Source organism: Schistocerca piceifrons, chromosome 1, assembly GCF_021461385.2.
Source record: "Schistocerca piceifrons isolate TAMUIC-IGC-003096 chromosome 1, iqSchPice1.1, whole genome shotgun sequence".
NCBI lineage: Eukaryota > Metazoa > Arthropoda > Insecta > Orthoptera > Acrididae > Schistocerca > Schistocerca piceifrons.
The window spans coordinates 1,076,620,524-1,076,764,702 of NC_060138.1; the positions used below are offsets into that span (position 1 = coordinate 1,076,620,524).

The window sequence follows — 144,179 nt, forward strand, 5'->3', positions numbered from 1 at the left end:
GTTCCCCTCTACTGTCCCTCATCTACATAAAAGACACATGAGGCAATCTGAGCAGGCCTTCCAGATTGTCTGCAGATGTTGCTGTCGTTTACTATCTTGTAAAGTCATCAGATGGTCAAAGCCAATTGCAAAATGATTTACACAAGATATCTGTATGGTGCGAAAACTGGCAGTTGCCTCTAAATAATGAAAAGTGTGAACTTAGGCACTTGAGTACTAAAAGAAATCCTCTAAATTTCTATTAGATGATAAATCACACAATTCTATGTCTGTCAGTTCAACTAAACATTAGGGTATTACAATTACGAATAACTTAAACTGGGATGATCACATAAATAATGTTGTGAGAAGCAAACCAAAGACTGTGATTCATTGGTAGAGCACTTAGAAACTGAAACAGGTTTACTGAAGAGACTGCATACGCTACACTTGTCCGCCCTCTTCTAGAGTATTGCTGCACGGTGTTGTTTCCGCGTCGTATGGGACTGACGGAGGACATCGAAAAAGTTGAAAGAAGAGCATATCGTTTTAACTATGGTGAAACAGGAGACAGAATGGCCCGGACATGATACGTTAATTGGGTGGCTATCATTGAAACGAAGGCGTTTTTTGCGGTGGCAGCATTTTCTTGTGAAATTTTAATCACCAACTTTCTCTTCATATTTTCAAAATATTTTGTTAGCGCCCACCTACACCATTATAATGACCATTTCTGGTCAATATAATAAAATAAGAGAAATCGTAGCTCGCACAGAAAGATTTAAGTCTCAAAGGAATTACAGAGATTGTCTGCGAGCGGGCATTGATTTAAATCAGTGGGGGAAGTTGCATATTTGTGCCAGACTGGGATTCGAACCCTCGTCTCCTGCTTAGAGGCAGATGCAGTGACCACTGCACTCGTTTTTCCCGCGCACGTGGCCAAGAGTTGTTGGGTTTGCTTCGAAATGTGTATTTGACGGATTTAAATCAGTTGTTTGCTCTAGTTCATGTGGTTGCGTAAAAGACAGAAAAATTGCCGAAAAATAAAGCGATTTGATTTCCAAAGAGGAACAGTTTTTTGTGATACGTTTCACTTACGTCACACATAGGGACAGACATTTACACAGGCGTGGGAAAAAGATTCAGGAAAACCTCATTAAAGCTATGTAGTACTCTACATTCATTCTGTGACAGCTGTTCGCTGAAGCATACACGGAGGTGACCTCCTAAAATCGAGTCGATCTTCCTTTAGCCCGGCGAAGTGCAGCAAATGTTGAGCCATGTTGCCTCTAGCCGCCCACAATTGCGAAAGTGTTGCCGGTTCAGATTTTGTGCACAAATAACCTCTCGATTTTGTCGCATAAATGTTCGATGGGATTCATGTCGGGAGAAATGAGTGGCAAATCATATGCTCGAAATGTCCGGAATGTGCGTCAAACCTATATTAGCAATTCTTAGCAATTGTGGCTTAGTGACATGGCGCATTGTCATCCATAAAAATCTCATCATTTTTTCGTCTTCAAGTTTTTCCCGTCATAGATCAGTTCAGGTCGACCAGAGGACCCAGTCCATTCCATATAAACACAGCCCACACCATTACGGAGCCACCACTAGTTTACACAGTTCCTTGTTGACAACTTGGATCTGTGGCTTCATTGGGTCTGCGCGACACTCGGGCCCTACCATCAGCTCTTACCGAGTGAAATCGGGACTCGTATGACCACGCCTGGGTTTTCCAGTCGTTTAGTGTCCAACCGATACGATCACGATGCCTGGAGAGGCTCTGCAGGCGGTGTTGTGCTGTTACAAAAGCTACTTGCGTCGGTCGTCTGCTGACATACCCCATTAACGCCAAATCTCGCCGCACTGTGTTAACGGATGTGTTTGTCGTACGTCCCACATTGATTTATGCGGATATTTCGCAAAGTGTTGCTCTCTGTTAGCACTGACAACTCTATGCAAACGCCGCTCCTATCGGTCGTTGCTGCACTGTCCGTGAAGAGAGGTAATGCCTAAAATTTAATAATCTCTGCACTCTCTTGACAATGTGGATCTCGGAATAGTGAATTCCCTAACGATTTCCGAAACGGAATGTTTCATGCGTCTTGCTCCATCCACCATTCCGCGTCCAGAGTCTGTTGATTCCCGTTGCATGGCCATAATCATGTAGGACATCTTTTCACATGAATCACTTGAGTACAAATGAAAGCTCCACCAATGCACTGCTTTTTGATACCTTGTGTACGGACTACCGCCTTCCGTACATGTGCATATCGCTATTCCATGATTTTTGTCACGTAAGTGTACATACACCAGAGATTGGAAGTCGTGGTGAGACCTGCTGAAATATCGTAGGTCGACTTGTACTTTGAAAAGCTTCTTCTCACTCTTGCCATTATCGTACACGGACTGGAATCGCTGGATCTGAGATAACTTCAAGCTGAGTCAAGCTGACGCATAAGGACTTCAGTAGACTGCAATAAGGCAAGGAATTTGCAAGAAAATTTGAGGGAAGTGTGAAGTCCTTCACTAAAATATGATTTCACAATTCATACAGCACCTTGGAATCACAGGCGTAATATGTGGAAATATTTAATCAGTTACCGAAGACTACGCTTATTTCACTTTTGTGCATAAATGTGTTAGGGTATCAGCCAAGCGATAACGGTAATCGGTATCTTCTGATACACGTTATATCCCATATTTAAGCACTTTTGACATAGTATTCTATTACTGAACTGATAACAAAGGCTAACAGAATTTCTATTATCGTGAAAGAAAGGTGTTTCAGCTTTCTGTTGCAGATAGTGTTGGATGTGAAATTACAGTTTTTGAACGTTCCTAACAGTTGCAAGGTATTTTTTAACAATTTCTGACGTTAATTACAGGTCCGTGCTAATAGTCCTAATAATATAATTAGGCTGCACAGAGGTTTTCGCAACACTCTCTGTTAGTCATTCTGTAAGTAGGCTGTTTAGGTTTTTATGTTGGTAACGCCATGTACCGCTCTATATGAAGGTCACTGGCTGTGCTGTGTGCAGTCTGTGGCTGGTTTGCATTGTTGGAATTTGCTATTGTAGTGTTGGGCAGTTGCCTGTTAACAGCGCGTAGCGTTGCGCAGTTGGAGGTGAGCCGCCAGCAGTGGTGGATGTGGGGAGTGAGATGGCGGAGTTTTGAGAGCGGATGATCTGGACGTGTGTCCATCAGAGAGAGTAAATTTGTAAGACTGGATGTCATGAACTGATATGTATAATGACTTTTGAACACTATTAAGGTAAATACATTGTTTGTTCTCTATCAAAATGTTTCTTTTGCTAACTATGCCTATAAGTAGTTAGTGCCTTCAGTAGTTAGAATCTTTTATTCAGCTGGCAGTATCGGCGCACGCTGTATTGCAGTAGTTTGAGTAACGAAGATTTTTGTGAGGTAAGTGATTCATGAAAGGTATAGGTTATTTTTAGTCAGGGCCATTCTTTTGTAGGAATTTTTGAAAAGTCAGACTGCGATGCGCTAAAAATATTGTGTGTCAGTTTAAGCACAGTCATTTATAATTTTTCTAAGGGGACGTTTCAATTCGTCTATAGGCTGGTTTGATGTCACTATTTTTCTGTAACCACCTTGTGGTTTTAATCCTTAAGCAGCTGGTGTACCGATTTGCTACCCAAATTCGGCTACAATCTGTTTAACATACTTATTCTTTGTCTGCCCTTGTATTTTCTCTCTCTAAGGAAAAGTGGTAGCTGAATATGGATTGGGAGTAAGGAATGAAAGAGGAAGCCACCTGGTACAATTTTGCACAGAGCATAACTTAATCATAGCTTACACTTGGTTTAAGAATCATGAAAGAAGGGTGTATGCGTGAAGGAGGTCTAGAGACACTGGAAGGTTTCAGATAGATTATATAATGGTAAGACAGAGATTTAGGACCCAGGTTATAAATTTTAAGACATTTCCAGGGGCAGATGTGGATACTGACCACAATCCATTGGTTATGAACTGTAGATTAAAACTAAAGAAACTGCAAAAAAGTGGGAAATTTAAGGAGCTGAGACGTGGATAAACTGAAACAACCAGAGGTTTTAGAGAGTTTCAGAGAGAGCATTAGGGAACGATTGACAAGAACAGGAAAAAGAAATACAGTAGAAGAAGAATGGGTAGCCTTGGGAAATGAAATAGTGAAGGCAGCAGAGGATCAAGTAGGTAAAAAGATGAGGGCTAGTAAAAATTCTTGGGTAACAGATGAAATATTGAATTTAACTGATCAAAGCAGAAAATATAAAAATTCCGTAAATGAAGCAGACAAAAAGGAATACAAACGACTCAAAAATGAGACCGACAGTAAGTGTGAATTGGCTAAGCAGGGGTGGCCAAAGGACAAATGTAAGGGTGTAGAGTTATATATCACTAGGGTTAAGATAGATACTGCGTACAGTAAAATTAAAGAGACCTTTGGTGAAAAGAGAACCACTTGTATGAATATCAAGAGCTCCGATGGAAACCAAGTTCTGAGCAAAGAAGGGAAAGCAGAAAGGTGGAAGCAGTATATAGAGGGTCTGTACAAGGTAGATGTACTTGAGGACAATATTATGGAAATGGAAGAGGATGTAAATGAAGATGAAATGGGAGATATGATACTGCGTGAAGAGTTTGACAGAGCACTGAAACATCTAAGTCCAAACAAGACCCCGGGAGTAGACAACATTCCATTAGAACTACTGACAGCCTTGGGACAGCCAGTCCTGACAAAACTCTACCATCTGGTGAGCAAAATGTATGAGACAGGCGAAATACCCTCAGACTTCAAGAAGAATATAATAATTGCAATCCCAAAGAAAGCAGGAGTTGACAGATGTGAAAATTACCGAACTATCAGTTTAATAAGTCACGGCTGCAAAATACTAACGCGAATTCTTTACAGACGAACGGAAAAACTGGTAGAAGCCAACCTCGGGGAAGATCAGACCCCTCGCGAATGGAACAGGACAGAAAATCACTGATATTAGTGCGAAGTAGCAATTACCTCGCTCTGCTTGCAGAATATGCTGCAGACTGGTTTGATGCAGCTCGTCATATCATCTATCCTGGCCAGGTTTCTTCATCTCTTCTTAATTACCGCAACCTTTGTTTGTTTGAACCTGCTTGCTGTATTCAAGCGTTGGTCTCCCTACATTTTTCATCCCCTCCTCCCCCCCCCCCCCCCATTTCCTTCCTTAACCATGTCTGATATCTTTTAGTCGTCTTTCAGTCAAGTTCTGCCTTAAATATCTTTTCTCCCCAATGCGATTCAGTATCTCTCTTTTGTTATTCGAACAATACACCTGATCCTCTGCATTCTTCTATAACACTACATATCAAAAGCTTCTATTTTCCTCTTTTCTGAACTGCTTACCGTCCAGACAAATAGCTTCATAAGGGACTGCCTAACACTTAAAGTGCTGCTTTTATAGAAACGCTTTTGGTATTAATGCTAGTGTGTATTTTATGTTGTCACTACTTCAGTCATTTTTCTGCACAAATACCAAAACTCATCTGCTACTTTCAGGACGTCACTACCTAAGCTAATTCCTCAGCATCAGCTGAATTAATTCGGCTATATATCACCACCTTTGATTTGAGTTTGTTGATGTTTACCTTACAATCTCTTTTCAAGACATTATCTATTCCATTCAGCTGCTCTTCTAAGTTCTCTGCCGTCTGTGACAAAATTAAAATGTCATCGGTAAATTTGAAACTTTTTATTTCGTCTCCATGAATTTTAATACCCTTTCCAAATTTCTCCTTGGCGTCCTGAACTGCTTGCTCAATGTACAGATTGAATAACATCGGGGATATGTTACAACCATATCTCACACCTTTCTCAACTGTGGCTTCCTTTCAAAGTCGTTCGACTCATAACTGCAGTTGGTTTCGGTATAGATTATAAATAACCTTTCGCTTTCTGTAGTCTATCCCTGCCTCCCTTCAAGATTTCAAATAGCGTGGTCTAATCACCGTTGTCAAAAGCTTTCTCGTAATCTGCAAACGCTATTAACGTAGGTTGGCCTTTCTTCAACCTAACTCCTAGGATAGGTCTGTTTTGGTCGCATGTTTCTACATTTGTCTTGAACGCAAACGGAGCTCCCCCAAGGTCGGCTTCTATCAGTTTTTTCGGTCTTCTGCACAGAATATGCGTCAATATTTTGCAACCATGACTTAGTAAAATGAAGGGTCGGTAGTATTAATATCTATCAGCATTTGTCTTCATTCGAATTGGAATTATTAAAGTCTTCCCGACGTATGAGGGTATTTTGCCTATCTCATTTACCTTGTTGGCCGAGTGAAATAACTTTTTCATGGCTTGCTCTCACACGGATGTGAATAATTCTGAGAAAATGTCGTCCACTCTAGGTTTTTTCCCACTTAGATCCTTCAATGCTTTGTCAAATTATTCCCAATCAAGTGACTAACACCTCCTCTTCTCTTTCTATAATATTTTCTTCAAATTCTTTTACCTGAAAGAGCCACTCTATACATTTCCTCCCTGACTTCAATTTTTTGCTTTTAGCAGGCTTACCATCTGAGCTCTTGATATTCATGCAGCTGATTCTGTTTTGTTCAAAGACCTCTGTCATTTTCCCATAGATGGCATTTATCTTTACGCCAGCCGTCCATGACTGTAGATATAGATATGCAGCTTCATGCTGAGAGATATCAGTAGATGGAACGGTTGGGTTCGATTCAAGGGATAATTCGTGATGTGAGGATTGTAATGCTTAATGATCATAGTAAGGACGGCTGAGGAGCTCTTTGACGGAGAAGCCGAAGCTCCAGTTTCAAAAACTGACCTTGGCAACGGGATTATGGCGTGCTGACCACGTGTTACTTTGTAGTTCAGTAATGTGTGAGACAGAGGACAAAGCAACGGTCTGTCGTCAGTTCGGTATAGAACAGGATGATAGAGGAATGGAGCTAAGTTTCTTTTTTGGTAAAGCTGGCACTTCGTCAATATTGTAGGACTCAACTCGTAAGCCATTAGTAATTTCTTTCTATCCCTTCCTCATAAGCAACTAAGAAATGTGCGAACACTTTGTACAAGAGTTTATAAAGAGATCGTGAGCAATATCGGTTTTATTACCTTATTATGAGATATGTGCGGAATTGCATGCCTGTATGCCAAGGCAGTTAATTTCATATTCCATTAATAAGGTATGACCGAACCAATTCACAGGCTAAGTCTACACGACTGATTTGTTTGTATGGTTACAAGCAATTCATTTATAAGTTACTGACTTCCACAATGGTTTAAATTTGATAACAAAGATGAACGTGATAAGATTTTTCACTACTCATGTAGTTAGTGGAACAGACTTCAAATAAAGCAGCAGAAGTAGTGATTCGGTATTTTACACTATGTATATTACTTGGGAAACATAAGTTTGACAACCTTGCTCACGTTGAGATTCACAGCTGATACTAATATTACTGATTATTGACAACCAGTACAGCTGTATTGATACTCATTTATTGATTTATTTTACCAAGGCGGTTTTCGTTCCTTACAACATCACCAATATCATGATATAAGAGGTCTAGCTATCCTTTGTAACCCTGGAGGCAAAATTTTGAAATCATGATCATACAAACATTCTGACGACCACCTTGCGGAAGCAGGGCAAGCAGTAAGTACACGCGTCACCCTAGTAGTTTCCCTCTTTAATTGCCCCTCTCTTCTCCTTTCCTTTCTTCTATTCTGAAGTGCCCTCAGGATGTGCTCTATCAATCGAGTCCTTCTTTTAGTCGGGTTGTGTCAGAAACCGCTTTTCTCCTCTCTCTATCTCTCTCTCTCTCTCTCTCTCTCTCTCTCTCTCACACACACACACACACACACACACACACACACACACACACACACACACATACAGGGTGTAACGAGTAAAAATGAAAATATTTTTACATGTGGTATCTTAGTATGTACACACATCAGTACGTTGGTTGTTTTTTCTCTGCGTCGAACAGTCTTCCCAAAGACAGGTCACAAACTTTAGTACCCGTTGTTTTCTGGATGGGCGTAACTGCACCACTAAGTGAACTACGTCTGCCAGTATAGACTAGCCGTTTTGCATCCAGGTGTCCACGATTCAACACTTTACCTACAGCCCAGCGGAAAAATCTGCGTCAATGTTCTTGGAGGTACAATCCAACCTAGAAACACACGATTTGTAATAACTGTGTAGCCTCTTATAATGTTGTTCAGTACACAGTCCTCAATCACGAACAGAAAGATCTTGCACTTACACCTGTTACACCAGGGTGTCCCAATAAAAAGACATATGTTAGGGATTGGTTGCTTACTCCAAAACAAAGGAAAAAGTATAGTAAAAATGGGCTCCAATACGCATATCTTGTTCATCTTCGATACTATGAAACAGATCTCTTCTACTGCAAGGCCTTTGATTTACATATTTTGGAAGAGGTAGTATAACTTCCAGTAAAGATCGTCTAAAAATGCATACTTTATGAGTTACCAGCAGTTGTTCACCTTCGCTTGTGTGAAATACATATCTTCTACAGAACAAGTGCACGTAGCTGTTAAGGTATGCATTTTAGAACCCATGTTTACTAGACTCTTTTTCTTATTTTGGTCCATACTACCTCCTCCCAAAATATGGAAAGCAAACACCTTGAAATAGAAGAGTTGATTGGCATTGAAGGTAGCGAATTCAAACACTTGCAAGAGCTAAATGCGATAATACACAGACATCCGTGGGTCTGTCAGTTCCAACTTGTTGAAATGTTTATTACCAGTTAAAATGACGCTTTTTCGGAAGTGATAAATTTAAGCTAGGTGAGCAAAAGGCATGTTTGTTAGGTTTGAGGAAACCAAACGAAGGACACTTTGGGCGATACCACCCCTGGCAGGTCACATACAACTTAGCGATCGCTGCTTCGCTTGCATTTACGTAGTTTTATAAACTTATATTAGGCCTGGTGAAAAATTAATGTATTAAAGATCCCTTTCATTTTTATGTAATTCTGACCATGTCTTTTTGTCATGGTGACTGTTAAATAGATTTGTTTGATTTACGAGTAGTTTACAAATTGCAACACTTTCTGAACCTTTCAAACTAATTAAGTCCATAGAACCACAGTCTTTTCCGAACGTACTTCTGACCAAAAAGCGATTCTGGTAGCTGGAGTCGGAGGGTTTTGTCAATTCGGCCTTTTGATTTCTTGTGATGTTACATCCATAAAACTTTCATCCCCTAACACTTATTTCTTTGTTTCTAAACGAGAAGTCAAATACCAATTTCCGTAGACTTAGGTTTAACAATATTTTAATGTAATGAAATATTTTCATAAAAATTTCCATCCCCTATTTCACCGCCGGCCTTTGTGGCCGAGCGGTTCTAGGCGCCTCAGTCCGGAACCGCGCTGCTGCTACGGTCGCAGGTTCGAATCCTTCCTAGGGCATGGGTGTGTGTGATGTCCTCAGTTAGGTTTAAGTAGTTCTAAGTCTAGGGGACTGATGACCTCAGATGTTAAGCCCCATAGTGCTCAGCGCCATTTGAGTTTTTCTATTTCACCCCTTTGGGGACTGTATTCCCGGAAACACAGAAACATATATTTTTATGTATCTAACCGAGAAGCAAAATACAAATTTTCATAAATTTAGTTTCCAAACTGCTTTCATAATGAAATATTTCCATAAAAAGTTCATCTCCTACTCTTACTTCACCCCCTTAAGGCTTCAACATGTAAAAACACCGAAACATGTATTCTTTTATTTCCAACCGAGTGGCCAAATACAGCCAAATACAAGTTTTCATAGATTTAGCTTTAAAAATGCTTTCATAATTAAATATCTTTATAAAACATCTTCTCTCCTGTTTTACGTTCTTAGCGGCTGAATTTCGAAAAATCCACTCTTAAACGGTGTGTACAGTATAAGATAAACAAACTCTCCAAATATTAAATTTATGTTCTTACGGGTTTGGGCTGGGCGATGATGAGTCAGTGAATCCACCAGGACATTTTCTTTTATATATCTAAAAGATATTCATGCCTCAGATAGCACTGATCAAACAGTATGTTTGCGAAGTGTGCTCAAAGAAAGCCTTTATTTTCTTCGACAATTGTTGCGTCCTCCCGTCGTATTCATGAAGGAACTACGAGTAGATTACTGCGACCAGTATTGTCACTACTGAACGGTAAAGTGCGGTCTGTCTTCCGCCCACAATCTAGGGTTAGTGTGCGCACTGAAGTGAAAGGAATATTGAGCGACGTAGAAATACCGTCGAGTGGACTGTTTACGTATTCGTCGCGTGCCTACGAGGCTTATCGGGGATTCCACTGAAGATTAAACTACATGCTTTCTTTTCTTCGCGTCGCTCCTTGCATTCATCGCCCTGAATACTGCACGGCCAAGGTAGCAGTCAACTGGTATAAAGTCTCTCTGCCGCCTTTGTTCCGGCCTCGTGCAGCGCAGAACTGGCAAACCCCTTCAGCGAAGTTACAGGTGAGTGACAGAAAGTGGGTCCGGAGGCCCCTGGCCGGCACCGGAAGTTTGGAAAGGCTCATTATCATTTGCCGTAGGCAAACGAGATATGCCAACAGGCGACAAAATATGTGCACTACATCTGTCAGTGTGCGCACCTGTCGTCTGCGCTTCCTCGGGCTGCCCATTATCACATGTAAATATGCCAGAGGGAACCGGTCCTTCCCCAACTGTCAGTGTCACGTTAGCCACTGTATATAACAAATGTCAACAGTGTTTCGCAGTATTTGCGCTATCGGTACCTAGCTGTGACGCTACAGCTCGGGGCCCGGAAGTAATGCTTTCTTTTGCTTACAGAGGAACGTATTTCGTATATTATTTTGAAAGCTATACAGTAAAAATCTGTATTTTCGCTACGACACTAATGTCAACCTACGTGCCAGTTTCCTCTGATCTGTGTTAGTCTAAAATGTGTGTGTTACATGAGAGTCCTTTTACCTTTTCAACCTGTAACTGTAAGGTACGTACCTGTGCAAATTCACGTAGTATTCCCTATTAACAGAAGAACTAGTTTCATTCATAAATGTCAGTGCCTTTTACTCAAGGTGCCGTCAGAGCTGACACCATACTTCCGCCCAGAGGCGTTTCAGTATAACAACTTGAGTACTTTGGATAGCTCCATTTATCCTTCTTCGAAGTGTGGCAACGTTCTGGTATGAAGTTTGTTCACAAAATCCTTGATGTATCATCAAGTTCACAAAAGAATGAAGCTATATCGGGGGAAGGTGTGCGTGTATGAAATATATTGTTTCCCGAGGAGATCACGAATGTAAAATCAGAGAGATTCGAGCGCGCACGGAGGCTTTCCGGCAGTCGTTCTTCCCGCAAACCATACGCGACTGGAACAGGAAGTGGAGGTAATGACAGTGGCACACAAAGTGCCCTTCGCCACACACCGCTGGATTGGCTTGCGGAGTATAAATGTAGATGTAGAAGTAGAAGGTGTTTGTCAACGAATTGATATGACCTGACGAGCCGGCCAGGATGGCCGAGCGGTTCTAGGGGCTACTGTCTGGAACTGCGCGACCGCTACAGTCGCAGGTTCGAATCCTGCGTCGAGCATGGATGTGTGTGATGTCCTTAGGTTGGTTAGGTTTAAGTAGTTCTAAGTTCTAGGGGACTGATGACCTCAGAAGTTGAGTCCCATAGTGCTCAGAGCCATTCGAACCATGCCATTGACTTGACGAAATTACAATGTCCAGCCGTAAGTGCTGTTCTTTGATTGCTCTGGGAGATGACTCATATGAACAACATATGAAATATTAGTTCCCTTTATTACATGAATGACAAAAAGATTTCATTAACTTGATACAGCCCTTTACCACAGGGTTACTCGATAACTTACAACCTTCATTATCTGTTAAGGGGGGTAGGACATCAAACGGGCCGACTTGGAGCAGGAGAGGCACCACAGGACATTTTAATTTCCACTGTCTATACTTTTACAAATAGATTCATAAAACTTTAACAGCATGACCAGGAAGGATTCAGGATTCATACTCATAGCAGTGGAAGTTCAAAAACGTAACAAAACACATTTTTTTACATGTGAAATTTCATCATTTTTTCACTTACTACCGGCTGCATTTGTTGCTATAGGTACATATTTCTTCCTAAGTAAGAGAGATTCTTCAATGACTTTTGCACAGCATACAACCCATAGTTACAGGTGTATGAAACTCTAGAAGTTATTTAATTTATGAAAAAATGAATGAACTGTTACATTTTAAACTTCATGTTTATAAAAAACTCAAGTTTTATAGTTAATTATCTCATTTTTCCACAGTTTTTTGATACATTTGGAAAATTCTAGAGTTTTCATACACCTGTAACTACTGTTTGTAGGCTATGAAAAATTCATCGAAGAATCTCTCTTACTTAGGAAGAAAAGTGTACCTATAGCAACAAATGCAGCCAGTAATAAGTGAAAAATGATGAAATTTCACATGTAAAAAGAAGGTATTTTGCTACGTTTTTGAACTTACACTGCATTGAGTGTGAGTCCTCAATCCTTTCTGGTCATGGTGACAAAGTTTTATGAATTTATTTGTAAACGTATGGACAGTAGAAATTAAAATGTCCTGTGCTGACTCTCCTCCTCCCCCCCCCCCCCCCCCCCTTAAAGCATCACTTGGTGCACTTATTAGAAAACTCTTCTCTTTAAGTACAGTGTTAAATATTTACACATTATTTACAAAAGTACATGTTCGAAGTATTTCACTGGGGGGAATGCAGTGGGGAAGCCAGTGGGCATTCTGGTGAGATCCTCTCCTGGAACTGCAGGTTAAGTAGCAAGAGTAAGTTGATAGAGGAGCAGGAGCGTAAGATCTGTGCCCTTCAGGTGCAGTTGAAAAACGCACAGGAGGAGCTAGATAGGATGAGGAGGGAGAAGGGGGTTGGGGAATGGGAGCTGGCTGTTGGCAAGAGATCTGCTAGGAGAAGAAGATTTTCAGATAGTTTTACTATTGGTGTTTACAATGGATATGATCAACTGTCAGAGTCTAGTGGAGAGGAATCTCTAGTAGCTGTAGATGTAGGAAGAATGCAGCAGACCTCAGTAGTTACTGTGCCTAGAACAGTTGCAAAGTCGAAGAGGAAGAAGAAGGTTCTGCTGTTAGGTAGTTCTCATGGCAGAGGTGTAGGCCAGCAGTTGCAGGAAGTGCTGGGGAGTGAGTACCAGGTCACCAGCATTGTGAAGCCTAATGCAGGATTGGCTCAGGTGACTGTTAACATAGGGGGGTTATGTAGGGATTTTACTAAAGAGGATCAGGTAGTGATTGTGGGTGGGGCTGGTAATAGTATTGATAGGGATGGGGAGTATGACATAGATGGTGACCTGGAAAAGATAGCCACTCAGACTGGCAACACGAATGTGCATTTCGTGGAACTGTTTCAGCGTCACGATCGACCTCATCTTGATACAGCCGTCAGGCGTAATAACATGAGACTTGGGGGTGCGCTGATGACAGAAAGCATGGGTCACATTTCGGTGATGTCGGTGGAGTCTATCAGCAGGACGGGTTTCACTAGACATGACCTGCACCTCAACAGGTATGGGAAGGGGAGGTTGGCAAAGCTTATAGGTGACAGCATAGGTGGGGTTGGTGGGACCACTCATGGAAAAATTCCTGTAGTAGTGGGTGTTAGAGCTTCACCTTTTTTAGATTGAAGTCAGCTGAAAGGTATTCCTGCTTAAGGGAAGTCTCTCTAACAAAGGAACCACTTTTGACAAAGCTTAGGTATCCGAGCAATGAGGGAATTAGTACATTTCATCAAAATATACAAGGTATTAGAGATAAAGTTAGTGAACTGCTTATAGATGTTGACTCTGAAATTATTCGTATATCTGAACACTTCTTAAATAAGGAAATAATTCAGAGGCTTCCTTTACCAGGATACAGGTTGGCTGGCAGCTTTTCTAGGAGCTCTTTGCGGTGTGGGGGAGTAGCTATGTATGTGAAAAACGGCATCCCATTTGAGTCAATTGATGTTTCAAAGTACTGCACTGAAAAGGTGTTTGAAGGTTGTGCAGGTGTGGTTAAATTTAACGGAGCTAAACTTCTAACTGTTGTTATTTATAGATCCCCAGACTCCGATTTCACAACATTTTTGCTAAAGCTAGAGGAGGTTCTTGGTTCACTTTATAGGAAATACAAAAAGTTAGTTATATGTGGTGACTTCAATATTAATTGTATAAGTGATTGTGCAAGGAAGAGGATGCTGATGGACCTCCTTAATTCATATAATCTTATGCAAACCGTATTCTTTCCAACGAGAGTGCAAGGGAAGAGTGGAACAACGATAGACAACATTTTTGTTCGTTCCTCATTACTAGAAGGGCATTCTGTTAGCAAAAAGGTGAATGGCCTTTCAGATCATGATGCACAAATTTTAACTCTAAAAGATTTTTGTGCTGCAACACGTGTTAAATATAGTCATCAGCTGTTTAGGAAAGCTGATCCGGTTGCTGTAGAGACCTTTGTAAACCTTATCAAGGAACAAGAGAGGCAAGATGTTTATAGCGCTGATACAGTAGACAATAAATATAATGCTTTTCTCAAGACTTTTCTCGTGCTCTTTGAAAGTTGCTTTCCGTTAGAACGTTCAAAACAGGGTACTAGCAAAAACAGGCAGCCTGGGTGGCTGACTAGAGGGATAAGAATATCTTGTAGAACAAAGTGGCAATTATATCAGAACGTTAGAAACAGTCAAAATCTAAATGCAGCAGCCCTTTACAAACAGTATTGTAAGATGTTTAAAAATGTTATTAGGAAGGCAAAAAGTATGTGGTAGCCAGATAGAACAGCTAAGTCTCAGGATAAAATTAAAACCATATGGTCAGTCGTAAAGGAAGTGGCTGGTCTGCAGAGACAGGTCGAGGATATAGAATCAGTGCGTAGTGGGAGTGTCCGTGTTACTGATAAGTCGCATATATGTACAGTATTTAATAATCACTTTCTGAATATAGCAGGTGAACTAAATAGAAACCTAGTCCCAACAGGGAATCATATAGCGCTCTTAGAAAAAAGTGTTTCGAGACTGTTACCTGAAATGCTCCTCCACGATACTGACAAGAAGGAGATTGAGTTAATAATTAAATCACTAAAGACCAAGAACTCTCATGGATATGACGGGGTATCTAGCAGAATACTGAAGTATTGTTCTATGTATGTTAGCCCAGTACTTAGCCATATCTGTAACTTTTCCTTTAGGAGTGGTCGGTTTCCTGACCGATTAAAGTACTCGGTAGTGAAGCCACTTTATAAAAAGGGAGACATTGGTAATGTTGACAATTTTAGACCTATTTCTATGCCATCGGTGTTTGCTAAAGTTATCGAGAAGGTTGTATATACAAGGTTACTGGAGCATTTAAATTCACATAATTTGCTGTCAAATGTTCAGTTTGGTTTTAGAAATGAATTAACAACTGAAAATGCTATATTCTCTTTTCTCTGTGAGGTTTTGGACGGATTAAATGAAAGGTTGCGAACGCTAGGTGTTTTCTTTGATTTAACGAAGGCTTTTGACTGTGTTGACCACAAAATATTACTGCAGAAGTTGGACCATTATGGAGTAAGCGGAGTAGCTTACAATTGGTTCGCCTCTTACTTTAAGAACAGAAAGCAGAAGGTAATTCTCCGCAATATTGAGAGTGGTAGTGATGTTCAGTCCCAATAGGGCACTGTTAAGTGGGGCATTCCCCAAGGGTCGGCGCTGGGGCCACTGCTGTTTCTTATTTATATAAATGATATGCCTTTTAGTATTACAGGTGTTTCAAAAATATTTCTGTTTCCTGATGACACCAGCTTGATAGTGAAGGATCTTGTGTGTAATATTGAAACAGTATCAAATAATGTAGATCATGAAATAAGTTCGTGGATTGTGGAAAATAATTTGATGCTAAATCACAGTAAGACTCAGTTTTTACAGTTTCTAACTCACAATTCAACAAGAACCGATATTTTGATCAGACAGAATGGGCATATTATAAGCGAGAGGGAACAGTTCAAGTTCCTAGGTGTTCGGATAGATAGTAAGCCGTTGTGGAAAGCCCATGTCCAGGATCTTGTTCAGAAACTAAATGCTGCTTTATTTACCATTAGAACAGTATCTGAAATAAGTGACACTTCAACACGAAAAGTAGTCTACTTCGCATATTTTCAAACGCTTATGTCGTATGGTATTATTTTTTGGGGTAATTCTTCTGATTCAAAAAGGGTATTTTTGGTTCAAAAACGGGCTGTTCGAGCTGTATGTGGTGTAAGCTCGAGAACCTCTTGTCGACCCCTATTCAATAGTCCGGGAATTCTGACATTGCCCTCACAGTATATATTTTCTTTAATGTCGTTTGTTGTTAGCAATATTAGCCTATTCCCAAGAGTTAGCAGCTTTCACTCAGTTAATACTAGGCAGAAATCCAGGCTGCATGTGGAATGCACTTCCTTCACTCTTGTGCAGGAAGGAGTGCAGTATTCTGCTGCATCCATTTTCAATAAGCTACCACAAGAACTCAAAAATCTTAGCAGTAGCCCAAACTCTTTTAAGTCTAAACTGAAGAGTTTGCTCATGGGTCACTCCTTCTATTCTGTCGAGGAGCTCCTGGAAGAGCTAAAAAATTAAGCAAATTCCAGTGTTACATTGTTGATTTTCTTTATTTAAACTTACGACTTGTCACCTGAATTGTTTCTTTTTATATTTCATTTTATCTGTTTCTAATATCGTGTTATAATTTCATGTATTGACTCGTTCCATGACCATGGAGACTTCTCCTTAATTTGGTCCCACGGAACAATAATTAAATAAATAAATAAAATAAATAAATCTGACATTTTTAACAACATGTTAGTCCTACTCGATTATGTTGGCTGCTTCAGCTGAGGTCATGAACTGTATAGAGCCGTTCCATGCTATATTGGCCTCCGTGAGAGAGTGCTACTGTGCTGTGAGAGAGGCACAGTCTTCAGGTGTGTCTCCTATCCCTCGTTGCGGGTTACAGTGAGACCTCGCTTACGTCTTTGGTATCGATGTGCGCTGCAGACCTTGGTGTTGCACCACGATCTCTGGACGATATCACAGGTCTGTTTCCAACTATCAACTACCGAGAATGGTTAGAACAACAATGGACCACTAAAAAAGTGGTCTGTTTGCTGAAAAACTAACCTCTCAATTTGTTAATATCGGGATTATGTCAAAGTAGACGTCATCATCACAATGCCAGTACCGCAGTGAAAAGAGCTTATCACCTTCGTAAAGGTAAGTGCACGCATCTACGATTTGCCACGAATATATTCCTCAGTGGGAAAAGAGCTTCCAAACAGTAGTGCCTGATTTTGGAGATTAACGGGTTGTGACAAATGGCAGGTAACAAGGTTGAAACCATCACAAATTGTTAGTAGTCATAGTTTTCAATGATTGTGATTTAACCATTATAATCATCAAGCTACAGCAGTTTGCACAGAGACCCGTTGATGGTTTACTTGATTTATGAAAACTGTGCGAACAATTTCTGCCATACTGGCATTCGGTGGATTAAGGGAAGTGAAAAATTAGTCTGGGTGTAAAATGTCGATTTTTATTTTTTTATTGAAAACTTTTATTTGGAGTTTTCTCTTTAATCTAATGCATGTGTCGCTGAGTTTGGACGACCCAGAAAAAGGTATTTTGAAATAATTTACAGCTAAAGTAATTTATACAGGTCCCATGAGCACTTGTTCAGTTAGAACAAGATATCTCGGAAACTGTTTGCTCTAGAAGGCGGCAATATATGTCGATTTGTAGTGAACATCCTGCTGCTACAATCGTTGGTAGATGTCTCTTCTTTCTTGTTGTATAATGCATGGTATCATCCGCGTTCTGTTAGGCACATTACACCATTTGTAGTGTGTATTTTGACGCGTTGCCCACTGAATGGTGTTTCTCACTTTGATCTGACTCCACCAAAGGAAATATTTAAAAACAGAAGAAGTAAGAGAAATAGATTTTACAGAACATGTCCTGCTGGAAGTTTACATTCAGAGAATGAAGTTAGGGCAAGCAACACTGAACAGGGTTCTTCATCACCAAGTGCTTCGAAGAAGAAGCTTGTGAACAGTAATGAAGTCTATAGTTCGAGATGTGACAGTGAGAAAGAACTTTGGGCAACTGAAAAATATAAAAACAATAATCTTTTTGAGACGATCGTCAATATTTCTGTGGGCTGAGATGCATTGGTAAAGGACCTAGAGCAGGAAAAGCTTTATGTGCTGTTAAGAATCTGTCATGCCTCCTACGAATGTTTGAAGATATACAAAGGCTTTAGGGGAAACAGTAAAAGTAACTGTAAAAGAATTAATGAAATTTACAACAGTGGAAGCAGCTGAAGAAAATGGTGGAAATAACTGCATACAATTTGACGGATCATGGCAGGAAAGGGTCCATTAATTTAAGCATTCTTGTTGAAGGTGCTGGATGTCTAAGTATTGTCAAAACATTACCATGGATCACAAAAGTAGGTACCAATAATGAAAACAAACAACTGCATGAACACAACAATCAGAAAACATATGATGGATCCAGTGGAGGACTGGAGAATACCTCAGCTGTGAAGAGGTTTTAGCGCTCTCAAGAACAAATTGGTGTCGCTATGATAAATTCAGTGGTGATTGTGACTATAATTCATTCGAATCCATAATTGGCTAAGACCGCAAAAGTAGGAATGCGTCTGTCACGTGCAGAGATGAATGTGTGCCCGACTAGCAAAAAGCTTGAAAATGGCGAGACAGTTAGAGGACTTTTGACTGACGAAACAATCAATCAGCTAAGTGAATACTATCGCCAAGCCATTAGAAAGAATATAAACAACCCGGAAAGAACGAGGAAGGCAGTGTGGGCAATGTTTTCCCACAAGACTCCAAGTGATGAGAAGCTGCCACTATATAACTTGGGTCAGTTGACTGGTGTGAATACCGCAAAGCTATGGCTGCAGAAACCGAATATACCAATGGAAACATCATCCCAGAAACTGTTGGCGCAGCAGTAAAGCCAATATACAGAGATCTAGCACATCCAGGTCATCTGAATAAATTCCTCAAAATGTAAATGAGTCTTTCGTTAACGTTGTATGGACCAGGGTGCACAAAAACGTATTTATGGAGTTGAAAACACAAAATATTGGGGTCAATGATGCTGGGATCACCTTCAGTGATAGAAATTCAGACATAATCAAGGTTCTGAAGCAATTCTAAATTAAGTTTGGCCATAATACAGAAGCAATTATACAAGAACTGTCTAGACATCGAGTCTCCAAAGCAGAAATTATGATCAAAAATACAACAGAAGCTGCAAAATGCCTCTGGCTGAGAAGGAGACTGCGTCTGGTTGATACTCAAGATGATAAAAATTACAGAACTGGAGGGTTTTAGGCTCTCTCTTCATACAATAGTGAGTTTTCCTTTCCTTCGACTTCCAAGTGCGAATTCTGAAAAAAATATTTTTTTGCAGATGTTCCCCGTTATCTCAGAAGCTACTTAAGCTAAAGCTATGAAATTTTTACCTCTTATTGACAGCGGTATTGTCTTTGCGTGGAAATACAATGGTACAGATAGAAACATTAGTTTGATCATAAAAACTATTTTTTTTAAATTACTTATTTTTAAGACCTCCATTAAAAATTCATTTCTTGATTCCTAACAAAGATAGATACTTGATAGTATATCAGTGAATGTATTACCTTGGATCGTTACTGAGAAAATCAGATAGAAATGTGTTAAATTTAACGTAATCAGGGTTTGGCACTGAACTTCCCTAAAAACATTTCTTTATTTTGAATTCGTTGCTGCTCAGTTTCGCAGTCATTTTCACATGATTTTAAATTAGAACTCATCAGAACTGAACTAATCTCTCACTAACTGTCGGTGAGGTGTTGCTGCACCTCTTTACACTCTTGTAAGTGGTATGCTACACAACTGGTGTTCAAAAAACACTTGGTGTCATGTCTTTAATTGTAAAGTTCGGGCGTCCCCTTACATTGATACATTGTGTTATTGGGTAAATGCTTGGATAGCAACACAAGTTTGTACATGTTGATGGGAAATAGTATACTATCAGTTCAAAATGTCTACTGTGCAGTAAAAAAAGCAAAATAAAGGGATGTTTTAATTCACCAAATATCGCTCAACACGGCTGTTATTATTCAGACTGTTTCAAGCGATTGCGGGTCCTATTCCCCCTAAGGAAGTTACTTCGAAATTAACCTGCATATTGTCAGTACTTGTTTAGGTAATCTCAACTCGCAACCACGCTCAGATCCAAATCCGAAATCAGGATCGTCATTGAAGTACAACGCTTAAAACCGAAAGCACCGTTTATCACAAACACCAGCATACAGCCAGAAAAGAACTCCAGGATGGAATGTGAGGCCATCTATAGAAGATTTATGAAAAGCTTAACATCCACTTAACGGTACTTTGGTATATCTTGCGGGAAGATGTCAACATGATGAAGTCATGTGCAGTCTTCCCACGTCTTCAAAACACATGTTCACATGTCGGCCAGTCTGTGGATGGTTTTTAAGGCGGTTTTCCATCTGCCTCGGCGAATGCGGGCTGGTTCCTCTTATTCCACCTCACTTACACTATGTCGGCGATTCTTGCGCAAACACTGCTGCCACGTACAACATAGTTACTCTACCACGCAAACATTTGGGGCTACACTCGTCTGGTGTGAGTGAGACGTTCCCAGGGGGGGGGGGGGGGGGAGGTCGAGGGAGCGGAATGGGGGGTCCACTGGGGGTCTGAGGGTTGAACCGCACAATAACCCTGGGGTCGGTGTGGGGCGGCGGTGGGGTGAGTAGACCTCTGTAGACTGTGTGGGGTTGTGAACCATTTTCATCTGCCTCGGCGATTGCGGGCTGGTTCCCCTTATTCCACCTCACTTACACTATGTCGGCGATTGTTGCGCAAACACTGTTTCCACGTACACGTACACCGTAGTTACTCTACCACGCAAACATCTGGGGCTACACTCGTCTGGTGTGAGACGTTCCCAAGGGGGGGGGGGGGGGAGGGGGGCGAGGGAGCGGAATGGGGGGTCCACTGGCGATCGAACCGCACAGTAACCCTGGGGTCGGTGTGGGGCGGCGGTTGGGTGAGAAGACTGCTGTAGACTGTTGTGGGGTTGTGAACCATTGAGGACTACGGCGGAAACGAAGCCTCTCCGTCGTTTCTAGGTCCCCAGTTTAATACAATACAACATGCCAGACAGCGTAAAAACTTATTCACCATCTACAAAACTGTCTTATTGAAGCGTCTTCATGTATTAAACGTTGTTGCTATACTGAAGGAATAGTGTATAGCTCTATGTTCATATCTGTGCCACAATTATGATCTAGTACAATTTCAGAGAGGACTATGATGTGGCTTTAAACTATTGTTTTATTCATGACTGTCGCTTTTCGATTGTTTTCTAATAACGGAATTTCTTAGATGAAGAAAGTTTTGCAATATTAATGTTAATAAGAATGACCGACCACAACTGTACTGAAATTATGTTTTTCTAAGGGACACGATTTCGTCAGTGAACATCATCAGGTAACACAGAAAATTCGCCAAAAGCGTTTGCAACTAATTACTAATGAACCAGTAAACCCCCGATTCTTTCAAGTGCCGCACTCTCATGTATAAAACAGCTTCAAACGTCTGATTAATTTACAAATGAGTAAATCAGTTAAATATTTGACAGTAAGCATGTAATCGAGAAAAAATTTAGAAAAGATCTGAAACTATGCTTAAAGTTTGCTGTAAGTTGCGAAGTGCTCTCATTATCAAACACTGAATGCATATAGTCTGTATAATTTGAGCTCCAATTTAAGTGAAAGCTAATTTCTCACGCATCTCAATGTTTATTACGTCTTATCTACTGACCTATGTGTCGTAAAATGCTATGTTTCTGGACTGTCTCCATACAGAGTTAGCAGCAAAGAAGTAATATAACATCATGCTGCACCCTGAAGTTTTACTGCTTGAACAGTGAAAATGTAGTAAGCGAAGACCTTTTTTTCCTTTAATAATTTTGTGGGGTTTTCCAGCGAGTAAAAGTTTTGAAATTATGTTTAAAGTTTGTTGGAAGTCTATAAGTGTTGTCATTCTGAAACACTGGATGAATATTATCTGGGTAATTTGCGCGCCATGGGTTATGATGCTTCAAGACAGTTTTAAAGGTAATACTTGTTTTACTGCGTTAAACCGTTAGCATAACCTTTACATGAGCAGATCATAACACCATTTTAAATTTTTAAATTTGGTACAAAATACTGAAGTTCAAATTTATGTTGCCCCTGAAAGCCGGTGGATTGCTCCCTGCAACTGGAATCGTGCAATTGGACCGAACCATGAACCGAATTAGCTTTTTAGTAATTCAGATTAGTTACGAAGACTATTGCTGACTTTCAGTACCACTTGATGATGTTCATTAAACGAAAATGGCTGTGATATAATTAACGTACCTTAAATATTGCTGTGATGTTTCGTATTAACACTGAGAATGATCAAGATCATACCATGCAATGTGCTACGCAGTATTTTTCTGCGTTCCCTCACTGCCGGAAAACACTTGCTGTTGTAATATACATCTACGTTGTTGAGGAAACTAAGTAAACGTAACTACATCCTATTTGCATTATAATCAAAACAGTGAAATGGAAGCGTGCAGCACAGAATAACATACACGTAAAGTATTTTATCTTTTTGTTTTCTTTCGGTTTAATCACAAAATTGTTTCATAATGAATAGATAACATGTAATTATACTCAACTGTGGCGAACGATAACCATTAATCTGTGTCCGTGAGTTATTTAAATAATTCTAGTTTTTCAGACGTTCATGCGACATAATATTTACAACCATTAGATTCAATTAATGCGCTCATTTTCTTTAGTTGATTTTCTTTGCTTATTTTTTGCATTCCGTTTGCTTTTCACGCTTTTTTTACAGTACGCTGTACGATATTTCTTTTGGAAATGCACCACAAAAATAGCGTCAAAGAGTTTCGCATTATCACATGATCGGAATTAACAGAGCTGTTACAATTCATAGTATTCCGGATTTATACATTTATTGAATGACAAACTTTACAGTACTGACAGCAAAAACTGATACGATGTTAACAAATGAACTACTGCGTATAAGCATTTCTCGTAATGTATTATGGATATTGTTTTATGACATATTCTACATATTTAAGGATCGTCTCGCTATGGATCTATGCAACAAAAAGTTCGTCTAACCAATGTAATGCTTCGAAAGTTCATTTCATTGGGAGAATCGCCACTTTACGGAGAGGAACCTTGTCAGCACAGCGAATCACCCACCGAATTGGCGTACGCCGTAGTTCGACGTTCTCCAAAGATTCAGTCCTTTTATGAGGCACGAAACATCGGAGATCTGCCTCTTATTGATTTCCCGCTGCCAACTACATCAGCTGATGACCTCTATCTAAAAGATATAGGCTCGTACATAGCCTGAAGAAAATGCAACTGTGTCTTTCACTGCTTCTTCGGGGGAGAGTAGTTGGCTGTGTCGACTCCAGATAGTGCGAAAACCTCTCCACACGTTCTGTTTGGCGAATAGGTGTCCACTATGAGCAACAGTACGAACACCCCTCAGCACCGTGGTGCTGGAAGAAGAGGGTTGGCAAGTGAACGCTTGGAATGGAAACTGGGTCAGTGGACTTGGTTGCAGGATTTGTCTTACATCAGATGGTCGTCGTTGAAGAGTATGGAGGCGGATCTATGCGCGTTTCGGACATGCAGTCCCGCTGGCTTATCAAGGAGAGACCAGTCGTGTTTTGCACTGTTATGATGAACGAACATGAAACACATATCACTGCCATAGAAGGTAATTCAAGAGCTACGCAGTATCTCTAGCAACAATAGAAGAAATTTTCAGATACCAATCTGCGAAAATTGAAGGAATGTATGTTAATGGAAAACGCCTGAATTATATTCGTTTTATGATGACATTGTATTTTCTGGTTATATATAAATATATATATGAAACTGATGAATTTAGAGGAGCAATTTCTGAATGGGGCCTACAATAAGACTAAAGTATAGTGTAATCAATACATATCAAAGAAAACTGTAAGCCATATTACTAATTAAGTCATAGAACGAGTGAGTAAGTTGTATTTAAAACCAGAATTGCGGGAATCTTATATCAGTTGTAGGCGACCCTATGGGATTGGTCTACTATATGGAAACATTTGTTAAAATTTCACACATCTCCAATTTTTTCTGTGATACTTTGTGGCAATATTTTGATTTCTGACTTTAAAATAAGATAATTATCCTACAAATCCCTTTTGTTTCATTTGACCTTAAGTGACATATATTCCGCACATGACTTTAAAATAAGATAATTATCCTACAAATCCCTTTTGTTTCATTTGACCTTAAGTGACATATATTCCGCACATTGCAATATTTTGGTTACGAAATTTCTCATAACATTTCATTATCTATTAAATCAAGAACTGTTATAATTTTTTAAAGCACACTCAATTTTTCATGAAAAACAGTCACATGGAGAAAATATAAACTCTTTTTATTTTGGCAATGTGGAATATGCCATAGTTTCTACAAAGCTCTATTTAACAATTTTCTACTATAATACACAATTATTTTAATTTCATAAATTTCACTAATCTCAAGAGGCATGTTTTCGTTATAACTGTTCACTCATGGACGCAGAAAACTATGTACAAATGCCAATCCGACCAATTGTCTGTTCTGGAAGAAACTAGAACTTGTTGCTGTAATATATCATTTGTCATACATGCCAAAAGATATTTAGTCTTTGTTATGGTCTCGACTCGTACAGTCTTAGTCTGGATGTTGAGCTGTAAGTTAGTTTTTATGCTGCGGACAGAATGTGCGTCAAGTATCACTTATTTATGTTGGAAACAGTAATTGGTATTTAAAATGCACTCGGAATATTTTACCAACTTATTGACTGATGGCAGTGATCAGTATGAATGCGTGTATGTTCGAAAGAAACTCTCTTTAGCGACTGCAGAAAACTGATGCCTAAATTTGTTTTGTCTACCTGGGTGGCAAGTAAAAGAAAGTGCGATAAAATGTGAATAAGTTTCTCGACTAATGTTCAACAAACATGGACTTTAACATCAGCCCCTACACAAGAGGGAGTTGAAGCCAGAAATGCATCCACGAAATAAAATGAGTGTTAAATTTTTTGCTCAGTATCTCATCCAATTCAGAAAAGTATTTTAACGTTGCTGTCTCTCATACTACGTAACTATGCATTTACACAGCTACATGACTAGCTGAAAAAATGCAATTATTTCGCATCAAGTTTCGTAACAATGGCTTTTAAATGGGCTTACGGAACAGTAATGTTAGTACCTGAAGACTACAGTGCTCAGAAAAGTCTACTTGGTACATGAAAAGAGACCAGTTACCATTCTGATGGTAAGGTGCCTGTTCAAACTTAATTTATAATTTCTGTTAGGCAATAATATTGCCACTGAGTGTTTCCATATTTAGCAACTGTATTTATTTCTCCTAATGCTTTGTTATTATAAGTTGTTTTATGATTTTTCTAATTTACACGATTGTTGATGGCTTTGAGCATAACTTCTTCTGCAGTCTGAATAATGTCTTTTTCAAGCTGTTCCCAACATATAGGTATTCTTACTTCTGTACGGTAAACTATTTGGTTTGGTATTGGTTCTTTTTTCTAAATATTCACCTAATCTTGAGTTTGGTTGGTTGGTCGATTTGGGGGAATCGAAGTCATCGGTCCCATCGCATTAGGGAAGGATGGGGAGGAAGTCGGCCGTGCTCTTTCACAGGAACAATTCCGTCATTTGCCTGAAGCGATTTAGGGAAATCACGGAAAACCTAAATCAGGATGGCCGGACGCAGGTTTTGAACTGTCGTCCTCCCGAATACGAGGCCAATGTGCTAACCACTGCGCCACCTCGATCGGTGTCTTGAATTTGACGATAGGTAAGTAATGGTCTGAATCAAAACTGCAATAAATCATTGTGATATAAAATGTCAACACCTGAGCATCATAAACTGAGAGAGTTATAGAAAGATTTACACTTTGCCTCTTGAGACCTTTTTATTTAAGTTGTATCAATGGTGGTTACGTTGGTTCCCAAACCCTGATTACAAACATGTACAAGGTGAATTTGTTTATATGAAATAACAAATAACTCACCTATAAGTGACGCTTTCAGTAACAACAAATATAAGTCATTGACTGCATTTTGCTATCAAACTGATATGTCGATACGAATGTACTAGAAAAATTGTCCCTGTAAAAGCTAAATTCCTTCGGAGAGTCCTAAGCCTTCCAGCGATTTATCAAACTCACTCAACAGCGGAATTTATCGGTCCAAAAGTTGGAGCATGTGTGAAGATAGTGCAATGAGATTTCGATGTATGAAGCCATTCGTAGGAGATTCGAACCGCTCGAAGGCTAAAATACTTTCCAGGTGTTTTGGGACGTTAATTGGTCTAAGGACTTGTTATACAGAATAGTTTACGAATGAAAAAAATATAGTATATGCTGATGGATACTGAATCTAAATCTAAAATACATATGCCGTGAATCTGAAAACGTGACAAAAATCAAGAAACCTGGTGAACATCCAAACCAAATGAATAAATTTATTGTTTCATTGCAACTATAGTCGATACTGATTTATCAAGCAGTATAGCTCATTAATGTCAAATAAATGGGAAACATTGAAAAATATTTATAAACATACTGTATTAAAGAAAAAGGTCTGACAGAAAGCAGTTACTTAGAAGTAGAAATGTTAAAAATACAAGACTTCCAAAAGTATAGAGAGCAAGGTAACAGGAGTGAAATGGTTTGAAGAAATAAAAATGTACACTTTGAAATCATGAAAGAATATTGGTTAAAAGTAAACAAATAGTGGGGTGGTACTGAAATTAATATGCTGTCCTTCGAGGTCTCTAAAGGACGAAAATAACGATATGTACGTTAGTATCCATCCGCCCACTTCACGGGTGCTAAATGATTGTCACTGCGTTCCCATCATCCACTTCCATAGAAAGTCAAAAGTATTTTTTCGATTCGTTCTTATCAGTGCTTTCTGAAAATAAAAAGGAAATATTAATCTAAGATCTACAACTTTTCGTGGACAACCTATTATCCTTCTTGTACGTATATTCTTTTTAATTATTTATTCTTTTCTTGGTCTCAAGTGAGGAATCAATCTACTAGTGACTCTTGGTTGCCTTTTTCTCTGCAAGTGAATTTCGTTATCTACTGTGGCCTTTAGGGGAGATTATAGGGTGGCACTGGGACCGAGTCGAAAAATTTTAAAGCAACCGTTCCAGTTTTGAAGACTAAATCGCTGATAGTCCTATACTTTTCGTTTTTGATGATAACTTACTGTCCAGCACAATCACAACTACTTCAGTACGCAATTACTGGCCATCTTCCGGCCATGAGAGGATAGGATGGCCCACCGAGGTTACGGCGGAAGTGTCAATGTTTCTGATTGATGTCATTGACAATGTTGTTTCCACAGCAATGGGAAAGGACTACAGTACCCTGCTTATGACCTGAAGTCGGCCAATACTTTCGTATTGAAATTGTTACGATTGTGTCGGACAACAAATTATTTTCGAAACATGCCATCACTGGTGTCTCTTAGTACGACTGCAACGACTGTTTTTCAGTTTTTATCTTATTACTTAAGTAAGTTTCCAGAATTTTATAACTATGGTATAAGCTAAATTAATGAGTACTAGTAAAGGTACAACATATAAAGAGTGATCAGAAAGTTTTCGTTCGGAGGCACACTAACCCGTTCTCTGTACGTCGGTGATTATAAACCCACGTCAGAGTCACACTGGGTTTCATATACGCTGCAGCTATGCCGTCAAATGGGTACTTTTTAATCGCCCCTTAATCAAGAAACAAGCGTGAAACATATACAAACAGAAATAAAAATTTAAAATGTACTACACGCACGTTTAAGTGATCCACAGCGTCAACAACTGTAACTGCATTTCAGTTGTAGCACATATTCACATCCAGCGATACGTCATTATGAGCTAGTAATTCTCCCGACTTCCATTAGACTGTTTATTTGGCATAATTTCTGTAATTGTCAAATAATACGTCTTTCTTTCGCAGGTTCCTGCTTGCTGATCATGGGCTCCGAGAGGTCTTTGCTGACGATGTTGATAAGTGGTATAGTCCTGCTCCAAGGTAATTAATTCATACCACTGATTACATTATATAGACTAGGTTTTTTTTTAAGTTGGATGTTTCGTCAGTTCTTTCTGTTTCGTGAAACATTAAATCAAACACATAGACAAGTGATACGGTAGTTACGTGCCTTCTGCAGAGGGTACCACAGGGCAAGATAGTGTAATGGTTGAACAATGGACTCGTTTTCGCGAGTATGGCACTTCAAATCCCCTTGAGGGCATCCACATTCAGGTTTTCAGTCATTTCCCTAATGCAAACGGTTTCTTTGCAAGAGCACGGTCGATTATCTGAGCTTCTGAACCGTCTCGAATGACGTCGTAATCGACGGGATGTTAGACACTATTCTTCTTCTCTTCCTTCGTCCATAAAGCACGGCCAATGGACCATCTAATTTACCCTGAATTGCGATTTATATTATGTAAACTTATTAAAAATTAAGAACTTTGACGTTTATAGGGATCTCCTGGGAATGTAGTTACAATAGGGAAACTACACTTTCTGGACAGTCTTAAGAAGGTAAACTTTCCGCGCCAAGACTCGGTTAATTAGTGCACATTCGGCAGTATACGCCGTATGAAATAATTATGAAGTTGTATATTTTTTACAATGTTCGGTAAACCTGTCTAACAGGAGTGCGCTAGTCGACTTTGACCCTCAGAAATCTGAAGAGTGCTAGAAAACTATATCTGCAACTGTCAAGTAGCAGTGTTCCTAGACTTATAAAAGGGTACCGTTCGGTCGACTGAGAAGTCATAGAAATCTGAGTGGACGTGGAAACAACGGAAATAATCAAATAGACGTTAACGAGAACTCTTTTTAAGGTAAAATATATGGAGTAGGTCTCCAAGGAGTTTAACATTAAATTAGGTGTCAGGCGGCGTGATGCACTGTCTCTGCTTCCCTTCAGTTGTGTTTTGGATATCATCCATGGACAGGAAAAAGCACTAGACAGCAAATTGCTTCTAAACGAGGTGCGCTTTGGAGGATCCAAAAGTGATATGAACATTAGCTGACTTGCATTCGATGATCATTCCGCGGTCCTCCCTGCCGAGCAGATATATATTCTAAAACAATAATAAGAAAAAGATAGGCTTCAGTTTTTCTTTCAGAAAAAATTACAAGCATCAAAGCACCATACGAAGGCACAGTGAGACAGAAATAATTGACTGCTTTAAATATTTTGGTGAAGTAGTACAACTGAAAACTGCGATAGAAATTCCAACAATACTTTGCGATAAAAGATGTCCAGCACTTTTTGTAGAACACACTCTCTGTACAAGAGAGAAAGGCGAGCTAAACTAAGGCAGCGAGACACTGCAGTTAAAGTAGTGTTTTTACATGCTAGTGAATGGCTCCGAATGACAGGAATGTGAAGACTAAGGCAAGTCAAGTAATTCAACACAAACATCTACCGCGAGGTAATGGATCCAGAGACCGTGAATGGACAGCAGAGGTTACAAGAAAGGAAAGATATACGGATAATGAAAGATTAATCGAGCCTATGAGGAAAAGAAGACTAACATTTACGGACATCTGTTTAGGTGGATGAAGAAAGGCTAATATAAGAAATTTTCAATGTACTTGACCCAAGATTTCGGACAAATGGTTCGAAGATTTGAGAAGTGATCTTGAACGGTATGAATTGAATCGAGGTGACAGCTCATGTTGGCGAAAGTAAAGTCAGTGACTGACAACTTTAGAAATTTGTATGGGCAACAGAAACTAAATAGCGTATGGAAAGAACAAAAAAGACTGCCAGAGAAAGAATTGTATGGTTTTGGGCTGCAAAGAAGGCTTTCAGTATTGCGTAGTCGGTACCTATCTTAGTCTTGCCGGTTATCGAATTGCTAGGGTTCTGGAGGTATGTGGCAGCAAATATCTAAGCACGGATCACGTAATTCCCGTAGATTACAGTAGGTGGTTCATTGGCGCGGAGTAGCCAACATGACATTGTCCCAGATGTGCTCCCTTACCTTCAGATCAGGTGAATTCGTTGACCAGGACATCAACACGATTTCACTACCATGCGCCACAAACCACTGTAGTATGAATCTGCCCATATGAAACGGATTGTTATCCTGTTGGAAAATGCCGTCGATATCGCAGAAGATACCAAGCACGAAGGCATGCAGGTAGTTCGTAATGACGTCCACAGTTGTCATGGTGATTTCGGTTACTATATCAGGTCCAATTGAGGGAAAGGTAAACATGCCCCACAGCAAATGCCCTCACCGGTCTGAGTTAGTGTCGTGGTCATCTGTCGAGCCGCCGCTCGCCAGGATAACGTGGTGTAATAAGAAACGTAATCGTGCCTGCACCAGCCTGTACTCTGCCGTCAGATCAGTCACGGGTCGCCGGGTATCCCAGTTTACAGAGCAGGCAAGCTCCGACCTCCACATTCTATAATGAGGCATGGTCGTCAAACAGCTAGTTTCCTACTCGTGATTTTACCGTACTTCAACACCTTTCCACAGATGCTCACGCCAGTAGAACTCTAATATCGACCAGATCCGCCGTTTCGGAGACTAATTTCCTTGGCGCTGAGGCATAAGAATCAGCCGTCAAAGTCGATCAGCAAATTTCCCCATTTGCGGCCCTTAACACATTGACTGCCGTGATGAAATTTGGGCCATGCGTTGCTATACCACATTGAAATAACGAATATTACTTCTGAAGCCAAATTGATTTTTTTGAACCAGATGTCTTCTTTTGAACGTGTAGAATTAAGTTACGTGATAAAATGTCAATTTATGACTGATCTGGACTAATTACAGGTGTGAACCATATATGGCTCACGTGGCCCAATAACAACATTTTAACACAATTATAATCTGTGGTCACATGAACCACATGTGGCCCACAAGATTTAAAACCACATAGGTATAACAAATCGTTTTTCAAGAAATGATTCAGACACTTAGTTTAATTTATTATATTAGCAACATATAATATTGTTTACAATCTTTTACTTGGTCTGACAAAGTTCAAGAATAAAGATTTTAGAATATTCTACTTCTTCAACACAGCATTGTCAATGTCAATAAAACACTCGTTGCACATAAAATTGTCACATTTATTGCATTTAGTACACACCCTCTTCACTTTCTTAGTAGCATCGTTTCTTTCTTCTGTTCTTCGTAGGCTTTTATAACAGCCCGAACATCATCTTTGACAGCTCTGCTTTGGTCCCTCTAGTGTCACAAGGCGATGGCTGTTATCTTCGTGGAACGGTTGTAGTGCTGCTCGTGGTTGTGGATCTCTGGCATTCAATAGCAGTAGAGTCAAGCGCCCCCTGAAAGAAATTTTTTGTATGTGAGACTCTGGTCCTTTGTTTGCCAAGTTGTACAGCACTTGAACATTTACAAACATGATCCAAAAAGGATTTAAAAAACGATCTTTCTGTGCAATTTAACGGTACGCCGAAGTTAGGAATCACTATGGCTACCAATTGTAAAAATATTGAGTGCTACGAACATGAGAGCGTTCAGTGGAGCCACCAATTTTAAGCCCATAGTTGAAACGCATTATCTATGAGCCCTATGGGGCTCACGAGGCCTCTAAACACAACTCTGCATGTGAGCCAGTTATGGCTCACTCGGCCCACAGTACAATGTAGGCCTATACGTGAACGAAATATGGCTCACGTGGCGTCACAACACGTGTAACTGTGAGCCACCATTGGCTCAGGTGGCAGTCAATGTGTTGAGCCGTCGGCACACGGACCGTGCATCCGTACGTTGAGCGTGCCGAGTTTCTGACTTCACAGCGTGGAATAGCACGTTGGGAATTCTTTCCGAACGTGCAGAGCAATATCTAGCACGTCAGATATTCTGAACGTTGACCAGTGAGATGCCAGAACGCCACCTACGTCACGTGCACGCCATTTCCCTTCGGTGCAGAGTTTGCAAATTGGGGAGCTCGAAAACTCCCGTTAATTGTGATGTGATTGCCGTAAGTTTTGTGACAACAGTGCATCCCAATTTAAGTTATACAATATAGCACTGAAGATGGTCACTCAGTGACAGAAAATCGATTTTGCAATAGTAAAAAATATACGACCAATGCTGTCTCTTTTTTCAAGTATACCTGTTACCTGGTCGTAGTGCACAAGACAACATGGAGTCGCCAATTAATAATTGTATGATTAGTTGTAACAAAAAAAAATAAAAAAAGAGAGACAAGAAACGTCATATTCGTGGTAAAAGAATTATTGTAACTTGCATATTATGAGAATCGGCCATTTGAAATCAACAGCATGATTAGCGTCGATCAAAAATGCGTTGTTCTTGATACAATTTGTTATAATTAAGTTTCAATTATTAATATAGCTACAGTCAGATCTTTCAGGGAATGGTAACAAGCTAGATACACTCTAGCAGAATACTATATGTCGGTAGTGTACTGCGTAACTTTACTGTTTCGTAGCGAGCATTTGAAGAGTACGTGGTTCGTGCTCGACTTATCTCAATTTTTTTCTTCTAACCTTCGCTTCTTAATATGTTCTGATTAGTTTGATATTGGGTTCTGATTAGTTTGATATAAGTATATTCTATAATATTCCATGTAATGAAAATGCAAGGGCTCTCTTTTTGAGGAGTGAGTTTGTTCGATTGGCTTAATCTACAGGGCACCTTGCACAACTTGCAGTAAGATATTTTGCCATGTTTTTCTTTTAAGTCTTGTAATCCACATGTAGAGATTCTGCTGCTGAGTAGGAACAGTGATCAAATAAGAATGGCCTTAGGGTTTTACTGAAAAGTGAGAATGGCTCTGATCACTATGGGACTTAACTTCTGAGGTCATCAGTCCACTTGAACTTAGAACTACTTAAACCTAACTAACCTAAGGGCATCACACACAGCCATGCCCGAGGCAGGATTCGAACCTGCGACTGTTTCAGACTGTAGTGCCTAGAACCGCTCGGCCACCACGGCCGGCAGTGAGAATGATGAAATAATTTTTATCTGATGTGGAGAACTATGGTAAATTTGTATCGCACTGTTTGTAATGGAAATTTTATAAGCCGATGTCCTAACTGACTGGACGTGGTATTTCCCTTCTTGTCTTATAATATTTTCGCCGATATTTAAGCTTTTGTTTACGTCTACAGTAGACAGAACAACCTAACTAGCATATGGACAAGGGAGAAAACAGGTTTTAATAGAGCTAATATGGGAATTTTACGCCAGTCCATTTCGTACACAGTGTTATTTACGACCAGATGCAGACGACAACTGCCGCTGGAGCGCGTTGTGATCACGCATACCACGATGGGGCCCACGTAGCGTGTGCACAAGTGGCGCCGTTTCTGAGCGCTCAGCAGCACTTTGAACTCGACACGCTGAACGTTGACATTCGACAGTACGTTCTGTGTCCTTCATCCTCATTTTCATCATCATTGACTCGCAAGTCGCCGATGTGGCGTCAACTAAAGAGGGCTTGCAATACGGCGGCCGAACTCCCCCGCATGGGGCCTTCCGGCCAACAATGCCACTAGATTGATTCTGCCTATTTGCTTTGCTTACGTCTTTGGTAGCCCACAACAACACCAGGCGATATTCAGTCTCTTAGTGTACAGCGAACACACCCTCTACCTTACCTTCATTGACCTTGAAAAGGCTTTCGACTCTGTCAATCGAAAGTCATGTGGGATACTCTTGCAAAATATGGCATTCCATCAAAGGTTATTAACATCATCAAGGAAATGTATGAAGACTATGAATGCTAAGTATTACATAATGGAGAACTAACAGAGCCTTTCCAAGTTAATTCGGGAGTACGATAAGGGTGTATTCTTTCGCCAACACTATTTCATTTGGTGTTGGACCATGTGATGAAGAGAGTGATGGGGGGACGGCAGAGAGGTGTGCAATGGGGGATGCGCGATAGGCTTGAAGATCTAGATTTCGCAGACGACATTTGCTTAATGGCACCACAACGATATCGAGACATCGAAGAGAAACTGACCAGGTTACAGAAAGAGGCGGAAGTTGCAGGCCACAAGATAAATGTTCGCAAAACTAAAGAAATGCGGATAAATTCGACCACCTCGAATAGGCCGGCCATTAATGGAGAGGACGTAGAACAGGTCCAGTCTTTCCTCTATCTCGGAAGTATAGTCACGACTACAGGAGGCGCTGAGGAGGACGTTCGTAGTCGCATCCGCAAAGCAAATGGTGCATTTGTACAACTGTACTCTGTCTGGAAAAATAGGAACATCTCAAAGAAGACCAAACTCCGGCTTTTCAATAGCAATGTAAGGCTGTTCTGTTGTATGGTTGCGAAACATGGAAGGTGACTAACCACATCAAAAACCAGCTCCAAGTTTTTATCAATCGCTGTCTCCGGCGTATTTTAAATGTGAGGTGGCCAGATATAATGACAAATGAAGATCTTTGGATGGAGACAAATCAGCAACCAGTCAATACAGAAAACAAAGAAAAGAAATGGAACTGGATTGGGCATACTTTGAGGAAACCAGATGATGCTATTGAAAGGATGGCTTTGGATTGGTACCCTCAAGAAGGTAGAAAACGTGATCGTCCCAAACAGACGTGGAAAAGGACAATCGAGAGAGAAGCTGCATAAGATGGGAACATATGGAGTGAAGAGACTTCCTAGAAATCGTACCAGGTGGAGGAATTTCGTCACTGCCCTATGTTCCAGAGGGAACGACAGGAACTAAGTAAGTAAGTAAGTAAGGCATTACAGCGGTCATACCGTTTTGGCTCATCAGTGTATGCTATTTGACCAAAAGTATCTGGACACCTATTAGTTGACTTTAAAATGGGACGTGTCCACTCTTCGTCTTTATGACGGCCTGAATTCTGCTGGGAACAATTTCAACGAGGTTCCTGAACGTCTGTGGAGGAATGAGAGCCCATTCTTCCTCAGTAGCAGAGACCGGTGTAGGTAATGATGTCCGACGCTGGGGTCAGCAGTGTAGTCGACTTTCTAACTCATCCTAAAGGTATTGCGCGCAGGTGGGGAACCGGGCAAGCCAGTCCATTTCAGGAATTCCGAAAGAAAATGAGCCTTGGTGGCGGGGAAATAATGCTATTATTGACGTGTTTCGCTCTTCGGGGGCATCATCAGCAAATTTACTACAAAATTTGCATTCGGCGCATCTTTGGGGACGATTGCGTGTGCCTTAAACAAAACTTAGTTGGAAACGCAATTTCAACTGCCTCCATAGGTTTTTTTTTTATGAAAGAATAAATCGCTATTTGACTTATAGTACTGTATTTTCCTTCTGTACTGTCTAGATTTAGGCGTTTATCCCTTTATCGTGTACAATACTTAAGTTCTTAGACCATTAATACGTCGTATCCGGTAAAGTAAGTCCAAAGCAAGTGAACAAGACTAAGATATGCCTTTCAGATGTTAACTGTTTCGTACCTGCTTCGGACTGACTTTACAGATATGGCGTGTTAATGATCTAAGAACTTTTAGTATTGTAGTCGACAATGGCATAAAAGCCGAAAGCCGTACAGTACATAACAAAAATACAGTACTATACAGTGAAATGGCGGTTTATTCTTTCCAAAAATACTGCATGACAGTGAAATAGCGGTTTATTCTTTCCAAAAATACTGCATGACAGTGGCTCTGCACCGTCGAAAACTTTTTTGACTCTGCAGAGTTTAAGGTACACAAACGGTCCCCACAAATGTGACGAATGTAAATTTTTCAGCATGTTCAAATGCACCAGAAGGGCGAAGCGTGTCGATGAAAAATTTCGCCTTCAACTAAGATTGCTTTTCTTTGGAAGTACTCCCCACAGTTGCTGCACCAGATACGGCACGGAGTGGAAGGAATTGTACATTTCAGCAATGTTATTTCCCACAAACCATGGCCTCACGGATGCCGCTTTATGACAAGGAGTATTGTCACGCTAATGCATTCACAGTCTCCGAACTGATCCTCTACTGTACGAAGTACATAATTCAGTAGAATATGCTCGTATTCTTCCGCATTTAGCATAATGGGACGACATCTTAACAGCTCCAAGCCGTAACACCACCTATTGCATACTTCACTGTTAGTGCTACACATGATGGCCGGTAACGTGCTCCAGGCATTAGCGAAACACAAACATCTTCATCGGATTTCCACAGAGTATAGCGCGATTTATGACTCCAAACCACTCGTGTTCAGTCATGTACTGTCCAGTGACTTCTTCCTTGACACCACATCAAGCGTCACTTGGTACTGATTACAGAAATGTATGCCTTATGATGATACGTTCGGCGATTTTACACCATTCTTTGTAACTCCTTACTCACGTGTTTAATGGACTGCTAGCACTTTGGAACTCATGAGTGATTCCTATCACGGATTTCATGCGATTTTTTACTGCCACCATCCGCAATGCTCTATATACATGAAATCCATTTTCAGTTGCGAATAAGGACAACCATCACCTGTAGAATGGAATAACGACAATGAAAATTTGTTCCGGACCCGGACTCGAACCCGGATTTCTCGCTTATTGAGAGCGGTCGCCTTACCACTTGGCTATCCGTGCACGACTCACGGTCCGACCCAAGCTCCCATACGTCATCAACCCCACGACTACGACCTGTACTCGTACATCCATTACGTATGTTCCCACCCCGGTCCGACCTTGTACATGAAAGTCGCTTGCCCGGTATCGGCAGATAAATACGATATTCATTGTTTGTGAGTCAATTCTGATCCCAATTTTTAAGAAGGGTGGCAAAATGGATTGTAGTAATTATTGAGAGATATCGCTGTTACCAGTATGTTCCAAAATTTTCTCCAATATTCTGCTAAGCAGGTTTACATCATATGCAGATGAAATTGTGGGGGATTACCAAGCTGGCTTTCGGAGGAACAGATCAACTATAGACCAAATATTCACCCTGCGTCAAATTTTGGAAAAGAAATATGAATACAATAAACTAGTTCATAATCTTTTCATAGATTTTACAAAAGCATATGATTCAGTATTGCAATCGAAATTGTACGGAATTCTTTTGGAACTTGGAATACCAAAGAAGTATATTACATTTAGAAGTGAGTTCGAAAAACACGCGTGGGGAAATTGGAGTCAGAAGAATTTGTAACAAAGAACGGACTTAAGCAGGGAGATGCCCTGTCTCCGCTACTTTTTAATTTAGTCCTAGAATATATTGTACGAATAGGAGCAGATAATTCAGAGGGTGTGGAGTTAAATGGAAATATTAAGATATTAGGGTATGCAGGATCTAAACATCATTAGCGATAGGAAAGGATCTGTAACAGCAAATGCGAATGCGTTAATCAAGGTGAGTGAAGATGTAGGTCTAAGGATAAGTGAAGACAAAACTAAATACCTGGTTACTACTATAATGACAACAGCAGTAGATCAGGAAATGTTAACAGTTGGAGACATGCAATTTGAAAAAGTGAACACATTTAAGGCGCGGACATCACTTCGAGAAATGAGATTGAATCCGAACTGAAGAAGAGATTACGGGCGGGAAATGCGTGCTACTTCTCACTGAATAGATTACTTTCATCACGGATATTGTCTAGGAATTTAAAGATTGGAATATACAAAACTATTATTCTACCAGTTATGCTGTATAGGTGTGAGACTTGGTCTCTCACTTTGCAAAATTAAAAGCCGTTTCGAGTATTTGAAAACAAAATTTTGAGGAAAATTTTCGGAGCAAAAAGGGATGACATTAGCGGAGAGTGGCGAAAACTGCATAACGAAGAGGTTCACGAACTCTATTAAAGCCCTGACATAATCAGTATTATTAAATCACGTAGGCTGCGATGGGCGGGTTACGTAGCTCGAATGGATAAGGGCAGGGCAGCGCGCAGAGTACTGCTAGGGCACTTACAAGGGGAGGCCGCCAATTGTGAAATTCAGATTCGATTCATACTGCGCATAATAAAAGCTCATGGCCAGAGGTGTAATGTGGCAAAGCACCAAGATGCACTTCTCAGCCGTTGTCGAGAAAATCGACAGTTAAAAGAAACCGTTGGGGTGAAATACTCTCTACGATTAATAGGTTTCTACAGCATCGTGGCGCAGCGGTAAGCGCTCGGGTTCGTAATCCGAAGGTCGCCGGATCGAATCCCGCGCCATGCAACTTTGTTTCATTATTAGTTTTTTGTAATTCAAATATATATATATATATATATATATATATATATATATATATATATATATATATATAAACTATTAATGAATTGCTTATGCATGTTGGTGAAGGCGGATCGCTCTCCAATTGTACCGCCTCCATTTTTCCGTTTGTTTAAAAGGGTGTACCAAAGCTCTCACGTCCGCACTGATTTTCGACGATGTTATAAGTTGCGCTAGGGACCGCATCTACCTTCTTTCGAAGTTAGCAGGCAACTACGCTGTTATGCGGCGGCTCGTTTCGGCCCACTCAACGTCTGTTCTTCAAGTGTAACGAGCGAGTAACGGAGTTTATATTTCATACCTGCCACAGCTAATTTGTGTTCGTGGGGTTTCTATTCTAATTCGAACGTTTGACTTACGCTATACGTATTCGCTTGGGAATATCGTTTCTACGTCTTCCGTTAACTATACGTGGTAAACATTATGAAGACAATTAGTAACATTTGTGAAATACAACTTTGTTTGCGGAAAACATAATGATGTTCGAAGATTTTCCACGACAAACGACTTTCAACAACTTATTATATGCATAATTGTTGCAACTGATTGCCGGGAATTATATATATATATATATATATATATATATATATATATATATATATATATATATATATATATATATATATATACACCCATTTGAATTACAAAAAACAAATACTTAAAAAAAAGTTGCATGGCGCGAGATTCGATCCGGCGACCTTCGGATCACAAACCCAAGCGCTTACCGCTACGCCACGACGCTGTAGCAACTTACTAATCGTTGAGAGTATTTCACCGCAACGGTTTTTTTTAACTGTAGGTTTTCTCGCCGACGGCTGAGAAGTGCATCTTGGTGCTTTGCCACATGACACCTCTGGCCATGAGCTTTTATTATGCGCAGTATGAATCGAATCTGAATTTCACAATTGGCGGTCTCCCCTTGTTAGAGGGAAAACATCCTGTGGGGAGACCGAGGCGTAGATGGGAGGACAATGTGAAGGCTGATTTGAGGAGCCTAGGTATTGAAGGTGAATGGAAGGAAATAGCCCAAGAGAGGGACAGATGGCGAAAATACATTGCTGCGGTAATGGACTCCCGAGTTCAGTATGACCAGTGAGTGATTGTCTGTGTTTCTTCTGATGTGCATCGTAATCAGAATAACACAGGCACTGCAAACCATATATATCCGTAATGCTCGTCGTGTCGCCCCCCCCCCCCCCCCCCCTCTATCAGTACGTATGGTCTTCCTGGTTTTGTTTTAACTGTGGTTATTCCTTTGGGCTTTCACTTCACAGTCACGTCGTCAACAGTAGACCTGATCAGTTTTAGAAGAGTTTAAATGTCTCTGATGAAATTATTACTCAGGGATCAACAGCAAATTTGCGAAATTTTATAAGACTTGAAACGCCCGTGATGGAATTGTTAGTTAAGTGACATTCAGCAATTAGTCCGTGTTCGTTGTTAGTGAGCTCTGTTGGCTGGGTCCATCCTGCCGTTAATGCTTCCATACTGACAACGCCATTATCCCCTCCCATCCCCTCCTCCTATAATACTTGGCGGGTCTGCCTCTCGTAGTATCCCAGTCATTTCCGTATTACATAGAGTTGTATGCATACTTTTGATAAGATAGTGTATATTGCAGCATGCTCTGAGGTGACAAAAGTCATGTCACACTTCCGAATATCGTGTTGGAACTCCTTTTTCCCGGCGCAGTGCAGGAACTCGACGTGACATGGACTCAACAAGTCATTGGAAGTCCCCTGCAGAAATATTGAGCCATGCTGCCTCTACAGCAGTCCATACTTGCGAAAGTGTTGCCGGTGCAGAATTTTCTGCACGAACTGACCTCTCGATTATGTTCTGTAAATGTTCCATGGGGTTCATGTCGGGCTATCTGGGTGGCAAAATCATTCACTCGAACTGTCCAGAATGTTCTTCAAACCAATTGCGAGCAATTATAGATCAGTGACATTACGCATTGTCATCGATAAAAATTCCATCGTTGTTTGGGAACATGAAGTCTATGAAGGGCTACAAATGGTTATTTCCAGTAAATGACCAATTCAGTTGGATCAGAGGACCCAGTCCATTACATAAAAACAAAGTCCACACTATTAAAGAGCCACCATCAACTTGTACAGTGCCTTTTCGACAATTTGATTCCATGGCTTCGTGGGGTCTGCGCCACAATCGAACTCTACCATCAGCTCTTACCGCTTGAAATCGAGACTCGTCTGACCAGATCATGGTTTTCCAGTAGTCTAGGGTCCAACGGATACGGTCACGAGCCGAAGAGATGCGCTGCAGGCGAAGTCGTGCTGTTAGCAAAGACACTCGCGTCGGTCGTCTGCTGCCATAGCCCATTAACGTCAAATTTCGCCTCATTCTCATAACGTGTACTTCGTCGAATGGCCCACATTGATTTCTACGTTTATTTGACGATGTGTTGCTTGTCTGTTAACACTAACAACTCTACGCAAACAGTGCTTTGTCTGTGGTGAGAGGTAACGGTTGAAATCTGGTTTTGTAGACACGCTCTTGACTCTGTGGATCTTGGACTACTCAATTCCCTGATTTCTGAAATGAAATATCTCATGCGTCTAGCGCCAACTACCATTCCACGTTCAATCTGTTAATTACCGTCATGTGGCCATAATCATGTCAGAAATCTTTTCACATGAATCACCTGGGTACAGACAGCTGCCGGCCTGGGAGGCCGAGCGATTCTAGGTGCTACAGTCTGGAACCGCGTGACCGCTACGGTCGCAGGTTCGAATCCTGCCTCGGGCATGGATGTGTGTGATGTCCTTAGGTTGGTTAGGTTTAAGTAGTCCTAAGTTCTAGGGGACTGATGACCTTAGAAGTTAGGTCCCTTAGTACTCAGAGCCATTTGAACCATTTTGAACAGACAGCTGCGCCAATGCACTGTCCTTTTATACCTTGTGTGCGAGACACTGCTGCCATCTGTATATCTCTATCCCATGGCTTTTGTCATATCAGTATATACTCAGCTTACAGCTGTCAGAGATTTACTTTTTAATTTGGGAATCTGCTGAAAAAAAAATTCTGCACGTATTTAATTCTGATATGACATACAGAGTGTCATATCTGTTGAGCACGGACTCTCTGCTTATGCATACAATCTTGATTAACTAGTTTCCTGTGACCTTTTGACTGTTGTAGTTTCTCTCTGTGGCTTGGCGAGCCATTGATGCCCTGGGAGTGCCGAAAGCTTTAGGGTACCGCTCATGAAGTCCCAACAACACCGCCAAACCGTGCGTGCGCACAAATCCTCCCAAAACGCACCGGCTGCCGGCCGAGCGGTTGCCAAGAGATAAGGCCGGCGCACAGTAGCTGCCTATCTGTGTAGAAAGTCGCGCTACCGCTAGAAAGTGCGATGGCCGCATTAGCGAACGGTACGTGCTAATTGTGTGTGTGTGGGGGGGGGGGGGAGGGAGGGGGGAGTGAGGGGGGTGATAATGGGCTGGGAGGGGAGGGGCTGCCCTGCTCTTTTATCGGCACCCGTTTTGGCGATACCGCTGCCACTGCGCTTGTTTATGTCTTTTTCGCGGACTGAAGGTATGGGCGAAAAAAAGGTCACGGTTTTCGCGGAATTCGAACTTATCGCCGAAACACGTACTGATGTATTTGCTAACCCAAATCAGCGTTCTGTTCACAAACAATTTATTGCCATTGCAGGCAAATGTCCAGCAGTTCAAAGAATCAAGAAGCGAGCTAAGGCTGAAATGATAGTTTTTTGTACCTTATTTATTGATGAACAAGAATCAGTATACATGGGTTCTTTCAATATAACCCCCTACCGGCATCAGCACAATGGTGCTACCTTCCTGGAGACTTCATTATTGCGTCACGGAATCATCATTAGGTGGTAATATGCAGGAATGGCAAAACCAACTTGTTCAAACCGATTCCGGTATTTTAGTTCTGAATGACCGATATTTTTCGGCATTAGTTTAGTTCTGGTTATAACAGGTGCTTTGTATTCTTTACCAATAACTGAAGAAGAAAACCCAAATATCAATGAGCCATAGCAACCGCGCTGACATTTTCATTTTTAAGTAAACGTTTCTTAGAAAAGAAGTAATTTTTGTACCTACAGTTTGCGTTATTTAGAAATATTCTGTTAATACAACAAATGAGAAAAGCGATCAGTGCTATATTAATAATAATGCTGACAGAAACGAGCAACAAACATATGGCCTAAGATTTGAGACAGCATTGCTGAGACAATAATGTCTCCATTGCCCTGTGTCGTGGCTTAAGATACGTGTGTATGGGCAATGTGAAAGACCTGCCGCCGACTGGTCTATACGGTAATTTCTGTTTGTTGTCGCTGGACCACTCGCTGTACTGCATAAGGGCACCAACACTAGTCTGGAAATATTTATACAAAGTGACCTAAGAATAAAGGATAATGCTTTATATGCTTCAAAAGATTAAAAAGTTGGTCTCTATTTCTATGAAATAATGAAAGGAAGAACTTATGCTAACAGTAATAAACTGAAATTCAACAACTATTCATTCTCAATGCACAATAAATGTAGAAAGCAGCTGATCTGCTGCTGTGTCTACATAATATGTCTTCGTGCCCTTGGGGCCCTTGAAAACCGACAAATTAGCATGAAAAACAGAGTTTTTCAAACTATGTTTTCATCCTTTAGCACTGACTATTCGTAATGCCCAAATGCTGACACGATTCCTGATTATAACATGATTTTTAAGCAGAGTTTCAAAAAATTTCAACCAATTGGAGAATACTTATGATTTTATCTAGTATTCAACCACTTACCGCTTTGTGATAATAGCGGCGAACGGTGGACGGACGAAGTTTTCTTTTATTTGCCTGTTTCATTTAATATTTTGATTTTGTTTCTCTTGAAACTGAGAAAGTCAGAGTTTTTCATTCTTTATTTGCTTATACGTTTATTACATGAAATGATAAGCGCAAAAATCCGAAAATCGTTTATTTCAGAAACTGGTTGTTTGAATGCTTTTAACAGTCAGGTTAAAAAGGCGTGAAAAAAACCGATACAGCCGAAAACGGGTTGTTTCAGCGATAACCGCCATCCCTAGTACTACGCATCCACTCGTGTACAGCTGTCTGCAATCTTTGTTGTTGCCCGACACTCTTTACCTCTTATGGCGTCCTTCATATTATCCAATAAAGCATAATCAGATGGAGCGAGATCCGGTGAATATGGTGGGTGCGGCACAACAGTGAACCCCAGTGATTCATGAAATTCATAACACAAAGCTGTATTGGATTCTTTTATTGTACAATTGGTGAAAAATGATTTTTTTTCACCGAACTGTTCAGTATTTCACCACTGTGTTCGGAAATATCTGTTGTTCAGTACGTAGAAATCGGGAATGATATACATAAGGTACTACATGTTACGGTACACTTACACTTTATTGGATGAATATGTAAACAGGAAAAAGATACACGACTGTTCACTGCGGATGTGAAGGACTAACTGAAGTCTTCGGTCAAGTCAAAGATTTGCACACATAGTACATCAGTGATGCATATCTTAGAGGATGTCCCCACAAGTAGTTTTAGAATTCCTTTCATATTACTAAATTTTTATTGATTTGCAAAATCAAGTCAATAATTCATTTCCGGCATGACAAAATCAGAATTATTCGTTGTAAGTTGAAGTTTCCAACAAGCAACTACTTTTACAAAAATATTAAATGTAACAAAAGTTTGATGAAAGACATAACTAGCAAGAGTAAATATAATTGTTTTATTGTGTTCACCCTCAGCCCTCAGCTCAGCAAATCCATTCGACAGGTAGTGTTTGATAATTTTGTGAATTTGATCTGCCAATGCTAATTACAAACCATCATCTGGTACCTGTATCATCATAATTAAAACTTCCATAACAAAAAGAACATGTGAATGACAAGAAAAATACACTCTAATACTTACAGAAATCAAATACTTCTTACATATTATGGTAATGGAATCATAGGAATGCAGCAACTGACAATAGCTGGCAATAGCAGCGTTCCCATGTTTCCATTTCCATAATATGTGAGACATATTTGTTCGATTTCTGTTCTTATCACTTACTTCTTATTTTTGTGATTGTAGTTACATTTATGATTTGTGTCCTAATTACAATGATACTGGCACCAGATGCTGGTTTGCAATTGAAAATGGTGGTACAATAAAATACGGCAGTACAGCTTTGTTGTGTTGTTGACAACTACCCAAATAAAATGTTTGATACTCATTGAGGTCAGCTTTGTGGTCGTGACATTGATTGTGTGAGGCCACACATTGCCATGATGGAGGAACACTCCTTTCGACAACTTCCTTGTCGTTTTTGCTGACCCCTGCGACTAAGTTGTGGTAGAGTGTCACAGTAAAATCTGCTGGTGACACAACCTCGATGTTTCCCGGAGGCCATGAAGTTGACGGACCACCAGTACTCAGATTCTTGCATGAAGACACTCTTCCACTAGCGAACCCAATGGTGCATTTGTTAACAGTCTTTATGCAAGAGCTTCTTGACCACAATCCGCAGTTAAGCGTTTATGAAGTTTGGTTTGTGGGGCGCTCAACTGCGCGGTCATCAGCGCCCATATGAAGGCCCAATTTTTACAGTCCATTTTCTTTTCACAAACCAATCTAGTCACTCTCACAAATGATGACGATGATGATGATGAATTGATGAGGACAATACAAACACCCAATCCCCAGACAGAGAAAATTCCACACCCAGCTGGGAATCGAACCTGGTTTAAACATTTATGAATATCTATTGTTTTGACTCCCTCTTTCCATTAAAACGACGTGGTCCGTCTTTGTCCTTGACTGTCGCCTTCCATCTTGTCCACAGCTTTCTCTAATTACCAACAAACAAGTGCCACCCTTGCACTATACACAATGTTCACAGCTGCCACGCAGATCATCTTGGATGATGGATTGCGATGTAACGGTGGCATTTTTTTGAAGTGATGTGCTGGGTGACAAACGAATCTGCAATCTCAAGTTGACTAAATTCAGATTTAAACCCTGTCATTACGTCGGTTTTATCTAGCCTTGTAAACACTGCACTTATGTGATACGCAGTGTCTAGTATTATGTGTACTGTCAAATAATTTCCATGGATTTTATGGACGAAACCATTTGGAATTTCTTCCAAAACTGTTGTGAGGAAAGTGCAAGATCGAATTAGAGAAATCTGGGAAAGGATATCAGCTGTGTCTTTTGAAAGGAACCATCCTAGCATCTGTCTTAAACGAAAGGGAAATCATGGAAAACCTAAATCTGTATCGCCAAACAGAGATCTGAACTGTGGTCCTCCTGAATGCAAGTCCAGGTTGCAGAAATCTGTAGTCCATTACAGGCTTTAACTAAAGCAAGCATATTATTGGTTCTGAACTAATGATGATGCTTTTGGTGATCACATTGTTGTTGTTGTGGTCTTCAGTCCTGAGACTGGTTTGATGCAGCTCTCCATGCTACTCTATCCTGTGCAAGCTTCTTCATCTCCCAGTACCTACTGCAACCTACATCCTTCTGAATCTGCTTAGTTCAGGAGCCACGAAAAGTATAAATTTAACTGAATATGAAGTATTTTGGAAATCAGTTAAGTATAAATTTTTCAACTGAATAAAAAATAATTGAAAATAAGTTACATATAAATCCTTAACTGAATTAAAAATCTTCGTGCACAAAAAATTTAAAATTTTGAGAGTGAAGGGATAAAAATATTTAAAAATAAGAGAATTATATATAAAAATGGATTCATTTCTTAAGAAACTTAACAATTCTATTTCATTAAATTAATTTATGAACATGATTATAATTTATTTGAACTAGGTAATAATAAATTGAAATGTAAAGTAAAAAAACTTTAAAAATAATAAGGTTCACAACACAGAATTTTTAAACTAAAAATGTAAAGATGTTTTCATTTTTAAAATCTAATAAATGTTTATTTTTAATTTTATAAAAATCTAATAAATAAAAAAATACAATTTGTAAATTAGCTCTACCCAAATCTTCTATTCAATTATTCACAACTTTTATTCACTTGTTTTTTCATTTTTATTTCAATCTATTGAATATTTTATTTTTAATTTCTTAAAAAAGTGGTAGTATTTTTCCTCTTTAAATGAGAAAAGAATTTAAGAACTTCATAGTATCTCAACTTTGTCACTCTTGGAAAATAAAAGTTTTAAGGGTATATTAGAAATTAAGAGAAGCTTATTTAAATAATTTTATAATTAAACACGTCATCATTGATCAGAGAGAAATCGAAAGTACAAGATGGAAATATTTACCTTATTATAATATTGAGAATAGTGATGAAGTTATTGTAAATGATGAAGGTAAGCAATTAAAAGAAATATTTACATTTACTACCAATATATCTTTGGAAAAAAATAGAAAATAGTTCATCAATAAAAGCTTTTAAAAACGACTGAAATTATAAATTTCAAAATTAGTACAATTGCTTGGTCCAAACTTCTTCTTGAAAGCATCAAAGATAGAAATTCTGAATTTGGGAAATATTATCTGAAAACACATTATGAACTGGAAATAAATTTTATATTTTTTTGTGAGTGCACAAAGAGGACAAAAGATAAACTTATGGAATTTAATAATCAAAATTATAGGATTACCAGAGGAAATGATATATCCAATAGTTTTAAGAAATGCAAACAAAATATTTTAACACAAACATCAAACTTTCAAGCTCATTGAACTGGTTGGACATTAAGTAGAACTAATTGAGTACAGTGGGAAATTAATATATATGTTACATTAAGAGGTTCATCTAATATTGAACTGCCAGAAAAATAAAAATATTGATAAAAAATGTTTTCTATGGTCTGCAGTTTCAGCATTAAGTCTGGTACACAGAAATCTAAAAATTCAGACAGAACAAGTTATTATAAAAAATTTCCTGTAGACATTGAAGAAAAAATACCTATTATTTCGTTTACTGCCGAAATTGATGATTATTTAAAAAAATTAAGACTACCTTAATGTATCTATTAATGTTTATTAATTTAATGTAAAATATCAGGTGTACCAATTAAAAATAACAAAATCTAAAAAAGAACAAGAACATGAATTTATTATGTTTTAAAAAAGAAAATAAAATGCACTATTGCTAGGTGAAAGATTTATCTAAACTTATTTCAGGTCAAATAAATAAAAATGAGCATCAAAATATGTTTCTGAATTATGGTTATTAGATTTTTATAATAAAGAAAAATTAGTGAATTATTCACAGCACTGTTTAAATAATAATACATCAAAAGCAGTACAATTGTCCCCTTGTATCTGTTTAGTCACCAGAAAATAAATTTTTGTATTTATACAGTGATCACCAGCAATTTAAACATGTACATGAATAGAATATGTATATGACAATAAACATTTTCATACATTTATTGAGTAATATTTTTGATACTTCTTTTAAAATAAATTTTATGTGACGATTTTTGAACTGTTCCAAAACTTTAAAGAGATCCATTTATATAGAAAAATAACATTCTTTATATTTACATGTTTATTTGTCCTTGGATGTTGAACTACTATAAAAACAGTTTAAATGTTTCATTGCTTGATATTCACACATTCTTTAAATTTATATTATCGTCTTTTTTAACTGGTAGTAATATCCTTGAATGTTCTTTAATCAGAATATGTTCTTTAATCAGAATTAGCGTTAAATGTTCTTTGTGACAATATTTAGGAGCATGTTTCACATACACACTGAAAATTTTGTTTTTATCATACATTTATTGTGAGGTTCACTTAATCAATATCTGCATATTGTTCTATAACCATTTCTTGTATATTTATGTGAAGTAAAATTATCAGTTGATTTCTCAACCCTACAATTTTTACAAATCTTCACTTTGACAGCTTCCATTTACTTAGAAAAATTTATTGGGAACAATAAATAAGAAAATTACATTTTAATAATATTAAAAAAATTAAAATTCTTTAATAATATATGGACTTATGAACAACAGACTTGTGAACAACAGGTAGAAACATAATGAAAAACCTGTTTTAATGATTATTGTTGGAACAGTAATACTTCATTGCAAGCTAAAGATTTTGTTGAAATTTGAGAATGTGGAGGTACTGGCTATGTGATTAGATAATGTGTCAATAAGGAAATCAACATTATACTTCAGAATTTAAATCTCAAGGTGCCATCTGGGTAAAAAAGGAATTAGAAATCGTCAGTATTTATCAACCTACCTAGCAGATAGCATTCAATTTTTAAATCACAAAAGGAAGAAGCCAAAAATTCAGAAAACAAGCTACACAGGAAGTTTTTACCATCAATACCAAATAATGGAGAACACAAAATAAAAAAGAATTAATACAAGAATGTAAAGGTCATATAGAAGGTATGGAAAGAAAGGATGAAGTTCAAGTAAATCATTTAAAAGAACTGAATTAAAATTAAGGCTAGATGTGTACAAAAATCAGTTCAACATTTTGGTTTAGCTATTAAAATTTTAAATGAAATAACTGAACCAATAAATAGTATACTACCACATACTGTATGACAAACTGAAAATCATTACTTAAGACCAACTTTTGTTATTTAAAGATCATATGATCTTAACTGTAGATATAATTTTTATGTTGGCTAAAGGAAATAGAAAGATAAATAAAGACTGAAACGAACAATTTTTAAATAATGGAACAAACAACCAAGAACAGATTGAAAGAACATGACAATCTGTTATTGATAAAATAGAAAAATTTGAATAAAGAATCGAAATTTAGTGTGACAACACCCTGAAAAATGAAAACAGAGATGCAGAAAAAAACCAATTTTTCCTGCAATTTCTTTTTACAACTATTTACAAGAATTTAACAACATACCAACAATTAAGCAGTTTGGTAGTGATAAAAGAGGTTATACACCAAGCAAATCAGAAAAACAGGATTTGTTGCAGAAATATTAAGGAGTTTAAAAACAGAAAAAAGTTAAACAAAGGAGAACAAAACAGAAAAAGTTAAAAGACGAACAAAACATATTTAAAAAAGTGTAAGTGGAGGATTATTGGAATATATAGTGCAGATCAAGTTTTTGGAATACGACCTACTGGGCCACTGAAATTAGTTGGGAAATTACCAGTGAAACATAATGGAGATAAATTAACAGTCACTGATAGGACTTACAAAGATAAACATGGATTAATGAATCTTTTCAGTAAAACCAGATTACTATGGACGATATGGGTAAAAAAACTTAATTCTGTTGATGTATCAAATTAGGTAGATATATTATTTCATTCTGATGAATACACTAAGCAGATTAAGAAGGATGTGGGTTTTGTAAGTACTGGGAGATGAAGAAGCTTGCACAGGGTAGGGTAGCATGGAGAGCTGCATCAAACCAGTCTCTGAACTGAAGACCACAACAACAACAACATTATTTCATTTTATAGGAATACATTCTGACAAAAATCCAAACAAAATGAAAAGGCATAAATACAATAATTTGATTAAAAAATTTTCAACACTTATGTTGCAAAATTATCAGTAGAGTAGTACTCAAGTGTAAATCAGAAAACTGCTGAAGGTTAAATGAAAAATATACAGAGGAGCAAGCTAAATATATCTGGATGAATGATGTTAGAGATTTATCAATACATTAGCAATAATTGAGTAGAATTAGCTGGAAATAAAGTTTATTGTAATGAAAAAGTTGGACTGACAAAAATTATTGGAATTATAAAAATGAATTCCAATAATGTCAAAATTTTGTTATTAGTAATTCAAAAGGTATACCTTATTTAATCAGATTTTTGAATAATTTCTCTACAATTTTGGAAATCAGAAATAATTGCAAGGTTTATATGAATACTTTAGTTAATAAATTACCTTTGAAATGGATCTACCAGGATATAATTATTATTGTCCAGGTACAAAACAAGGAGAAATATTACTTAGCAGTCATCAAGAAATAAATAAATCAATGAACCTTGTAAAAACATGATTTTTTACAGAGATAATAAAGAATAAAGCATACAAACAAGTTCAGTTACCTGCAAAAGAAAGAATATATGCTGAAGATGTTTCATTAGGGCAATAATTAGCAGCTACATCAGTTAGAGGAATAATTTCTGCTAAAAGAAAATTGGGTATGGACCTCATTGAAAATGAGGTTTTTTAATATGTTTATTTTATTATGTTTTTAATATTAATTATATCAGAGATATAAAATATACCAATCTATATAAGTAAAAACTTTGCAGCTGATTACACTTTATGTCCAAGTGATAAAATTTAAACTAAAGTAATTAAAATTAAAATTAACAGTGGTAAATTATAAAATGTTGGTAATTTTTTAATTGGTGCAATTTGTAAACTCTTCCTTTATTATTGGTTGCACTACCATATTTAGCTGCTGCCAATAAAGCAGTTTGTAAAAACATAATCCATGAGCTAAAAGGTGACAAAGAATTACAAGAACAAAAAGACACAATTTAGCAATTGAGAAGAAAGGCACTGGATTAATAATCGAGAAATGAAAATTTCCAATAAATAATTAAAAAATATAATAAACACTGATCTAACCTTGATATAGAAAGTGCAGCTAAGTTATTAGCAACTAAACATTTTAAAGGCGGTTTTAATTGATGAATTACTTAATAATTCAAAAATTTTTGAATGTGTCATGCTGAATTTAGATATTTCTGGTAATATTGGTACATCTTGGTATAGTTAATATAAAGCAAAAAATATATAATGACTTAATTCAGTTTTGGGAAGAAATGATTTGTACTGAAATACTGAAAGAATACAAGATTTTGATGAATTTGTTTGTTGTCACCTCTTATGTTTAGTTGTGCTAAGACTATTATCAGATAATTATAAAGTTAATTATATCTTAAATCTAATTAATGGACGTTTTTTGAAATGAAACAGAATATGATAATTAAGAAAAAATCTTAGAATCAATAATTAATAAGCACGGATTCGAAGACTTATATTGAAAAGGAATGGAATCGAAGTTTCAGGACGAATTAAATGAAAAAATTAATACAACAATTAATTAACATAAATCAGCACCTGAATCAGATATTAATGAACAATTAGAATCAAAAACTAATAAAAATTAAAATTAAGAATAAGTGACCAAAAACAAATATTAAAAATTAATAAACATGAGTTATATTAAAATAGAGAGTGTACTCAAATAATTACAAATAAACTAAAGTTTGTATTGATTATAATAACAAAACATCAATAGCTGTAAATCAGCCAACTGATAAAACAGATGAAGTGAACAAATTGTGTTTAGAAACATTAGTAAAATCTGATTGCTAAAGCTGAATATACTAATATTTTGACAATATTTAATAACTATGTTGCGAAAAATAATATAGAAAAAGTCTTAAAAGTAAATAAGTAAACAACTTCAATTCAACATTTAATTTTGCATTACATGAATATAATATAATCATGAATTTAATGGATTGAAAAATAAGGTTTGTGATTAACAAGTAATTGAAATTACTTTTATGGCTGGCAATGAGAAAAAGAGATAGTTTTGAGTATGTATTTATCCTTAAAATAGTTTCTGTTATCAACAGAAATATGTATAAAGACTTAGCGTTTATGTATTTTGTAATTTCATCAGGAGTGTTTGGTATCTCCTAAAAATATTTACTGTTGACCAGTCAATAAAATTATTGCATTAATGACCATTTGCAACTATAAAATTACAAGATAATGTTAAAACTGTTCCACTAGATTTAAAAATAAATTAATTTGGAGAAATTTTTGTTATGTAAATGGATAATCCTAATCATGCAATGTTTGTCCTTTTGGACAATCGTATCTGTTGCTTGAAATGTAAAAAATTTACTAACACGCATCATCCAGTTAGAAAAATAGAAGACAGAGAATTAAAGGTCTTAGTTCAATTCGTAAGGCTAAGAAAGTAATGCTAGAAGCTGAATAAATGAATTAAAATTTATGACATCGCGATACTGACGATTTAAGTTAGACCTCATAGCAACAAATAGACCGGAACTTTTCGACTCCGTGAATGTAGAAGAGGGTATCAGTGATCATAAGTCAGTGGTTGCATCAATGACTACAAGTGTAATAAGAAATGCCAAGAAAGGAAGGAAAATATATTTGCTTAACAAGAGTGATAGGGCACAAATCGCAGAATATCTGAGTGACCACCATCAAACGTTCATTTCTGAGGAAGAGGATGTGGAACAAAAATGGAAAAAATTCAGAAACATCATCCAGTACGCCTTAGATAAGTTCGTACCGACTAAGGTCCAAAGCGAGGGGAAAGATCCACCGTGGTATAACAATCATGTACGAAAGGTACTACGGAAACAAAGAAAGCTTCATCATAGGTTCAAGAGTAGTCGAATCATAGCTCATAAGGAAAAGCTGAACGAAGCGAAAAAGAGCGTAAAGAGAGCAATGAGAGAAGCATTCAACGAATTCGAACATAAAACATTGGCAAACAATCTAAACAAGAACCCTAAAAAGTTTTGGTCATATGTAAAATCGGTAAGCGGATCTAAATCCCCTATTCAGTCACTCGTTGACCACGATGGCACCGAAACAGAGGACGACCGAAGAAAGGCAGAAATACTGAATTCAGTGTTCCGAAACTGTTTCACTGCGGAAAATCGTAACACGGTCCCTGACTTCAGCCGTCGCACGGACGCCAAAATGGAAAATATTGAAATAAACGATATCGGAATTGAAAAACAACTGCTATCACTTAGTAGCGGAAAAGCATCCGGACCAGACGAGATACCCTTAAGATTCTACAGTGATTATGCTAAAGAACTTGCCCCCTTTCTATCAGCAATTTATCGTAGATCGCTGGAAGAACGTAAAGTACCTAGCGACTGGAAGAAAGCGCAGGTCGTTCCCATTTTCAAGAAGGGTCATAAATCAGATGCGAATAATTATGGGCCTATTTCGCTTATGTCAATCTGTTGTAGAATAATGGAACATGTTTTGTGTTCTCGTATTATGACGTTCTTAGATAATACAAATCTCCTTCATCATAACCAACATGGATTCCGCAAACAGAGATCATGTGAAACTCAGCTCGCCCTATTTGCCCAAGAAATTCACAGTGCCGTAGACACTGGCGAGCAGATTGATGCCGTATTCCTGGACTTCAGGAAGGCATTTGATACGGTTCCGCACTTACGTTTAGTGAAAAAAAATACGAGCTTACGGAATATCGGACCAGGTTTGTGACTGGATTCAGGATTTCCTTGAAGAAAGAACACAACATGTCATTCTTAACGGTTCAAAATCTGCAGATGTAGAGGTAATTTCGGGAGTACCGCAGGGAAGCGTGATAGGACCTTTATTGTTTACAATATACATAAATGACTTAGTTGACAACATCAGTAGCTCCGTGAGGCTATTTGCAGATGACACGGTTGTCTACAAGAAAGTAGCAACATCAGAAGACTCGTACGTACTCCAGGAGGACCTGCAGTGGATTAATGCATGGTGCGACAGCTGGCAGCTTTCCCTAAACGTAGATAAATGTAATATAATGCGCATACATAGGGGCAGAAATCCATTCCAGTACGATTATGCCATAGGTGGTAAATCATTGGAAGCGGTAACGACCGTAAAATACTTAGGAGTTACTATCCGGAGCGATCTGAAGTGGAATGATCACATAAAACAAATAGTGGGAAAAGCAGGCGCCAGGTTGAGATTCATAGGAAGAATTCTAAGAAAATGTGACTCATCGACGAAAGAAGTAGCTTACAAAACGCTTGTTCGTCCGATTCTTGAGTATTGCTCATCAGTATGGGACCCTTACCAGGTTGGATTAATAGAAGAGATAGACATGATCCAGCGAAAAGCAGCGCGATTCGTCATGGGGACATTTAGTCAGCGCGAGAGCGTTACGGAGATGCTGAACAAGCTCCAGTGGCGGACACTTCAAGAAAGGCGTTACAAAATACGGAGAGGTTTATTATCGAAATTACAAGAGAGCACATTCCGGGAAGAGATGGGCAACATATTACTACCGCCCACATATATCTCGCGTAATGATCACAACGAAAAGATCCGAGAAATTAGAGCAAATACGGAGACTTACAAGCAGTCGTTCTTCCCACGCACTATTCGTGAATGGAACAGGGAAGGGGGGATCAGATAGTGGTACAATAAGTACCCTCCGCCACACACCGTAAGGTGGCTCGCGGAGTATAGATGTAGATGTAGATGTAGATGTAAGTTGGGGAAAATGGGCTGAAGGTGTGAACTGAAGTTTGTGTTATGGAAGACATTAGACTAGTGTAGTCCATGACGCTATTTGCCATATATTGCTAAGGTGGTGTAATGGCTGTTATATCTGCCTAGTATGTAGGAGACATGCATTCAAGTTCTGACCATAGCACACATTTTAATTCATTTCTTAATTTTCTCTCTTTATTGTAGATAAAATTAAGACTCACATATTTCAAGAAAAATATAATTTCATCTGGAGTAATTTGTATGTGTCTGTGCCCAGGGTAATAATATTCATGAAGAAATAATTAATAAATTACACAAAACAGTGAGAAAAATTTTAAAAAGTATAAATATTATTTCTTTTGCTATAGCTGAATTACGCCAGGCAGATTTAGTAGAAATGGGTTCAGGAGAAATTCATGAAGAATTTTGAAAATAAAGTATTCAAGAAATGGTAAAAAATTTAATAATATTGCTTTTTCAAAAACTTATTAAAACAGAAAAATTTACCACTATTCAACTTGTAGAGACCTAAAGTCTTCAGATTTTGAATGATGTAGTAGAACACTAAAAAACCAATAAAACTGAAGCTAATAGAAGTTAATGAAAAAATTTCAGTGTGTATGATAATAAATCAAAATGTGAAGCAGGAGATGAAGTTTGAATCAGTAAATGAAAAGGAATTTTTGAAAAATGCTTCACATCTAGCTGGTGAACAAAAATTTTTCGAATTGAAGATATTATTTATTCTGATCCAATTATATATAAATTAAAAGATATAAAAAGACATTTTATGAGGGAAAACTAGAAAAAAACTTTTCAGATATGTATCTTGTAGAAAAAATTATAAAAAGAAAGATGATAAAGCTTTAGTTAAATTGCTTGATTTTAATGATTCTTATAACAACTGGGTATCAAAAAATAATTTTATAATATAGTTTTTTAGAAATAGTTTCTGCCAAAGCAGGCTTTAGTTAGTAGCTAATTTTACAAAATTAGTCTTCATGAATTATAATCTTATAAATCTTTTCTTTATAAACCAACAAGATAAAAGCTACCATTTATATACTTTTCCAAAGAATGAGAAAAGTAGAAGTAATTAAAATATTTCTAACAAAGATGTTGAAATTAATATAAATATACATGATGGCTGGGTTTGTCCAAATCATTGTGTGTACTGTGTTTGGAACTTGCACTTGAAACTGATGGAGAGCCTTTGTCCCGCCATAGCCCTCAGTGGTTGATAACCCTGCAACAGGCCACAGGAGTCCACCCACCCCACTGCCACCCCACACCAAACCCAGGGTTATTGTGCCATTTGGCCCCTAGTGGTTCCCCAGGAATGTCTCATACCATATGAGTACCCCTTAAATGTTTGCATGGTAGAGTAATTATGGTGTACGTGCACATGGAGACTGTTTGCACAGCAATTGCTAACATTTTGTAACTAAGTTGGAATAAGGTGAACCAGTTTGCATTGGCCAAGGTAGATGGAAAACCGCCTTAACAACTATCCAAAGGGTGGCTGGCACACCAAACCTCGACACCAATCTACCAGGTGGATTCGTGCTGGGAACTGACACACCTTTCCGCTCAGGAAGCAGCGTGTTAGACTGCGTGGCTAGCGGGATGGGCTATCCAAGTCATACTCAGTTATCTAGATGTCTCAAAAGTATTCAAGCTGATGGTTCAGACTGTCCTACGTATGATGGAAAATCTAATAAAAGTTAATTGAGGTCAATGTTGTAAAGTTATTTCATTTTGTAACTATGAAATAATGAACTAGTACTTTCTCAAGCATAGACTTCTTTTATTTTGTCATCAGTTTTATTAAACTGAACTTCATTTCTTCCTGATATAACTTATATAGAAGGGCATATACTCAATAACAGTAAAATATAAAATAAAAGCTTTGAAGCATATCTTTAGAAATATTAGGAGTTTTTTAAAGATTATAAAGAAGTAATCTCGGAAGGAGATTTAACTTTCAGTTTTACTTTTAGGTGAAGTTCAGATGCTGCGATTTTTCGTTGGGCTGATAAAAATAGTAATGGGGTTGGAATAAAAGATTAATATCAAAAGAAGGAGAAATTGGTTTTGTAAATACGACAATTTGAATACCTATAGTTAAATATCAACCTCATTATGAACATGAATTATAGCAAGAAAGATCAAAACATCCTAAAATGCCAATATTTTTCTATGAATTACAAACTATAGAGAACGCTGCGTTCAGTAGTAAAAATAATTTCGAGTTACACAAAACAAATCATTACAATTTAACAGAATTTGAAATGTCATACTGTTTTTTCCAAACGAATCTTAAAGGTAATCAATTGACTGATTCTTAATTATTTCATAATGTTATATTACAGAATATTTATTTAAAAAATGGAAGCAAAGAAGTTTCTCCTCAAGAAATAAGGAATTTACCCTCCAAATAGTGCTTCAAAAGTTTATGATTCATTTCATGATTTTGAATGAGTAACGCAATTCAGTGGACCCATTGATATAAATCCTTGTAATTTCATTATAAATTATCAAATCTGTGTGACGCAAAGAAAAAATAATGTAGGAACACAAAAAACTATTATATAATTCTCTGCTACTTTTGATCATTAAATACCTAATGACACTTTTGCTCATATAATTTTTTTATAGAAAAAAGAATTTGACTTACTGTGGTCTACATAAAGTATTATTGTGATACTATTTAAAATCTTTATATTTTTTGGATGCTGAGTGAAAAATAATGTATAATCTTTTAATATTTCTTTGTAAATTCTCCACTATATCTCTTTCCATAATACATAAAGTAATATTCAGAGTCTCCAGTTATTGGGCGAAACTCTTTTAAAAATATGCCATCAAAGATAAAATATTCATCTTCTTCAACTGATGAATGAGAAAACTGTAAAAATAATGTTTAAACTTAAGTATAATCTTGTAATATTTCTGGTAAATTATAAAATTTATAATTTATCATGACATATGTTTTCCCATAATAGTAGTAATCTGTTATATTTCTTGCTCTCTTAAATAAGAGAGAGTTTGATATTTTAATTTCTTCCAAATATCTATATTTCTTTTGGCGTGTTTTAGAGTCATAAAAAAGAGATAATATGTTTTCATAATTTCTTCCCAAATATCTCTATCTGTTTCATCATAATTATAAGATTTCTGTACATATAATTCTTCTTCATATTAATCCATAAAAAACTCAATAACCTCATTATGTATTTCTTCTCTCAAATGTTCTACAGTTGAAGATGGTGCAAAGTAGTGTTTAAAAAGCTTGTATTCATCTCATTCCTGTTTTGGTTTATTATTTATTTCAATAAAAATATTTGTTTCAAATATTGATGCATCCCATACATTAATAATACTGTTTTAGACTAATTTATCAGCCAAAAAATTTATTAGATTTTTTAAATTAATTAGTTTTATTCATTATAGTCGGGTAAATTTATTTTTAAAGGTGCTTGGAAGAATTCAGTCATTTCAAAAGAGTTTCGGTAGTAGTAGATGAAAATTGCAGATCAACCCACCTAGTGGGGCTTGACCAATGATATTCCTATTAGCTTACATTTGTTTTCTTGAAAATTTTGAATATCTTACATCATTACACTTTGTTGAACTCTTTTTCTGGGTGGTATCTTTTTCATATCTGAAGTCAAACCGATCGTCATTTACAGGTCCGTCACATTCTCTTCCACCTTTCTGTATATTATTTTTGTCAGCCAGTTGAATGCCTGAGATGTTGAGCTGACTATGCATTAGTTCTCACACTTATCAGCTTTGCAGTCTTGGGATTGTGCGGAAGATTTTTTTCCCGAAATTCTAACGATATATCTTCTGATATGAGTACATGGAGTCAATGAACCAATCTGAAGTGTCATTTGATTGCCACTTGCCCTGAACGATTTTACAAGCTTCACAGGCATGTCATTTATGCCTTCCAACTTATTTAATCACACATCTTCGACACATTAGTTAAAATCTAATATTGGGTCCCATATGTCTTCCATATTGGCTACCACTTCTTTTCTATCGTCCTTATCAGAAAGTTCCTCCCCCCCTTAGAGGTCTTTAGTGTAATCGTACTGCCTATCTTTTCTCTGTGTTTAACAGTGAAATTTCTTTTGTAGTCTTAATGTAGAAGCCTGTGCTTTTAATTTCATGGAAGATTGTTTCAACTTTTACAAATGCTGACTTAGTCCTTCTGACGATTATTTCCTTTTCGATCTCTTCACATTTTTCCTGGAGCCATTTCGCCTTGGCTTTTCTGCACTTCCTCCTCTTTTCGGTGTGCTGTATTCCTATCTTTTCCTGAACAGTGTTGTACTGTACCTCATTCTTCCGCTGATCAGTTGATGTACTTCTTCTGTTACTCAAGACTTCTTCAAAGTTATCTTGTTATCTTCTTTGTATTTAGATTTGTCCTCTTTATCGTGGAGGCAAGTGTACCACGCGCAGCAGGACTAATGCAGTTGTTATAGTTGGCGGTGAACGACGTCTGTGAGTTTGACGTTAAAAATTGTGTCCTTATTCCGGTATTCTTGTTGCTAGCAACTGTCAGACGTGGCGGTGTCACAGAAAAAATTAAACTGCAGCAAACTGTCTACATGGAAAGTTTCTCTGATATGCCCTTATACTTTTGCATCTTGCAGCGAACCTTAAATGTCTTTTGTGAAAAGACAAATTTATTGCCAGTTCCGTTTTTTAAGTTGTCGTTAAGGGGAGCCGGAGGTAGTCAAATCCAAAAAATTACGATTTTTTTTGCTACCGAAAATTAATTGGAACATTTCTCTTTAATGTAAACTGAATTATTGTTCTACTCGCTATAGAAGTGGAGTTATTACCATTTTCCCCCACGCCTGCAGAGGAAATGGGCGGCCGCTGAATGCATCTAACACCATATCGTGACTTCCTGGCGAACTGCTTGGGATTTTCTCGGCCTGTTACGCATACAGCGCCTTATGTTACACTTACAGCGAGTGTGCAAGGGTTGGCTACATTGTTTTCTGTGGCAAATATTACCCGTATTTCCTTACAGCTTACTCCTATTTTCCTCAGAATTTCGAACATCTTGCTCCATTTAATATTGTCGTACACTTTTGTTCTGGTTATGATGCCACGTTTTAATAACCGTGTATGTAAGATGAGGAAGAACGTAGGGAAAAGAAAATTAACACTAATACCAAGTTGCGATACTACAATGAATAAGAGCGCGGAGCATCGTGTCTTTGCTGTTTACCGTTTCGAATTAGTTCAGTGTTGCGCCTGTTGTTAGTAGTATTAGCCCTATACTTCTTGTGTAACGCGGGTAATATGGAGTATGTACAAGAATCAGGAGGGAACAATAAAACCAATTTTTCATGACTTAACACAGCCAGAATTGTTACACAAATGTCTACATGGAAAGACGCAGAATCCTAATGAGACCGTAAACAATTTGATTTGGAAAGTGATTCTTAAAGGGTGTTTGTAAGCATAAAAACACTGCCCTTTGGCATTTATGATGAAATAGCAACCTACAACCAAGGGAAGAGTGCGAAGTGTGAAGTTCTAAAGGCACTAGGATCTACAGCTGGGGTGAACACTGTACGAGCAGTAAGAAATATTGAGAGAGAAAGCATAAGAGGAGCAGAAAGAAGAGAAAGGCATATGAAGTATGATGGAACAACAGGCCAGAAAAGAAGACAGAAGAGGAAGCTTTTGGAGGATGAAGAAGAAGAGCCTGATAATCCATCCTATAGTGCAGGAATGTATTGAGAAACTTTGATAGCCATTTCCCATAAATTAGAATTTTTCGAATATAAGGAACATTTTCTCAATATTCACTCAAGCTAGAGAGATGAAATTTTTATACAGCACTCCTAGTGGTCAAACTTACATTGTAACACAGCCATTTGGCAATATGTTCAGTAGTTTCATTTCAGTTTCATTATAAAGCAATTATTTGTAAAAAAAATTTGGGCCATTAATAAAAAAAATAATTGGAAGGAAACTAGAAAAGATACTCCAAAATCCCTCTGTCATAACTGCAATACTAAACCATTCTATATGTAAAAAAAAATTCAAGTTTTTCTATTTGGTAGTCTATTCATAAATGTTCCTCAAACTTAGTGATTTTAACATGGGCAGCATAGGCACGTCTGGCTCCCCTTAAGGAGCTGTGTGACGTAGCACTTTGTACTTGAGAAGCTGATTTGGTTTTTGGGGAGGGCAAACATCAAATAACTATCCGCTACTGGTGAATTTGTTTCTGTAAATGTGAAAGTCAGAATGTTTTCCGAGATCATGGGCCCTCCTCCCCTTCCTCATCCATTCCGCCCTCAGTTCTTGTGCACAGCTCCTCTCGTGGCACTGACGTGGGCAGAGCTTAGACTTGGTAATTAAAAGTCACTTAAGTAAACTTTAATTTCACACTTCAGTAAAGCGTTTCCCCGTTGTGACTGCGTCGTCATGCTGCGTATAAGACCAACATTCCTTCCGTTGTTGAATGCGGCCTTCTCCATGGTGCTTTACATACAGTGAATACGTGTGTACATCATCATGATGAAGACTATTTACAATAGTGACTAAAACGTTGGTACTATAAAGAACCTGACGCGATCACGTACTCGGAAACATTTTACTGAATATGACAACCGCAGCAGAAGCCAACACTCGTTTAATTTCAGAGTTAGTACTGTCTTTAGAAAAGGAAATGCTTGTACATTTAGCTTTGTGATACTTCGTTTCTGTGAAAACAATTATTTATTTAAATATATATCCCGCTAATCATCACTTACTTGTTTACGATGTGGTCGTTTTGTGTTTCAGTATACAACGTATGGTGCACTGTCATCCCTTTCAGAGAAGTGAGTATGAAACATTACAACATCTCATATACTGAAACATTGAAAGAATTACCACTTTTATCAGTTTCTACTCTTTGTGCAGTTTTCTTTTTTGTACACTGCTGGCGATTAAAAGTGTGGTACTGGGAAGGATGGCGAATGATGAAATTTAATTATTATGGATATACATTAGGAAGAATACATGATTAAATTTATATCTGATATGGGTTTATAAAGCATACAGTACTGTCACCTCCAGAAACAGTTCTATACAGACTGGGCATTGAGTAGAATTGAGTCTGGGAGACACATACGAGTACTACATTCTATGCCAGATGAGCAATCGTAGTGGCTGGGGAAAGGTGACATGCCATTCTCTCGGTAGTGCATGTCCAGGTGTTTTTAATGGGTGAAAGATGTGGTGTGCGTGGCGCCCAGGGCAACAGTCGACCAATCTCCGTACAGTATCATGGTAGGTCAGAACAACACAAACAATACACACTGAGGTAACAAAAGTCGTGGGACGGTCCTACACACATATAGAGATCGAGGTAGTATCACGTACACAGGGTGTGAAATGGCAAGATATTGCTGGAACTGTCATCTGTACCCAAGTGATGCATGTGAAAATATGTCCAACGTGATTATGGCGGCATAGACTTTGAATACGAAATGGTAGTTGGGGCTAAAAGCATGAGACATTCCATTTTGGAAATCATTAGAGAATTCAATATTCCAGGGTTCACAGCATCAAGAGTGTGCCGAGAATATCAAATTTCAATCCTTGTCCCTCACCATGGACAAAGCAGTGGCCGACCTGCTTCGCCTAACGACCGAAAGCGACGACGTTTGCCATTGAAAAAGACAAGTAACACTGTGTGGAATAGCCACAGAAATCAATGTGGGACATACGAAGAACGTATCCTTTAGAACAGTGGAGTGAAATCTGGCGTTACTGGGCTATGGTAGCAGACGGCCAATGTATGTGCGTTTTCGAACAGCATGACATCACCTGTAGTGCCTCTCCTGTGCTTGTGAACATACCGTTTGGACGCTAGACGACGGGAAAATCGTGGCTTGGTCAGATGAGTGTCGATTTTAGTTAGTAAGAGATGATGGTAGGACTGGAATTTGGCGCAAACCCCACAAAGCTATGGGCCCAAGTTGCCTATAAGTCACAGGTGCAAATTTGTGGTGCCTCCATAACAGTGCAGGCTCTGTTTACATGGAATGGACTGCATCCTCGGGTCCAATTGAACTGCACATTGACTGGAAATATTTATATTCGGCTAACTGGAGACCATTTGCGGAAGTTCATGGACTTCATGTTCCCAAACAACAGTCGAATTATTATGTATGGCAATGCACCATATCAGAACATTTTGGACAATTCGAGTGAATGATTTGGCCACCCAGATCACCCAGCATGAATCCCATTGAACATTTATGGGATATAACCGAAGAGTCAGTTCCTGTTCCTGCGCCAAATTTGGGTGAAATCGATCCAGGGATTTGGGACGAGATCACAGACATACACACACACACACACACACACACACACACACACACACACACACACACACACACACACATGAACTCTGATTTATACCTATAATAGATATAGAAACCGTTGCTTTTAAAGTCATTATTTATACATTTTTATGGTAAAAAGAAATAATATTACTATTACTAAAGTTGTGTAGCTTTGTTTTTCAATGCGAAAATAAATTGTCTGTAACTTGCTGTGATAGGATATTTGTGGCTACTGTAATCTTTGAAACTCTGATGCGGCAGTTGCATTTGGTAATTGTCTATGTAAATATCTAGCCAAAATTCTACATTAATTCAAACCTGAAATGTACTTTATTTCAACTATCTAGTCCCAGGGACCACGTGATGATGATTATTGGAGTCATTTGGTTGTGGTATGGAGAGGAACAATAGAAAGATATAGAAAGAAGTGCTGGGTTAAGAATCAGTAAAGGGGAATGGATAAATACAGATACTGTACAGTTTTAAGTGAATCTTATGTCGTCCTCCTGTAAAATATTGGCGACTTCAGGTAACAATAATGGAGATGGACAGCGATCAAGCAGCCTTCTGTCCAAAGTGGACCAGAAGGTCTCAGTAATATTGAGATGTTACTGTGGTGGCCAGGGAAGATTCGACAATTCATCATTGTGCTCGCAAAACCCGTCCTGGACGAGTTGAGCTGTGTGAACAGAAACCCAGACGTCATGGAACACAGCATCACCATTGTGGAACATCACTGTACCATGATGGACCTGATCAAACAAAATAATCACATAATCCTTGGCAGTAATGTGACCTTGCAGAGTCGCCACGATACAACGATATGGCTGCCCAAATCATCATCGAACCAGCGCTATGGAGGGAGTAAACATGGCCAAAAGTTGGAGGCAGTGTGGAGCAAGACTCAGGCGATCAAATGACTTTCTTCCGTTACTCCGTAGCACAGGTTTTGTGGCTTAGGCATCGTGTATTCGTGTTACAGGCATTCGCCTCACTGATGATTGGATTTGGATTTCCAGCTCTACCTGCAGTTCCCAGCTTACGCAGCTCCCTTGGAGTTCTTTTGATGCTGACAGGTTACATTAGTGGAACATTCACTTCTGCTGTCGTCAACTTATTTATCCACATCCTCTTCAGTGAGCGTCTGTCACAATCACTCAACAAACACTTTCACCCACCTTGTGACTTAGCAGATGATGTTTTTCCACTTTCCTTGTATTCGTTGCCAGTTTCCGATATGGTGCCTCTTGAAACACTAAAGACTTCGCTAGTTTGGTTACAGAAGCACCCATTGTAGGAGCTAGTAATTTGCTCACATTTGAATTATGTTAACTCCGATGTAATTCACTCACAGCTATACAATACACTGGTCTGACTACAGCTGACACTTAAAACGTCTTGAGGACGTTACAAAGATTTCTTTCTTGCTCAGAAACAACAGCGCACCTGACAGACTTGGCTAGTGTTTACGTTTATGTTAACCCTCGCATGGTATCAGCTCTGGAAAAAGATATTGTATGCCTGGGGTCTTTTTCGAACCCAAACTGATTCAAGCAACTTTATAGTGATAAAGTTTGAAATATGTTCACAAAAGTAATTATAATTTATTCAGAAACATATGCACTATGTTGATATATTTCTTAATATAATTAAATTACATATAAGTTGTAATTATTTACTACATTTGTTTGAAATATGGAAACATATTTGGTTAGTGCCAAAAATTATTTTAACACAAAATATTCATCACCCATACACTATGTAACAATACTGTAATTTATTAATATTATGTGTAATATAACTTACATGGAATTTTATTATAAATACATTCCTACTCGCTCTCTGTGTCATATGACGAGCAATCATTACACAACACACTTATTCTAGCATGTTCTTTTTAGACAAACTTGTGACACCCATTACATTGTCGATTCACTTACTTGTCCTTTGACCTTGGGCAGGAATCACACAGTTTTCTTTTCAGATTTGAAACAGCTTCCTGGTTATTGTGTTGTTTTTCCTTTCGAAGATCCTTGAAGAACGAAGATATTATTTCTGAACGAAAGCATTGTGTTCTGCACTGGGGCGACAGGATTCGTTGTTCAGTGTGAGGTTTGAAAAAAAATGAAGCAACTGGCCACCTTTTTGTTCCATGTTTCACTGAATAATGTCTAGCCATCTTATCAACTGTATCAACTCCTGACTCTGTTGAGTTGTAGAACATTATTGTGTAAGGTGTTTTGTGCTCATGGTCACTTACATCAAATGTTTTGTGCAGAGTAGACAGCAAAATGACTGATTTATTTTGTGTAGGAACATACAAAGCTAAAACAGTATTCTGTGCATACCCTCTGTTTTGATGGAAACATTTCTTTTGGTATCTCTTTTCGGTTGACCCACAGAGTTACCACAAGTGTCAATTTACTAGCAAGAAGTTCTTGTCCCAAATCAAAAATTGTAAAAAAGTTATCAGTAGTAATGTTCCTACTCTTTCCCTTCAGGTGATCAGCTATATCATGTACCACTCGTTTCCCTTTATTTATTTATTTCCCTCCCATATACACTCGTGCATTTATGACACAATTGCTCTCACAATCTACAGCAGCCCACACTTTTATCACATACTTTCCAGGTTTCGGAGGAATGTACCCTTTGAATTGACACTGTCCCCTGAACGTGCGCTGATGCTCATAAACTGTAATATGAGGTCCAGGGAAATGAGACGAAATGCATGCATCTGCGAGTATTTCAAACACAACCCTTATAGGTTCAGCTTTTGATCCTTGCAAGGCACATCAAAATATCACGACATCTTGAAAAGCTCATTGTGGCTCGAAAAATAGGTAAGCCATACTCTTCTGACCAAAATAAACTCAAAGGCATCCCACGTGCCTTATCCAAGCCAGGTATTATTAGTAGACCAAAGAATGATTGCAGCTCTGAAGAATCAAGTTCAATCCATCGTTCAAGAGTTGGTTACAGAATTTTATTATCTTTTGCATGATTAATGATATCCATTACTATTACACTCCACATGTGATTGGTGATAAAAAGTCTGAAACAATCTGCCCTTGCTTATAATTGTGGTCTAAGATGACCTGAAATATGCGCAGTTTCATGTATTACATTTCTTGAAACGTGCTTGCACACATCGGATGGTACTGTGTTGTATGTTATCTGTTCACTTCTAGACACAAAGTAGGTGCTCTCCTTTCCTGAATACCATTATCATCCTCTTCACAGTCAGTCATACCCATTTCATCTATGGCCGGTATACCTACCTCTATCATATCTCCATCAGCATCACTGCCATCTTAGTTTCCAAAAATTGATTCATTATCACTGTCATTATCACTCTTCTGTAAATCTGCCAAAGCCTGCTCATCAATGTATTTTCTATTCATTGTTTACATTAATGTCCAAATGAATGTCGGTTTATAAGGTGCATTGTTGCCAAGATTTATTTTCGTAACAAAACTTATATATAACACTGAAAATCTCATATTGTATATCTGGGGTATTTTCTGACCCCACTGCAAAAATTTCAAATTGTTGTACTACAAACTGTGACATTATCATCATAAATATTTTACCCAGTTATAATAAAAAGTCCGTGAATAGCGTATCTGGAGGATGAGTAGTCTACACTCACATTAAAACTGTTTATTTGTGGTTAAACTAGCCTGGGGTCTAAAAAGATTCCAGATATCATGCAAGGATTAAGCCCGCGTTTCTCGCGGTGTTTCCATATTTCTGTGCGACCCCTGTAGAAAGAACCGTGACAGCTGTCGGCTACGTCAAAGTGATTGTAGACTACATGCATTCAAATTCGCGTTACCTGATTCCGAAAAATGAAATCTTACACACTATCGGGAGCTACCTAGTCTAGCTTCATGCCCACAAACAACCGGCCTACAACTTACAGGAACTGCATGACCTGTGCATAGACATCTGGTGCCGCTTAGCTGCATACCCCAAGGATTTGTCGCTTCCATGCTACACAGTTTCGTTGCTGTATTGCGTTCTAAAGGGTGACCAACATGATAATTAAGCACGTAGTCTTGTTTTGTCTAATCAGAGTACGAGGTGTGACAATAAAGTAATGAGACAGATTTTCCTTGCAAGATGTGGCAACCCTGCAGGCTTGCATAGGCACAATATCTTTAACCTTGGTCTATACGCTGCTTCTAGTCCAAGCAGTACATCAATCCAACTGCTCAGTCGTGTGTTGTGCTGTAACAAGTTAATACGTCTTGGTGTCTTTCGTCACGGAAATGGAGCCGCATAATATTGCGCAACGGTATGCCATTTCTTTTTGCGTTAAATTGGGTGAAAACGCGACGACAACTTACGGTAAGCTTCAGAAGGCTTTTGGAGGGAGGCTGTGTAAAGAGCTCAAGTTTTTCGTTGGCATAAAATGTTTAGTGAAGGCAGAACGAATGTTGAAGATGAAGACTGCAGTGGAAGACCATCAACCTCATGGACGGATGTCAACTTGGCCAGGGTGGGTGAACTGGTACGATCTGATCTACGATTATCCGTGAAAATGATGGCAAAAGATTGAACATCAATCGAGAAACGGTTCGTCTAAGAATAACTGACGATCTTGGTATGAGAAAGATTTGTGCAAAAATGGTCTCCAAAAATGTCGCACCACAACTGCGAGAAACACGGAAAAATGTGGCGGGCGATCTGTTAGAGCAAACGGAAATCAATCCAGAATTGTTGATCGGTGTTATCATTGGTGATGAAAGTTGGTTTTTTTCAACACGATCCAGGGATAAAACGCAAAGTTCGCAATGGCGCTCAAAGGGATCACCCACACCAAGAAAAGCTCGCATGTCAAAGTCAAAAGTGAAATGCATGCTTGTGTGCTTCTTTGATTCCAAGGGAATTGTTCATAAAGAGTGGGTGACTCCTGGACAAACAGTTAACCAATATTACTACAAATAAATTTGAGAAATAGTTCGTAAGAGAGTTTTTCGTGTCCGTGCTGACATTGGTGATAATTGGATTCTGCTCTGTCAGTACAGCAACTTTTAACATCAAAATAAATTTCAGTACTACCATAGCCACCTTACTCACCAGATATTGTTCCGTGTGACTTTTTTCTATTTCCAAGAGTCAAAACGGCGGTCAAGGGACACTATTTCCAGACAACATAAGATGTCCAAAAAACTATGACGAGAGTCTTGGAGGATATTACAGAAGATGAGTTCCAGAAATGTTACCATCAATGGCAGAAGCACTGGAAAACGTGTGTGCAACCAGATGGGAACTACTTTGAAGGAGACAACACTAAATTTAACTAAAACGGCAAGCACCATTTTTTTCACATCAGTCTCGTTACTTTTTTATCGCACCTCGTATTTCACTAGAGTCTCATCATTTTGTTTCCGTATGTACCCACAGTAATATTTGGCAACGGATGTGAGAAAAGAATCCATGAATAGTTAGTTCTCTTTTTTAACTTGTATCTGTCTTTTCTTACAAAAGCAGCAGTGCTTTTGAGTTGAGCCCAGTTTTGTAGGCACGCTTGGTCAGAAAATTTCATTCAGGTGTGATGCTAGGATATTAACACAAAATGTCTTAATTTCTTTGTAGGGAGATCATTCGTTCCAAACGTGGCTATTGTTTAATTCGGAAATCGTTATTGTTTCACGACATTAGTGTAATAGTGTTTCTGTCTGCGAGGATTGTAGACAGGGGTAACAACCGGAAATGATCAATTAATGATTAAATGAGCAATCAGCAAATTGGTAGCTACAGTTTTCTGTTCGTTTGGCCGCAGGACACAGAGATGACAAAATTTGCAGCAGTGTCCATATTGCCAGAAATCGAGGAAGAGGAATTCTTGGAAAATTCCAGGACGTTAGACCAAGATGGTGCTCACGTGCTGCCCACAAGCCGCGCTGCAGATCGTTTCAAGTGTAAGTGCTTTCAATTATCTATAATATACAAATTATACTAGAAATTATCTGATCTGATGCGTGATTTTATTCTTGTTCATCAAAGATTTAGATTTGTTGCCGTGACTAAGTGCGCAACACAGTTCATTCTTATCAGTTGTTTGTAGCACTTATACAAAAACTACAATTTATCCATTTAGTGAAAATTATTTTCATTACAAATGAAATATGCATCTTTCTTTCTATCTAGTGTTTCCCTGTCAATAGATCAATGAGTTCATCAATAACATCTGAAGTGCAACAAATTAGCAATCCATTGTAGCTAAAAGACAGTTTCTTAAACTATGTGCGATATTCTTAAAGGAAAATAATTACCTACTCCACGTCTTGTTGGAACAGAATTATTTCTTTTTGTATCTCAGCGCTAGAGAGATCTGTGTAAGTCAACACTGAAGTGAAAAAGCACATTATTTACAATAATTCAGTCTCCTCTTGCAGCCACTGGCGTACGACAGTGGTGTACGACACGTGTGTTTCGGAGTCCCCTGTAACCTCTGTTCTTTTTAAATTTATTCTGTTCGTCCGAATTCGATTGCAGTTGTCTTGCAAATGGATTGGTGGGCACGGTGTGTGGAGGAAGGACACGCAGCAAATAGTGTTGACTGCAGCGTATGTATAAATAACGTAACGCCACCGCACAGACCGCGGAAGCCGCAGTGTCGCAATGGTTAACACAACGGACTTGTATTTGCTGGAAGCGGACTTCACACCGCCGTGTACGATCAGAATTAAGGTTTTCGTGGTCTTCCGAAATCACTCATTGTGAATGGCGAGGTGATCTACTCAATGGGTTACAAGCGATCTCTTTCATTATTGTCGGGTAGAGATGTGTTCCATCCAGACATGGCGGTTATCGCTGAAACAACCGGTTTTCGGTTATATCATTATCTTTCACGCCAGTTTAACTTGACTGCTAAATCCTATCAAAATAACCGGTTTCTGTAATAACCAATTTTCGGTTCTTTATTACAAATGTTTACTGTAAAAACCGTAGAAATCGAACAAAGAGTGAAAATTTTGACTCTCTGATTTTTAAGCATTCAGAATCAAAATAATAAACTAAACAGGCAAATAAAAGAAAGCTTAGTCCATCCACTGTCCGCTACTTCTCTCGAAATGTGATGCAATAGCGCTCAAAAGTGTTTCGACAACATAAAATTCGTTATTATTTCTCTTAGAATAAAACACTATCGGACAGTGTCTTGAGTATAGTGGAGAGCAGTGTAACTGCGATTATTTGAATGTGTCAGGTTGCGACTTGTTAGTTTACACTTTGCGCTGCCGCACGGATGCGACTTTCAGCGAACTCAAAAGCATTGTGACACGCTGTTAGCTCCGTCAATTCGTGGACGTTACTTTCTTCTTAGTTCTGATGTCTAGTCATATTTACTTACAGTGATTATTCCAATATGCCAAAACGTAATGAATATTCAAGTGACTTCAGATATGCCGTGATAAATGCACTAAAGCAGGGACTGAAACAAGCCGAAGTTGCTTGTACGAGTATTTTTAAAGTGTGTCGTCAGGTCCTTAGTACATAGAAAAAATTCTATAATATATGAAAGACTGTCGAAAATAAGCCTGGCAGTGGACATAAAGTCTCCTAAAGTCGATCATATCATAAAAAAGTTATCAGCAAGTGATGTTTGCAAGTCGGCTGTAATGATACAAAGAGAACTGAAAGAAAAATATGAAGTCGACATCACGTTTCCATTGTCAAAGGACGCTTGAAACGCTTTGGAGTACATGGATGAAGACCGATGAAAAATCTTTTAGTATCTACGAAAACCATGAAGGCCCAACTTGCGTTGGCAAAACAGCACGGATCATGGTCAGGCTCAGACTGGTCTAAAATTCTGTGGAGTGACGAGAACAAATTTAATTTAATGTCATCTCATTGTATCAAGTATATTCGATTTCCCGTAAGTAAAAAGATATGGCATTCAGTACCAAATTCCCAAGGTCGAATAGGAAGGTGGCAGTGTGATGGTTTGGGGATGTTTTTCACGCTCTGTAGTTGGACCGTTAGTTGGAATTGAAGGTAACATGGATCGATTCGTTTACGAAAAAGTATTGAAGACTTAAATGTTACCATACGCTAAACATCACATGGCTGCTGGATGATACTTTCAACAAGATAACGACCCCAAGCACAAGTACCGGGCGAGGTGGCGCAGTGGTTAGCACACTGGACTCGCATTCGGGAGGACGACGGTTCAATCCCGTCTCCAGCCATCCTGATTTAGGTTTTCCGTGATTTCCCTAAATCGTTTCAGGCAAATGCCGGGATGGTCCCTTTGAAAGGGCACGGCCGATTTCCTTCCCCATCCTTCCCTAACCCGAGCTTGTGCTCCGTCTCTAATGACCTCGTTGTCGACAGGATGTTAAAAAACTCTAACCTAACCTAACCCAAGCACAAGTCCAAGTACATTAGTGATTTTTTAAAACGCAAAAAGTCAAGGTTTTGGAGTTTCCAAGTCAAGGTTCAGATTTGATCGTACAGAACATCTGTGGGAGGAGTTGGATCGCAGAATAAGAATAAAAAGTTATTCGAAAAAGACGCTTTTTTTTAAACTCTCCGAAATGAGTGTTATAAAATGCCGATGGACGGATTTCAAAAATTGGTCGACTCAATGCCGGAGCGGTGTGAGGCCGTCATAAAACCCAAGGGATATCCCACTAAACATTGATTTTCTTACTACGGTAGATGATAGTTATGTGTTCAAAAATGTTTCTTCAATAATGTCAAAACACATTTTCTCCACCATTGTCCCGATTAAAAAAGATATACTCTATTATGTTGCGAACAAGGGTTGCTTGGTCATTACTGTGTAGAACATTGAATATGGATAAATCAAATAAAGTACTGATTTTCATGTTTCATATTTGCTTTTAATTAATTCAATTAATACGTTTGTCAAAATACTTTTGAACGCTACTTTATGTCGTTGAATACTACAAAAAATCCTCAGTATTATAGTACTGATTCTAATTTTTTGAAACACTACTCAAAAATCATATTATGTCACGACCGTACCACTATTTAGGCATTACGAATAATCAGTGCGAAAGGGTGAAAACTGTCGTTCAAGAACGCTTTGTCCGTTTTCTAGGGCTACATGGAGATAATGGCATGTATGTAGACACAGCCAGGAGATCAGCTACGTTCAATTCTTATCGAATACTATGAATGAATTCTTGTTAAGTTTTTAATTTATTACTGTTACCATAATTTTATTCCTCTTTTACTATTTCGTAGAAATGACAGGCAAACCTGTAATCTTTTAAAGCACTGAAGCGTTGTAATTCTTTGTTACGTCACTTCGTAAAAGTATTTCTATGCTAGGATTGCCGCCATTCTGCAATACGCGGATATCTCAGGAATACGGTAAACGTCAAATCTCCGACATCGCTACGGCCGGAAAAAGATGCTGCAAGAACGGAACCAAAGACGACTGAAGAGAATCGTTCAACGTGACTTTCGCAACTTGTTGCAGATTTCAATGCTGGGCCATCAACAAGTGTCAGCGTGCGAACGATTCAACGACACATCATCGATATGGGCTTTCGGAGCCGAAGGTCCACGCGTGTTCATTTGATGACTGCACGACACAAAGCTTACGCATCACCTGCACCCGTAAACACCGCCATTGGACTGTTGATGAGTGGAAACATGTTGCCTGGTAGGACGAATCTGGTTTCAAATTGTATAGAGCGCATGGACGTGTACGGGTATGGTGACAACCTCACGAATCCATGGACCTCGCATGTCAGCAGGGGACTGTTGAAGCTGGTGGACGTTCTGTAATGGTGTAGGACGTGTGCAGTTGGAGTGATATGGGACACCTGATACGTATAGACACGACTCTGACAGCTGAGCCTACGTAAGCATCGTGTCTGATCACCTGCATCCATTCATGTTCATTGAACATGGACATGGACAATTCCAGCAGGACAATGCGACACCCCACACGTTCAGAATTACTACAGAGTGGTTACAGTAACACTTTTCTGAGTTTAAACACTTCCGCTGGCCTCCCCAGACATGAACATTATTGATCGTATCAGAAGAGATTTCCACCCCCTCGTACTCTTACGGATCTACGGGCAGCCCTGCAGGATTCATGGTAACAGATCCCTCCAGCACTACTTCAGACATTAGTGGAGTCGATGCCACGTCGTGTTACGGCACTACTGCGTGCTCGCGGGGGCCCTACACGATATTAGACGGGTGTACCAGTGTTTTAAGTTCTTCAGTTTATCTACAAGAACTAAGAGGGAACAATTGGAGCCGGGCGGGGTGGTCGAGTGGTTCTAGGCGCTACAGTCTGGAACCGCGCGACCGCTAAGGTCACAGTTTCGAATCCTGCCTCGGTCATGGATGTATGTGATGTCTTTAGGTTTAAGTAGTTCTAAGTTCTAGGGGACTGATGACCTTGGAAGTTAAATCCCATAGTGCTCAGAGAGATCTGAACAATTTTTTGAACAACTGGAGTGGAAGACGAGGAACGATGTTCTCGGATTTAAAAAAAAAAATGGGATGTAAGACAGGGATAAAGTTTTTCGCTCCTACTGTTCAATCGAGACAATGAAGAAGCAATGACCCAAATAAAGGAAATATTCAAGGTGAAAGGATATCAATGATAAGATACGCTGATGATATTGCTGTCCTCAATGAAAGTGAAGAAGAATTGCGGTATCTGTTGAATGGAAAGGAACAGTCTAATGAGTACAGAATATGGACTGAGAGTAAATCGGAGAAAGACGAAATTAATGAGAGATAGAAGAAATGAGAACAACGCGGAACTCAACAACAGGATTGGTGACCACAATGTGGATGATGTTAAGGAATTCTGTTACCTAAGCAACAAAATAATCCTTGACGAACGGAGCAGGGAGAACATAAAAAGCAGACTAGCACTGGCAAAAAGGGCATACCTGGCCAAAAGAAGTCTATTTTTATCAAACATAGGCCTTAATTTAAGGAAGATATTTCTGAGAACGTACGTTTGGAGCACAGCATCGTACGGTCGTGAAACACGGAGTTTGGGAAAACCTGGACAGAAGAGAATCGAAGCATTTGAAATGTGGTGATTACAGAAGAATGTTGAAAATTAAATGGACTGATAAAGTTCGGGATGAGGAGGTTCTCCGGAGAATCGTCGAGGAAAGGAATACGTGGAGAACACTGACCTGAAGAAGGGACAGCAAGATAGGATATCGGTTGAGGTGTCACGGAATAGCTTCCATGGTACTAGAGGGAGCTATGGACTGTAAAATAGTAACGCAAATCTTGATCTGCAGGAACAGCTTTTTTCTGTACTGAAACTGCTTAAAAGTAGCTCAGAAAAGGATGAAATTTTACTCAATATATCCAGTAGCACGGAAATACTGCAGCATTAGTTTGATAGCGTTTAGACAATGCGATCGTAGTGTAACATTAGCCATTTATGACAGTGTGTTAAAAATTCGATCGTAACTGCGACTGTTTATTTTGAGTTTATCCTATCCTCAGTTAGGACGTCAAGGTCGCCAGAAGGGAGCGAGGCTGTCCAATTTCCCGACGGTGTGGAAGCAGAGCCCTTGGAGGCGTCTGAGACACCAGTTGCGGTATCGGCAGTCGGCGTGGCATCCGCCTCCGAGCCAGCCGCCACGGCCACCCAGCAAGCAGGGGAGGCAGAGGAGAGTCTGCAAGCAGCGGAGACACACCGTGACGGCGCCAAAGCGTCCTCTGCGGACGCCGTCGCTCCGGCGCCGGTGGCTGCGCACGGCAGTGGCGGGTCCCTGAGAGCGGGGGGCGGCAGTAGCAGCAGCAGCGGGGGCGGTGGTAGCGGGCTGCCCTTCTCCGGGCTCATCCCTCAGGGCCTGCCCTCCGTGCCCGGACTGTCCCTCGGGGGTGGCGGGAACGCAGGCGGCGCGGGTGCGGTGCAGCAGAACGTGCCCACGCTCTTCCTCGGAAGTTTTCAGGTATCAGCTTGTTAATACGGAGCGAATACAAGCGACCGACAATTCTCTGCAGTGATGGAGTGTCCAACACGTGGCCCACGGGCTACAAGCGGACTATTGCGGCGCTAGAACTGAACATGTGTCACAGCTCGGTAAAAAAGTATCATGAAATTGCGTTTATGTAAAGTTGCGATAAATGTAATATTTTCAATTTGATACTCCCGCCACACGATACTATTCACTCATTGGCCCTTCCTGTTCCTTTTTTGTTTTAAGCGGTTATTGTTACTGTTCAGGGCATTGTGTACGGTCCAAATATGGCCCGTTAAGCAAAACAGTTGTACTCCCCTGCTCTATTATAAATATTAGGCGAGCGCTAGCCAAGTGCTTTCGGTCGTGTGCGGATCTGCTGGTTGTCGGTCTTTTAGCGCACCATCAAGTTTCCCTTTTGGGGCTACATTTACGGAAAGCTTACGTATACTACTTTTTTTTCTGATGTAAGTTGCGTCAGCGGTGGAGTGGTCTGAACGAAAAAATAATGTTACTGTTAGAAAAATACACGGGCTATCACAGGGGGAATGGTCGTCATTCAGCGATATAACAGGAACGATCATTCGAAGCAAAAAAAAAAAAAAAAAAAAAAGAGGTCTAAAATGGATATCTTCAGAGATATGAGAATTCGTTCATCTTCGCTAATATGAAACACATGTCTTCCACTGAGCCGGCCGATGTGGCCGAGCGGTTCTAGGCGCTTCACTCTGGAACCGCGCGACCGCTACGGTCGCGGGTTCGAATCCTGCCACGGGCATGGATGTGGGTGATGTCCTTAGGTTAGTTACGTTTAAGTAGTTATAAGTTCTAGGGGACTGATGACCTCAGATGTTAAGTCCCATAGTGCTCAGAGCCATTTGAACCATCTGAATCTTCTACTGAACTACTGCTCATAATTGTTAAGGTATGCACTTTAGAGCCTATGTTTCCTGGGAATTTTTTCCTTGATTTGCTCCTCTCAGAATATGGAAAGCAAAGAGTTTGCACTAGACGAGATTTGTTTCACAGTAGCGAACATGATGAAGTGTTCCTGGCTCTTAAGGTACATATTTTAGAACTTACATTTTTTTTTTTTTTTTTGCTTTGCTTCGAATGGTCGTTTCTGTCATATCTCTGCATATCGACAATTGCTCCTGAATATCTTGTAGATGCCATAGGTGCCTTTGGGAACTAAGAGATCCACGGCACAGATATCGAAGGAAAAGAAGTGTGATTGGCAGAAAATTGCAGAAGGACCGAAACGTCGAACTGGGGACATGAGAAAGACGATAAATCTATTAGAAGCTTGCACCAGGGGGGAACGGAGAGAATAAGCACAAGCTTTGTATTTATTTTAATTAAAAAGAAAAAGCGCATTAAATTTCGGGAAAAGTAAGCAAGTGCGAATATGCGTCTGTAGTGCTGAATAAAATTAAAAACACACGAAATACGTGATTATTCTTGCTGCCTACTTTCATGGTAGCTAGAATTACATATTTACCTGTTATGTTACAGATTTCTGATGATAAATAAAAATGGTTCTACCCCTGTTCACGTTATTTTCTCTCTAAAAATCTAAAAAGCAGATTTTATTAAGTGGCCTATGAGACAGATCGTATGTATATAGCATTTCTCATTAATCACATTTTACTGTCACTACCTTCTTTACAAGTTCTTTAGTAAAATCAGTCACTAAAGTTGCTAATGACCAGATTTTAAATGCCAGCTTTTCTTCAAATAATGCTGATCGAGCTGCCGAGTAATTGGCTCTAATATCATATTAAGTTCTTTGTGATATAAATATCTTACCCTCGTGAACCTTTCGTTACTTGTTAAAATGTACCAACTATCTTTTTAACAGGCCATTGTTGTTATCTCTGGTTGGCGCTAATTTCACACATAATAATTTGTATTTATATCTAGACTTTGATTTTATTTCTTTTTTAAAAATTATATATCGGAATACGTATAATTTAAACCTAAGAACATTTTTTTCCATTCTTTACTCTAATCAAGTCCCTGATTTACGTAACCTCTTACTACTAACAAGGGAACCTCCCCATCGTACCCCCCTCAGATTTAGTTATAAGTTGGCACAGTGGATAGGCCTTGAAAAACTGAATCAAGATCAATCGAGAAAACAGGAAGAAGTTGTGTGGAACTATGAAAAAATAAGCAAAATATACAAACTGAGTAGTCAATGTGCAACATAGGCAACATGAAGGACAACCTTAGCTCTAGAGCGCCGTGGTCCCGTGGTTAGCGTGAGCGGCTACAGAACGAGACGTCCTTGGTTCACGTCGTCCATCGACTGAAAAGTTTAATTTTTTATTTTCAGACACTTATTATCTGTCCGTCCGTCCGTCCGCCGATGCGAGGTAGCTGCGCCGTAGTATAGGGACGCCAAACCTAAACAAACATCGAAACACACACCGTCAGTCGACTACAGCGCACGGAAGAGAGAGTATTCCTGCTAACGAGGCTCCCTGACTGGCAGTTGACTGTTCACTACTTTGGACGAGAGTGCATTAAATACGTGAGATGTATTCCGTTGGCAATATGAATCCAGCAAATATAGCTCGCGACTTCAATAACAATCGCACGGTTTTGCGGTGCGGTCGCAAAACACAGGCGCTAAACTTATTACAGTGAACAGAGACGTCAGTGAACGAATGGACAAATCATAACTTTGCGAAAATAAAGAAAGTAAAATTTCCACTCCAGGGAAGACTTGAACGACGGTCCTCTAGTTCCACAGCAGCTCACGCTAACCACGGGACCACTGCGCTCCATAGCTCACATTGGCCTTGATGTTGGCTATCTTACACATGGACTACTCAGTTTGTATATTTTGCTTACTTTTTTCATAGTTCCACACAGCTTCTTCTTGTTTTCTCGATTGATCTGTGTTCAGTTTTTCAAGGCCATCCACTGTGCCAACTTATAACTAAATCTGAGGGGGGTGCGATGGGGAGGTTCCCTTGTAAGAAAAATTGTGGTTATTTAAATGAAGCTATCAGTTAACTAATACACAGTCCACGTTTTTTGTAATATAAATCAAAAGTATAATTTATTTACCAGAAACTATGTAGTGATCGAACAGAAACATCCCAAAACCTTCGTTTCTAAGTCTCAGTCTAGAGAGAGAGCAAAAAGTAAACAAGAGTTACTACTCGTTTTCGCTACTTTGTCACAGATTGCAAAAATTAAAATAAAGAAGAATGGAAAGAAGAAAAAGTTTCAAAAATTCAGCCGTAAGCACCGCACTAAACAGACTTCCCACTACACGACTGAGAAAACGACGTTCGTACTCAAGCCAAAAATTCGGAAAATACGTCACCTGCCGTTTCACTTTATGATTACTTCAAAGTGATCCTGTTAACAAATATCTCGCGTTATTATGCGGATACCTTCATCTTTCCAAGAGATTATCTGTTTTTCAACATACAAGGATAACTCTTCCTTTCTGGAACAAATCCGAACGATACTAAAAAATGGCTCTAAGCACTATGGGACTTAACATCTGAGGTCATCAGTCCCCTAGACTTAGAACTACTTAAACCTAACTAACCTGAGAACAACACACACATCCATGCCCGAGGCAGGATTCGAACATGCGACGGTAGCAGCAGCGCGGTCCCGGACTGAAGCGCCTAGAACCGCTCGGCCACAGCGGCCGGCCGACCAATACTGATCGCCGGCCGGTGTGGCCGTGCGGTTAAAGGCGCTTCAGTCTGGAACCGCCTGACCGCTGCGGTCGCAGGTTCGAATCCTGCCTCGGGCATGGATGTGTGTGATGTCCTTAGGTTAGTTAGGTTTAATTAGTTCTAAGTTCTAGGCGACTGATGACCTCAGAAGTTAAGTCGCATAGTGCTCAGAGCCACCAATACTGATCTTCTCGCAACTTCTTACCAAGTCCTCGGCTCATAGGGGAGTGCTACATGCTGATTCTAATATTTGAGATTCCAGAGGATTTCAGAAAGGCAATAAACAGAGATTTGTTTCCCGTTACACGTTGTTCGAATTCAGGGGGAATAGCAAGAGGGCTGAGGCGCGAAAGGGAATTTGGAGTGAGGAGGAAAGGGTGCTTGGATGTCCGAGAAGTTGTGCAAAGCAAGCGTGCCAGGGTGGCATAGTGGTTAGCCCATCTGCCTATTGAGTAGTAAACCCGGTTTCGAATCCTGGCCATGTTACAAATCTTCGTTCGACGCTTCAGTTTTCTTATATACATGGTAGATGTTTCAGGCTTGAAAAGGTCTCTGGAACCGTATAGTTTCATTTAATTAAAGGAACTGTACCTGGATTTCAGGCAGGATCACCTGTATCATTTGGAAAGGCTCTGCAGTACTGTTCGCGTTTAGGGATAATACCAAGTAGGCTGGGGCATGAATGGAAATTTGTACTGAGAAGGGAGGTGTGATATGATTGCCCGTGCAGTTGTGCAAATGCACTCTGCTAGCGTTGCGAAGTGGCTAGCTTCGTATACGTGTAGTTTGTTAGGTGTTGCGAAAGTAGTGTTAGTATTGTGCTGTCATAAAATTTTTGCTGTTCTGTAGGAGAGATTTCATGTCATCCAGCTGCTCTGTCTCACAGGATGCATCGAAGTCTATATCATATTTCATGTTTTATGAACTGACTCATTGTTACGATTAAGCATTCTAGAACAGGCATGATGTTGCGTATCCACGGGTAGGCTGCATGTAAAGGCCTGTAAATTAAAATAATGCAAGACGGCATTGTGTATATCTCACCTACGTGATAAACTATTGAACAGGCTTCTGCCCGCTCTCTTCGGATGTGGGAGTAACACTTGCGAGATAGTATAGCCGTAAACAGAGTAAGGCATAGTTCCAGACGATCGTGCCTGCAAGGTATGCCAGAGAATAATATTTTTCTTTTTTCAACGTAACGATTTCCTTACGCCATGTAATGTTTTGTAGTCATTCCTTGTTTCTGAACACCTGGGTGTTACAGGATATGAGTTAATTAATCTTGAAATAAAGATCTGTTGCAATTGATACAAATATCGCGTCGCTGGTACAAAAGCAAACTACCACTTCCCTCCCCCCCCCCTCCCCCCAGGTTACCTTCCAGCACCTCCTCGCTAGAAGCTGTTTCCATTGCGCGACATTACATTATTAATACAGGATGCGTCAAGAAAATGTATGCACACTTTGAAGCACCATACAAAATTTATTTCCCGTTGTACAATGTTAAATTTCTGGAAATGTAAAGCTTAAAGTCCAATTTGAAAAATAAATGTACTTTGCAAATGTGATTAATGTTCAAACTGGTGGCCTTCAGCATCAATACATTTCTGAGTACGAGTGACCACTGATTCCGTACATCGTACCAAAGTGTCCAATGAGATTTCTGCGCACACCGCCTGAATCTCATTCCAAAGTGTGTCCAGGTTACGTGGTTTACGTTTGTACACCTTATCTTTTACTGTGCCCCATAAGAAGAAATCCAGCGGCGTGAGGTCTGGAGAGCGTGCAGGAAACTCGATTGGTCGCGTGCGTCCTATCCACTGGCCTGGCACATTGTGATCCAGGAAACTGAAGTGCTGAGGAGTGCACAAGTAATGAATCAATTCTCGGATTAATTTTAATGTCTACTTGACCAAGCAGTAACGTTTCACTTAGCCTACCTCACTGGAGTTTATACAGTAGTAAACATATTAGATAACTGAAAGAATTACTTTCAGTTAACTTTTCCTACCGTGATGTGTATGAAAGAGATAATGGCAACCTTTCACATTATTAAATGCAAAGGAAAGATCGGATGTTGCAAAGAGTACTATGAGGGACTTAACGAGGGGCAAGGAAAACCTGTCCTGGCATGACAGAAGAAGCAATGGGAGTCGATTCGGAAAATATAGGGGATTTATCTTAGAGCTAGAAAGAGCTGTGGAAATCTGGCGATAAAAACAGGCACAGGTAATCGATGACATTCCTTCGGAATCCCTAAAATCTTCCGGAGAAGTGCTATCCAAATGGCTATTCAGGTTAGAGTGTCGAGTCTATGAACCTAGAGAAAATCAGACTTTCGGAAAATGTCAGCCACACAATCCCGAAGACAGCAAGTGCAGATACGTGCGAAATCTATCGCACGATCATGATAACATTGCCTGCACGCAGCTGACTGACGAGTATAGTATACAGAAGAACGGGGAAAAAAGATTGGGGACCTGTTAGTTGACGATAAGGTTGGCTTTAGAAAAGGTACAGGCACCAGAGGGGCTATTCTGACATTGCGCTCGATAATAGAGGCAAGACCTAAGAAAAAGATAGAATCTTGTACAGGATTTATCTAACTAGAAACAGCGTTTAAATGGTGAAAGATGTTTGAAATTCTCACAAAACTAGATATTAGCTTTAGTGAAAAATGGGTAACACGCAGTATGTAAAAGAATAAAGAGAGAATAATAAAAGTGGAAGACTAAGAGAAAATTATTCGGATTACAAAGAATATAAGACAGGTCCGTAGTTTTTTCCTTGTTTTTGAACCTACCCATCGAATAACTTACTTACTCTTATTCTTATGGCCTCACAAATCACAGTCGATTTATGGCCTCGTCAAGCAGCCTCCTCCACAGCGCTTTATTTTTAACACCATCTTACTTTGCTCCAAGTGTCTGAAGATCCTTGGCCACCTGGTCTAGCCATTTTATTTTCCGTCTGCCTAAAAGTCTTCGCCCTTCGGGTTTCTTCGAAAACACTTCTCTCAGGCCGGCCGCAGTGGCCGGGTGGTTCTAGAAGCTTCAGTGTGGAACTGCGCGACTGCTACGGTCGCAGGTTCGAATCCTGCCTCGGGGGCCGGCCGGTGTGGCCGTGCGGTCTAGGCGCTTCAGTCTGGAACCGCGTGACCGCTCCGGTCGCAGGTCCGAATCCTGCCTCGGGCATGGATGTGTGTGATGTCCTTAGGTTAGTTAGGTTTAATTAGTTCTAAGTTCTAGGGGACTGATGACCACAGATGTTAAGTCCCATGGTGCTCAGAGCCATTTGAACCTGCCTCGGGCATGGGTGTGTGTGATGTCCATAGGTTAGTTAGGTTTAAGTAGTTCTAAGTTCTAGGGGACTGATGACCTTAGATGTTAATTCCCATAGTGCTCAGAGCCATTTGAACCAACGTCTCTCAGACCTGATCCCACCTCTCTTATATAGACGCACGTCGGGATCATCTCAGCCTCCCTGTCTTGGCTCCCGCAACTACATCTGGTTCATCATACACCTCCATCCTCCATGAGCTCCCCATTTTTTCTTCTCCTCCGTTTTCGTCCCTCATAAATCAGTCCAAATATCTTCTGTGGGATTTCATTTCTCTCTGCATACTTATCTACTCTCCATATTTCTGCCTCATATAGTAATACAGGCCTGATTATGGTTTTATATATTCTTATTTTGGTTCCTCTTGATGAAATTTGGAAGATAATAGTTTCTTGAGTGATTACGATGCTCTAGGTGCCGTCTCTATCCTCGATTGTAATTCTAGTTTCTCATCATTTCTGTTACTTATTCTGACCGGTAGACATTTAAACTCCGCTGCTTCATTAAACACATGGTCATCTGTTTGTTTCTCACCTTTTTGTCGTGTAGTTTCTTTATAACCTCATGAATTTCGTTTTCTTGTCATTTACCTCTAACCCAACTTCCTTAGCTTTTTGCAATATCTTTCTTGCCAGTATTTTCAAGTCATATATATTTTCAGCAATTACTGATACATCGTCCGCAAAGGTCAGTACATTCATTTTTTATCCTATGCTCAGTCCTCTGTTTCGCTTTTTGCTTCCAGTGCACAAGAGTGGTGATATTCCATCTCCTTCCCTGACTCCTGCTTTTATGTCAAAAGCCGTGGAATATTTCCACTATCCCTTTTGAGCCTTCCACTGTGACTTTTACAAGATTTGTAATCTTCTTTGGTATTCCAAACTTCTGGATTTTCTCCAAGTTTTCTCTGTTTATGGTACCGTTAGGCTTTTTTAAAAGCTACAAACAATGTTGACATTGTTTTGTTGTATTCCCAATATTTTAATAAGGCTTCTTTCAGTACAGATATCTGATCTGTGGTGGCTTGATTCTTCATAAATCCCTCTTGCTTTTCATCTGATACCTCTTTTAAATGTATTTCCAATCTTTTCTAGAGGATCTTGGAGAACACTTTGCAGCCTGTGCTAATTAATGAGATGCTTCTTTAATTTCTGTATTTTTCTTTATCGCTCTTTTCATAGGTTGATTCCACTCAAATGGCATTCTTTCTTCATTCCAAATGTTGATCACGAGTTTGTGTACTTGTTTCGCAATTCTGTCTCCCCCATTCTTAAAGAGTTCAGGTGTTACTACATCTCTGCCTGGAACTTTGTTGCTTTTTAGTATTTTGATTGTATCTACAGTCTCATTCAGTTTCGGTGTATCAGCTTCCGGCCCAATATTCTAATATTTATGTTGTCCATCCCTTATTTCAACATTTGAAAGCTCCTCAAAATATTCCTTCCAAATTCCCACACCTTTTGTCCTTTCCAAAACTGTATTGCCATTTTTTTCTTTAATGCCATACACCCGTGGTATATATCCTTTTCTTTTCCTTTCTGAGAAAATTTCTGGTTTCCCTGATAGCATTTTGATATCCTTCTTTGTTTTCGTTGGAATAGTCCTGGAGGTGGTTGTCCTTTGCTGCTCTTCTTTCTTTCACTTTTGCTCACATTCTTCCGAGAACCATGATTTTTTTTCCTTCTTTTTCTTATTCCGTACAATTTTAATGCTGCAGCTTCCTCAATTGTTTTTAGCGTTCCCCACTGGCCTTTAATGCTGAGGTTGCCTTCCATTGTCAGAAACTCAAATCTGTTTAGAAGCTTAGTGACAAATCCCTGCACCTGTTCATTATCTTTCAATTTCTAACCGTCTGTAGTGCATTCTTTTATACTATTTCCTTCCTTTGGTTTTTCTAAAGCCATTCATTGTCGTGCGTCTGTCGTGATTGGGTAGTGGTCTGTGCCTGCCTCGACTCCTCTTATTCACACTCATTGCTTTTGCGCCCATAGTCTACCAACACATGGTCTATTTGGTTTTTTGTTCCAGCTTCTGGGGATACCCAGATTGTGTTCTGAATGTCCTTCCGAGGAAAGTGTGTCCTCATAATCCTTACGTTGGCTGTGTTTGCACAGCTAAGAAATCTCACTCCATTATCATTACTTTCCGCGTGTAAGCTCTCTGTCCCCGCCATTCCATTGCAGATGGTCTTCCTATAGATTTGGCGTCCCCAACAATGAGCTACATATCACTTCCTGGTGTCTTCCTGATTACCCTTTCGTTTCATCCTCCGGAACCTCAGTTGGCGCATGTAGTGTAATTTTTCTTATATTTGCGAATCTACCTTTCAGTTTTAAAATAGCTATCTGTCATCAGTTCGTTGACAAGAAATTACTGCCACTGCTGTTCTGTTACTGTTGCGTTTCGTAACAGATTTCTTTCTATGAGACAGGTTGTTAGCAAAATGCCAATTCCCCAACCTAGAGGGCCAGGTCATAGAGTAAACAACGACAAAAGTGAAAGAGAGATTCAGGAGTGGGATTAAAATTAAATGTGCTACGATATCAGTGATGAGATTGGCTGTTGACATTGATATTCTCAATAAAAGTGAGGAAGAGTTACAGGACCTAATGAGAACATAGACTGGACTGAGAATAAACCAAGGGCAGATGAAAAAGTAAAATAACATATGACGGGTGAAGCACGTAGAATATAAGAAGCAGATTAATGCGGCAAAGAGGGTATTACTAGCTAAACACGCTCACAGGGGCCCAAATACTGACAAGGAGAGAGGAGATAGGATGTTAAGATATTCGTTAACCATCGGGTAATAACTTGTATTATACTAGAGGGAGCCATTGATGGCAAAAACAGTGGGGGAAGATACAGACACGTTTCGGTTATTTTGAGAAGCAGTATGTCCAGTGCTCACTTTATAGACTGTCACCAGATTGCAGTTCAGTTGAGATCAATATACTGCTGCTAAGGAGACGCAGTGTTTTGTTTTACTTTCATTTTTACTGAAAACACGATTAAGAACAGTGATGGCAACTGTTTTGCAATTTTCTCAAACCATTATCTATGGAAGGTCAACTGAAGTACTGTTACGTTTTATTAAGAGGAAGTAATTTCAGTACTTATCACATATTTTACCTGTTTCTAAACGTACCATTAGTGGTTTGATGTTTCTATGCCTTACTTCCTTTGTCATGTAACATATATGCCGCTAGCGTGGAATCAGAGCAATCAATTCTGGTTAAATGTAATACACTTTCAGAAAGAAATTGCTGTAGGATGTAACTAAGAACTGTTGTTCTAGTAGTCATCACTCAAAAGATTGGTGTGGTCATTTGTCCTCGCTAGCCTGTCTAGAGTAAGCCTCTTTTTTATTACGTATCTGCTAAACTCTACATCCATCTGAACCTTGCAAATGTCTTCAAACCATGTTCTCTCTCTACTATCAGCCTGTCAGTTCTTTTAGTGAAGTTGTGCCATAAAGCTCTTTTCTCTCCAGTTTCATTCAGTATCTCTTCATCAGCTAATGGATGTACTCATATTTATGTTTTATGTGTGTCTTACACATAAGACTACATTTCAAATAAATATACTAGAAAAGGCGTTCTAACATTTAACGTACACTGCTAATAAAATAAGTGATGCACCTAGAAGGGGAGCAGGAAAACAACTGAAATGTATGAACTGTAAAGGGTTGACACGGTATGTGATGGTACTGCAGTGGCTTCAATATCCAGTCAAATTTGCAAAGAACTTGACAGTATGAAACTAAATACCAGTATTAATGCTAAAAAAGAAAGCATGAAATTACGCTTACGGGATAAAGGACAGATATCTAAAGGCTATCAATTAAACTAAATACATACGTATTACAATCACGAACAACTTACAGTGGAACAATCAAATAGACAATGTGGGAAACGCGAAGTATCTGATCCATACCAGATAGGACTGCTAGAAGACATCGAAAAAGTTCAGAGAAGGGCAGCTCATTTTGTATTATCGCGAAGTATGGGAGAGAGGGTCACGGGAATGATACGCGACTCAGAAGGCAATCTTTAAAAAAAAGGGCGTTTTTTGTTGAGGGAAAATATTTTTACTAAATTTCAATCACCAGCTTTCTCCTCCAAATCAAAAAACATTTTGTTGACTACAACCTAAACAGGAAAAAATGATCCTCTTAATAAAATAAGAGAAATCAGGATTCCCACCGACAGATTTAAATGTTCGTTTTCCCGTGCACTATTCTAAATTGGACCGGTAGAAAAATAGTCTGCCAAGCACTTAAGTGTGAATTGTAGAGTAGTCATGTGGCTGTAGATAACGTTGCACCCCTTCTGGCCTGGAAGCATGAAATGATCCGGTTAGGAAGAGTGTCATAGACGTTATATTCTCTCCTGAGGAAAGCTACCCCCTCCCCCTCCACCCCACTGGCGTGACTAGTCCTTGATATCCGGGTATTGGCAATGGGACGCAGACGATGTCCGAGCTGGTCCATGGATGTTTTATGGAGATCTCGCTGGGAGTACCTCAGTATCACGCAAATAGTCCAAGAGAAATTGCCATCTGCAGAAGAGCATTCTCCTAACGGAAAATGGCACCGTAATAGTATCGCATGAGAGGAAACAAGGACGAAGGACGTCCATGACGTACCGTTATGGCGCCACAGTACCCTCAATCGCTACCAGTTGTGACCTGAACTCGTACCCGATTTCTCCCCATGCCAGGAATGACACTGCTACATCTCTCCGAAACATTGGAAAATGGGAAGCAAGGGATCTGCCCCGAGGTCCCCGCCTTACGAGCGATGGTTGTCATTCGGGACAGCGCAAAACCATGATTCATTGCTGAAAACAATGCGACGCTACTCATTCGTAGTACATGCTTCCAGGGCCATGTCAGCGCTCCTAACGCTGCCGCTTGTGCTGTGGTGTTAAAGGCATCCTACACATAGGACGAGAATTCCCTAGCCTTGCTGTTGGTTGGTTCAAATGGCTCTGAGCATTATGGGACTTAACATCTGAGGTCATCAGTCCCTTAGAACATAGAACTAACCTAAGGACATCACACACATCCATGCCCGAGGCAGGATTCGAGCCTGCGACCGTAGCGGTCCCGCGGTTCCAGACTGAAGCGCCTAGAACCGCTCAGGCACACCGGCCAGCTAGGCTGTTCGTAGTCGCCGGCCAATGGTGCGGTATGACACAGAATGGGGTGGAGAATCCACTACTTGTTCCTGAACGGTAAGCGTAAGAGTGAAGGGATTACGATGTGTTTGGTGCACAATAAGGTCGACCGGAACCGTGATGAGCACTCCTGTCCTCGTGTGTTTATGCAGTCCAGCATGGTGTTGCTGTCAAACCCGAATGCCTCACACATATGAACATTTTGCGATTCAACAAGCTGGCTAAAAGAGACCTATACACAATGAGGCCCATTTCAGATTCTGTCAGATGCTGATAACGCTGTCTCACATCAGTGCGTAGCAACCCCCTGTCCTTTACACCGATTGTTGAACATCTGACGCTATTCACGTCCCTTATACACGGGGTGGTCAAAAATATGAGGACATCAAAAACACATTACCGTGCCTAATACGATGTAGGAACACACATCGAACAGATGTGCAGAACTATAGACGTATATCTCTAACGTCGATCAGTTGTAGAATATTGGAACACGTATTATGTTCGAGTATAATGACTTTTCTGGAGACTAGAAATCTAGTCTTTAGGAATCAGCATGGGTTTCGAAAAAGACGATCGTGTGAAACCCAGCTAGCGCTATTCGTCCACGAGACTCAGAGGGCCATAGACACGGGTTACGAGGTAGATGCCGTGTTTCTTGACTTCCGCAAGGCGTTCGATACAGTTCCCCACAGTCGTTTAATGAACAAAGTAAGAGCATGTGGACTATCAGACCAATTGTGTGATTGGATTTAAGAGTTCCTAGATAACAGAACGCAGCATGTCATTCTCAATGGAGAGAAGTCTTCCGAAGTAAGAGTAATTTCAGGTGTTCCACAGGGGAAAGCCGTAAGACCGTTGCTGTTCTCAATATACATAAATGACCTTGTGGATAACATCGGAAGTTCACCGACGCTTTTTGCGGGTGGTATTGTAGTATATCGAGAGGTTGTAACAATGGAAAATTGTACTGAAATGCAGGAGGATTTGCAACGAATTGACGCATGGCGCAGGAATTGGCAATTGAACCTCAATGTAGACAAGTGTAATGTACTGCGAATACATAGAAAAAAAGATCCTTTATCATTTAGCTACAATGTAACAGGTCAGCAACTGGAAGCACTTAATTCCATAAATTACCTGGTAGTACGCATTAGGAGTGATTTAAAATAGAATCACAATATAAAATTAGTCTTCGGTAAAGCAGATGCCTGACTGAGATTTATTGGAAGAATCCTAAGGAAATGCAGTCCGCAAACAAAGGAAGTAGTTTACAGTACACTTGTTCGCCCACTGCTTGAATACTGCTCGGCAGTGTGGGATCCGTACCAGATAGGGTTGATAGAAGAGATAGAGAAGATCCAACGGAGAGCAGCGCGCTTCGTTACAGGACCATTTAGTAATCGTGAAAGCGTTACGGAGATGGTAGATAAACTCCAGTGGAAGACTCTGCAGGAGAGACGCTCAGTATCTCGGTACGGGCTTTTGTTGAAGTTTCGAGAACATACCTTCACCGAGGAGTCAAGCAGTATATAGCTCCCTCCTACGTGTATCTGGCGAAGAAACCATGAGGATAAAATCAGAGAGATTAGAGCCCACACAGAGGCATTCCGACAATCCTTCTTTCCACGAACAATACGAGACTGGAATAGAAGGGAGAACCGATAGAGGTACTCAAGGTACACTCCACCACACACCGTCAGGTGGCTTGCGGAGTATGGATGTAGATGTGGATGTAGAGGAAACCCGTTGTCGTTGAAAGCAGCTACCAGTCGTCTCGGGATGGATAAATACAGCTCCTACATGGTTTTCAACAGCACGTTATACCATGAGTCCTGTAAAATAGCGACAGGTTTAGGTAACGATGATGGACGAGGACAGCAATCACGCACCCTTCTCTCTAAAGTAGACCACAAAGGCTGAATAATACTGAGCTGCGGTAACGGTGGTGGCCATGGGAGCTGCCACAATTATTCGTCGCGCTCACAAAATCCTTCCTGAACGGTGAATCTGTTTGAACAGGGCTCCTGTCGGCATGGAACACAGCGTCATCATTACGGAACAAACATTGTACCATGAGCTGCACCTACTCAGAATTTTTTATTAGAATTCCAGGTCGCACTGCAGTTCCCTGCTTATGGAGCTCCCTTCGTGTTATTTTCTTGCTGACTGAGATTGTGAGTGCGACGTTCAGTTCTGAAATGACTTTTTCAGCTGTTGTCCTTTTCAATGATCGTCTGTCACGATCGCTCAACACACAGTTTCGTCTGCGTTTTGACTTACAGGATCATGTTTTTCCGCTTTCCCTGTATGCGGTATAGGTGCCTCTCGAAACACCAACCACTGTGGCTCTCTCGGTTACGGAAGCACGCACCATACGAACACCACGTTGCCCAAGTTTGGATTCACGTAGCTCCGACATATGCACTCACAAATACACAGAGCACTCTTCTGACCGCGACGTATTGAGGACACGGCACAGGCGCCGTTCTTGGTCAAAGACACCAGCACAGTCTGCAGACTTGTCTAGCATCTGAATTTATGGTCAAACATCCTTTTCTGGCGGTGTTTCTATATTTTTGGCCAACCCCTATATTTCCTACCAGGCCTGGTAACAACGCTAAGCACGCACAACACTAATGCATTCTGGTGGCTGGTGTGCCAGTCGCAGAGAATTGCACTTATAATCACTTACGTAGTGGACGATGACGTTAACGTGTTCTAAGTTACATTGACATCCGACAAACTCCTCTGTGCGCTTCACTGTTATTATCGGTTAGCCTGTGTCAGATGTTAACATATTCCTCTTTTTCAAAAACATTTTTCTTCGTATTACCAGTCTATATTTTATATTCTGTCAACATTAGATACTTTTCTGCCTCTATATCAAAACTAATCTGCTACTTTCAACGTCTAGCTCTCTAATCCCCATCATTTAATCCCTTCCTTTCCTCTCTTTTTATTACACTGTTGTTAACGTTCACCCTGTAACCTTTTTCTAAGCCACTGTTCAATTCTATCAACTGATCTTCCAGGTGATTTGCTGTCTCTGACAGAGTTAAACGTTACTCTTTAAAGTTTTTATTTCTTCTGCCAGAAGATTATTTCATTTTTTTTCAAATTTCTTCTTAGTTTCGTTTACAGTTCGCTCAATGTACAGTTTGAATGACGTGAGGAATTGCTTACAACAACGTGTCATTCCATTCTCAGTTAATATCTCCCTCTTTTGTTCTTAGGCATGCTTGAACTTTACCAAAAACTTGTGTTATACATATAAACTTTAAAAATTGCTTTTATATTTCTCTTCCTTAATTTAGGTATGAGGATTCCCGTTTTTCATCTTATGCATACTGCAATTAACAACTAATTAGGAACTGCATTGTTCGATTTCATCTGACCCTCTTAAATTTTGCTTTTGTTGATTTGGAAAGGTGTCATTCTAGCATAGTAAAATAAACCGCGTAGCTTTAAAAAAATTAGTGATGAAATCATTCCTAAAAATGTCTATGATGTAATGCAGCGGTGTATACTCCTATTTATCTGCAGATACTTTAATTTTGATTAGTAAGTAGTGCTATATTTACTCTTACTCTCCTTGCTGCCACATTCAAGACAGAGCGAGTATTATCCGCTAAATGTTCACTTTCCGAGTGGCGCATACTCATAAATACAGCTAAAATACGCCAGAAAGTAATCTTCCAATTATCTTTCACCGCTGTACAACGCTAAAATTACACATCGGTTAGGAATTTCGTAAGTTCCCTGGACCACTGTCACTGCTAGAGAGACTCCATATCTAAGAATCTTTTCTTTTCTTGGAAATGAGCTGGTAAACGTAATTTTCTTTTATCAATTAATAGCTTTCGTTCCTTCTCATAAGGAAACCGGACAAACAGAGAGAGAAAGATACAGTTTTTCTCTTTACACAGAACGCCCGCTAATTATGCTAATATACTGTAATGAAAAAGTGTATCATTAAGATTACAGCAATAGAAATACGTTTTATCGAGTTTATTGTAAATATGCTCCTCTAGGATAAGATATATGAAATACGGATTAAATAACCACTCTCACAACTTACGATGAAGGTAGCGCGAACATTGCGTTAATACTGCGTCGGGAACTTGGCCCCCATCTTCAGATTTGGCGGTATGAGGAATAAGTTGAGAACATTTGTGAGGGTGCACATCTGACATTTAACAACACACTGACTGACAAAAAACTTTAAGCACTGATAAGGTATGGCTGGATATCAGTGTAAGTTCGTGCACGTAAACACCATCAGAAGGTATGTAAATAATCAGAGTTGCAATTCCTGTAACAGGTAGAACGGGCACCAGAGTGCATTGGTACTGCTCATGTTTAGTGTAGGTACTAGGCCTGGGTTAGGGTATATAAGAGTTATGAACAATGTCAGATGTTGAGTGATCACTGTGAAGGACAAAGAGATGCAGCGAACTACGAGGGTAATCCCAAAAGTAAGGTCTCCTATTTTATGTAGGTACATAGATTTGTTTATTTCTACAATGGTTTACATCAGTTTACAGCTTGAACGTTTTGCCACTTTTTGACATAATCAGTATTTCTGTCGATGCATTTCTAGAGACGCTGTGGCAATTTTGTATGTCCATGTCATACCAGCTCGCGGCCATGCTGTTCAGAAAGTTAAGAACTGGCGTGATTGCCGGTCGGAGTGGACGAGCGGCTCTAGGCGCTACAGTCTGGAACCGCGCGACCGCTACGGTCGCAGGTTCGAATCCTGCCTCGGGCATGGATGTGTGTGCTGTCCTTAGGTTAGTTAGGTTTAAGTAGTTCTAAGTTCTAGGGGACTGATGACCTTAGAAGTTAAGTCCCATAGTGCTCAGAGCCATTTTGAACTGGCGTGATTGTTGCTTGGTCTCAGGTGTAAGTGGTATACCCAGGTTTCGTCACCCGTGACAATTGAGTCCAGGAAGTTCTCCCGTTCGGCTGCAAGGCGGTGAAGAAATGCGCGGGAAGCATCAACTCGTTGCCGCATGTGGTCCTCAGTCAGCATGCGTGGCACCAATCTTGCCCATACCTTCCTGGTTCAATGTTTCCGTTAAAATTCTGTGAGCGGTGCTTCGGGAAACCTCAGGAACCAACATGCAGAGATCATCCAGGGTGATCCGTCGATCTTCAAGCATGATTTTACTCAACCTTCAACACTGTCTCCTCAGAAATTGACGGTCTCCCGCTCCTTTGTTCGTCGTGAATTTCGGTCCGGCCAGCTGCAAACTCTCGTACCACTTCGAACAGTTTTGACTTCCATCACGACTCACCATACACTTCCGGTCAATTGGCGACGGATTTCAATTGGTCAGTGTCTTTGCGTTCAAAAACTGAATAACTACTCGCAATTCGCACTTGGCGGTAACATCCAACGGGAGCTCCATTCTCAACGGCTACCAAGCCAAGACTGGGCGCCTCAGCGCGGCGTTTGTATGTTTACACACAACGCGTGAATCACTCTTCATAACAATGTGACGAACTGCCACACAGAGTTCTGTACTTATAAAAAAAATAGGATACCTTACTTTTGAGATTACCCTCGTAGTATATGACGGCGTTATCAGCACCTGACAGTAAAAGCGGCCTCATTGTGTGCTTCCATTTTGTTGGATAGTCGAATCGTCCAATATCCAGATGTGTGGGGGATTCGCAAGTGAGACTGGCGCAATAGTGAACTGCATGGGAACGTGGGGGCAGGCATACTTGTCGTCAAAGTTCCCGTCGACTATGTCTGACCAACGTAAGGAAGGGTCGCTCTGTTGTGCAGTAAGCACACTGTAGCCTCTTCACATCTGCGCCCACCATCCGAGAACACGTCACGGACTCCCTGCAGCTTTCTGTGTCACTCCGCGCCATTGGCGGGAAACAATCAGCAGCCGGACTAGGGAATTACCGTCTCGTGGGTAGGCTGTCAAACAATACCACAATGCAATCGGCTTCGTTTGGAGTGGAGCTTATGACCAGGGAGCATGGACTGGTGATGAATGTCGTTGCATTGTGTTTAGCGATGAATCACGGTTCGGTTCTGCACTTCCGCGCATGACCATTATCGGCGAACACAGCGCGACCAGGGGAGGGGTCCCATTCCTCTGATGTTTTGGAGAGACACAGACCGCGTTGCTCCTAGTGTCATCGTTTGGGAAGCCATCGGGTATGTTTTCAGGCCGTGGCTGGCAGTAATTAAGGTAATTCTGACGGCACAACGATACGTCACTGTCCTGATGGTTCAAATGGATCTGAGCACTATGGGACTTAACATTTGAGGTCATCAGTCCCCTAGTACTTAGGACTACTTAAACCTAACTAACCTAAAGACATCACACACATCCATGCCCGAGGCAGGATTCGAACCTGCGACCATAGCAGTCGCGCGGTTCCGGACTGAAGCGCCTAGAACCGCTCGGCCACCACGGCCGGCCACTGTCGTGAGACCCAAAGTGTTACTTCTAATGCAATAGTATCGTGGTGCCATTGACGATGCTCGTCCAACATGGTACGTGTCCCTATGAGAGGACTGTATGATGTTGAGGTGCTCCAGTGGCCAGCAAGATCCCAATAACCCCGATAAACGGCTTTAGGCACCATTTCCAACCGAATCAATATGTGCATGTATCCAGGTCAGAGGGGGTGCAACGTCATAGTTTGTTATCATTGAAATAACGTCACACAGCCTCTCAACCTATGAGGTTTCATTTTGTTTTACCGTCTCCGTCTTGTCGCTTCACTTTTTTGTCACGCAGTGCAATATCCAATGGTATCACTCATTATTTTTCTTATCATGACCTACTATATGTGGCATTACCTAAAGAAAGAGGCTGGGGTTCATATAGTGCTTGTCGAATTACTAATAATACCCAATGATTGGTCTGCATCACCGTTATTAACAATAGCTACAGTCACTATCCTGTGCATCGAAAATTGTGCCAGAACGTAGAAATAACTGAACTGAACCTCTCATATTACCTATTTATTCAGTTGTCTTACCTGTAAACTGCTACTCATATATTATTACGACTCTCGAAAGCAATCTTCAGAGGCAGCCACTCGATACCCACTCTTCTAGACTTTTCAGTGCATTATGGTTTTCAGCGTAGGTCCGTATGTTGTCCCGTACGTTTCCAAATGTCATCCACCCATCTTACATTAGGACGTTGTCTGGACGTTTCCTTATCTCTTCGATTCCATCAGAGAAGTTCACTGGATCATCCATCATCCGTATTTTTGTTACATCATCGCTAAATCTTCTACACCGTTCCATTGCCTAGTTCATTTACCCGTCTTCTCTTCCCTACTAGTAAATCCCAACATGCATCTACCCATTAATTGGCGAGCAACTCAAAGATTTTGAATAAACACCTTTGTCTCACTCCCCATTAATCAAAACTCGTAATACACACTGGTTATAAAATTTCCTTTTTAGAAACACAATTTGATTTAAGGAAAGCCCTCCAAGTCCCTTTCACCGTCCTATTCGACCCTTTTGCCGCTCGTCGTATTCAGCTGCAGTAAATAATAATAACAATAAAACCTCATCATACTTCCATTATTGCTAATATACTTCCATTATTACGTTTTTACGTCAGTTTTTAAGCATATTTGAGCCAATGTAGGCGGAAAGTTCAGACTCTGCGTTTCAGGATTTTCGTTGTTACTGGTGTTAGTGTCATCACTTACCGTTAGGTGCCGGTACTGGTACGGCAACGTAAAAGTGTTGAAACACAAACATCAGTGTGCGTTACATTTGCAGTCAACATGGGTGTGAACAAGATGAGCAGGGCTTTAATCGTAAAGCTGTTTTACCAAAACAACAGCAGCGGTGCTGTTGCTCTTCGCGAATATCGACGCATAAACCCTTTCAGATCTGATTTTTGTCTGCAGAAAGGAAAATTTTTCTTTATTTTCTAATGCTCTTAGGTGATCTTTCAATGAATTTAGATGCAAGATCTATACAAATATATCTACCCGTTTCCAATATGCGTTTTGTACACTTGGCTTCTTTTATGGGCTAAAATGATTCATTATTGTAATAAATACATTGATAATTCCATAGTTACCACGTAAAAAATGGTATTCAATTATATATTGGAGTATAACTAACTAACAACTTCCGTGAATTCTGGTGGTCACAAGTTGCTGCTCACTGCTACGTTCATTTGTTGATATTTTCACAGTGATGCTCAACAGGTGGCAGCACTTGTGCATGTTGAAAAGACTGAACATTCGCAGATGTGTACGTAAGCTTTCCATTGAGGAAAAAGATTTCTGTTACAGCTAATAGACTCTAAACGTAAATGTACACATTTGTAACCAGTGTGTCTGGAACGGTTAAAGGAATACAAAGATATCTTCTTTCCGCACTGAGGTTGAAGAACACGATTCCAAAGTTTGAATTAACTGATGATTTTGGAATTGCTCCTAGGAGAGGACGACTGCTAATTTCCCCACAAACTGTTGAAGCAGTTACCGTTTCCATGACTGGGAATGCTGGGCGCAGTGTGCGATCTTCATGCACTGCAGAAGCTGTGTCAATACAGCTGAAAATTCCATGATCCACCGTTGGAAAAGTGCTGCAAACTGTTGTGAAATGGTATTCGTACAAACTTCCAGGCTGTTGTGAATGCAGATGGTCTTTACATTGAGCAAAGTCTGTAGCCTCGAATTTAAAGATGGTAGGCAATTAACAAATTTTACATACTCATCTGGAAATTAAAATGCCTTTCTTTCAACGGTTTATTCGTTATTTCGCTTCCGTATGTCTTGTAAATGTTTCCAAGAAGTCTCATTGTCCCACAGGCCCTCACAGCTATCGAAAGTATAATTGTGACCACATTGTACATACAGAAAGTACAGTATCGTTACCAAGAGGGAAGTAGTGCAAATGTGTCACATTAACACGTTCTCCTTCTTTCTCGCAGTTTGTGGATCTCAAAATTTCCTTTAGTGCTGGTGAGAATAATGTCGGTTTGGAGTCTTTTTGGCTGACTTCTTGGTTAAGACAAATGGAAATAGTAGGACTGATTTTTACACACACACACACACACACACACACACACACTTACACACACACACACACATGTGATTTATATATATATATGTTTGTGCGTGTGTGTGTGTGTGTGTAAAAATCTGTCCTACTATTTCCATTTGTCTTAACCAAGAAGTCATTTTAAGTTCTACAGTATACTAACGTAGTATTCTACAGTATATTAACGTGGAATATCGAAAGAATGCCTTGTTTCATATCATCTGTTAGTGACGACTTTTCGTTGACAATTTGCAGGTAGTCTATAGTGATGCATTAATTAAGAAATTCTCTCGTTCACTTACCTCAGAAATATCCAGTTTTTTGACCATACTTTGAACGAATGTTTGCATATTTCGAATAGAAGTCTGATGGGCTTTTAGTTTATATTGCTGTATTAGGTCCCGAGTTCGAGTCTCGGTCCGGCACACAGTCTTAAGCGGCCAGAAAGTTTCATATCAGCACACATTCCGCTGCAGAGTGAAAATTTCATTCTGGTATATTACTAATAGTTTGTTCTAAGCCGTCCGTCTCAAGCGCAAGCATCTATCAAAGCATCAATCAAAGCGCTTCAAACTCTTGTGTCAATACTGTAGAATGAAATAGAAGCATCGTATCTGTTACATGATTTTGACAGAATGTTCTGTTTTATTGCTTATGATCTGAAGCTGCAGAAACTGGACTCAAATTTCGGAAAAAGGACACTATACTCCGCAAACTACCGTGTGATGTGTAGCGGAAGGTACTTTGTGTACCACTATCACTTCCTCCCTTTCCTTTTCAGGTTCCGTACAGTGCGCCTGAAGAGCGATTGCCGATAAGCCTACTTTTGCCCAGCGTAACGCAACAACTCGACGTGGCATTGACTCAATAAGACGTTGGAAATCCCCTGCAGAAATATTGAGCCATGCTGCGTCTGTAGCTGTCCGTAATTGCTACAGTGTTGCCGGTGCAGGATTTTTTGTAGGAAGTAACCTCTCGATAATGTTCGATGGAAATTCATGTCGGGCAATCTGGGAGGCCAAATCAGTCTCGAATTGTCCAGAATGTTGTCCAATACAATCGCGAACAACTGTGACCCGGTGGTATGGCGCATTGTCAACCTTAAAAATTCCATTGTTGTTCGCGAACAAGAAGTCCATGAATGGCTGCATGTTGTTTCCAAATAGCCGAACATTACTATTTCCAGTCAACGATCGGTTCAATTGGAACAGAGGACCACAGCAGCCCACACAATTATTACCGAGCGAGGTGGCGCAGTGGTTAGCACACTGGACTCGCGTTCGGGAGGACGACGGTTCAATCCCGCGTTCGGCTATCCTGATTTAGGTTTTACGTGATTTCCCTAAATCGCTCGAGGCAAATGCCAGGATGGTTCCTTTGGAAGGGCACGGCCGACTTCCTTCCCCATCCGTACCTAACCCAATGAGACCGATGACCTCGCTGTTTGGTCTCTTCCCCCAAATAACCTAACCCCAACCCACACAATTATTGAGCCACCACCAGCTTTAACAGTGCCTTGTTGATACCCTAGGTCATGGGCTTCGGGAGGGGAGGGGAGGGGAGGGGAGGGAGGGCCTCTGAGTCGCACTCGAATCCTACCATCAACTTTTACCAACCGAAACCGGGACTCACCTGACGAGGACACTGTTTTCCAGTCGTCTATGGTCACGAGCACCATAGAGGCGCTACAGGTGATATAATGCTGTTTGCAAAGGCACTCGCGCCGGTCTTCACCTGCCACGGTGCACCGTGCCGCATTTTCCTAACAGATACGTTCGTCTTACGTTCCACATTGATTTCTGCTTTTACCTCACGCAGTGTTGTTTGCCTGTTAACACTGACAACTCTACACAAACGCCGCTGCTGTCGGTCGTTAAGTGAAGGCCGTCGGCCACTGCATTGTCTGTGGTGGGAGGTAGTGCCTGAAATGTGGTACTCTCGGCACACTCTTGAAACTACGGATCTCCGAGTACTGAATTTCCTTTTGATTTCCGAATTAAGATGTCCCATGCGTCTAGCTCCAACTACCATGCCGCGTTCAAAGATTGTTCATTCCCGTCGTGCGGATATAATCACGTCGGAAAGCTTTTCATGTGAATCACCTGAGTACAAATGACAGCTCTGCAAACCCACTACTCTTTTACACCTTGTGAAGGCGTTATACCACTATCTGCATATTTCCATACCGCTATTGCGTGACTTTTGTCATCTCAGTGTATGTTGGTTGAACCTTCTTGGAATTTTAAATGTGAACCGCAGCGGGATGCACAACGTCTCTCTTCTGACGTCTGCCACCGGTGTTGGCTGAGCATGTTCGTGACGCTTTCGCGCAAACTAAACGAACCTGAGACGAAATGCACTGATCTCGTTTAGACCTTCTGTGTTTCCTCCATCAGTCCCATCTGGTCAGCGTCCCAGACCGACGAGTGATAAGGATAGGACGTGAGAGAGTTTTGTAAGCTATACGCTTCATGGGTGGCCTACACTCTCAGTCGAGTCTTAAAATGAATCTCAGTCTGACATCTGCCTTTTCCACGATTCTTTTCATGTGGTCGTTACACTCAAAATCGCTCCTTACACATATTTCCAGATATTCAATGCATGTCACTGCTTGCAGTGATTTTTTGGCAACCCTGTAATCAAAAATAACTTGTCTTACCGTGCAGTTATGTGCAATACATCACATCTGCTTATTTTGAGGGTCAACTGCTAAACTCTACACCAACCACCAATCCTCAGCGCTGTCCCGGTACTTCTTTACAATTATCTAATGCTGTGACATTTCTATATACGTACAAAATGCAATGTCCTGACTGACTCACTCACTCATTCAATCATCTTCTCCCACCCTAAACCACTAAGGATAGAAAACTGAAATTTACAAAGGGTGTTCATCTTATACTGAAAGCGTCGTTTAAGAAGAGATTTTCCCATATCCCATCCCTAAGACGGTACAATAGGAGATGAAAGGTTTTTTGAAGATATGTCGCTATTAAGGAAATTTTGGAGCTAGAACCTTTGTAGAAATTTAACCCTCATGAGCTCCAATAGTAGGTGAAACTTTTTAAAAATAAACTGTTATTAAGGAACTACTATAGCTTTTTTAGAGCTACGTCTATGAAATTTGGTATTTGACTTCTCAGCTACTAATTAAATAATATGCTATATATAAATTCAATTTAGAGAGCGGAGAAAGGAAAGGAAAGGTAAGGGACTTGTGCTGTCAGCAGCATCGGAACTTGAGCGGAATCTGCGGCGACGAGTGAAAATGTGTTGAGGGCCAACTGCCAAACTCTACAACAAGAGCAGATCCTCAACAGGTGTCCCGATACTTCATAAAAATAATACGTGTTCAGTATATTTGGAAACTCAGTCCCTAAGGGGATGAAACGTTTTATGGAAATATTTCATAGTGAAAGTATTTTTAAAGCTAAATCTACGAAAATTTGAATTTTGCTTCTCGCTTGGAAATAAAAAAATACGTGTTTTAGTGTTTTGGAAATTCAACCCATAAGGAGGTGGAATAGAGCTTGACTGATTCACTGACTCATCACCGCCGAGCCCAAACTGCTAAGAATAAAGACTTGGTAACTGGGGAGGGTGTTCACCTTATATTGAAAATATCGTTTAGTAAGGGATTCTTCGAAACTGCGTCCCTAAGGGAAGTGAAGTAGGAGATGAAAGGTTTGTTCAAAATATGGCGCTATTAAGGCAATTTTCAAGCTAGAACTATGAAACTTCGTATTAGTTTCTCGGTCGGAAATAGAAAAAAAAACATGTTTCAGTAAATTTGGAAATTCGACTTCTAAAGGGTGGAATAGTACGTGAAAGTTTATTTTGTAAGTAAATCACTATTAAAGTACTACTACAGAAATTTTAAAGCTACATCTATCAAAATTGGCATTTGAATTCTCGGTTAGAAGTAAAAAAAAAAAAAAAAAAAAAAAAAAAAAAAAAAAAAAAAAAAAAAAACGCGTTTCAGTGTTTTTGGGAATTCAGACCAGAAGGGAGTGGAATAGAGGATGGAAATTTTTATGGAGATATTTAATTACTAAAGTATTTTTGACAATAAAGCTCTGAAAATTTGACTCTGGATTTTCGGTTGGAAATAAAAGGAAGTATACGTTCAGTGTTTTTTGAAAATTCAACCCCTAAGGGGGTTAAATATGGAATGAAAATTTTTATGAAAATATTTCGTCATTTTTAAACACATTTACAGCAAAATCTAGAGAAACTGGTACTTGTCTTCTAAAACAACATGTGGTAATGGATGAAAGTTTTTATGGAAATATGACCAAAAGAACTGAAAAGACAGGATTAACAAGGAACTCCGACTCCAGCTGCCAGAAGCGCTTTTTTGTCAGAAGTGCAGTGGGAAAAGACCATGTTTCTATGGCCATAGTTAGCGTGAAAAGTTTAAAAGACGTGGCAATTTTTGAATAGTGTAAAAATTCGAATAAAAGAATGAGTGCAGACTTTAAAATCTACGCGAGCCAAGTAGCGTGCCCTAAGCTACTTTTTATGTAAAACAGCACCATCCACGAACAGACTCAAGAAGCTTCCGACGATATCTGGGAGGTCATTTATACTTAATCAGTAGTGGCTCGAAAGCTAGCATCATGTTTTTCCCAAAATTTGGCCGCGTAAAATTAGGGTGCGTCTTATTTGTACACTCCTACTAGATCTCATATCGTAGACTCTGTAACTGTAGCGTTTGTTTGTTAGTTCTAAACGGAGCAACACTATTAGTTAGGAAATTAAGCATTGTACATGAGATGACAATGCAACCGTCTTTGACTGGTGACAAATCCGTGTTGGCTGTTACCATGCTCACTGTTTCGTTATTCCAAACGACAGGAGAGGCAAACATTTTAACCGAATGTAAATTTCAATTTTCACCGATGAGTAGTAACGTCGCAAGAAAATTATCTACAAACTTTGGAATTCGGGGCAGTTATGATGCAAATTTCAATCTTGCTGTTATTACCGGAAGATTTTTTCACTTTGCGGGGGAGTGTGCAGTGAAATGAAACTTCCAGGCAGTTTAAGGTACGAGACGAGGTACTGGCGGAAATAAAGCTGTATGGACGGGTCGTGAGTTGTGTTTACAGTAAATCTTTATACAAAGAGTACATTCAGTAAAGAGGCTGTGAAAATGTATGTTGTGGACAAAAAATATAATGTACAGCGTTGTATGTTATCGGAGAAGAAGCTTCAAACTGCCATTTCCTCGAGGGAAGTTGGACATTTCAGAAGATGGAAAATATCTTGTACAAGTTACAAAGGAACTAAGGGGTCTTAAGACACAGGATGTAGTTAACGGCTTTGGAAATTACAAATACTCTGAACCTACTACACAAGATGATTTCTGCACGTGGTATCCCTGGTTTAGATATTCAGGTACTGAACTGAAGATCAGCAATTCGGAAGAAATTGAGTCTTCAGTATGATTAATAAAAAACGGCGCTCTTGGGAGCCAAATCTGACTAGCACCTCATTGAATGTTGAATATATTACACCAAATGATCAAGAATTACTAAGCTGTAGCACGAACAAAATTGTGATTTAATATGAATTCGAAAAACCCACAGTGACTTAATCTTTCATCGCCCAAAATCAAAGGGATGAGCCTAGTGACTGAACATCCTCACCGATAATATTGTAGTGCCATCTTTGTCAAGCCTCACATTGAGATTCTCTTCATGGGAATATCACTGAAGGTCGATACTGAAATTCCCACACTACAGCTGAGTAATTATTATGAAACATCTCTCTATGAGCCTCCGGCATTAAATTTAGATTTGCGGCACTTAGCAACTTCTGGCATCAACATACCAAGTTTGTGGCTGGCGACTTTGATAACCACAATATTATGTGGGGCTACTCTAATACCGACAAAAGTTGAAAACCTGTGGCAAAGTGGGCAGTTTCATATGATCTCAGCCTAGTACATAATACCAAAATTCCAGCATCTTTCAATAGTACAAGATTGAGTCGCGGTTCTAATCCAGATCTCATCTTCACGAGCGAACAAATATCTCCGTTATCAAATACATAAGTAGGACACGCAAACCCCGCATGTAACACCGTCCTTTTATGTGCCAGATATAATCTACAATCCGACCTCAGACAGTTCCTTTTCGAAGGAGGTACAATTTTAAGAAAGCTGGCTGGGAGAAGTTCTGCTCTGTTGCGGACGAGAGCACTCTTAGTATAAATCCAGTTCCAGAATCGTACGACGAGTTCGTAAACGTTGCAAAGGATTGCTCCCAATCTCAGTCCCACGAGGTTGAAAACAACAATGCATAAAGAAGCAAAGGAGCGTTTGGGAAACTATCTTGATCTCTTCGATAATGATCTTTGGACTGAAGAGATCTTGCAGGCCGGAGAAGATCTGTTGACAACGATATTCAAAAACAAGGAAGATGTCTCGTGTAAACTGATGTAGATAGATAGAGCAAAGGTAGCCACAAAGCCCGGAGGCTTCTAAAGCGTCTGAGCTGCGACCCAACACCTACAAAGAAACATGTAAATGTATAATAGCTAACCAGATTACTGGCAGCTTGCAAATAACGGTAAACCGGACAATCCTATACGTAAGTCACATTACAAAACTCTGTAGAGAGAGGAACTGGAGCCTAGTGAACTTTATCATCCTTTTTTCATGCAAGAACTAAATGCAGCCGCAAACAGTTGTAAGCTTGGCAAAGCAGCAATGGCAGATGACGTCAAGATGGAGCAGATGAAAAAAAAAAGAAGAAAAAGGTTCAAATGGCTCTGAGCACTATGGGACTCAACTTGTGAGGTCATCAGTCCCCTAGAACTTAGAACCTAAGGACATCACACACATCCATGACCGAGGCAGAATTCGAACCTGCGACTGTAGCGGTCTCGCGGTTCCAGACTATAGCGCCTAGAACCGCACGGCCACTCTGGCCGGCGCAGATGAAACAATACGGTGACGAAGCGAGAGAATGGATTTTGGTACTTTTCAACAACTGCATAAGGATCTGCAATTTTCCCAGAAACTGAAGAAAATCTCGTGCAATTTGTATCTTAAAACCTGGAAAATTGTCAGTTCAGTCAGAAAGATTCAGGCCAGTATCCTTGTTGTGCCATCTGATCAAAATTTTTGAGCGAATGTTGCTCAATCGTTTCTTTCATGTCGTAGAACCAGTTCTAAGTATTTCAAGGACAAGCAGGTATCAGGCCAGGAAAAAAAGCTGTACATCTCACGTCCTCAATCTCATGCAATTAATTGAGAATGGCTTTTATACCCGGAAAATTACAGGAGTAGGTTTTATCGATCTGACGGCTGCTTCTGACACTGTCAGTCACCATGCACTGTCGCAGATAATCCACGAAATAACAAAATATTATAGATTCACCAAACATTCTCAAAGTTTACTACAAAACTATGTGGATTTCCAGTCTCGGCGTAAGCGATGGAGTTGTCAAAGAAATGGCTTGCAACAATGAAGTGTCCTTTCATCATTGTAATTAAACGTCTATACCAATGATCAACCACTTCCGGCAAACACAAGCAGTTTTCCTTATGCCGATGATCTGGCATTAGCGAGTCGATGGTAATCTTTTGGACACGTCGAAATCCACCTGTCGGAGACATTGAGAGAGTTGAGTGTCTATTACTCCAAAAATCAACTTCGCTCAAAGCCACCTGATATGCAGCTATGTGCTTTTCATCGTAAGCACAATCAGACAAATTGCAAACTTAACACGACATGACAAGGGATACAATTAGTAAATACGGCCCATCAAAATTAGCTGGGAGTCACTCTGGATCGTACTCCGACGTACAAGCAGCACTTCGAGAATATGAGAATGAAGGTGGAAGCCAGAAATAACATCCTCCGCAATATCACGTGTAATACGTGGGGCTCTCGACCACAAACTCTGAGAACGACGGCACTAGGAGCATGCCACAGCGCTGCAGAGCGTGCGTGCCTAGTTTGATAGAAATTTGCCCGAGCACAAAATTGACAAGGCACTCATTGAAAGGTTGTTATAGGTTGTTTAGCCCCTAAGCCACTGGTAAAAAACTGTATCAGCTTACAAGCATAGGGCCATTATATATTTGTCTTGAAGTTGGTGCCCCAATACAAAGAGAACAAATCAGGCTTATCAAGAAAACCATCCATTACATGGACACATTCCAGCAGCTCCGAGGTTGAAGTCCAAAAGAAGTTTCATCAAGACCACTTCAGTGTTGCAGACAACAGCTGCTGCAGCAAGGAAACAACTGTGGATTTCTCGACTTGAGAATAGCTCTACCTGACCCACCTCTTTGGAAACCCTTCCACCTTAACATAAAACAGAGTTGGATCGTGTGGAGGGCACTCAGCCATCTTCGATCTGGAGCTCGAAGATCCAGGCGTAATCTCTGGAAATGGCACTTCCGTGTGGATACAACCAAGTGAGACTGCGGAGAAGAAGGCACCATTGGACACCTACTGGTCTGTCAGCTAAGCAGTGCATCTTGCATAGAATATATTTGCTCGTGACTCCGAGCGCGTTTGATGCTGAAAGATTTTGGGCAGTGGTAACATCGATTAACAATTCTTTCTCTCTTTTGTTTTTAATGCTAATTACCATGTATTGTATTTGCTTTTGACTCGAATAAATAATTGTGCCACAGAATACTGTGTGAACACCGGTTGCTGCAGCTGCTAGATGCATAGAATAGGCTTCTATCCGATGAAGAACTTCAGTAGCAGAAATACTGGCGGATTTTACGGAAAAATTCGTCATCTTCCAGAGGCACGTAATCCAAATGCGGCAACAACACACTCGTCCTCTAAACCAGCTCGACAACGCTGACGAAACGCCCATTTTTAAAGACCGTCGCCGAATGTACTATTCTGATTGACATTTAGAAGAATAACATACACCTATTCCAAGTGGTAAGGTTAAAAAGCCACCAATCAGCTTAATGTGTCAGTGGATTCTCTCTTCATAGTGGACACTATTACCAGATTCTGTTATCAAAAGCTTGAAGAAGCGTTATATATCCAGAGACCTGGATGATTGGAGAATATGAAAATACTGACAGTGATGATACCCATAGCGTTAATGAAGTGAAGTGTACAGAGATATCAGTGAATACTGTTGATAGAAGGGTGGCATTTCTCTGCATTACAGCATACAAAATGACCATATTGTGAAGAGTTTTTGTAAATGGGCAATGCGACAAACACGTTAACAAATTCTTCCTTCTTGGTGGAAAAACTTCATAATCACAAATAAAAAAGTACAGTTTTGGAATGTCCTACACCATTAACTTAATCGACTTTCAGCTTACAAGGCCATCATCAGACTTCAGCTGACCATCATCGTCAAAAAGATGACTTTTACTCATGTTTGTACCTCGTTCTCGATGAGTAATATATTTTTCAATATTGTTCGTGGATACTGAATCAACGCTTACTACGATAATCAGTTAAAGTCTGATGATTGCACTGTAACATAAATTAATACTATATAATATTCACAATTTTGTGGTTTTCATTTATAATTAATTTGTCATGCATTCTTCTCCTCAAAGCTTCTCTCTTTTTTCCCTCTTAAATTAAGGGTGCTGCTTACTCTCGGGTCACTGTGGACAGTAATGGTGCTATAACAATCCTTGGGTGTAGGCAAGAAGTGACTATTACGGCTGGAGATTTCTCTTCGTTAAGACTTACGTGCTGTTGCTGTAGTTGTTTTGATTTCTCTGGTATGTGACGATTAATCGTAGGCTGTTGTGTTGCAGTTGATGCGCATGCCGATGCCGTCCGCGTCGGATCTGGTGTCCATGATGCAGGCCGGCGCTAGCCTCTTCCAGGGGGCGCCCAACCTCTTCCAGGGCGCTCCAAACCTATTCCAGGGGCTGCCGTCGCTGCCTGGGTTGCCTGGAGGAAGTTCCGCCTAGTGTAGCTGAGAACTTCGTCCGTTGTTCGTCCGTTTGTTATACGAACAAAGACAACAATGGATTCCAACTGCAAATGACACAATGACACTTGCTGATTCTAAATACTGATAAAATGGTTTCCGAAACTGCTGTGATGGACAGTGGTAGTCTCTATAACGTAATTGTAACTGTAGCTTAAGCGTTCCAGTACAGTATTGTCTCATCGCTGCAAATGTATACAGTACAATGGATTATTCCTCCTTCTGTATATATCACTTGTCTCTGAATAAATCATTTAAATGATTTCCTTTTATGCTCATTTTTTCCGTTACTGATTTTCACGGTGTTTCTTTTTTTTAAAATTTTCCCTTGAAGTAAAATAGTTTTACATGTTTATTATTCTTACTTTTGGTTTCTTGAGAACTTCAGCGATATTTCCAAAAATAAATTAATATTTCCGTTTGTAATTCGTCTGGGCTTTAATGAATAGGAAATATGTTAATTTCAGCATGTCAGAGCCAAATGTACATAATCCAAAGTAGAGCATGTCTGCTCAGGTATCTACGTTATAGAGCAGAAATGGCACTAATAATTATAGGTTTCAATTGAATGTTATTCAGCATACTATGAATCGTAATTGTAACAAAGAGGGCTGTGCAGTTGGATGGTATGAGTGGAAGGTAATAGAGATCTGGTACGGATTCACTCGTCAAGGGATGTAATACACATCACATAGATGCGACCGAATCGTTTGTTGTGGAGTTACGTATCCAGGCCATTCATTACGTTCGTTTTATAGTGTGTAATCAATGAAATACTTCTTGAGATTTTGATAATGGTCGAGACTGAAAGAAATACATAAGGACAAATTTTATGAAGAACATTCCTAACTAAATAAAAGCTAATGGAAGACACGAATCAAACATGAATCTTCACCTTTCGCAGGTAAAGTTCTTGTACCATTCAGTCATGCTTAATAGTAAGCTACTTTACGAACCTTCCCACTTCTTGCTGGAATAATACATGCTGAAGAAAGAATGTAGTGGGAATGAGTTAACTGAGACACTACTTCTGCATTTGATTTTTTAAAGAAACCGTATTACATACTACGAAATGATGTATTGTCATTCTTCATTTACCGTTAGCAAGTGCCAATTAGCCGCAAAAATGTATGCTTTCACTTGGAAATAGGTTTGCTGGAGCTATGTAAAGGAAAATGCAACATGAACATTAATTATGTTGTGTATTAATTTCAATTCAATTTCTTTTGTTTTAACATCTTGCTTCTACGTCCACAGTGTTGCGTTCACTGTACCTGTTTCTCATTTTCCTTGAATTTCGTTTTACTTATAAACCTGTCTTCCATTTAAATTTTCATCTGTGTTATTTTTTCATAGTGCAGTAGATAGTTTGGTTAGACTTTAAATGTTTCTATTACGATTACTGTGCAAAAAAAAATTCCACATCTAGTAACGAAAAGGCATTTTTAACACCATTGCACAAATATAGATTATTTCGTCTCTTTTTTTTTTTAACCGATAGATCGGAATTTTCAGATGATTAAGTATTATAATACATACATATCATTAAATTCATATTCATATAAATTCCGATTGGGAAAAGAATGATAGAAAGAAAAATGAAAGAAATGAAAAAATTCATACGGTGATTAAAATGATGTGACAAAGGAACAGCAATAAAAATTGTATTTAAATCAATTAACTGAATAGAAATGATGATCAAAGTCATTTCTGTAAAGATTAAAAAAAATAACTTACTGCACATGATGAGATTCGTACCCACAACCTTCTGCATGCGAACCTGTTATCCTACCCATTACACGACACAACAAGACTATACTATGTAAACTGTTTAACGCTATTGAGTAACACACAAAATTCCGAACAGTTTTCGTAAATTACTCAAAAACGAAGACCCACCAGGATGAATCTGGGATCTAATCTACATCACCGTATAGACAGTTTCAAAAAATCGATCGCACTGCTGGGGACCTCTCCTTCTCAGTTGAAAGATCTTGGGGTTAAAAAGTTCACCTCTCAGTCTCGTAAGTGCAAAGTGGTATTACAAATCGACTGTGAACTTTCATTTTCAAGACATATGAGGTTTGATTAGTATTTACTACAATTGACAGGTCTCTTAAAAACAGCGATTACCTTCTTCACAACTTACAGATGTGGAGAAAGACTTTCAAGTACGGTAGCAATGGGAACCAAAGCGAGGAACCAAATGAATTTGCAACATAACTTAGACCGTGCATTGTCTGACACCAGACCAAATATAAATAAGAGTTAAGTAGGACTGATCTCCTCTTTGACTTAATATTTGTTGACTTAGCAAAAACAAAACTTAAAAAACCTTGAGATTTATTTGATTTTTAAATATTTCTTATAAGCACTACAAAAAGAGAAGTGTTGGTGTTTGTTTTCCTTTTTAATGTTTAGTTAGTTGTAGGGGGGTGGGTGGAGGAGACTATTAGCTGATATCTGATTTAGTTCATGGGTTAATGATCTCAGAAAGATTGAGAACCATTGTGGTAGGCAAGTGTTTGTTACACGCGTATGCTAAGGGGCCAATACTGACACTGTCTGGCGACATCTCGGGCTGCATATGTACCGATCTCATTACTAATTGGTAACCTACATAAATTATTATATTACTAGCCATAGTAAGAATACAACAAGTTGGCCACCGGACCCCAAGCACTGATAGTTATAAGGTCGGCCCATTGCGAACGCTGCGTATTGATTTTAGTCTGTTTCTGATTGCTGCCAACCTCAGTGATGTAACAACATTGTGACACTATAGTTATGTTGGTTTCATTATGTATGTGAACGACTTTGGTTAATAATAGTATTTGTACTTTTATTTAAATGCACTATTTAACGCAAGATACCATCAAAAATAGTTTGATCAATGATTTAAATTGCCATTTATCTTCTGCTTGCTGCGCTTTATTATAACAGGCTTAACTAACTTAATGTTTCTTGCTAAAAATAAGTATTGCATTTGAATACGACAGTGTCTGTAATGCGCATTCATGAATCTACGTAATTTACGTATCAAAACTTACACCACAGCAGCAGATTGGCATAAGTCGTGCATAACTGTGAGTCGTCAGTACAGCAAGACAAAAATAAAACATTCCCCCTCTCACATCTTCTAACCCCACACCACAACCTCTGTGCCCCTCACGTAAGCGGCCAAATTTACTGAGCTCACGACCGATTTCACAAACGTCAATTAAAATAAAGTACACTACTGGCCATTAAAATTGCTACACCAAGAAGAAATGCAGATGATAAACGGGTATTCATTGGACAAATATATTATACTAGAACTGACATGTGATTACATTTTCACGCAATTTGTGTGCATAGATCCTGAGAAATCAGTACCCAGAACAACTACCTCTGGCCGTAATAACGGCCTTGATACGCGTGGGCATTGAGTCAAACAGCTTGGATGGTGTGTACAGGTACAGCTGCTCATGCAGCTTCAACACGATACCACACTTCATCAAGCGTAGTGACTGGCGTATTGTGACGAGCCAGTTGCTCGGCCACCATTGACCAGACGTTTTCAGTTTCGTGAGAGAACTGGAGAATGTGCTGGCCAGGGCAGCAGTCGAACATTTTCTGTATCCAGAAAGGCCTGTACAGGACCTGCAACATGCGGTCGTGCAATATCCTGCTGAAATGTAGGGTTTCGCAGGGATCCAATGAAGGGTAGAGCCACGGGTCGTAAAACATCTGCAATGTAATGTCCACTGTTCAAAGTGCTGTCAATGCGAACAAGAGGTGACCGAGACGTGTAACCAATGGCATCACGCCGGGTGATGCGCCAGTATGGCGATAACTAATACACGCTTCCAATGTGCGTTCACCGCGATGTCACCAAACACGGATGCCACCATCATGATGCTGTAAACAGAACCTGGTTTCATTCGGAAAAAATGACGTTTTGCCATTCGTGCTCCCAGGTTCGTCGTTGAGTACAGCATCGCAGGCGCTCCTGTCTGTGATGCAGCGTCAAAGGTAACCACAGCCAAGGCCTCCGAGCTGATAGTGCATGCTGCTGCAAACGTCGTCGAACTGTTCGTGCAGGTGGTTGTTGTCTTGCAAACTTCCCCGTCTCTTGACTCACGGATCGAGACGTGGCTGCACGATCCGTTACAGCCATGCGGATAAGATGCCGCCATCTCGACTGCTAGAGATACGAGGTCGTTGGGATCCAGCACGGCGTTCCGTATTACTCTCCTGAATCCACCGATTCCATATTCTGCTAACAGTCATTGGATCTCGACCAAGGCGAGCAGCAATGTCGCGATACGATAAACCGCAATCGCGATAGGCTACAATCCGACCTTTATCAAAGTCGAAAAAGTGATGGTATGCGTTTCTCCTCCTTACACGAGGCATCACAACAACGTTTCACCAGACAACGCCAGTCAGCTGCTGTTTGTGTATGAGAAATCGGTTGGAAACGTCCTTCATGTCAGCACGTTGTATGTGTCGCCACCGGCGCCAACCTCGTGTGAATGCTCTGAAAAGCTAATCATTTGCATATCGCAGCATCTTCTTCCTGTCGGTTAAATTTCGCGTCTGTAGCACGTCATCTTCGTGGTGTAGCAATTTTAATGGCCAGCAGTGTACGTTTTAAGAACTGTTACTGGTCTGTAAGTACTTTTGTTTGTTACTGGCCAGGAAAGATACCCTCTTAGAAGCTCTTATCGCTGAAATAGGTCAAAGAACCGCGGGCCGCACGAATGCTTGATTCGGGCCGCATTCGACCCGTGGGCCGCAGTTTGATGCCACCAACTTCAGACTCGTACACAGCTGCAATCCGCTTTACACATCTGATAGGTGGGCCGTGCAAGAAGTCGCGTCACCGTATCATGATGCTGAGTATCTCAAGGGAAACGCACGCAATGGTTGGACGGAAGAATAAAACAGTTTGTGACTGCCTGCTACACTGAGAACCACTCGGCGTGACTAATTCGCTGAACAATTTCCTCGCATTATGTATAGCTGAACTAGGTTCTAAATTTTGCTGTAGGTTCAAGAGTACCAACTGGTAGTGAGATGAAATACACCTTCTGAAAGACCTGAAGAGGCTAGGGACGAAACTCAGCTAAATAACACAGTTCGATACGACTGCCGTTTCTCTTAGAATAATGTTCACTGGCTTAGTGTGCGGATCTAAGCTGAAAGAGGTCGAAATTGTCAGTTACGCGCAGACATCTTTGATATATCCTCCGCATGCTGAGTGCTTCGCACTGAGGAAGTTTTTGACGTCGAATAGCACCTTGCACTTCTTTCACCTGGGACTGTTCTCCTTCTTTTCCGACTACTTACATAGAAAAGTTTATACTGAAGAATAATGGTAAGTTTTGCTCCAATTGACGTAGACTCTGAAGCGTTGTTATTCACCGTTTCTTATCCGTTGTCCACATCAACTGAGTGCTTCACTTAAATTGGCAGCTAAGAATCCACTGGTTTGTTGGAACCTGGAGATTTGCGAGTGCTGTCGTCTACAAACACAGAAAAAGAATCGCAGTTTTCTCAAACATCCAATCGCCAACAACAGGCCAAAAGCAGGTCGTCTTAGATTTATTCATGAGCCCTCAGAATAGCGAAATGATGTAGTGGTTAGGACCCTGAATTGAATCTAAAGGTTTAAAAAGCAATGTGTCATTCTGCATTATTAATTTTCTCAGATTTGGTTGCACAGTCTTCAGACATCTTTTGAACGACAATACTGTACAGCTAAGACTTTATATCGCAACGAATTATATCCTTCCACCCTGAATTTTAATACCATTCTCGGACTTTTTCAATTATTTCTTCCATTTTTTTCGATGTATAGATTGATTAGTAGGTGCGAAATGCTGAATCCTGTCTTAAATCCTTTATAATCTGAGCACTTCGTTCTTCGTCTTCTATTCTATTTGTTCCTAAGTTCTGGTACATATTGTACATTATCCGTATTTTCGCAAAGCTTATACCTATTTTCTCAGAAATTAGAACATCTTGGATTGATGACCTCAGATGTTAACTCCCATATGTGGGGCGGCGGGTGGAATTATTTGTTGTTTAAAATGTTCCTATTATTTATGCTGTTGTTTTGCCGTTCTCAACACTGGCTCTCTAACTACAATTTTGGCAACCAGAAAGTGATTAGAAAAACGTGAAGCCTGTAATTAGAATTCCTAGTGCCCACTTCATCTGAGAAATACACTTATAGCTACAGCTTATAGCTCTGAGGAATTAGGAGATTGTCTGGGATTTATAATCAAAAACGATCGTGAAAAAAAAACGTTTGCTATATTCTGAAAGTCACAGATGAAAAAAAAAAGGATCCACACAATCTAACAGAGCAGTTCAGAGCCTAATGCGCTGATGAAACTGTAACTGTCCAAATTAAATGTTTAAGTGAATGCTCGCCATAATTTGATGATTACGTTCATCAAACGCCACGCTAAATAATGGTAGAATGTCTGTCCCGCGGCGGCACGTGAAAATACGACATACGCAAACTGAAGATAGATCATTAAAGTCATCCCAGAATTAACACTTCACTCGAAAATGATTTCATGATTACGCGTATCCCGAGTAACTTAATATGGCATCTGAGGCTGTTTATAGCAATGATACGAACGCGACGCGACTCCCGACACAGATGGTGTGTTATTCAGCGTCTGGAACAAATGGACTTTACGCACTCCTCACAGAAGAGCTGGAGTCTACTGAGGAAACTTGGCGGAGCACAATTCAAGGGACGGAACATCAATAATAAAATGACCCCTAACAAGATATGCTCTTCTATACTACAAACATCCAGAATCCATGCCTCCGCCGCGAAGAAAAAAGAACTGCACCAACTGATGAACGAAGAGCTAGATGCAAGCGAGGAGGAAGCAGGTTTAGCGAACTGGGTAACACAAGAAGAGATAAATATAGCACTAAAGAAAATGTCACCTGGTAAAGCAGCTGGCTGTGACGGCCTTCTTCCAGAATTCTTGAAGAACCTCGGGCCAAAGGGAAGAGTATGGCTGTCTTCTCTTTTCTCTAATATCATAGATACCAGCCGGTTACCAAAGCAATGGAAAAACGCACAAGTCATAGCCATCCAGAAACCAGGGAAAACAGGAGAGAATGCTAAAGATTATAGACCGATATCTTTATTGTGCACCACTTACAAGCTGTTTGAACGAGTCATCCTAGGCAGAATAGAAAGTAAAATAGAAGCTGCTCTTCCCCCAGAGCAAGGCGGTTTTCGAAAAGGAAGAGACTGTTGCGACCAAGTTCTCGCCCTAACCACTTTCATTGAAAGTGGTTACCAAAACAAAAAGAAAACGGGCATGGTATTATTAGATCTCACCTCAGCATACGACACCGTATGGACAAAAGGGATACTGTATAAACTGTCAAAAGTCGTGAAATGCAAGAAGATCATAGATCTAGTCAGAAATATGTTGATAAACAGGAGATTCAAGGTATCTCTGAATGGGAAAACAAGCAGCTACAGGACACTACAAAATGGTCTCCCCCAAGGGTCTGTGCTGGCTCCATGCCTTTTCAATTTATACATAGCGGACATCCCAAACCTGGAATCTCGTTCTTTTATGTATGCAGATGACATCGCTATCGCGGCTCACGCCAACACTTTCGAAGAACTGGAAGAAATTTTAAACAGGGATCTGGAACGACTACAACAATATTATGACAACTGGCACCTCAAAGTAAATCCGACTAAATCCGTGGCATCAATAATGCACTTGTGTAACAAAGATGCAAATCGTGAGCTAAAAGTGCAAATAAAAGGTAAATTGTTGAAAAACGATAGAACGCCAAAATATCTGAGTGTTAAGCTAGATCGCACTCTCACATATAAGAGCCACCTGTACGAAGTCGCCCAAAAAATGAAAACAAGAAACAACATCATAATGAAACTGGCAGGAACAACCTGGGGATGTTCCACTGAAACTCTACGCACATCAGCACTGGCACTTCTATATAGTGTAGCGGAATATTGCGCACCCGTCTGGGCCCGCAGTAGGCATGTCAGATATATTGATGTGCAACTTAACGAGACAATGAGGCTCATAACAGGAACAGTAAGACCCACCCCGAAACCTTGGCTGCCCGTCCTTGCCAATATCGAATCACCCTCGATTAGACGTGAAAGAGCAATCCAGAGGTACAAAGAAAAGTTCAGGGACCTACCTCCTCCCCCTGACAGATTGATGTCAAGAAATCCCTTCTGGAAAGAACTCAAACAACAGATTGATATCGATAACCTGTGGAAACAGCAACGGCAGGAAAGCAAAGTGAATAACAGTTTCCTTATTGAGGACCCATCTCAACGAGTTCCAGGCTTCCAACTCCAACGTAGAGTGTGGGTAACTCTAAATCGTCTGCGGACAGGTGTTGGTCGGTGCGGATATTTGTTGAAAAAGTAGGGTTTCTCCCAGGACCCCAATTGTGAGTGCGGAGAAAGTCAAACCATGCAGCATATAGTTGAGTGCGACGTACACGGACTTAAGGGAGGAAATCTGATGGACATACATGTGATAAGTGACCAAGCACTTTTGTGGCTGGAAACCCTGAAAATTTTATTGTAAATAATTGTAATGTTAATTTAAATTTTTATGTTGATGTTTGTAAGTGTATCACGCTTTGCCTGTAGCTGAACGAGAAATAAATAATGGAGAGAACTGGGGCCTTGCTTCCTCGAGCAGCGTTCTTATATATAAAGCCGCGGTGCGGACGGCTAAGGGAACGCATGATCAAATCGGCTCTCCCGACTAGCCGCTGGGCTAGTAATGCACCACTTTAAGTTACCGAATAAATCATAGCTTCTTTTGCTGATGGCCGATGAAGCTCTCAATTTAAATGTGCAATCAGCACACAGGTAAGTAATCATAATAAATGTCTGATGTGGCTAAGTCAATTATTTTGGGTGAGAGAATTAATTTAATTACACTACACGCAGTAGACGAGCTCTGAACTTGCCCTTTGGAGATACGCTATCGCTATAGTTTTATAGTTATTCAATTGAAACTTCTCACATCTTTATGATTATAGCGAATCTCCCTTCTACTTAAATCTAAACATCCTAGCCTTATTTATTAGCCTACTTAATCTATCTTGCTTCCTTAATTTTTAAGACAAAAACCAGAAAATCATGAATTTCAACTAAAATCTTAATTTGTGAGATCCAGAAGACTGTTTTTACTAAACTATTATGAAAAAGGAATCTAAATATAAATTTTTAAGTCTCTAGCTCTTTTCTGTTGCGCCGATTTTTACAGAAAAACATCCAAATTTCGAAAATGGTGAAAGTTATTGAACTGACATTCAACACACATTAATTTAGTATTACTCCTGACATGCTAGAATCGTTTCAGGTTATTTACTTGATTTTAAAAGTATTGCGCAACATTTATGACGTCAGAGCTAGTTACAGCGGACTAGGCTGGCACATAATGGAAAAACTGATGTGAATTTATTACGGCGTGAGTAGGCTGCTTCCCTACATCACCCTCTACTTAAATTTTTTTTTGAATGTTAATGAATGAAAAAAAAATTAATTACAAAAGGGAAGCAAGAGTACAGCTTAACCCCCTATGAAAAATTAAAATTGAAATGTAAACATATAGAAATATTAAAAGAAAACTGATTACCTACTTCGATTATTTAAATTACTGGCATGTTCACTGCCTCTTAGCAATATTATCCCTCAAAATTTAAGCAAAATCAATAAAACACTTTGGCACACATACTGCCTTAGACAAACAAACACATAAAAATATGTAAAATTATGAAAATCTTAAATCTATTAAATACATTTTTACATACACAAATTCAAAGAAAATAACACAGTTATTCATGATACACAAACAGATGATTATATCTTAGCAGCCTTTTCTAAACCTGAAAGAAATTTTTATAATCATGACAATTTCATTTTTACACACGTGGTTGTAGCCGCTTTGGCTGGCGTTCTACACTTCCATTCACAAGGGTAGAGGAGGGGAAGTTGCTATGGCGTGCGTCCTTCACGTTCACTCTAAATTACGTGGGGAAAGGGGAGGGGTCACTGTGAGTTGTGTCCAAGTCACTCCACGCTTTCACGCAGCTACCAGGCTGCCATTATCTAGTTTGTCCTGTAGAACAAACAAAAAGAGTGCCTCAGACTCTGTTCACCTAATATCTAAGGGTGGGTCACAATGAAATGGGGATATATACATTTTATTCTTCAAGATTTTGCTGGAACAAAGTTAACAAAACTTTTTCAATTTTACTCTCGCAGTTACTTAACTGTCATAAAATCGGTAAACAAATGGCTCAAAACGCCGTTAGTCACGTACTAGAGAAAATTTATGCTCAAGGCATACAATCATATATCCTATTTAATTTCAATTTATTATTTCTGGGCCGGAAAACTGAACCAATGCTCGGTACATTCCTGATACATTTGTATTTGTATTTACTTAGCTGACTCACCTTCGATTACCTTATTCTTAAAGATAATATGAGCATATTTGATTAGTAATTGTCTTCTCAGCTTCGTTGTACATGTGAGTAACTTGTGGTAATAGTACAGTTCTGAGTGTTCAAAACACACTACGTTTAGTTGACTACTAAATCCACTTATTGGTCCTCTGCTGCTGTGTCAATTCCACATCTGTAATTATGTACTTACTTCATTGAAGTGTATTTATGCTGAGCTATAAATAGTGTTTCACGTCTGCCATTATGTTACACAATTATGTTGCTAGTGCATGTAATTTTTTAACACTCACTCTATTAACATTTAAAGCATAGGACGGCACATTTATTTCATATCTATAGTGAATTGCAGCTGATCAGTTTGCTCACGTGCAATCCATTTCCACTCGATCGGACTCTGAAACCACAGGTAGTCTCTCTCGACCTACCACTAAAGTGCATTAAGTAATTATGGCCAAGCGTAATGCTAAATTCCTTAAACCTATAGGACACCATGAGCTGCTCTGTCTCATCTAACATAAGGCTACCTATGGTCGCATTTACGCCTCCAACTCATAACCTCAATACGTGTAGGTGTGTCCTGTCACACACTACACCAAAATAATGACCAGCTCCAACCTTATAAATATTTCAAAGACGTGTCCTTCACGTCTCAACCGCAAACACTGTTCAATTCTATTACACTGCCATTCCTTGCTACACAAGGTGAGTTCATTCTTACAACTTGTCTGCATATTTTCATAACACTAAGCACTCTCTCTTACTATTTATTAGTTAGCTCTAATGCATACAATAGGTTTCACTGCCACTTCAGATCCCGCTTATACACGAATTTGTATATCTATTTTAAATATTATTGTGGGACCGTTCCCAATAAAACAACAACTTTGTACTTATAATATTACCAGGGTTCTATACATACTTGTTACTCAAATACATTTGTATCTTAATTACATCATACTTCTCTGTTGTTTATATCACTGTTAGGTTTGTTACATTAGGTATTTTTCTTCACTAATCGGTGGATAGAATGGTTACAGAACTCATGGCTTGATAACCATGACGGAAAATTTTTATATTGAAAAGAAGGAGTCGAAACTTTGGTAGATATGAAAGATGAAGATTGAGTGAGATCTGAAAAGGAAAGAAGATCTCACACAGCTGGGACTGCATAGCTGCCACATTGTGTAGAGGTTACAGAACAACCTCCTCGCTATAGAATTCATTGGTTTCAGAAAATTTTCATATTGGAAAGACGGGGTCGAAATTTTTGTGGATAGGAAAGATGAAGAATGAATGAGACGTGAAAAGGAAGGAAGATCTCACACAGCTGGGACTGCACAGCTGCCATACCGTGTAGAGGTTACAGAACAATCTCCTCCCTACAGAATTCATTAGCTTAATGCTGGCTTGATAGTCATACCGGAAGATTTTAGTATTTGAGAGTAAGAGTCGAAATCTTGGTGGATAGGAAAGATGAAGAATGAGTGAGACCTGAAAAGGAAAGAAGATTTCACACAGCTGGGACTGCACAGCTGCCACACTGTGTAGAGGTGATAGAACAACCTCCTCCCTACAGCATTCATTCACTACCTATGAACTTCTTTAGGTCGATCATGTTCCTGAGACCTAATAGCTTTTTACTCTTAGGGTACTCTAGCCTATATGCATTGACATGTGTTTTTCCTATGATCCTGAAAGGTCCTTGGTATTTACTAACATTAACCTTCGTCCCAATATCTCCTATTTTTCAGAACTCGTATAGGCAGCTCCCAAGTTTCATCATTAGTTACTACATGTTTATTACTAAAAGGTACTGTAATTACTCCGGTTATCGGCAAGACCATTTTTAGCTGGCTTCTTTCAAAGTCAACAACACTCTGATATTTCGACAAGAAATCTATGCCAATTAAAACCTCAATACTGAGATTGTTTACAATTAAGCATGGATGATCAATTAAATTACCGTTAATGTAAAAGGGCAGCAAAGCTTCTTGCTTTAGCGTTTTTGACACCTTACCAGTAGCACCAATTATGCTTAGTCCTGATACCCTCATTACTGTAAGCTTGTCTTTACCAGGTAATGCATCAAAGAAGGACTGAGATATCGCACTTACCTCACTTCCACTGGCTAAGAGACAACGTACATTGATACCCAACATATTCACTATTATTATAGGGTGGCTTATTCTAGGTTGTACAGGTGGTTCCTCAAATTCATCCAATAGTTCCTTTTGTATTTGTCTCCAACTAAAGTGATCGACATCTGTCTTCATTACGTTTAGGTCAAAGTGTGTAGGGGTTTCCTGAATTACATTTTCAGCTGCCTTTTCCAGTCGGTCTATTAATTTCAAATCGAAACACCGCACGACTTCATTACATTTAGTTTGCTGAACATGACCCAAATTACTGTAGTCTGAGCGATTCTGCGCCTCCAGACCGGGCATAACACTAGTTACAGCTAAACCACTTTCACCATTATCGTCGGGTTCCTTCTCAAGTGACAACTGGTCACAGCTACTAGGTTCATCGACCCCAACAGGCTACCCTCTACATTCTCACTTATCTCCTGTCCTAAATCTATTAGTACAGTATCAACATCCTGCACAGGCACTTTAGATAAGAGCACATCATCCTCATCGTAAATATAGGTATGAATTTCTTCTGCTTCTTCCACTGACAATTCAGTATTTTGTAGCTCTTCCCTATCATTACACTGCTGCGCCTTCTCTTTCTCTTCCCACTTAGAAAGCGTCTCTAACACGGTATCTATCAAATACTGTGAGTGATCTAATATTTCTGCTGTATCCTTAGATGCTACCGATCCTTCATCCACATGTTCAGTCTGAATATTCTGATCTGTCTTGCCAATTCCCGTAACTACTGGCTTAGGAAAAGTAACCGCCTGGTGAGCACCAGTGTCCTCATAGACGGGAACTAGTTTTCCTGCCTCGGCCTCCTACTGCTTCCTTTATTTCCATTATAGTTAACTGGCACAGCATTGCTTTCCGTACTGTTGTTTACCTGCATAATTTTGTTAGGAACAAAATTACTATCATTTGGATGCCATTGTTGGTTCTGATAATTATTTCTCCAATTCCTACCTCTCTTAGGATGGCGAACACCTACTGTTCTGATGTTTACATTGCCATTCTGCTCGTTCTTAAAATTACTACTAGTGTTAATAGCATTTCTGTTATTACGTGCTTGCTCCTCATTGGCAGCCACACGCTCTACACGTTCCAAATATTCAATGAAACGATCCAGATTGTCTCTAGGGGCAGATATATTTCTAGTTTGCCAATACCATGGCAGTTTGGCTTTAAGACCTAGTATTATAATTTCAGGTTTTAGCTTTTCGGCCAAATGTGACAAACGTGAGATCCATGACCTGGCAAACTCTTTAATAGATTCCTTGCCTGCATTGAAGCGTTTTCCACCCAAAAATTCTCTCAACACTTCATTTTGCTTATTGCTAGACCAATACTCATTAATGAAAGCTGTTTTAAATTCCGCTAATATTTTACACTTCAACATAACATCAGCTGACCAACGCATGGCGTCACCTGCTAAATGGCTTCTAATAAATGAGATTTTCTCTCGTTCAGACCAAGTTGGTGGAATCACATCTTCAAAATCGTTCCAGAAATCTAGCGGGTGGATATTTTTATCTGGATCGAACCGCAAGATTTGCCGACACCCTATAAAAGCGGCGTTTGCAGCTACAATTTGTTGCATACTACCATTACCAGAAGTTACTGAAGCTACTTTACTCTCAATGTTAGCAATGTTAGTACTAATATTTTCTACTCTCATTTCAACATTATCTACTCTTTGCACAATATGAGTAGTGTCAGTTTTGATTGCATCTACTTTTGCTTGACATCTGTTTACTTTTATATTAACATCTTTAAACCTATCTGAGCACAGTTCAGACTCCGCCTCGATCTTTTCTGTTAACTTGTGCTCCAGCTTCGCATCTTCCATTTGGAAGTCTCTGCGAACCTCAGCAACTTCGGATTTTACTGTTTTATACATTTCAGAAAATTGTTGAGCAACCTTTTTCTTAATATCCTCATGGTCGTAATCAATTTTATAATTCAAACTGTCCAGATCCTCTTTCAACTTATTGCAACCAGCATTGAAGGAAGTTTCTAATTCAGCTTTTTTGGATTCTAATTTATTGGCCATTGCCTCAAACCGTTTATTAAAATTGGTTTGGCTGGCCACAATCCTGCTATTTACCTCAGTTATATCAGTTGTGCGATTTACTAAAATTGATACAATTTCTTAACAATTTATTCTATAGCGGTTCAAGTTCTTGTAATTAGTTCTTCGTGTGTGATAAAAGTGTTATATATTTTTAATGAAGACAAGTATTTCTTAGTTCAGTTTTTCTCTAAATAATGTAATGTCACCGTGGTACCATACACAAAGCAGTCTCAGTAGAAAGATGGTCACAGTTTCTTTCTTTCGTCGTTGGCTGTGGTGGAAGCCATCTCAGTGACCAAGTTCCTAACAGAAAGGTCGTCGACCAGAACGATAGCAGCCAGGCTGTTGCGTCTCAGGGTAGCCTGTGGGCGTTTGTAGTTATCATGTTACATGAAACAGTTATACAACAGAATTACTACTGCGTAACAGTGCAGCGTCTGCCTCAATAAAATAACAGAAGACCTGAAACTTGCGATGGATGCACAAGATGCGACTATCATATTTTTCTTAAACTTCAGGGAAGCGTTTGTCGACTTCGAAATTTTATTCTCAGACTTAGCAACCTCACTTTTTCGTCAAGTTCAGTGCAACCATTCCGCTCATACTTCGTGCCTCGCCATTAATCCATCATGTCTGGCCCATAAAGTCACAATGGAGGCAGGTAGTAACAGGTGACCCAGGTTTCGGCATCAAGTCCTGCACCCTTCTCATTGTATGTAAATTCATTGTATGTAAATAATGTGTCATCAGTTTGTCCTACTGCAAACGGTGTATATAGGCTGATGACCTCCAGTTTTATCGAAATGCAAAGCCAATAACCCTGGAGACATCTATCGAAAATCTCAAAACCGATCTACAAGTACTATCAAAACGGGTCCAGGATATAGGGTTAAGCTCACCTCATCCAAAACCGTGGTCGTTCTAGTTGGTCATTCTAGACTCATTATCCAGAATCAACGAGAAGTCCTACCACCTTTATCCTTCAAGGGGACAACTATCAACTTCCTTTCGTCAGCAAAGAGTCTAAGAGTAATAATAGATAAAACTGTGTACTGGACTGATCATGTAAGGGCAGTGAGAAAGAATGCATCAGCATCTCACCGTACCCTACTCTCTTGACTTGAAGAAGAAACATGTACAAACACTTACACTTCCAATTATTGATTACAGCGATGTTACCCTGTAAAGCCTTTCTAAGGAAAGTATATGGCGCCTGGAACTGGTAACGAATGTCTGTGTTCTTTGGATATGTTATGTTCGAATCTTTCATAATATTTCATCGTCTTATGCACAGCCATCCTGGCTGGTTGCAGACAAGGGCAGTGATATCCATAACTTCAGTGTTCTCTAAACTGAAAGAACCAGAGGTTGTACAGAGTTTCAGAGAGAGCATAAGAGGACAATTGACAGGAATGGGGGAAAGAAATACAGTAGAAGAAGAATGGGTAGCTCTGAGGGATGAAGTAGTGAAGGCAGCAGAAGATCAAGTAGGTAAAAAGACAAGGGCTAGTAGAAATCCTTGGGTAACAGAAGAAATATTGAATTTAATTGATGAAAGGAGAAAATATAAAAACGCAGTATATGAAGCAGGTAAAAAGGAATACAAACGTCTCAAAAATGAGATCGATAGGAAATGCAAAATGGCTAAGCAGGGATGGCTAGAGGACAAATGTAAGGATGTAGGGGATTATCTCACTAGGAGTAAGATAGATACTGCCTACAGGAAGATTAAAGAGACCTTTGGAGAAAAGAGAACCACTTGTATGAATATCAAGAGCTCAGATGGAAGCCCTGTTCTAAGCAAAGAAGGGAAAGCAGAAAGGTGGAAGGAGTATATAGACGGTCTATACAAGGGTGATGTATTTGAGGACAATATTATGGAAATGGAAGAGGATGTAGATGAAGAGGAAATGGGAGATATGATACTGCGTGAAGAGTTTGACAGAGCACTGAAAGACCTGAGTAGAAACAAGGCTCCGAGAGTAGACAACATTCCATTAGAACTACTGACGGCCTTGGGAGAGCCAATCCTGACAAAACTCTACCATCTGGTGAGCAAGATGTATGAGACAGGTGAAATACCCTCAGACTTCAAGAAGAATATAATAATTCCAATCCGAAAGAAAGCAGGTGTTGACAGATGTGAAAATTAACGAACTATCAGTTTAATAAGTCACAGCTGCAAAATACTAACGCGAATTCTTTAAAGACGAATGGAAAAACTGGTAGAAGCCGACCTCGCGGAAGATCAGTTTGGATTCCGCAGAAATGTTGGAACACGTGAAGCAATACTGACCCTACGACTTATCTTAGAAAATAGATTAAGGAAAGGCAAACCTACTTTTCTAGCATTTGTAGACTTAGAGAAAGCTTTAGACAATGTTGACTGGAATACTCTCTTTCAAATTCTAAAGACGGCAGGGGTAAAATACAGGGAGCGAAAGGCTATTTACAATTTGTACAGAAACCAGATGGCAGTTATAAGAGTCGAGGGGCATTAAAGGGAAGCAGCGGTTGGGAAGGGAGTGCTACTGAGTTGTAGCCTGTTCCCGATGTTATTCAATCTGTATATTGAGCAAGCAGTAAAGGAAACAAAAGAAAAGTTCGGAGTAGGTATTAAAATCCATGGAGAAGAAATAAAAACGTTGAGGTTCGCCGATGACATTGTAATTCTGTCAGAGACAGCAAAGGACTTGGAAGAGCAGTTGAACGGAATGGACAGTGTCTTGAAAGGAGGATATAAGATGAACATCAACAAAAGCAAAACGAGGATAATGGAATGTAGTCGAGTTAAGTCGGGTGATACTGAGGGAATTAGATTAGGAAATGAGACACTTAAAGTGGCAAAGGCGTTTTGCTATTTGGGGAGCAAAATAACTGATGATGGTTGAAGTAGAGAGGATATAAAATGTAGACTGGCAATGGCAATGAAAGCGTTTCTGAAGAAGAGAAATTTGTTAACATCGAGTATCGATTTAAGTGTCAGGAATCGTTTCCGAAAGTATTTGTATGGAGTGTAGCCATGTATGGAAGTGAAACATGGACGATAGATAGTTTGGACAAGAAGAGAATAGAAGCTTTTGAAATGTGGTGCTACAGAAGAATGCTGAAGATTAGATGGGTAGATCACATAACTAATGAGGAGGTCTTGAATAGGATTGGGGAGAAGAGAAGTTTGTGGCACAACTTGACCAGAAGAAGGGATTGGTTGGTAGGACATGTTCTGAGGCATGAAGGGATCACAAATTTAGCATTGGAGGGCAGCGTGGAGGGTAAAAATCGTAGAGGGAGACCAAGAGATGAATACGCTAAGTAGATTCAGAAGGATGTAGGCAGCAGTAAGTACTGGGTGATGAAGAGGCTTGCACAGGACAGAGTAGCATGGAGAGCTGCATCAAAACAGTCTCAGGACTGAAGACAACAACAACAACAACAACAACAGTCTTGTCTACTGTCTTTTCAGCATACACTGTCCCAATACCTCTCATCGACCTTCACGCTTTTGTCTGAGCAACATTCTGAACAACATTGTAGAAACACCTATTCCCATCAGAGCAAAATCCTTTCTGTCCTGTTTCATCGTTCAGCAAATCCCTCGAAATCCTTCTCCGTAGCAGGAACTCAACTGTGGAATAACCTCCTGCAGTATATTAGAGAGCTGAATAACATCTCCAGCTCCTGAAGAAAGTTAATGACATACCTAGTAAAGCAACTATTATGATTACCATCGTCGCTGTATGCACTCGTTACCTTTGTAAATCTCCAGCCAAATCGTCCTCATTTCCCGGTGTTCTTGGCTGGTGCGGCCCTTAAATTTCACTCGTTATAGGAGAAAAAATTCTTTTTGTGTCTGCCCCTATTATTATTATTATTATTATTATTATTACTGCCACTACTACCACCACTACTACTGCTACTAATATAGTCACTGTTAGTGGCAGCAATAGCAGCAGTTAAGTTCTGCCAATAATAACTTTACTAGTTCATAGTCAATATTACTTACATTGTCACTATAGACACTCAAATCATTTTAACACTGTCTTATTAAAATTAATAGGTCTTAGGTAACAATGTTGTAAATAGGTACGGTATGTGTGAATCCTTGGCCGATGTAAGAGAAGATCTAATGATCGTAATCAGTTTAGGTTAAATAAATAAATTAATCAAATAAAATAATGTGCGGCCTACATAGATTGTTCTGAAAGCAAATTCTTTGTTAGGATACCTGTAAATTTTTATTTACACAAATAGAAATAACAAAGTATAAATTATATATATTAGACGGATCTCTTTTTGGCATTGGAGGATCTTTTCGTCTACAACTGTGAAGCACCACTCACTGTCCAGTAGATTGTGATTTAACTATTGAAGTCCGTGATGAAAGCGTTCAGAGAGTGGAACTGACTATTTTAATTAACTTCCACGACATGCACTGTGTGAGTGTGCCTGCTAGGAGGTTTTATACTGTTCCAGATGTACAGCTCAAATGACGGCAACGCTCCCAGTAGTTACAGCGACAATCAGGTGTGGCACCCAGCATGCAGAACGGTTGGCCATGCTACTTCATTGTTGTGTCTCTTGTACGTCAAATATGTAAGTTCTTAGCATGTGTGAAACTGTGCGAAAAGGCGTCCCATCTCAGTGAAAGAAAACTCCGTCAATTTGCACGACACCAGAAGTGGATAGTTGGATAGTAGATTGTTGAAATCATCCTAGGTAATTGCAAAATTTTCGTAGAGCTTGCGCTGGTGTTTCAGTTTTTGTAAAATGTTCAAACGTACCTACTTTTCGTATTTTAAATTAAAAAACCTAGCTATTACCAACTGTTCGTCTAAAATTGTGAGCCATATGTTTGTGACTATTACAGCGCCATCTATCACAAAGCGAAAAAAGTGGTCCAACTAAAACATTCATATTTCTTTACGTACTACACGAATATGTAATAAAAAATGGGGGTTTCTATTTTAAAAAACGCAGTTGATATCCGTTTGACCTATGGCAGCACTATCTAGCGGGCCAACCATAGCGCCATCTGGTTTCCTCCTTCAATCTCGACGAGTTTCTTTCTTTGTAGTTTTTTCGTTTGACGCTTATTTCTTGAGATATTTGGCCCGGTCACGATCAATGGACCACCCTGTACATATAGGGCTTCGTATTATTCCAGAAAGGTAGTACGATGTGACCAGTGACGGTTACTGATGTTAAAAATGGAGTTCAGAACCAAGCTGTAAAAATAAAATAATTTTTTGGAACTCAGTTCATGTAAATATTACCATAGTGATAGCGGAAGGGGTTGTTTCATTCAGTAAGTTTAGCCAAAGCGACTAGAAATGTTTCCTAAAAGCAAATCATGGATGAAGTTACAAATGGTGGTTGGTGATGTACAAAGCACAAGTTCAATCTGGAAGATGCAAGAAATTCTAATGATATTACTCACTCCAGCAGAAACTGCACTCTCGGTGCATTAACTATTATACCCACAGGATACATAGAACTACGTCAAAATGGACATGCTGATAGCATGTGGCCTGATACGAACTATGAATGAAGTACAATCATAACTTAATGCACTGTACGCAAATTTTATTGGAATAAAAAGAAGTGCTCATCACCAAAATCACTAATGGCTGTGAAACCGATATATGAACGTAGGTTCCTTCATTCTTGAACAGCATGCCAATCTAAATTACGTGGCATGTGACTGAGAACAAAAATATTTGTCTCTAATGCATCGTTACTTGAAACTTTGTTCTCAATATGGTCACAAAATACTTCATTTTCTGCTGCAGGCAAATCGCTTCTCTCCTCATGTAAAACGACTGCCTTGCCACTTAATATTCACATCACCATCTTCAGTTAAAATGATAGCTTCTAATGTATCCAGTCCCTTATTATTTTTATCTCATACATCAAACAAATTCTTGTACACAAATTTTATTGGAATAAAAAAAAATGTGCTCATCACCATAATCATTAATGACCGTGAAACCGATATGTGAATACTGGTTCCTTCATCCTTGAACAGCACGCCAGTCTAAATTAGGGGGGATATGGTTGACAACAGAAGCAGAACTGGGTCGTCTGCGCAGCAGTTGTAGCCATAGTGCCGTGGTGGCATAATCGTTAGCATTCCTGCATAGTTAGCTAGGAGATTTGCGTTCAAGTCCCGACTGTGACACAAATTTTAATTCATTTATTCAGCCTCCATCATTATTGTAGAAAAGATGAGACTTAAATGTCTTGAGGAAACTTTAAGTATAAGATCTATTCTTACCCACTTTACTTATGCTAATCGGCCTTTTACTTTCTTTCCCGGCGGGGTCATGGATTTTTTCTGCCTCGTGATGACTGGGTGTTGTGTGATGTCCTTAAGTTGGTTAGGTTTAAGTATTTCTAAGTTCTAGGGGACTGATGACCATAGATGTTAAGTCCCATAGTGCTCAGAGCCATTTGAACCATTTTTGAACTTTCTTTCAGTTCACTTACCTCAGAACTACTATTTTGTACTCACACTGTCTTCATTTACTATATCATCTTTCTGTTTCATCATTTCATCGAGTCATGTATTAGTTTCATATATTTTGTTCTTTTTCTTAATGATGCTCTCATTTGACACTAATACTAGTTATAATACTTCCTTAGAGTTTTCCTACATTTTTTTATGAATCAGCCTCATTGTTTGCATCGTAAGTGCCATACTCTCCGCAGATGGCTCCATAATTAATTCACTTTACAATCACTAATACTCAAATAATATTAATCCAAAGTCAGGTGCTGATTGTAAACTAAATTTGCTAAACATCCAGTCCTACAGAACGATCACCATCACTTGGCGTTTGGTAGTAGTTAGACTCAACCAAACTACACAATGCTCCCATCCGAACACTCCAAAGTGAACTAAAGTTTCTCTCCAGACAATCGACAGTAATAAATAACAGAAAATTGACCTTTTCTGGGAACGTTCACCTTCTGGTTTTAAAATAGGTCATAACATAGTTATTGGCATTAACACAGATGAACATACAGATTTTAAATTCTTACACTGGAGGAAAATATATGTAGCTTGGGAAATGCGATCTAAGTAATGTTTAAAATTACCGGCAACACAAGACAAAATAAGAGTAATTTTCTGTTTTCAGTCAGTGTTGAACAGGATCAGTCGGTACGTTTTTAGTATGCTAATTGCTTAACTTTGACAAAACTGGAAATTTGTCAGGATCTTGATAATAATACGGAAAATGTAAATTTATATAGAACACTCTTTCTTTACAGTTGATACAATCACTATATTCGAGACTCTTACAAAATCAGAATTTCGTAAGCTGCTACAATTAAATAAAAGTAACTTCGTGTTACAATAACATATACATTTTCGGTACGCCAGGCGACAAGTCTTAATTGTCAGTTTCATTTCCAACTTCACTCCTCCCTAAGAAACATATGGGAAAACCATACTATTTGTAAACTGCGCAAAGTATCACATCAAAATACCTGTACAAAAAATTTCGGCTCGCGGCCTTTTCCGTTTCATTACACAACGACTCTCTACCACACTCAGCCTGTCATGCAACTCTTCATACTCGACTATCGCTTCTCCTCCCGATCTCTCGTTCCATCTCGATTAATCTATGCTTCCCACTCAATCGAGCTCCACCATCACCCGATACTGCTTTCTAGTGACGAAAAGGGGAGACATCTGTGTGTCTTCCGAATATGTTATCCAGTTTCTAAACACAGTATGATTACATTTTAAAAAAGAAAAGAAAACAACTCAACAGATCTTAATGTCATGTAACTCCCTTCACTGCTCAGCAACATATAAACACAGATTTTCATTGATATTGAGAGGCACCCACATGCCTTGCTCATACTGTGGCATCAAGCAGTCAGGCCTGCAAGATGAGTGGTCTGCCAAGCGAGTGGACTCATTCTTATTTATCAAGTAACATGAACTCTAGTACTCACAATTAAGTTACAAGTTATTCTCCTGTTTTAATATTACGCAACGGAAACGGACATATGACTATTAGTAATTTACACAACTCTGACTGTTCACTACGCACTGGCAATACCACATTTTCTTTTTTATTTAACGGCTTTCATCAACATGTGGCCATCGCACTGAATATGAATGGCGCACACATTATAAATTCTTGATATCGTGACAACATACAATTCGAAGGAAAAGGCCACCAATCTTTTTCTTTTCACTATCTTATTTATTCCGATAAATTCTATAACCTAAACACACAAATTCTATAACCTACAACAATAACACATGAGAAATTCCGCCGAGAGGGCATGGCTTTACATTGGTGATTCTCTATCTTATGGTCTCGTAATTATTTAACGCTATAGTGCATTTTCTGGATAGGATGGTTGATCTTTTGCTATATCTCACACTTCGACTCTCACAACCATCATCACGAAAGTTTCCTCCAGACCGAGCGGTACAAAAGGAACATGCATACCCCACTACCTCTGAAACTACCTTGCTACTCTCCCATGCAAACCACACATACTTAAATTACATGACATACACCACACTGCAACATGGAATACAACACAAGGAATAGTCACAACATTATAATCACATCACTTTCAGCTTCCCCACTTCAATTAGTATTCATCCCAGTTTCACACGACACTGTCCCACTTCGTAACTTTTCTTTCCTACTACGAACTCTGGAGGATATATGCACGTCTTCCTGTGCAATGCAAGCCAAGTGGCGTTGCTGGATAGACGGCTGACTCACCTTGCTTCTCTCTCAGAGTATTATAGTTTGAATCAAGCGTCACACGGAAACATAACACGCAAAGTAATATTAAGAACATATTCATCACACACACGAGTCCTCAACTGATACCATGGACGAGTACCTCTCTTTATCCTTTGTCTCATACACAGATTGAGACTCACACAGTGCTCACCACGTGGAAGTACTCGTCTCTAATTTCAAGTCCTGCACACGCCATTTCTTAAATATTTCCAACTTATAGTACACACACTAGTAATTCAGCTTAACTTTAGCACTCGGATGTATTTCAACTTATTGCTACACGTGGTTTCATTGTCATTTATTTTGTGGGAGTGCACATGTGATCAATTAAATAAATAAATTGCCATTCTTTCCCACCCTGGTATCCGGCTTCGGTGTATTAATTGAAATTGAGTTATTATTAGAAAAAAATATGTTGTACTGACAAGGATAAGGAAGAATGTTGTACCTATTTCCAATGTCGGGCGGTACTGTACCCTTTCAGTATAACCACTATCTATGTTTAATGCCGAGAATGCTTTTGTTTGACCTCGTAAATGGAAATGGAGTGCACAATTCCGGATGATCATGTCCCTCAGGACAGCTTTTATTTTTCTTTTTCTGTAAAACACGTTAGGCGTTTGGTGGACGAAAAGCGTAATTAAATAAATGGTTCACTGGGAGCGTGCTCCCGAAATAAATTGTTCCTCTGTTAGTGAGCCGAGACGAAGTTGTGCTCCAGACATCCCTGGCGTCCAGCCGCCCTCGTCTGGGAGCCCGTTTTTAATCAGAACCGCGTCCGGCACAGATGGTCGCGCCGGGACCGCAACTTTTCTTTCCCGCTGGTAATTAGTCACGTGACGTTAAGTTGCTGCGACGTGATAGCCGTTCAGTTAACTGCGGCCCAGGGAGCCGGTGAAGACTCCTTCCCCCACAATCTTTTCCGCAGTTAGGCCTTAATTGTTCCCCAGGGTCTACGAGAAACTCCCTGAGGCTCTCGTTCTGCTCCGCAACCCATCTTACTCAGATTGGTTTCGCGCTAAATGACAGCAATTCATGCTTCTGTCGAATATGAGATAGAGGAAATATTATCTATAAACTGTCTAAGGGTTTTATCGAAGAAAACGGTGTCGTGTGCTAAATGAAAGAGATTCATGCTTCTGTCGAATATAAGATGGAGGAAATATTATCTGTAAACTGTCTAAGGGTTTTACCGAAGGAAACGGCGTCGTGTGCTACTGAGTCCTATAATGGATTTTACTAAGCCCTACTCGAGCAGTTATGTTATGATATCGTTACGTAAAGGGCAATACTTAAAAATATATGTTCGAAGCGAGTGGAACTTGTTTCATGCCTTGGTAAGAGTTATAAAAAAATATAGGTTAGCTACAGCGCTGCTACGATGAAACACGTCTTTGCTGGTATTAAATTTCCTTTAGTCCGTTATCTAGACAGAAGGAGAGACTGTAAGTTCCACATGAATCGGTATAAACGATGAGGCAGCTAAGACAGGCCACTCAAAATGTATCCAGAATGTTTTTTTTTAATAAAAACTCCACAAACGATTGTACTTAATCCAAATTTAATAAGGACAACCGGTTTCGTGGCTTGTAGCCACATCATCAGATGCACATAAACATTAAATTGTGGTACGCAACATGGCAAAGAATGTAGAAGGGCCAACGATCTTAATTAAGACTATAATGCCCTTAGGGCTGATAGACAATAACTAAAAAGTTAGTCGAGGGATAACTTCTGCATATAAACATCAAAACAACGTAACCAACATTGTTTTAATCCTTACTTCAGAATTTGTCCCTCGCTTGTTACCTTATTCGACTCGTTGTGTACCATGTTTTAACGTTAATACGCACCTGATAATGTGGTTATAAGACACGAAACCGGTTGAATCTAATTGAAATTGTAATTACAATGAAATACAGACCATTAGCTGCTTACAGGCGTTGATAAATATCAAGGAGGGAGAGTTGAAAATGTGTGCCCCGACCGGGACGCGAACCTGGGATCTTCTGTTTAGAAAGCAGACGCTCTTTTTTATAATAAACAAAAACAACGCTGACAGCTGGTAAAACTTCAAATGTTCAAATGTGTGTGAAACTTTATGGGACTTAACTGCTAAGGTCATCAGTCCCTAAGCTTACACAATACTTAACCTAAATTATGGACAAACACACACACCCATGCCCGAGGCAGGACTCGAACCTCCGCTGGGATCAGCCCCACAGTGCATGACTGTAGCGCCTGAGACCGCTCGGCTAATCCCGCGCGGCGGTCGTTGTGTTCATTAGTTGCGGACGTCACATGATATCCGTTGAAGTTCGTTGTTGATCCTTTCATTCAGTTTTTTATTACAGATGCCGAACACGCTGAACTACCGTGCCGGCGTCCGACTGAGCCGTTGAGGACAGAGCCGCGAGTAATGAGTATAGTTGGCAGGGGCACTACAAATTTAGTGTGTGGACGTTAAATTGGAAATGTGGGTCTCACGGGGAGCGTGCCTGCAGTCGCACCATCCTCTTGTGTCCTCGATGGTTCAGTTGGATAGAGCCTCTGACATCTGAACAGTAGCTCCCGGGCTTGAGTCCCGGTCGGGGCACATATTTTCAACTGTCCCCGTTGATATTTATCAACGCCGGTAAGCAGCTAATGGTCTGGATTTCATTGTAATTTCATTCTTCGAGAGCTGCAAGATCACCAAAAGTATCTGATCTTTCGGACATGTACGAAAGAACAGATACCATCTTCATATTCTTACGCTAATTAAAATTGGTTTAAATACAGCTGTTTAGGGAGTTATTGCTACAAAATGTACTACCACTACAGCGGATGCCCAGACTATAGAGTCGTTTGAACATTCAGAATAAAGAGATATCTCGAGTTGCTGTTTTCGCCGAGTTATAGCGGACAATATGACGAATTTTCTGACATTCGTGAGTAGTTTTCGTGGTTTGTAGTCACCTACTTACGACACCGACATTTTTTTCTAATGGAAATAATATTTTTTCTGTGGCATTTTAAAGAAGCTTCTAAGAGAACTTCAACGACATGACAAGTATGCGTCTATATCAAATAGTATCAATGTAAAAGCGCCGCAAGCCATTGTCCCACCATCAGGAGAAGAGGTTCCACAAACGTCTGCCCTATTATACCAAATGCATGTAAGTACGGAGTTGCCAGACCATTTTGCGTTTCCTGAACGACCATTCCAATGCTCTCCAAATGTTCTCCTAAGAGGATGTGTTATTACATGGACGACATGGGATGGACATTCGTCGTGTTGGTACCACAGTGATTGCCTTATGTCCAGTGGAATGTCTTCCAGTAACTGTGGTATCTGTATATATTAGGAGCTCGACACGTGAGTTTATTTAGATTCCTGTCAATAAAACAGAGACCAATGATGTGGGTCTTGAAAAACACGAATCAAACGTAGACAGACCAAGAGCATTGTTTCTGTCCACTTCTTTGAATCAAATGGATTTTCAACTGACGATTAGTGCATCTTCCGAAGATTGACTTGCACCTCGTTTGTAAACAATGCTTCTTTCCCAAACAAAATTTGGTTGGTTGGTTGGTTGATTGGGGCTGAAGGGACCAGATAGCAAGGTCATCAGTATCTTGTTTCCAATGTGGTCCTTTTAGACTAATTGACATCTCAGAAAATTGAAAACGATAAAAGGTAAAAGGCTAAAAAATGTAAAAGTGCAGTCTTGTTGTCAATGGTGAAAGTGAAATGAGGGAAAATTTGGCTTAGGTGTACCACATAACTTGGTAATTTTCGTGGATAGCATTCGAAGAACTGTAACCACTTCTGGAAGTCATAACCATGTAGCTGTAGATCCAGCGACATGTGAAGAGATGAAATGCGATAGAACGATCCTCCTAAGCACAGAGCATTAGACCGTGGCATGAACAATTCCGAAAAACAGGTTGTTTGTGTAAAGGCAAATCGCCGGGATGTTCCCGAGTGTCTGACACAGACATCGAACGCATCCGCCGTAGTTTCACAAGTCCGCTGAAATCCTTTTGCCGTGCAGCTCGACAGCTCAATATGTCCCCAATGTCCGTCTGGCGTGTGTTGCGTCGACGTTTACTCCTGAAACCATACAAAACTCAGCTACTGCAAGCTCTTCGTGAAGGTGCCAAAGAGCACCGTGTGAAGTTCTGTAATTTAGTCCTAGGCAAGATGGAGGATGGCAGTTTTCTTCCACGTTTGGTCTTTAGTGACGAGGAAATATTCCATTTAAACGGAAACGTGAACCGAATGGTTCAAATGGCTCTGAGCACTATGCGAATTAACTTCTTTGGTCATCAGTCCCCTAGAACTTAGAACTACTTAAACCTAACTAACCTAAGGACATCATACACATCCATGCCCGAGGCAGGATTCGAACTTGCGACCATATCGGTCGCGCGGATCCAGACTGTAGCGCCTAGAACCGCATGGCCACTACGGCCGGCAAGGTGAACCGACTTAATGTGAGAATACGGGGTGCAGAACAACCACATGAAGTTGTACAACATGAGAAGGTCTCTCCTAAATTTAATGTGTTTTGCGAAGTTTCAAGGGAAAAGGTGTATGGTCCATTTTTTTTTTTGTCGGGAATACTGTTACAGGAAGCACATATCTCGATATGCTTGAGAACTTTCTTTTCTCACAGTTGGAGACTGATTCAAACGACATCAACTACCAACAGGATGGGGCATCACCACACTGATATCTGGAAGTGTGGGAATTTTTAAATCAAAGGATTACTGAGCGATGGATCGGTCGCGCTGGATCGAATGATTCAGCCTTGCGTTACTGGCCTCCAAGGTCACCGGACCTTACTGTATGTGATTATTTCTTGTGGGAGTTTATAAAAGACTATATTTATGTGCCTCCATTACCAACAACAATAAATGAACTGTCTGCGACATCGCATAATAGCATCTGTGGAAGCTGTAACTTAAGACATGCTCGCTACAGTGTGGGAACAATTTGAATACCGCGTTGATATATGCCGTGCATATCGGGAGGGGGGGGGGGGAGGGGGCGACATATTGAACACCTATGAAAAGTTATGAAAAAAACTATTTGAGTTTCCCGTTCATCATAAAACAAAATTCATTATTTATGTTTATTAGTTTCAGAAATGTAGACGTGCCAAATCGGTTAATACTCTTTGATACACCCTGTATAAAATTTCACTTACATAACATTAAAAACATGCCTGACATGACAGTCGTTACTGAGTAATACTTCACCAACGTGCAGCTCTTGCAGATTAGATTAGATTAGATTAGTACTTGTTCCATAAATCATGAATACGACACTTCCTAATGATGTGGATCGTGTCAGGTTAATAAAAGGTGTCTATTCAAGATATTACATTAGACAAAATAATACATGACACTGAATATTTTTAATTTTTTTGTGGGGTTGGGAAATTACCCACTTACTATATCAAAAAATTCATCTAATGAGTAGAAGGAGTTGCCATTAAGAAATTCTTTTAATTTCCTTTTAAATGCTATATGGCTATGTGTCAGACTTTTGATGCTATTAGGTAAGTGACCATAGACTTTTGTGGCAGCATAATTTACCCCCTTCTGAGCCAAAGTTACATTTAACCTTGAGTAGTGAAGATTATCCTTTCTACTAGTGTTGTAGCCATGTACACTGCTATTGCCTTTGAATTCGTTCGGATTGTTAATAACAAATTTCATAAGTGAATATATATATTGTGAGGCTACAGTGAAGATTTCTTGCTCTTTAAATAAGTGTCTGGAGGATGATCTTGAATGAGCTCCAGCAATTATTCTGATTACACGCTTTTGTGCAATGAACACTCTTTTACTCGAAGATGAGTTACCCCAGAATATGATGCCATACGAAAGCAGAGAATGAAAATAGGGGTGGTAAGCTAATTTACTCAGATGTATATCGCCAAAATTTGCAATGACCCTAATAGCATAAGTAGCTGAACTCAAACGTTTCAGCAGATCCTCAGTGTGTTTTTTCCAGTTCAACCCCTCATCAATGCATACACGTAGAAATTTTGAATATTCTACCTTAGCTACCGATTTCTGATCGAAGTCTATTTTATTAATGGGGTCATTCCGTTTATTGTGTGGAACTGTATATACTGTGTTTTGTCAAACTTTCTGCACTCTTCCAGTTAGGTACGATTTAAACCATTTGTGCACTGTACCATTTATACCACAGTACTTGAGCTTATCTAGAAGTATTCCGTGATTTACACAATCAAAAGCCTTTGATAGATCACAAAAAATCCCATCGGGTGCACTGAGCTGCAAGCATACATTAGCCTTCAACAACTCCATATACATATACAGCTCTAAGTTCTGGTGCTCTGCCATTTTGAGCTACTTAACTGTATCCTGTAGGTCAGGTGTTGTTATATTCTGAATCTCTGTCTCATGTTCGTTGCCTGCAAAGGAGCATATATCCTGAAATTGGGATCGATCTTCTTTAGTTCTTCGTTCTATGTCTTCCATCTATTTGTATGATTCTCCTTTATTTATTTTTTATTAATCTGTATGCAATACCTTCGAAAGAAGGAAGTAGCATTGTCTCTTTCACCTTTGACGCTTTTTTGTAAACGTGACAGACACGAAGGAAGGGCAGAAGTTTTCAGAAGTCGCAGAGTACAAACTTGTTGAAACGTGGTGTTGCGTTTTCTCGCGAAGTAAGAATCCAAAATTATGACGCGCAAGTAGGTGGCCCACTGAGAGAACCGGCGGAAGTCTGTGCTGCCGTGGTGCAGGCGCCGCCAAGTGTCGCCACGCGCGCCCCTGGCGGTGCACTTGGTAAGGAGGCGGCGGTTCCCTCCCCCGGGCGACCGGAGTGCTTTCTTGTGTCGATTCTTGTCGGCAGGACGGCCTGGCGCGGCATAATGCGAGAAGTTGCGCCGAAACATCGGCCCCATCCTGCGGTGTCCTAGATTTGCCTTCCCAGCAAGTGCCCGGCGCAAACACGTGGCGCGCCCCAACCAGTTACTGGGCCGGGGTGCCGCGCTGTGCACAGGGAAGTTGCTTCTAGGCCGACGGCAAAGAAAGGAAGATCAAAGTTCAACGTCCAGTCGGCGACGAGGTTACTAGAAGCGGAAAAAAAGCTCGTATTATCGAACTCTAGGAAAGGAAATCAGTAACGTACCTTTCAAAAGAACCACTCCAACACTGCCTAACTCAATTATAGGTAACAACAGAAAAAGTAATCTCTGTGGCCCTACGGGGATTTGAATGTCTTACCATCGCATCATCCTCCTTAATCTAAGTCGAGGAATGAGTAAATTATCTTCAACTTTTCTGTCCCTTCAGAAATTCTTACAGATCATAATGGGTGTTGGGTATAGCAGTCATGTAGAGATGAATACAACAGCACAAGAAAAATGTGGAGGACAATATGTAACCAGTCTCAAGTGCTGACTAAAACAAGAAAAGTTACTACCATATGTTCTCTGAGTGTATAGAAACTAGCTGGCTAACTGCCATTACCAAGGTGTGCACTTATGCATAATTCTGTGAGTCCTCCTCCTCTCTCCCTTCCCGTGTCCATCTCCTCCTGCCCCTCTTTCTCTTCCTCACTCCCTCTAGATCCGTTCATCATCCACTTCTCTCCGCCCACCTCCTACTCCGATCCCTCTCTCCATCCCCATCTTCTTTGCTCATTTATAAGGAAAAAAAAAGGTTCAAATGGCTCTGAGCACTACGGGACGTAACTGTTGACGTGTCATCAGTGCCCTAGAACTTAGAACCACTTAAACCTAACAAACCTAAGGACATGACGCACATCCATGTCAGAGGCAGGATTCGAACCTGCGACCATAGCGGTCGCGTGGTTCCAGACTGTAGCGCCTAGAACCGCTCGGCCACCCCGACTGGCCCCATTTATCCCTCGCTCTCTCTCTGTCCAACTGCTCCTTCCTCTTCTCTGTCCACCCATGTTTTCCTCCTCACGCCTCTCTCTTCCCCACCCCCCTCCTCATCACAACAACAACACACTGCTGCTTCTTACCCTCACGCATTTCTTTCCACAGAGTAAGTAAGAGAGCCACTTGTATGAATATCAAGAGCTCAGATGGAAACCCAGTTCTAACCAAAGAAGGGAAAGCAGAAAGATGGAAGGAGTATATAGAGGGTCTATACAAGGGCGATGTACTTGAGGACAATATTATAGAAGTGCAAGAGAATGTAGATGAAGAGGAAATGGGAGATACGATACAGCGTGAAGAGTTTGACAGAGCAATGAAAGACCTGAGCCGAAACAAGGCTCCGGGAGTAGACAACATTCCATTAGAACTACTGACGGCCTTGGAAGAGCCAGTCCTGACAAAACTCTACCAACTGGTGAGCAAGATGTATGAGACAGGCGAAGTACCTTCAGACTTCAAGAAGAATATAATAATTCCAATCCCAAAGAAAGCAGGTGTAGACAGATGTGAAAATTACCGAACTATCAGTTTAATAAGTCACAGCTGCAAAATACTAACTCGAATACTTTACAGACGAATGGAAAAACTGGTAGAAGCCGACATCGGGGAAGATCAGTTTGGATTCCGTAGAAATATTGGAACACGTGAGGCAATACTGACCTTACGACTTATCTTAGAAGAAAGATTAAGGAAAGGCAAACCTACGTTTCTAGCATTTGTAGACTTTGAGAAAGCTTTTGACAATGTTGACTGGAACACTCTCTTTCAAATTCTAAAGGTGGCAGGGGTGAAATACAGGGAGCGAAAGGCTATGTACAATTTGTACAGAAACCAGATGGCAGTTATAAGAGTTCCCTTTCAGGGTAGCAGTGGTTGGGAAGGGAGTGAGACAGGGTTGTAGCCTCTCCCCAATATTATTCAATCTGTATATTGGCAAGCAGTAAAGGAAACAAAAGAAAAAATCGGAGTAGGTACTAAAATCCATGGAGAAGAAATAAAAACGTTGAGGTTCGCCGATGACATTGTAATTCTGTCAGAGACAGCAAAGGACTTGGAAGAGCAGTTGAACGGAATGGACCGTGTCTCGAAAGGAGGATATAAGATGAACATCAAGCAAAACGAGGATAATGGAATGTAGTCGAATTAAGTCGGGTGATGCTGAGGGAATTAGATTAGGAAATGAGACACTTAAAGTAGTAAAGGAGTTTTGCTATTTTGGGAGCAGAATAACTGATGATGGTCGAAGTAGAGAGGTATAAAACGTAGACTGGCAATGGCAAGGAAAGCATTTCTGAAGAAGAGAAATTTGTTAACATCGAGTATAGATTTAAGTGTCAGGAAGTCGTTTCTGAGGGTGTTTGTATGGAGTGTAGCCATGTATGGAAGTGAAACATGGACGATAAATAGTTTGGACAGTAAGAGAATAGAAGCTTTCGAAATGTGGTGCTACAGAAGAATGCTGAAGATTATGTGGGTAGATCACATAACTAATGAGGAGGTATTGAATAGAATTGGGGAGAAGACGAGTTTGTGGCATAACCTGACAAGAAGAAGAGACCGGTTGGTAGGACATGTGCTGAGGCATGAAGGGATCACTAATTTAGCATTGGAGGGCAGCGTGGAGGATAAAACTCGTAGAGGGAGACCAAGAGATGAATACACTAAGCAGATTCAGAAGGACGTAGGTTGCAGTAGGTACTGCGAGATGAAGAAACTTGCACAGATAGGGTAGCATGGTGAGCTGCATCAAACCAGTCTCAGGACTGAAGACCACAACAACAACAAGTAATATGTGTAGCAAGGCTGATTGAAATTGGTCCAGGGTTTGGGACGAACTTTTTAAACACAGCTTTGCCTGCGTACGCACGTGTCTCATACATTTCACTTATATGTAACATATTGTGCATATATTTGTAGGCCTATACGTATTTCGCATATACCTCTAGCGAATTTCGATCTGCAGTTCTGTTTTCACGCAGATGATTATGATACTGTATCTCCTGAACTATATGTCGTACAATGAAATAATTTTGTAGGTGCGTCCTGTGATCTATGTGGACACTGAGAAATGTTTTGCGACTACAGTAGTAAAGAAGTAATAAATTAAAGCGTCATGCATGTTCCGATTTACCCACTTGGCATTCCATTTTCTAGCGTCTGCAGCTCCACTAATTATCGCCAAATAGCAACTGTGAACTACACTCGGATGTGTAGAGTAAACAAACATGTAATAGTCGATTACAGCACTTGCAGTGTCCTACTTGACACAGTCACGTCCTTTAAACATCTCGGAGTAACGTTTCGAAGCGGTATGAAATGGAACAAGCGTGTGAGTATTGTGATAGGAAAGGCAAATGGTCGACTTCCGTTTGCTGGGTGACTTCTAGGAATTTGTGGTCCATTTGTAAAGGAGTCCACTCATAGGTCGCTAGTGCAACCTATTCGTGAGTGCTGCTCGGGTGTTTGGGATCCGTAACAGGTCGGATTAAAAGAAGACATCGAAGCAGTTCATTGCATGTAAGGACCACGAAGATAAGGTACGAGAAATTAGGGAACATACGGAGGTATGTAGATAGTCGTTTTTCCCTCGTTCTCTTTGCGAGTGGAGCAGGAATGGAAATGACTAGGAGTGGTACAGAGTACTCTCCGCAACGCGCTGTAAAGTGGACTGCATAGTATCGATGTAGATATAGAGGTACATGTAGGAATAAAAAGTGACTGTCGATAAACAAACCCATAGCATCGGGAATAGCAACACGTGAAACAAAACCGTTATGAACTTACGCAGCAACCTAATAAAAGCAGAAATAATGTCCAATTGATTCTGCTAAAATTGGATGGAAAGGATGACAAAGGACGAATGAAACAGATCTTCAGCAGCTCGGGAAAAAAGCGCAACACGAACGAATGGGAATCAGAGAAGTTAAAGAACGTAAAAATATGAAATGAAGTAGAAGAAATGATTTCATGGTGAATATTTCACTTTGAAGCGGAATGTTTTGAAACTGACCATCAGATTAAAAGTGTGGGTGGGTCCGCGACCTAGGCAGTGTATCGGCTTGCAGTGCTGGTCAGGCATACAGTTTTATTTCGACAGGAAGCTTTAGTATCGCAAAGATTATGTGTGGTTAAGTTGGCAAAGAACGAAAAATAAAAACCAGATACTGTGGTAACTCTGTGAATGAAAACGAACGACAATTGTCAGAGAATTAAAGAAAAACCTTCGAGTACTTTACAAAGAAGAAAAAAAATTTCATGACGATTGTGCTAAAAATACGACTCTATGGTAAAAAGAGAAAAGGACCGCGGGTGAACTTGTAACAAAAAGAAGAAAGAAAAACAGACGAGATGGAGTGCTGGAACAATATTGGTGCACAACGAACGGCAAATAGATGGATACTGAAATCGGCTCGTAGCTCTTACATAGCTGCGACGAACACACACACACACACACACACACACACACAAAGACATGAGACCACAACTCGCTTATCATCCAGTGTGTATTCGGATTATTTTCTCCGGATTTGGCCTCAAAAAGTCACATTGTGTCTGCTGCCAGGACTGAGAGTATAAATACTCGCGGCCATAATGTCTCCTATGACGACAGGAGATTAAATATGGGATTCGGCGCCACCTCCGCCCGGCCTGCGTCACGCTGAGCCTTTTGCAGCGCTGGTTCGCACTGCGCCCCCTGTCTGCCGCACCGCCGTCCACAAAAATGAAAAGAAAAGGAAAGAGAAAAGCGGGTCGCAACAAAAAAGGAAAAATATGACGGCGCGGGTAGCGCGCGCCGTGCCTCGATGACGGCGAGATGCGTGCACCCGGCCGGGCAGCCGGCGGTGTGCGCACTTTTTATTGTCTTTGCAGCTGCGCAGTACACGGGCGGCAAGAGTGGCAAAGCCCCGCCCGCAACCGCAGACAGTGCGCGTCAAAGGGACGTGCGCCTTGCTGCGGGAAATCTTCGAACAATAATACCTCACCACATTCGCTGTACAGTGTCACATAACTTCTCGCATCCTTAATTTATAGGCTCGACTGCTGGTTTGGAAATTAAGCTTCAGTTGCGACACGCCTCAAAGTTTTCATTTATCGGCACGTACATTACTGTTATAAAGTCTTGCGCGTAACTACAGAATTTTGACAATTTTCCTACACAATTTTTCAAAATCCATTCGCCTATTAAATTTCAGACATTTGTTACAGAAGGATTGTCTATTAGTGAGAGGTAACATTATAATGAAGGACAATATGGTTTCTAATATTTTAATTCAAGGAAATATGTCCACGGTACGTACCTATCAAATGGTTCAAATGGCTCTGAGCACTATGGGACTTAACTTCTGAGGTCATCAGTCCCCTAGAACTTAGAACTAACCTAAGGACATCACACACATCCATGCCCGAGGCAGGATTTGAACCTGCGCGCGTAGCGATCGCGCGGTTCCAGACTGTAGCGCCTAGAACCGCTCGGCCATCACGGCCGGCACGTACCTATCTGTAGAATGTAATGCCACATCACCAGGGACGCTATGCAGACGCTCTCTTCTGTCCACCATCCACCGGTTTATTCCCCCCCCCCCCCCCCCCCCCCCAGGACACTGTGTCTGTCTCTCTCAATCCAGTGGCAACTGTGTGAGTTAGGTATCACTCTCTTTGAGTAGCCCCTCTTAACATAATCATAGAATATGTACTGGCCAGGACTCAGTCACTTACCTTCGATAGGTAATGTCTTAACGACACATATATCCACTTAATAATTGTTATTATACTACTGGCCATTACAATTGCTACACCACGAAGATGACGTGCTACAGACACGAAATTTAACCGGCAAGAAGAACATGCTGAGATATGCAAATGATTAGCTTTTCAGAGCATTCACACAAGGTTGGCGCCGGTGGCGACACCTACAACGTGCTGACGTGAAGAAAGTTTCCAACCGATTTCTCATACACAAACAGCACTTGACCGGCGTTGCCTGGTGAAACGTTGTTGTGATGCCTCGTGTAAGGAGGAGAAATGCGTACCACCACGTTTCCGACTTTGATAAAGATCGAATTGTAGCCTAGCGCGATTGCGGTTTATCGTACCGCGACATTGTTGCTCGCGTTGGTCGAGATATAATGACTGTTAGCAGAATGTGGAATCGGTGGGTTCAGGAGGATAATACGGAACGCCGTGCTGGATCCCAACGGCCTCGTATCACTAACAGTCGAGATGCCAGGCATCTTATCCGCATGGCTGTAACGGATCGTGCAGCCACGTCTCGATCCCTGAGTCAACAGCTGGGGACGTTTGCAAGACAACAACCATCTGCACGAACAGTTCGACGACGTTTGCAGCAGCACAGACTATCAGCTCGGAGACCATGGCTGCGGTTACTCTTGACGCTGCATCACAGACAAGAGAGCCTGCGATGGTGTACTCAACGACGAACCTGGGTGCACGAATGCCAAAACGTCATTTTTTCAGATAAATCCAGGTTCTGTATACAGCATCATGATGGTGGCATCCGAGTTTGGTGACATCGCGCTGAACGCACATTGGAAGCGTGTATTCGTCATCGCCATACTGGCGTATCACTCGGCGTGATGGTATGGGGTGCCATTGGTTACACTCTCGGTCACCTCTTCATCGCATTGACGGCCCTTTGAACAGTGGACGTTACATTTCATATGTGCTACGACCCGTGGCTCTCCCCTTCATTCTATCCCTGCGAAATCCTACATTTCAGCAGGATAGTGCACGATCGCATGTTGCAGGTGTTGTACGGGCGTTTCTGCATACAGAAAATGTTCGACTGCTGCCCTGGCCAGAACATTCTCCCGGTCTCCCACAATACGCGTCACTACTCTTGAGGAACTGTGGTTTCTTGTTGAAGCTACATGGGTAGCTGTACATGTACACGCCATCCAAGCTCTGTTTGACTTAATGCCCAGGCGTATCAAGGCCGTTATTACGGCCAGAGGTGGTTGTTCGATTTCTCAGGATCTATGCACCCAAATTGCTTGAAAATGTAATCAAATGTCAGTTCTAGTTTAATATATTTATCCAATGAATACTTGTTTATCATCTGCATTTCTTCTTAGTGTAGCAATTTTAATGGCCAGTAGTGTAGTTTGTGTGTTTAAATAAAGCTGAGTGAATATCTCTCCGTTATGTTAACAGAAACCGACGTCTTGTAGATGTTTGTCATACGCCAGTCGTAACGTGAAACGCTTGTTTTTTGTTTCAGTTGATGGTGCTGTATAGCCTGTACACTGTTGGCCAACTTCATTACATAGAAGCCAGAAATACAGTAACGTTACATGCTGTCAATTTGCTTGTGGGTTTTGGATGATTTGTATATCTTCAGAACGAATCGTCGGTTTGTTTCAATTTTAGTTTTATATTCGCAATAGAGAAACAAGTAACTTGCAAAACCTTTACTTCAGGAGTGCCAGTCGAGTAAGGTATGCACCAGAACTTCTGAACAGTTAGGAAGGCAGGGGATACACTACTATTCCAAAGTACTGCACGCACTT

At 40.0% G+C, this 144,179-nt stretch overlaps 1 protein-coding gene and 1 non-coding gene across 2 annotated transcripts; both read left to right on the top strand.

The window, feature by feature from the left end:
- Positions 1–10,454: 10,454 nt before the first annotated feature.
- LOC124802441 lies at positions 10,455–106,498 on the top strand. The gene is made up of 6 exons (XM_047263228.1): positions 10,455–10,474; positions 28,189–28,263; positions 61,503–61,540; positions 68,844–68,982; positions 74,537–74,988; positions 106,051–106,498. The coding sequence occupies exons 2-6, from the start codon at positions 28,206–28,208 to the stop codon at positions 106,207–106,209; spliced, it is 846 nt and encodes a 281-aa protein (XP_047119184.1). The 5' UTR covers positions 10,455–10,474; positions 28,189–28,205; the 3' UTR covers positions 106,210–106,498.
- Positions 71,184–71,256, top strand: Trnaa-cgc. Its single transcript has one exon. It is a non-coding gene; the product is annotated as a tRNA-Ala (tRNA).
- Positions 106,499–144,179: the final 37,681 nt, after the last annotated feature.

Coding starts and splice junctions, on each gene's coding strand:
- LOC124802441 (XM_047263228.1), top strand. CDS start 28,206: ATGGGCTCCGAGAGGTCTTTGCTGACGATGTTGATAAGTGGTATAGTC. Junction 61,541..68,843: donor CTGTCATCCCTTTCAGAGAA/GTGAGTATGAAA, acceptor GTTTGGCCGCAG/GACACAGAGATGACAAAATT. Junction 68,983..74,536: donor CGCTGCAGATCGTTTCAAGT/GTAAGTGCTTTC, acceptor TCCTATCCTCAG/TTAGGACGTCAAGGTCGCCA.